The sequence below is a fragment of the Anastrepha obliqua genome, chromosome 2 (assembly GCF_027943255.1).
Source record: "Anastrepha obliqua isolate idAnaObli1 chromosome 2, idAnaObli1_1.0, whole genome shotgun sequence".
Lineage (NCBI taxonomy): Eukaryota > Metazoa > Arthropoda > Insecta > Diptera > Tephritidae > Anastrepha > Anastrepha obliqua.
In genome coordinates this window covers 39,869,869-40,014,047 of record NC_072893.1, presented here as the reverse complement: position 1 = coordinate 40,014,047, position 144,179 = coordinate 39,869,869, and positions in this window count along the sequence as shown.

Genomic DNA, 144,179 nt, shown 5'->3' with positions numbered 1-144,179 from the left:
TACTTAAATAGGTTATCGTTGAAAGTTTGAAAATAAACCTGTAGGTGTGATAGAAGTAGCAAAGAATGCAGAATGAGCAAAAACTATAATCCATTGCTCGGACGACTTGCGTCTGAAAGGCGTTGAAACTTCTCGATAAAATAGAGAATGGTTAACAGTGACTTAGCTAGATGCACATATATTTCAAAATGAGATATTGACTTGAGGGAACTCTTCTTACAAACTTACAAACTCAAAACTTTTGCCAACCCACCAAGCGTAACATGATTGCATCTCTTTGATAGACAATCTAATCGCGGTTGGATGGTCCTTCACAATGAGAGTAATAATTATGTTAACAACGGCCATTGTTTTATAGAGCTTAACTAAAACTAGGAAAAAACATAATTATTATACAACAATAACACAACTCTATGAAAACACACAACAGTAGTTGCAACAAAGCAGCAGTTTACGGTGGTGGTACTTACTATTCTTTGCCACAGTTGCATGCTGATGAAACGAATTCGTTTAAGCACAGTTTATGACCCGAGGCATTTCAGTTGTTATTCATAGCCGGCTGACAGCGAAATGCGCAATATTATTATATTTTGAGTGCACAATCATGAAGCGCTGCTGGTCGAGCACACATACACTACTATATACAAGTAATATTCATGAATGTTATGCGTACACGGAATTTCAAATAATGCTCATTAGAGACTTGCGGATTGTCGACTGCTGTGTTGGCTTTTTGGTAGATATTTACGAGTGACATATTTTATATGGTTTTAGGCAATTGACATGCTTTGATGGCGATCGAAATGCATCGCGAATGAAGGATGCATCGACATTTGAGTAACAAAATATGTAGCTCGCGGCGGGAATGATTTGGAAAATATTCATAAACATGTAAAGTGCGGTAGTGATTATTTTAACATAGCCACTGATCATTCATATCGTATATGAGGCTTGCTATTTGTATGTTTGGTCTGATAGCAAAAAAATAAAGATTGGTGGTTGAAAACGGTTTAATTATTTTTCAAAACGATGATGATATCTATGATTAAGGGGTTACATACGTCCAGCAGCGCCAAAAATGCGCTAAAGGAAAAATGTTTTTAGAAGGGATAACAATAGAAAAAAAAAAAAAATTATATATGGCTTATTAGTACTTAAACTTAATAAATTTGTTTATTATTTTAATTTTTCTTTACAAAAATTAGTATATAAAAAATCACGTGACTCAAAGAACAGTGAAAAAAAAGTTGCTCCATGGCTGCATCATTTCTCCTTGAAGTGATGGTTCTGTAAAAAGTAAAAAAATTATTGTAAAATAATGTTGTAGTTATAGTCTGTCGAGCTGGACTTTTGAATTTCGAAACATATGGCAATTTACGCCATTTAAAAAGAAGGTATGCGTTTTACGTCATAAATGTTACATTTTAATTATAAAGGGTGGTTAAGTTTGAAGGGCCGGTGTTGATTTTGAATAAAATACAATTTTTTTAGGAAATTATTATCATTTCTCTTTACTAAGATAATATTGGTATGGCTAATTACGGCACACCTCCATCCGATAGTCCAAATTTTCGATGACACTGAGGCATAATTGAGGTTCTATGCCGTTAATGTGCCGAATTATCTCATCCTTTAGCTTTTGAATTGTTGTTGGCTTATCGACGTACACCTTTTTTTTTCAAATAACCTCAAAGAAAGAAGTCCAACGGTGGCAAATCACATGATCTTGGCGGCCAATTGAGATTATTCGGCCATCAAATTTTTCGCGCAAAAGAGCCATTGTTTCGTTAGCTGTGTGACAAGTGGCACCGTCCTGTTGAAACCACATATTGTCCACATCCAAGCCTTCCAATTCGGGCCATAAAAAGTTCGTTCTCATCTCACCATAGCGAACACTATTCACTCATTTTGGAAAATATACGGCCCAATGATGCCGCCGGCCCATAAACCGCACCAAACAGTAACTCTCTGTGGGTGCATTGGTTTTTAGGTAATCACTCTTGGATTATCATTCGCCCAAATGCGGCAACTCTGCTTATTGACGAATCCACTGAGGTTAAAATGTGCCTCATCACTGAAGATGATTTTCTTTGATATGCATTTTGATTTGAACGCCCGTTTTCATAATAAGCCTGAATAACTTTAACGCGTTGCTCGATTCGGTATGTTTCCATGGTTCAAATTGAATTAGTCTGAAATTGAAAAATATCAAATGAAATGCAGAAAAAAACTTGAGGTTTAGGTGTAGTTCACATTCAACATCAACCCGTGAAATTTAACCATCCTTTGTATATATATATATATATATATATATATACATATAATTGGCGCGTACACCCTTTTTGGGTGTTTGGCCCAGCTCCTCTCCTATTTGTGGTGTGCGTCTTGATGTTGTTCCACAAATGGAGGGTCCTACAGTTTCAAGCCGACTCCGAACGGCAGGTATTTTTATGGGGAGCTTTTTCATGGCAGAAATACCCTCGGAGGTTTGCCATTGCCTGCCGAGGGGCGACCGCTATTAGAATTCTGAATGGTAGTCACGCATCAACCCATTCGGCTACGGCGGCCGCCGTAATTATATTTATAAAATTTTTTAATAAAAGTATCAAAAATCCGGCTCGACAGACTATAGAGAAAATATTTTCGAATATTTAAAAAAAAACCGTATCAAAAATATTAAAAATTGTATGAGTTATCATGCAGACCGTGCCGGAAAAAGAAGGTTTAAGAAAAATGAGTTCAAACTTTCAAATGCATTTCGCTCGTGGTCACGCCATTTAAAACAAGAACTAAAGAAGAGTTTTAGCCGGTTCGAATTTTCTCCGAGACAATAGTGGAATCCCTCATAACCAATTGTTATTCCAAGTAATCTTTCCATTCTTAATAAACTCGCTGCTCCGTCATTAAAAGTAGATACAGCAACATTGGTAGCTATTTCAACTACTCACCGACGCATCACCGCCCAACGCTTGATGTACGAAACTCCTTTAACAGCCTACGATGGATAGACATTATAAAGGCACTACGAGAAAGGTTTCGAATACCTGCATACCTGCTAAGAATTCTTCAGAGCTACCTGAGTAAGCGTGAACTGCTGTACGATTCACCAGATGGTCAGAAAACTAAAGCGATAACGTCTGGCGCAGCTCAAAGGTCTTATCTCGGCCCCGATCTCTGGAACCTAAGCTATGATGAGATATTGAGCATAAAAATGCCAAAAGATACATATCTAATGGGATACGCGGACGATATAGCGGCGGTCATACCAGCGCGGGACACTGAGGACGCTAGAAGGAAGCTGAACCAAGTCATGATAAGGACGCAAATATAGCTTGAGGACCACGGCCTGGAGCTCGCCAAACATAAAACCGAAGTCATCAAATCAAATCCTTATGACACGAGGTCACATGCCATGCCAGCATGCAAGTAGGCGATATGTCCTTAGTGACCCAAAAAGTAGTGAAATACTTAGGTATTCAACTTTACTGCAGGCTTACTTTCTGGGCACAGATACGGAATGCGGCTACCAAAGCAGCAAAGGTCACGGGTATGCTAAGTAGATTAATTACAAACATTGATGAGCCAACACGGAGCAAAAGAAAGCTAATTATGGCGGCCACAAGCTCAATTCTCCTGTACGGCAGCGAAGTATGCGGAATTAAGCTAAACTTCAAAGCCAAGCGTAAAGCACTGGGAGCTGTGCAACGAACAGCGGCACTCAGAGTTGCCTCAGCCTATGGCACTGTTTCAGGCGCAGCAACTTTCATTATCAGCGGGCAGATATCCGTCGACCTCATGGTCCGGGAACGAATGGATGCGTGGGACTCCAAGAAGAAACACATCATCACTAGCTGCTCAGAACGGAGGTGCCAAACCATGCTGCGGTGGCAAAGCAGATGGGACACTGAACCGAGTGACAGGTGGACGGCGTAACTTATTCCATCAATTGACAAATGTGTTCAAAGGAACTTCGGGGAAGTGAACTACTTCTTAACTCAGTTCCTCTCGGGCCACGTATACTTCCGGAGATAGCTATATCGCATGGGCAAGGTAACCGATTAGAAGTGCATATACCCTGAAGCGTTGAGCGGTGACGCTGAACACACGTTTTTTAGTTGTAACAGATGGCTCGCGGAAAGAAATGCTCTGAGAGAGCAGATTGGCGACATCGCGCCGAGCAACATAATCAGCAAAATGCTCGAACGCGAGGACAGCTGGAAGGCGGTAAAGAAATACATCGACAACGTACTACGGAAAAAAAGATTGACCTCAACACAGTGCAACAAAACGAAGCCGCTCAGATAGCGACACAAGGAGACCAGGTTACACCATGAAAGCTGGCTACAAATATGGTGGACCCAGACGTGGGTGAATAGAATTGGTCCTTAATGGATGCCGCTCTGGACCCTCCCGAAGTAATATAGAAAGCAGTTCCGGGAAGGGTGTCTCCCCAGAAGGAGAGGATCGATCGTTTTAGTGGCCACACCACATGACGAAGTAGACGACGGTCGCTGTAAGTGCGAAGGCATTTTAAACCCTACCTCACCCACAAAAAAAAAAAAAAACTCTCCGACTACCTGGACTACATTTAGGTGCAATCTTCCAAATCTTCGATTTTTTCTTTAACATTTTGTCTGAATCCACCTAAGCACTTTTCAAGTAGTTGTTTGTCACTTAATGTTTCATAGATGTGTTTTATTGCCTGCAGTACAATTTCAGGTAAAGGGGCTTTGTCTGTATTAATTAATCGAACGAAGGACAGCTACCTGCGCGCAGCAAACTCTCGTCGGGCAGTTACATTTTTTACCATAACTTTGTTTCTTCTTTGCCGATTTTTAAACCAAAAGTGTTTCAGTTTGCCCTTCAAGGCTTTAGCAACTAAGATGGTATCTTTCTCTATCATTGACTTCTTTCTTTAGTTTAAGGTAGTTTTTTCCGCAAAATGTCTGTTTTTTATGGCGAATCTTGTGCTTTACTTGCTATTTTTTCTTAAAAAAAAAATATATATATATATTTCCATCTGCATATTTCACACGAACGACTGCAAACAACGACAACAAGAATGAATAATAATAAATTTCCCAGCTTATTTTCACTTCAAAAGTTTTTATTTTTATTGTAACCGCCTACATTTCTTTTTAATTTTTCTTAGCAGCTAAGTTTTATTCTTAAGTACGCCGCTACTTTTATTCAGCTTTTCGCTGCTTCAGCTGTTCTTCAACTTCTGCTTTAGCACAATTTAGTTTTTCATGTCTTTGATGCACCTCTTCAATGGTGTTGCTTTTGGTGTTAAGTATTTGTGGTCATTGCATCACTTCGTGAACTTTTCAACACAACAACTGAATAGAAGTTTCTTTTAATTAGCTTAATTTTTCACTGAAGTTATTTTTACTCGTACAACAAAGTGGATGTTTTTGATGTAGATGAGTTGATGTGTGTCCGCAAGTTTCTCTTGGGTAACTCGTAGGAAATATCTTTATATTTATATTATATTTTTTTTACCCAAATATGTACAGAAGAGTTACGTTCAGAAATGTACTAGTAATATAAATAATACAAGACCGTGCAAATCAATCCAGATGATATTTAAGAATATCTGGAGCAGTAGAATTCGATCCAAAAATGCAGATAAAGGAAAATAAATTTAGTGCATTGTCTTCTTGATTTAGAAAAGAGAGAGCAGAACAGATATACGGTAATATTGAAACCGTTCCACGCCATGTGCTTATCACCAGTGTGTCATTCGTGTTCAGAAAACAGCCTTTAAAGTCTCGCTGGACGTTGTGGAAAGAGAATGCGTATTTAAGCAGCACTCCGCATCTGGTCAAAATAGGACTTTGCTACACTAAAATCTTGCCCACTACTGTCAAGTCCGAACAGCAGTGCCCTTGATTTCTATGTATGGGATATAGTTCATGCAACATAAAGCTTCATACAATTATCATTGAAGACACTCTGAAGACCATCATGATGGAAGTATAGTCAAAATGGACAAAAAAGAGTTGGTTTCTGCATGAAGGCACTCTATTACATGTGAGTTGTAATGAGGAAGGGAGCATTGAACTATGACATGTGTGCTGAAATTGTACCAAGATGGGTGAGAATAGAATCATTTTTGGATACATATTCATCAATTTTATTTTTAAGTTTTACATTTCAGGCTTAGCTTGACAACCCTGTCCCATTGAAATAATTTCTTGTATGCCTCTTGTTATTAAACAAACTGAATTTAATGGGCAAAAGCTTTGTGCTGAGTGTACAAAGGGATGTTCGCCGTATTTCTTATCTGAAAAAGTTTCTCATAAAAACCATCTGGCGCTTAAAAAGAGAGAGCAAAAATTTTATGTGAGCATGTTTTAATTTATTGAGCGCCAATACTCTAAAATGTGATTATTTCAATCAGCAAACAAAAGTCTCCTTTGTTTATATATTGGTAGTCGAAAAAGTCTTTTCGTATTTTGTCAATAGTTGTCGTTGGAGTCATCTATCTCCAGTGCTACCAATCAAAAAATTAAATTCGGAGAAGTTGAAAAAAAGTTATAGCTGTTCAAAAATGAGTGAAAATAAAGAAGAAATTCGCTATATTTTGAAATTTTTGTATAAAAAAGGGAAGAATGCCACGCAAGCCACCAATGAAATTTGTGAAGTTTACGGAGACGATGCTGTATCAGTTCGTGTAGCACAACAATGGTTCGCTCGCTTCCGTTCTGGAAATTTCGATGTGAAAGATGCACCTCGCTCCGGTCGACCTATCGTTGAAAAAGTCGATGAAATTATGGAAAAGATTGACCAAGACCGCCACATAAGCTGCAATGACATCGCCAAGGTACTAAACATTCATCATCAAATGGTTTTGATCCATTTAAAAAAGGCTCGTTACAAAAAAGAAGCTCGCTGTTTGGGTACCACATGAATTGCCTGTGAAAAATTTAATGGACCGAATTAACATCTGCGATTCTTTTCTGAAACGAAATGAAATCGAACCATATCTGAAGCGAATGGTAACAGGAGACGAAAAGTGGATCAAATACGACAATAATGTGCAAAAAAGATCATGGTGCAAGGGTGGTGAAGCTCAGCAAATGGTCGCGAAGCCAGGATTGACGCCTCGAAAGGTTATGCTGTGTGTTTGGTGGGATTGGAAAGGAATCATCCACTATGAGCTGCTCTAGCCTGCTCGAACGATTGATTCTACACTTTACTGTCAACAACTGATGAGATTGAAGCAAGCAATCGAAAAAAAAACGCCCAGAACTGATCAGCAGAAAGGGCGTCGTCTTCCATCAGGACAACGCTAGGCCACACACATCTTTGATGACTCGGCAAAAACTGTGAGAGCTTGGAAGTTGTGATGAATCCACCATATGTCCCTGACCTTGCACCATCGGACTACCATTTGTTTCGGTCAATGCAGAACTCCCTTAATGGAGTAAGGTTGGCTTCAAGAGAAGCCTGTGAAAATTACTTATCGCAATTTTTCGTCGAGAAACCACAAAGTTTTACACTGATGGCATAATATCTCTAGAAGAAAAATGGCAAAATGTGGTCGACCAAAATGGTACATATTTGGTTTAATAAAGTTCATTATAAATAAAAAAGAAAAATGAGTTGAAATTTGATTAGAAATACGAAAAGACTTTTTCGACTACCTAATATTTCCTTTGTAAGGTATTTGGCCGAATTCCACCTCCAATTTGTGGTTTGTGTTTATGGATGTTGTTCAGCAAATGGAGGGATCTACAGGTTTATAACACCTCCGCATGGTGGATGTTTGTTTGTATGAGAAGTCTATTGCGGAAATCTGGTAAGTCTAATGACAACTACTTTGACTACTATTTTTCTATGCACTGCATTAAATGACTATAGCTCTAATACTTTTTGACATTTTTTGACTATTTATTTGTTTATAATTTAATATCAATAGCTTGTATGAAGATATGATTTATTCTCCTACAAAAATACTTACATCCAAGTTTCAGGCTTTGTGCAAATCTAAAGATTTATTCAAAACATTTTCACACTTTTTAATCAGAGTTTTTTAGAAACATTTCGAGTATGCAGTTATATAGCCTATTACCTTTTGGTACAACATAAGCTTGCCATGAAGGGGCCGACTGAAATTTCCTATCTAAACATTGGCATCTCCTTGATAGGCCTCGCTCTTAGAAAAGCACTCCTTAACATCACAAGAATGAACCTAGACTCGAATCCTCAGGAAAGCAGAAGCCACGGTCAGTCAAAGAACTTGCATGACTTATCCTCCATGAGCACAAGCTGGGACCATGCTAAGACGATATCATCTTACCGCGTACGTTGGCCTTGTGGAGCCCCTAAGCACCTCCGTACACACACAACGTTTTCGCAACTTGGCACCAAGTCGTATACGACCAGAGAGAACAAGGCCATACTGCGTGATTTCTCGCCTAACAAACTGATAAGTTGTTTGGGTGGCATATTCTAGCCTCATAGATCACTCGATCTTACTTACTGGTTTTCGGAACTATTCACTACACATCTAGCCGATACTTTTGAAAGACTTACTTTAATGCGCTACTTCCATAATTACCTTAATTTTTTTTGCTATATAATTATGTTTCATATGCATATCAAAAAGGTGTTGGATTACTGCTTAGGATATACCTGTACATACGGTGGCAAACTCATATTTGTAACTGTTAATGCATATGCATATACTATAACTTCCATAATGAATTTTTGAGCATGTGGTTGTAAATACATGCACTGAGTGGCTGTGCATGTGTGGTAGTGACTGGTCTGCGGCTTGATTGTGGTGTCAGACTAAGCTTCCGCTTCAATCCAATTCCATAACTATAAAGTGCTATCACATACTCTGTAGTATTATATTTTCCATGTCCAACCTCGTACAAAATCCCGCTGCCGTGCTGGTGCTAAGGAAAGACTGATAATTAGGTTTGTAGCGAAATGAAATTTTGCGGCAACTGATGACCCCACGCCAACTTACTTCTTACTTGTACTGCTGCAACTGGTAGAACAAGAAAATCTGTTGGTGGGTGAGGAGCATACGTAATTATTGGAGTTTGATGCAGTGAATGTTTCAGTTGAAGAAAAATGTGTGGAGTTAGTGGGGGCGTATGAGTAACCGCACTTCCGCTCCGCGCATCAAGCAAACGCGCATCACCGACTGATGTAACCACTTAACCACAAGCGACATAGTTTATACATTTGCACGCATTTACAAATCCATTTATATGCTCACACCAACACATGCATGGTTCTATGTATGCATATACGAGTACGCGAGAAAATGTATGGAAAGTAGCAGTTAAATGTTGTGCTGAATAGCGACTTTAACTTTGGTTGGCAGTGGCTTAACCGCTCGTTGCAAAAAGTTGCGAAAAAGGTGTGGTGCTTTACAAGCAGAGAGAAAATAAAGTAGGTACATTGTATTTATTTGGATTTGCATGCAAAATCACTGAGGTGTGAGAAGTGCGTAGTAATTTGTTGACGACAGTTATGCAAATAAGAAAGAAGTATAAAAAGAAGTTCCTGTGGTAATGAAACTAGTTGAAATGAAGATGGTTAAAGAGACTGGATGGTTTAGCGAATCAGCTAAGACAAGAAAAGATTTAAGTGCTAATTTTTATTTTTCCTCTGAGTAGCCAAAGTCACCTAATCAGGGAGGATGCCCATGAATAGTAAAACCGTAATATCGTGGCGGCTGCCGTGGCCGAATGGGTTTGGGCGTGACTAACATTCGGAATTCAGAGAGAGAACGTTGGTTCGAATCTCGGTGAAAGATCAAAAATTAAGAAAAAGTTTTTTCTAATAGCGGTTGCCCCTCGGCAGGCAATGGCAAACCTCTGAGTATTTCTGCCATGGAAAAGCTCCTCATAAAAACTATCTGCTGTTCGGAGTCGGCTTGAAACTGTAGGTCCCTCCATTTGTGAAACAACATCAAGACGCACACCACAAATAGGAGGAGGAGCTCGGCAAAACACGCAAAAGAAGGCTGTTCGCGCCAATAAAAAAAAAACAAAAAAATCGTGGGTAGGAAATTTGGTAAGATTTACTTTACCTTGATTTACTCTACAAAATTCATTTCACTTATCTGCAGGCATGCCTGAAAAAAACAAAAAATTATAATTATTATTATTCAAATATCCCCATTCGGTATATCTCAAATGCAAGTATTATTTACCTATATTTATTTTATCGGTCTTAAAATTGAAATACGAAAATGCAACTGGATTAGACATGCTATCCGCGGAAAAGACGGCAATGTTACCAAAATGGCTTTAAGTTAGTTTAGGTTGTCCAGGCTAATTGTCTAAGGCACAACATTCGGTGGCTCTAAGATTCATTGCGATACCTGCATTGGATTTCCATCTCCTAACTAAGTTAAGCCACCTGGATCTTTTAAAGAAGGTTAATCCCTCTAGTGAGAAACTTTGCAATTTCCTAAGCCTTCTAAGAAATAATCGTCAAGATATTTGGGACGGCTTCTTTGAAGTGCAGAACATTCATATATAGTAGGACTGACTTGCACCAACTCAATTTCTTCTTCATCTCCACAACTCCTGCAAAAGCCATTGTGAGGTACACCCATGTGACTGGCTAGAGTGCCAGTGATCCGTTGTGGCATCTGTGAGGACGCTGGTAGTTGATCTGCTGAATCCAAACAGAAATTTTATCCTTTTATGACTCGGTTTTGGCAAAAGCGCTTGGGGGACCCTGGAATTAGTAGTCAGAGACCACCTTCTAGTGGTTTTCGCGATTGCACTCAAGTCAATCGGAGTGCACAGTTCGTTCAGAGGAATGCTTATGTCCTTTACCATTTTCTGAAGGTCAAGCTCAGAGTCTTTCCGTGCACACTTATCCCCTCTTTCATTTCCTTCCACTCCAGAGAGGCCTGGGATCAAACAAAGTGTGGTGTTGGATAAGCGAGAGTGAACTCCTGCATTCTTCAACATGGATTTTCAATGGTACCCACAAGGAAGCCGACTTGGGATGCCAACGACAAACTTCGATGCGCACAATCCGAAATGAGAGCTCGTTCGCCGCCACCTGGAGCCAGAGCAGACATATAGAGGCTGACAGAAAACATTGGAGAGTCTTCGTTTCCCGACCAGGAGCGATAATTCATGCAGTGAGATGGTTTTTTATAACTTGGAAGAGAAGAGACCAGTCTTGTCTTCCTCTGTACGTTTAGAGGGAGAGCTAAACGGCTCGGTATATTTTTTTTAAGAGAATTGAACTCTATTGCATACTTCTATAATTAAGGAACATGAAAAGATGCATACCGAGTGTCTGTTATTTTTGGTTTTTCAAGTCATATCAAAACTGGTGCTGGAATATGTATATTGATAAATTGAAGATCTTAGGCTGGAACAATCTGGTACGTGCCTTCCAGGGAACATAGGATTTACTGAGAATAAAATGGTAGATAAATTAGTCAGAAAAGGGCGGCCTGCCCACGTCTAGCGCCAGAAACATTTTATATCCAGGAAGTATAGGAAAGGCAAAGAAGACCGTTCTGGGTCAATCTACTGGGTTTATTGCAATCAAAATCAGTGGCAGGTAACTCTAGGCTAAACAGATTTACAGATTGTATGGAATTAAGTGACAAGGCATTGTATATTGAATAATTATCTTACCAACCTCGAAATAAACTGGAAGAGAACTTGTAAGTTCTGCAGAGAGAAAGATGAAACCTCCAACATTGGCAGGCATTGTGCCCGGCACAGGTGCAAAAGTGGAATAAACACCTTGGTAAATCTCAGTAAAATAGGACAAATACTAAAATTTATTGAGGAAGTTGAGCTCAAAGAAATACTACGAATCCATGAAGGGGATACAGTAGATCCTTCAGGTCGCAGTATTCAATTCTTTGATAACGATAATCTATTGCCTGTAGGGATACTCCGGTTGTATCACAAATGTTAAATAACCTGGGCAATTAACATTCAGACTTTAACCTAAACTAATGTAATACTGGCTGAGAGATGAGTAAAGCGCGGGCTACATGTTGCTTAGAGGGGCTTGATTATTTTGGACGCACGAAAGTAGAGGTATTAAACGAAACGAGAGATGTGCGAAATCACTGACGTAGTAAAATGGATCCGAAAGGGAAGAAAGGAATGGAATCAGCATGTAAAGAGAATAAGAGACGATCGATTGGCAAAGATTGCGATGGAAGGTCAACTTAAAACACCACGACCTCCAGAAAGACCACCAAAGCGTTAACACGAGTGTTGGACATCTGATTTCCGAATGATTCAGTAAGTATATTTTTAATTAAATAAAAAAAATAATATTATAATTTTTTCGCTGAAACACCAGGACTTTCTGCTTCGTCCTCATTTTTGCGATAACCGCTTACGCGATTTTGAGCGCGTTTAACAAAGCACGCCAATCTTTTCTTTCTCATGCTAACCAGCGCCAGTTGAAAATACCAAGTGAAGCTAAGTCCTTCTCTACCTGATCTTTCCAACGCAGAGGAGGCCTTCCTCTACCTCTGCTACCACCAGCTGGCACCGAATCGAATACTTACAGAGCCGGAGCGTTTGCATCCATTCGGACGACATAACTCAGCCAGCGTAGCCGGTGGATCTTTATTCGCTGGGCTATGCCTATGTCGCCGTAAAGCTTATACAGCTCATTGTTCCATCGCCTGCAATACTTGCCATCGCCAACGTCCAAAGGTCCCAAAAATCTTGCGCAGAACCTTTCTCTCAAAGACACCAAGTGACGTCTCATTGGATGTTGTCCAAACTAAAGATGATGAAGAAGAAGAAGAAAGTACAGAACTTGAGAAAATTCAAATTGGGTATTTACTAGGTTTTATAGCTTAAGTTGTGCGGCTGGTGTGAAGAGTAAAAGCGTTCGGAAGATTTTACTTCGTGAAGTTTGAAAGTGAGAGAAGAATTCAAATTGAAACTAACTAATTGAAATTAATTTTAGAGGAATAGAAACAGGAGCAAGTCCTCTTCTTATCTCAAAACAGTTCGGAGTCTAGGACGACCCTTGCAGAACCTATTTCTTATCTAACCTTTTGCTGATATATAAATTAATAATTCCCTATCTAGAACACCACAGAAATGCTATTCTTTTGCTACTGAAATTTGTGTAAAAATTTCTTCAATCAGCAACTTCTTTTGAAAAGCAAATATTCTGTATAATTTTGCGCTGGAGTCCTTGATTATCTTGGGTGTAGTACATTAACTCACATAAGCAAGCTAGAAAAAAGTGAAAATTTACAGAAATCAGATGCGTACATCATTCGAAGAATAATTATTTACTTACACACATACATATGTACATATGTTTCAAAAGCAGTAAGAGAGTGAGAAAGAAATATTGCGCTAATGAGAAGTGAAGTCACCCTATAAACATACGAATATATTTGAGTGCAGAAGGTAGTGCGGCATTTAAGGTGTGGAGAAAAATCTGCGTTTATGGGAAGGGAAATGCAATTTGCATATATCACATATGTATGTAAGTGTGTATAGACGTGAATGCTGGAGTGCATAGTTAGCTTTGTTCGGCATTGCAGGTGAAGTAAAAGTTGAAAATCGACATGAATACTTGGGACGAGGTAGCGAGCAGCAAAAGTTAAAATATGCGCATATATCTATGGCTATGTATTCAAGTGTGTGTGTTTGTGATGAACGCTTGAAGCGAAGTTAACTAAGTTGTATCCTTGCCAGTAAGTGCATAAAAGCATTGCTAACAAATTGAAGGCAATAAATCGGGCAGGGAGACCAATGAGGACGTCATCAGGCGCAACGCCGCTAGCAGCCACAATGCCAACAGTAACGTGAGCCGCAAATGCAGCTGCAAGCAACCGCAGACAATTGAATGGCAGGGCTGGAGTGAGAGAGTTTAAGCGCCAATGCCGTTATATAAACCAGCAACTGTTGCGTGAGCAAGCGTAAAAGAGTGTGTGCGTGTGTGATTGTGCGTATGAAAAGTGTGATGCCGGAACGTTAGCGGAAATGCAAGTGGAAATATGAAAATAAATGCGAGGAAGGCAGGCTTCTGTGCTGGTGCGTGCACGTGTGAGTGAGCGAGCTATTCAGGAAGTAAACGCTGAAGTGTTTGCGCTATTAAGCTCAGCAATTAGAAGTGCAAGTAAATACTTATATATAAATATAGTGTTTGTGTTTTGGCAAATTGGGTGCGCCGATTTTTATAAAAATATGTACATCTAAAATAAATGGCAAATGAAAGAAAGAGACAATTTGCGGAAAAAATTAGTGGGTTATAGTGCATGCGATCCTTAAAAAGGTTGAATTAAAAATTTCTTAAACAGACACGGTGACCCAGCCTGCTTCACATATACCTTATATGCAGCATAGTGGCTCCACTTGTACAGAGCCGTGGAACGACATCAATAAATTGGTCGAGAAGTGGAAAAAGGTTTTAAAGATTGTAATTGATTAACTTATTAATATAATTATTTTTTTTTTTTGTTTAAATACAAGTCTTCCGTAAAAATGCCTCGAACTTATTCCCCAGCCCAATATAAATCAGTTTCTGGTAGATAGAAAAAGCGCCCGACTGTATTGCCATTGCTAGTGTTTTTCGAGCCAGCCATTGGAATGCGTTGGTGCGTGACTACCATTCGGAATTCACAGAGAGAATGTAGGTTCGAGTCTCGGTGAAATACCAAGTTTTTTCTAATAGCGGTCGCCCCTCCGCAGTCGATGGCAAACCTCTGAGTGTATTTCTGTCATGAAAAAGCTGCTCATAAAAATAAATAAAAATATCTGCCGTTCGGAGCCGGCTTAAAACCATATGGGGAACGACATCAAGAAGCACGCCACAAATAGGAGGAGGAACTCAGCCAAACAGCCAAAAAGGATGTAAGCGGCAATTATATATATATATCTATATATATACTTCCACAGAAGTATCTGTGACATGTACACCATTTGGATAGAACTTCTTTTGCTGCCAGCAGCGCATCATATGCAATATGGATGTTTGTTTTTCTCCTTTTAGAACCGGCTTGTATTAACTTGTAAGAAGCCTATGCTTCTTCTGGTGTATTCTCAATGGGAACTTGGATATTTGAACAAAGATTAATTTTCTTAGCTATACCTTCATTTATGTTAATCTTTGACACAACCTTGGTTGCATTTCGTTTTCCAGCTTTAGATAGGATGCAGTTCGCCGCTACAATAAGCCAATCAGTAGAGGCCTGATTGGTAGTGCAAGAAACTTTTCGAACTTGTGTTTTGGGTATGAAATGTGTGAATTACTTTTTGTATCAACCAAGACTAATCGTCGAATCAATTAAGGGCACTAGAAATTTCGAAAGATAATTTTTTGATTTTGATCTTAGGAATATATTGTAAAATTTTAAACTTATTTATCTCAAAAATAATTTTTTCGGCCTGGTGTTGTCAAATTAAAAAACAAAAAACTATTTAACCGAATCGTCTGAAATTTTAATGTCAACATCAATGGCTATCGCCCGTCCTAGAATCATATTATTGTTTCAATTATTTCGGATTTTTTTATTAAAAAAACTGAAAAACTTGATTTTTATAGTGCCAAATTCAAAATCGCGCCATTTCATCAAATTGTTTTGTTTTTTTGTATTCTAGAAGCGGGTCATACCTACAGTCATACCGATTAAGGGGGAACGCCACTGTGGGGGGCCAAAAAATAGTAGATTTTTCGGAGTTTTTTTTGTAAGTAGGAATTATTATTCGAGGATCGGACGAAAGGCAATTTATTATACATATGTACAATATATTAAACTATGTTGATGTAAATTTTTATTAAAAAATATTAAAAGTTGACAAATTTATGTAAATAAACGTAACGAGCTGAATAAAATTAGGTCATCTGGTGGCAGCGATACAGCAATGAATAATCATCTAAAATCAAAGAACCAAAAATTGTATTAATTTACACAATAGTGGCTAGCGTTGTACGTAGCCATTTTATTTTTGACAAAATGGTTGTGATTTGAATGTGTGTTTTTCACGATTTTTTTTATTTTCAAGAGGCAAAAAAATAGTTATTTTAAAAATTTTGAGAATCGGCTACATACAGCGATAGCTAATATGATAGCAAAAATTTTGAAAAAGGAGAATATTAAAATCGGTTCATTAGTCTTCGAGAAATCGTTGCCACCGTATCAAAAAAGTCGTTTCGAGAACAACGCGTTTGAAATAAAGCATCGTGTCGTAAGCGCAACGGGGCCGAACCGACGGGTGCTTACTTAAGTGCACAAAGAACCGGGAATAAAGCGAGTTTCGCTTTAAAAGTTTTACCACATTTTCTTGAGTAGTTATACTAACAATTTATGCAAAACAAAAAATCGATTTTTTTGAATTTTCACAGTGGCGTTCCCCCTTAATAAATTTTTTGGTTTTTGTGTCTCTGTTATAATAGAATAGAAGAGCCAAAATGGACAACACCGTCCAGGTCCAATTTTTCGGGAGGGTTAACTTCAGCGCCATTTTTTAAATTATTAAAAGTTTTTTTTTTAATTTTTTTATGTAAAGAAGTTAAATAAAAACCTAAAAAATTGAAGTGTCGTTTTTCATTTGTTTTACTGAAAAAAAATGCCTGAAAATACCCAAATTTTCGAGCTCTAGACCACTGGGACTCCTTAACAAAAGTGAGCTATCTAACCACTCCTTGTCCACTTTTCTACTAATTTGCTGTTGAAATTTCTTAATTTCATTCCTATATTTCTGCATTGTTCCTCATATTTATTCTTAGCTATATTGTAAGCAAATATGATACTAATGACTCCATGGCTAACATTTTTTAAAGGAATTTCCTCATCGTGCCATATTAGAAATAAGTCTCGTTTAGTAGCCACCACTGAGCCTGAAAAATTGAATATCCCATGTTTTTTAGATATTTCATACCTTTAACTGTAAATTAAAACACTTTTATTAAACTATATTTGAACTTGTTTTCTAATGCAGTGAGTTTCATTGTGCAGTGTAAGATGGCGAGAATGGTTTGGCCAGCACCTGACACAACACTTGTAATGTTTGAAAGCTCACAGCTGTGCGAATATACAAAGCCAAACAAAATAGACAGTGCTAATCCCTGGAGCGAATTATTGGTTGGGAAAGGAAAAGCAATTTCGGTGGCATATCATAACTTTAAATTTTAATAAAATTCCGCTAGATCGCTCATTTCGACCACCGTGCGCTGTGCGCTGGTGGGCTCAGCGGAAGAGACCCATCGTGCGTTGCATAAATTAGTCGGGCTGCACACAGCAGCGACCGATCTCACATGTTCATGCGTAGTGTATCCATATTTCCGAGATTGACTTTATGAGGTCAACAGAGTTGTGTGTTGGTTAGGGCACCTGAGTTTTACCGAGCTCTTGTCACATCCACCTTAGCACTAAAGTCGAGTGTGTTTGTGTAGAACTTTTTTGATACATTTGAATGCAAAAAGAATTTCACTCTCACAGCCATGTTAAATTTACCTGGTCCTACTATTTCATTTTGCCCTTTTCGAGGGCGTTAGTTACCATCTCTAGAAGCATCAATTCTTAAATCTCTATTTTAGTTTTTAACGGCAATTGAGTCTGAAATTTCAGCTGGTTGGAATTAGTTTTACATAAAAAAATGTGTGCACCTCTGGTCGGTAAGGTTTTGTTTCCATACGCAAACATAAGTAAATAAACTACATTAAAAGAAAGAAACAGAAATGATTGGAAGAAACTCTTTCCAAGCGAGAACTCTCTACAAAGTTTACTTGTCACTAATTTTACTTTATTAGCTTGCATCAATTTTTGTGCAATTTTATTCTTATAAAGTTGCCAGAGTTTATTCATTTATTCACTTTTTCTTTTTACTTTTTATTTATTTTTTATTTTTGTTGTTATTTATTTTATTATGTTGTTATGTGTTTCTTTTTACTTTTTTTATTTTTGTTGTTTTTTATTCTATTTTGCGGCATCTTCGATTTCGTTTTTGTCTTTTGCTTTAAAATTTTCAGTATACTAAAAAGTTATGCTGCTACAAGTCCGAGTCATCTCCGCTGGCTTTTGCTCTTCAAATTGGCTTCCATTTGGCTGGACTGCACTGAAGAACTTTTGCGCTTGTCGCAGTTGTTCTAGTCAATTCGAAAAATATTCAAGTGGCGAAGGGTATGTGAAAGAGTGGGAATCCGATTGGACAGATGGGCTTATTATTTTGTACACCTAGTAAGAATGTCTGGAACTCTCAAGCGGCTTGTGAAATATTCAATTTGAAGCTTTTTACATGAAAGCCTTACTCTTATTTCAGAGCTCTAGAGTCACAGTTTTCTTGTTATAATATTAAAGAAAGCCAGAGTTTGTCAGCTAAACCAATTGTGCGGCAATCGAAATCCCATGTCATATAGAACGCTTGAGGCACCAAGCTAACCGTAACAGTGACTGTTATATTGGCGCACGTTCAGTTTTTTTTCCATTCATCTGTCTCTATAATTCGAATCAGTCTTTGAAATAGATGGTTGATTTGGTAGATAAAATTTTAGAGGGAAGCCATTGAACCACACAGATTTTGCAAGATGTGTTGATGTTTGACAGTTAACCCGACTTTGAGTAGATTTCTCTTTATTTGGTAGCTTTCTCATCATAGAATTTGTATGCGCTAATAATCTGCTTATGTGCCTTCTGCTTACGCTTTGTATTGTCTCGCCAATGGTATTGATATTAAGGTCGCGTTGAATGTCTGCGTTAGGCATGAATAAAAGTATACCATTCGTGGTCCTAAGTACATTCTGTCCAGTCATCAAAGCACCTTTTAAACGCGTTTGAAGATATCTTCTTCAGCTCCTTCAGCGAATTCTTCTTAATGGCCTCTATCGACTGGACGACCTGAAACGGCGTCCGCTGAGTGGCAATTTAAGTTTTGGGTAAAGAAAAAAGTCACAGGTGGCTAAATCCGGTGGTTCCTCGATAGTATTTGTCAAGTTTTTGGTCAAAAACATATGGACTGAAAAGTCCCGGGCCTAATACATAGCTGGCGCTAGTTTTATTGCATTTACCCCTTTTTCAGTTAGTACTAATCTTAAAAAAAGACAGATGCTAAAATTTCATGATATTCTATTCATTAGTTCGTAAGCTATTGTGCTAAGAGTGACGCTACCTTTGTTATTTAAAAAAAAAAGTGGATCAAAAATAATTTCGTGTTATAATTTTACACATCTTCTTGATGGCTAAAAATACGAAGCATTTAACTAAGAGAAAACTCTGTTAAAAGTGGGTGCCGCATTGCTCACTGTTGACCAAAAACAGTTATGTGTTGATGAATCAAAACAATGGCATAACTACTTGAATTGAACTTCGAATTGTTCCCACATCCAGCGTATTCGTCTGATTTGGCTCCCAGCGGGTACTGAGAAACTGAGGCCTATTTTAAGGCAAAAGATAAATCGTTCTACAAAAGTGGTATTGAAATTTTAAGCGGCGCTGAAGTCATTCCGTTGTTCTTGATGAAAATTACGTTGATGAATAAAGCTAAGTTTGAACAAAACAAAACAAAAAAAAAAAATGCGAATTTTCTTTGTCAAGTCCGGAACTTTTCAGCTTATGATGGAAAGAATAATGAGACGGCGCCTATCGTGGCCCCGTTATTTTTCTCTCAGCGAATTTGACAACGAGTTACGTAATTTTAGCACCAGTATGGCCAGATTACCATTTTCGTACTTGATTTAACCTTTTTTCTTTGTTATTTAGTCTTGGAGTTTTAGTTCTTTCTTCATGACATTTTTCTAGCCTGTTCTAATTAAAATGTAATGTTTATAATTTTGTAAAATATTCATTTTTTAATAATTACTTAAATAATTCACTCAATTTTACTTAGCTTTACTTTTTTTTAACATCTGGTGGCATTGCCCGCGATTGCAGGTGTTGTTAGTGTTCTTCTGCTTTCGGCAGTCAAATCTCTCTCTCGCTACTGCAGTGTTGCCTAGCTTTGGATATAAAAACGCACTAAAATGCCCATTTAAAGAAAATAAAACACCAAATTTGTATTGAATCACTTAAAGAGCTTTGTACCTATGCGTGACAAATTGTCTTTAGAATGTGCGTTTTTTTAAATAAAGTGTTATGCTTATGTATAATTTAATTTATGAGTTTTTTTTGCTAAGCGAGACTCTTTTGTTAAGGGAACGACTTATTTGCTATATTTGAGGTTATGTAACTAGATAAGATACACTTTTTGTAAAAATATCAGTATGGTTTCTTTAGTATTTTGTGGTATTTTGTGGCTTATTTTTACAATAAATACACCTCTTGATGCCCTTTGTCCCACTACGGATGGATGGCCGGAAGAAACTATTACACCTCTATGGTTCTAATCCACATTCAGTAAATTCAAACGCCTTTTAAAATGTGTGAAAAGGTTTTCAATCTTAAGAAGAGTTGAGAGAGGGACATTTAATATTCTTGCATAACCTTAAAAGGAGCAAAAAATTATATTTACACTTTCAAAATATCAAATTTTATAAGAACCAAATAGTTTTCATTAGCACTAAAATCTTCTCAGAGTGGCCTTTTTAAACCTTCTTTTGTATAATAATACAGTTTGTTTTTTAAACTTAAAATTTCGGTACCTTTAAATTTAAAAAAAAGAAACAAACATGAAACTTCAAAATTTTCGCATTTTGGGTATAGAAAAGCACTAAATTTATTGCGAAGAGCAAATCTTTGGCAACACTGCACAACTCGGAAAAACGTGACGTCACGCACTCTCTGATGGGCGCAATCTTCTTTCTATCCGTCTTGTTTTCAGCTCTTATTTTATATCATTCTCTCATTTCAACCCTTAGATGGGGCAAGTGAGAGTAAGATTTTCACTTTGGATAGCAGCGAATTGAGAAACTTTCCACGAGATGACGAGATTTGAAAAATTGTCCGATTTCATTCCAGTTGGGTTCTTCGACCATAATCATAGTTTTGCTGGCTCATTCTCTGTACAAATTGCAACTTCATGGTACTGCCACTTAGTACACAAAGACATACATATTCTATATACATATGTGTACACACGAGTAGCTCTATCATCTCTATCTACACCCTTCACTCCACTCGACCCAGTAGATGACATAAAACAACTTTTTCGATATAGCAAATTTTCGCATCGCATTCCCTGTCGACATCGTGGCTTTTATACTCAATAAGTGCAGGCTGTTATTGTAAATAGCAAGTTTCAGAAGTTATTCAACCAAAGCGGTGCTTAATATAGACATATACTAGCAACAATTTGTTTACGCACACAGATACGAGTATATGTATGTGTGTGTGAGTAGAATGCCATAAGTTTACAGAAATTGTTGGATAATTTTTGTGTTTACTCGGTACGTCGCAAGTACAAATTTCATTTGCAACTGATGGGTTGATTGGTTGCATATTACTCAGGTAATATCGCACACTCATACAAATATGATGCACATACACACACAAGTATAACTGCACCAAGTCGGCTAGTTTAAGTTGTCTCTTACTCCTGGGATGAGTCATTAATTGCAAACTATTTGACTTCATGTTTTGTTTCGTTTTTTTAGAAGCAAGTGATCGCTAGGGAGTATTTTGGTATGGAAATAAAGCAACCAACTAACTCAGCTGTCTGATATTGATAAAGTTTCCTGTTGTCAACATTTTTTACAGTCTTGAAATTGTTTGCGTGCGTGTGTGTGATTGTTGCATCACCTTTGACTCCCTCGTTGATAGTTTTTTAATTTGCACTTGCCATTTTTCCCGACCCGAAATTAGTTTTCGTTCAAAAGTCACTTATTAGAAAGTTCGCAAATGAAAGCTTCGCTTAATTAATTTCTTGGGTAAAGTATGTAACTTCATGCCTTAATAAATAGCTATTTGACGCAAGTTTTGTTTAGATATATTTCTATTTTTTTCCATTAGTCACTAACAGTAAAATATTCAATTAAGCGTAATGATCTAATAATAGAATGATTTCATATCAAGACAATTTATAAAAATTGGTTTGTTTGCACGCTTGATGATAATAAGAAACAAACTGGCAACATTAAAAAAAAAAAAATTAAAAATTTTTTGAGATTTATTTAACAATTGACAATTAATTCGACAATTTATTTTTTTAACGGTTTTGTAATTTTTATTTTAATAAAAAAAAAAAAAAAAAAAATTTTTCGAAAAATCTACGAAATCAAGAGTTCTATCGATGTGTATACGAGATGTGCTCAAGGAGTATCGCGAATTTTGAATTTTTGCAAGTTACGTAGGTATATTCGAATTTCGATTTGTTTGTGGCGATATGTTGCTACTCATGTCTCTCACTCATACCGACGAGTTCGGCCATTTTGAATGTTCAGTTAATTGTTGACAGCTGCTTTGCTTGCACGTGTTTCGGCTCGTTTTCGATTTTTACCTATTCAAAAAGATGGATCAAAGAACCTGAATCAAATTTTGTGTGAAAAACGAGATTAAGTGCGCGGTCATTCGAAGAAGCTACTTTGGACCAAAGCATCGTTTATCGGTGGTACAAAATGTTCTCAAAAGGCTGAGAAGATGTGAACGACGAAAAGCCTGTCGAACGCCGGAGCCCTTCAACAACAGACGAAAAAATTGATGAAGTGAAGAAAATGGTATTGGCCATTCGTCGAATCACCGTTAGAGAAGTTGCTGAGGACCTGGACATATCGATTGGCATGTGCCATTCGATTTTTTTCAGTGATTTGGGCATGAGACGGGGCGCCGCAAAATTCGTACCAAAACTGCTCAATTTCGACCAAAAGCAGCTCGCATGGACATTGCTAATGAGATGTTGGACTCTATACGCGACGACCCAAATCTGCTCCAGAGGGTCATAACTGGTGACGAATCGTGGGTTTATGATTATGCCGTGGAAACTAAAGCTCAATCATCTCAATGGAAGCTGCCACACGAACCAAGACCGAAAAAAACGCACCAAGTTCGGTCGAATGTAAAACTTTTGCTTACCGTTTTCTTGGATTGCAGGGGCGTTGTGCATCATGAGTTCTTGCTACAGGGTAAAACATTCAATAAGGAGTATTATCTGCAAGTTATGTGCAATCCGCCAAAACGCCCGGATTTGTGGAAGAACAAAATTTGGCTCTTGCACCACGATTACGCCCCCTGCTCACACTTCGTTTCTTGTGCGCGACTTTTTGGCCAAAAACAACACACTAAAGATGCTACAGTCACTGAATTCTCCAGATCTGGCCCCCTGTGATTTTTTCTTGTGCTCGAAACTGAAGAGGCCCATGAAAAGACGACGCTACGCTACGATTGACGAGATAAGGACGGCATCGAAGGAGGAGCTGAACAAGATAAAAAAAATGATTTGTTGAAGTGTATCGAAGATTGGAGAAAACGTTGGCACAAATGTATAAACTTTAATGGGGATTACTTTGAAGGGGACAAAATAGATATTAATGAATAAATCAATAATTTTTGAAAAACACAAAATTCGCGAAACTTTTTGAGCACACCTCGTATGTGCGAGTTCGTATATTAGCGCTGTATTTGCCACTGATTCGATGTACGAGTTTGAGTATAACTTGAAGAGTTATCAGAATCCCATTATAGCACTTACAGGGATTACTGAATATATTCTAAGCTATTAAAAAAACATAAGGACAAAATTTTGAAAACATTAAAAAATTTTGATATATAAAAAATATTAAAAAATTTTGATAATTAAAAAAAATTTGGAAATATTAAAATATTTTGAAATTAAAAAAAAAAACAAAAAAAAAAATTAGCAAATTTGATTCCTATGTTTTTTGTTTTTAATATGAATAGAATACTAAAAATTTTTTCTCACTTACCTTTTAGGTATGTTTTATTCTTAAAAATTACTAAAACAGAAAAACTAACAACTTTAAAATGTTAAAAATAGCCGAAGATATTTCGCATTTGGTGGGTGCCGTAGCCAAATGGGTACGCACCAACCATTCGGAATTCAGAGGGAACGTATCTTCGAATCTCGGTGAAACACCAAGTTTTTTCTATAGCGGTCGCCCCTCGGCAGGCAATGTCCAAGTGTTCCGAGTGTATTTCTGCCATGAAAAAGCTGCGCATAAAAATAAAAAAAATTTCTGCCACACATCAAGAAGCACGCCTCAAATAGGAGGAGGAGCGCGGTCAAACACTCAAAAAGATCGTACGCACCAATTATATATATACAGCCTATATGTATATGTATGTACCTTTTGGATCCATACACTTTTTGAGTAAGAATCGTAAAATTTGTTTGAGTGAAAGAAGAGAGAAAGAGAGTCTTTTCTGAAAAAGTTTGCTAGAGTTTTGTATTTACTTGGTTGGGAGTGGTGCCCAAGATGAAAATGAATTTATTGGAGATGGGAATATGTTTTCGCCTCCGTAAAAGAGATTTCGCTCCTGATACTATTTTTGTGTTCGCTCTGGTAATGTACTGGTGATTTGAAGGTGTATATGAGAGGTCTCGATCGCAGTAGTTGACATTCGTTTGAAGCGTAAAGATCCTTTTTTATCTGAGGTCAAAAATGTCTACGTATGTCCCGAAAAAACAGCATTTGCGGGAGGCCATGCTTCATTATTATCTTTTAAAGAAAAGTGCAGTTGAAACGTGTCGTACATTGATCAATATTTACGGTAATCACGCTCCATCAAATACAACTGGTAAAGAGTGGTTTCGACGCTTCCAAAGTGGCATTTCGGCCTGAGTGGTAAACATCGTGAAGAGGCACCGAAAAAACTCGAAGATACTCAACTACAACAATTATTGGATGAAGACGCATGTCAAACCCTTGATGATATGTCTAAAGAGTGGGATGTTGACAGATCAACCATCAGTAAACGTCTGCACGCGATGGAAGTGGTATAGAAAGCAGGTAACTGGGTGCCACAACAATTGAAGGAGAGGAATATCGAGAGACTTTTGGTGACGTGTGAGATGCTTTTTGAACGGCAGAAAAATAAAGGCTTTCTGCATCGCATCGTCACTGGCGATGAAAAATGGATCTATTATGATAACCCTAAGCGTCGAAGCGCTATTGGAGCCTGCCAGGTGAATCAGGCCCATCGAGAGCGAAAAAAATATTCATGCTTCGAAAGTTATGTTGTGCATCTGAGGGATCAGAAGGGTGTTGTTACCGACGGCAGCTAATACGTTTGAATCGAGCTATCACAGGAAAACGGCCGCAATAGGACGGCAGTCATGACAGACTGATTTTGCTGCATGACAAAGCTAGGCCACACGTTGCTAAATTGATACAGAAATATTTAGGGGGACTGAATTGGAAAATTTTGCCCCACCCGCGCCACCATCTGCTCCGATTAATGCAGTCAATGCTTATTGGAGAGCGGTTCAATGAATGGATCAAGTCAAAAGAGCTCGAATTTTCCATCAGAGGAATCCGTATGCTGCCTGGAAGGCGGAGCAAAGTTGTAGCTTCCAATGACACATTCACTTAATATCATTGCTTCAATAATTCGTAACTTTGGGTAAGCAAGGACGGAAACTTATTCCCATACGCAATGTGTATATATGTACAAATACAAAGATATATGTGACTGTAAGTTCCCGAAACTATTACTTTTTTTAGTTTAGTTTAGTTTTGCTCTGTTTCAGATAAGACATGGAGGACTAAAACTTAACCAGAGGGTGCTGCAGTCACCGATTTAGAAATCTAGAAATTCGACTTCTTATGTGCGTGCGAACATTCGTTCATAAAGTTCGTCGTGAATTGGAAGCAGCAGGTGGCTATGCAAAATCTGTTGCAAAGCCCAAACAACACGAGAGACGTTCTGACACTGTCCGAACATTGAAGAGGACCTTTGCAAGGGAGCTTAATGCTTGTGGGGTCTTATCCGTCGAGTTCTCCATGAAGATTTCTGGTATAAATCTTATGCCATGCGCAAAATACAATTTATGTCGGAGCAAATTCGAGAACAGCGAGATATCCAACGAAAACTTCTCTTCTGATAATCAATTTTTTTACTAAGATCAAAAAAACCAACCTCAGAAATGACCAGAATAACAGATGGCTATACTCTAATCCGACAGAGGTTCCTGATGTCATGTACACGCCATGGCTGCATAATTGTCAAGACCTTAATGACCTAGGTTATTATTTATGTTATCAAGTTATCCTCAAATACCGTACGCGGGGATTGGAACCTGTGCACTTCCGAATGGTAGTCACTTACCAATCTATTCGACTACTCAAACGATAGTAACAAGTACGCTATAGGGACAATGGCAATTTTTTTCTAAGCGGAAATTTTTGCCATCCTAAAAGTAGCCGAATGGATAATCGGAAGGAGATGGAGTAGGAAACAGATTGGAGTTTTCAGTGACAGTCAAAATGCCCTGAAGGCCCTGGAGAACGCGAAGCAAACCTCAAAAATTGTTCAAGAATGTAAGAAGAAGCTTAATTCTGTCGCAAGATAGAACAGGCTTGTACTTTTATATGTTCGAGGACTCTCCGGTGTTCAAGGAAACGAAATTGCTGATGAATTGGATCAGCGGTTCCCCAACAAGCGTCAGAGCAAATAATCGGAATCAGTTTCACAGGAATTATGAATTGGATCAGCGATTATGTATGCAATTTACATAAAAGGCGATGGTCCGGTCTAGTGTTTTGCGACAAGTCTGAACAGAAAACTATCAAACTTTCTTCTAAAACTTGGAAGAAAACTTGGAAGTTCGGTTGATGGTCGGCATAATTACAAGACACAACTCATTTGGTCAGCATATGACCACTATTGGAGGCATTGAAGACCCAGTGTGCCTGTCTATGTTGGAGGAGGCGGATAGCACTGAGCACTTTCTCTGTGAGTGTCCCACATTTGCTAGAGCAAGGCTACTAGTTTTGGGTCCCGATGTCATGTGAATGAGTAATATTCGTTCTCTGAAACTGGAGGATATTTTCAGATTTACCAAGGAATCTGGAAAATTCTAACAGGACTAACTAACTCTGTTTCTGTCTCTGTCTTTGTGGAGGAGGGGAAACATCAAAAGCCTATGGCCGAAGCCGTGGTGTGGGACTTTAACCCAACTAAACGCCCTCTCATGTCCTACGGTATGTCCTCTTGGAACTTCACCGTTAAGTAGTACGTCAGGAGGCCGTTATGAGTATATATACGCAATCGTCTATTATTGTTATTTTGTTCTTTACATTGTGTTAATGAGCTCTTTCTAGGGACCTACGTGCATATTCCGCGTATTGAAGGTTCTTCATGATATTTGCGGTCTCTGTCTCTGTCTCTGTCTCTATTCTTTCCTATTTCTTTCTCTGATACTTTTCTCCTTTCCTCCTTGACTATCTACCCTCTTTCCAGAGCTCTAAGTACGATGGGCGTTTTAGCCTGTTTGTTTTAGGAGCCACCAAATCTCTTGGTGCTCCTTGGCTCGACCAATTAAAATTTCAATTTTAATTCGATTTGACTACGGCTGCAGGCCGTAATAATCATATACCAGAACGTAGATCTTTAGAAGACGTCAAACTTTTCCTCTAATTGTACTGAGACACTTGTTGTTGTAATCGTGTCTAAAATTTGAGAGGATAATTCGTTTAATATAGCCCACGAGCGATAGATGAGTTTCCTGAGAAATCTTGTGATCGCAGAAATATCTTCGAGACTGCTCTTGTTTGATCCGTGGTGCTCATGGTAAGTTTCGAGTCCACCTCTTACTGTGTGCACCTCACGTAAAAACACAAAAAATCGCAGCAGGTTTCAAAAGTAACAAAACCAAAAAGGTTTCAACAATTTTCTTTTATGCTTTTATTCCCGATATTTTTGATAGTTCGGGATTTGTGTACTCGAACTTTCAAATCCCGACTTATCGTACCAGACTTCTCATGGAATTGCTTTTGCAAAGTGCTAGCTAAACAGAGGCAACTTTCCACCTCTCCCCGTGCAAAAGTCCGTATGCATTTGTTGCTGCTAGTGCAAGACACTAATTACAATACAATAATTGACACTCTGTACACCTGTAAAATATTAAAAGAAAACGAAGCTTATGACTGAGTTTTGTATAATTATTAGAAATACATATTTTCCACCCCAACTTAATTCACATGTTATTAGAAGGCGCCAAAATTCTGTTTAACAAAATATAAAATATTTATTTAAACTTTATGGAGGCAAAAACGCAACAGTTGATGCATTTTAAATCCAAAATCCGATTTTCACAAATGTTTCGAAGTTTTAACGAATCAAACCTGACCAGAAGCACAGAGTAGTGTAATATTTGTACATTAGAAGTTTTAATTGAATTTTGGCACTGGCTTGATGGCAGTGAGGTGTCCAACTGTAGCAGAGCAATAACTTTGCCAAAGTGAAAATAAATTCTGTACGGGCGTATGCGCGCTAAAGTCAAAAGTGTTGAGCAAATAGTAACTAAAAGTGTAACTAAAACTTTGTTGCCTGTAAAAACGGATGGCTAATGTTATTTGCAACTGAGCACTGAGATTTTTAGTGATGCCACACATGAGGATTTTCCGAGTTGGCATAAATTCACTCGTTTATAGCACAACTCCCTTAAAGAGTAAAAAAAATTTAATTATGATTATGAAGTGATTCATGACTTTGCAAACTGTTAATGCGTTGATGCATTGCAAAAAAAAATATATATATAAAATAATTACAAATGAATAAATGAATGTATGAAGCAAGTAGAGGCTTTTTAACATAGTCTAGTTTTTATAATAGTATTCGCTTAGGTGGAAAACTGGTTATACACACACACACAGGCAAAATCACATTTCGTCAAAAAAGTACCGGTAATTGTTCAATAAAACGCAAAATCATTGTTTAGTCATCAAAATTTATTTTGTTGCCTTCAAAATAGGCTCCATTCGAAGCAATGCACAAATGCCAATGATTAGTCGAGTCATCAAATCACCTGTTAAACACGTTTGAAGAGATCTTCTGCAGCTCCTACAGCGAATTCTCCTTAATAGTCTCCATCGACTGGGCGACCTAAAGCGGCATCCGCAAAGTAGCAATTGAAGTTTTTGGACAAGAAAAAGCCACAAGGGGCTAAATCCGGTGAATACGGTGGTTGTTCGATGATATTTGTGGAGTTTTTGGTCAAAAAAGTGTTCACTATATGAGCCTTGTGAGACGATGCGTTGTCATGATGCGAGATCCATGAGTTTTCTTTCCATGAATTGGGCCGTTTCCTATGCACATTCTTAACTTCCAAATAATATTCTTTATTTACTGTAGAACCATTTGGAATGAATTCCGAGTGTACAACTCCCTGATAATCAAAGAAAACCAGTAGCGTGACTTTCACTTTCCAGCGACTTTGACGTGGTGTCGGCTCATGTGGATAACGCCAATCAGCCACCTGCTGACTGTTGACGGGTTTGCATGTTAAACTCATATGCCTACGTCTCGTCACCTGTTATGGTGCGCTGGATAAACGTTGGGTACGAATTCACTTGCTGCATCATGTCTTCAGCCACCTTCTTCCGATGAATTTTTTGAAAGAAATTCAACATCCTTCGAACGAGTCGAGCAACCACGCGTCTCTTGCCCAATTGATGGGGTAAAATGTAACGAATTGATTCGTGAGATACGCTAAGGTCATGAGCTACCTACCTCAAACTTAAATGATGGTTTTCCAGCATGATTTCCCTGACCTTGTCGACGTTTGACGTTTTCCTCCGTTGAAGACGTTGATGGGCGACCAGATCGGGGCAAATTTTCTGCGACTTCTCGGCCCTCTGCTAAAGTCTTATACCTCTCGTAGACGCGTGTTTTTGATAAAGCACACTCACAATAGGCTTTCTGCAACATTTTCAACGATCCGGTATGCGAAACACAAAATTTAGGACAAAGTATTTGCTCGATATTTTTATTCATAGTGAAAGTAGCAGAGCACACCTGTGGTTCACTGATATAATTCAATGCCAAAAACAAAGCAGTTTAACCAGTTGTGGCAACATTCCAGCATAAAAGCTTCAGACTAATGAAGAGACCTACAGCTTCAGGCCGACATATTTTTTATGAGGAGCTTTTTTCATGGCAGAAATACACTCAGAGGTTTGCTATTGTCTGCCGAGGGGTAACCCTAACAATAATAAGACCGTCGTTCTTTTGAAGAGACTTAAGCCGAACATACGAGGTGTGTTCAATAAGGGAAGGTTTCAAATTTCGTGGGCTATGTACACTCGACTTACGATTACTATTTTTTTTATGTTGGTACACTCATCACGGTTTTAGGAATATTGCATTTTTAGTTTATTTGTGAGAGGTATAAATAAGACAAGTGTTATGGGTGTTCGGTGATTTTTGGCTATCAACTCTTGGCTCCCCTGGACTCTTCCATTGTGACGATGGTTCTTTGGTTTCGATGCCATAATCATAAACCTATGATGCGTCTTCAGTTTTGACCCTTTTAAGGAGGCGCCTGCTTTAGTGGCTTAAAAAAATCGATTTTTTCGTGGTTTTTTTTTGGGAAGGAAAGAAATATTCGATTGAAGCGAAACTTTTAGGTTTTATTGTTATATATTACAACAGTCTTCTCAAATTAAAATATATGTCATGTTATGCCTGGTACATGCATTTTGCCGAAGCGCCTCGAGTGTGCATGTGTCGTGCGGCGGGAAAGATGCAGGTCGCAATTTTCATCTGAAACCAAAAACCAAAAAGAATTTTATTTTAGTATATTATAGCTTCTAGTTAAACCAAGAAAATTAAACAAAAAGTAAGAAATTCAACAATTTTTCGCTAATTAAAAAAAAAGATCATTTTTTTGGAAAAACAAATTCACTTTAGATTGTTTGAAAAGTGAGTTAATCATAACTTTCTTAAGGTTTTTTAGGTTGAACTAGAAGAGAATTTAATTCCAAATACAATCAAGGTTATTTCGCTTTGATAGGATGTTTAACTTTTTCCCTATCTTTCCCGCCAATTAGGAAAAATCGTAAAAATAAAAAACCTAGAAATCGCACTTCGAGCGATCCGGCCGCTCGTATACCTGCTCGAGGCTTGCTCACAATTTCTTCTGTAACTCCGAAAATATTTTGAATTGGCTTCTGAAATTTTGAGGACACATTCTTGGATGGTTTGGGAAGGCTTGGCAGTGTAGTACTGCACATACTGTATCGGCCTGGGACGAAGCGATATACTACCGGTTATGTCCACTCAGGGTATGCTGCGCGATTGCACCGTATCGGAGGGCGCTCTATTAGTCATTGCGGGTTTGCTACTGGTTAAGCCGACAGCTTCCGAGTTCGCTGAGTTAAAAAATCATTGAGAGGATCCAGCACAGCTGAACAGCTGAAAGACTTAGCGGGAGCGAAGCATCCGTACGTGGCAGGTGGAATGGAAGGACTCTTTGAACGGACGATGGACGTATCGATTGATTCCGAACGTCTTTAAATGGATAACTCGAAAACATGGACAGATAGGCTTCTATCTGATCAAAGTACTTAGTGGATATGGATGCTTTAAACCTTATCTGCATAGATTTCACAAAGAGGGCGACCCTTTTTTAAGAACTTAGTTGAACATGCCGAGTATATTTTCTTTGTCTGCATATGTCGAGTTTGAAAGAGAGGAATTGAGTATTAGATTTGAGAAACCAATACTGGTTAGTATCTGAGTGGATATTATGCTTGATTCAGAAGAACATTGGCCCACAGTCAGGAATAAAGCAAAATTAGTAATCGCAAAACTGCGTCGTGCTGAAGAATAGCGCAGATCTTCATGAAGAAACAATACGCCGTTCCTCCTCTCGTGAAGTAATACTTATCGGCTATCCAGCGGGCGGGAAACGTGGTTGGAATGGGTTTTTAGTTGGTAAGACGAACGACAAGACTCACATTTTTCGGCTTTCAATGCCTTTTGTCGCCTCCATGAAAAAGAATAGGTATATACATCGACCGTTTATGAGTGGTTAGCTTGCTTGTGCAATGCGGGTAAAATTTCAAAAGACCGAAACAATTGTAATTGTAAAAATTCGTGACTAAAAGAAAAAACTTTATAATTTTAACTTTTTTATTTACTCTAATTTGTTCTGCATCAAGATTTTTCGATAAAAAAAAAAAAAACAAAATAAAAAATCAAAATGTAAATAACTGAATTTGGTGCACCCTGTATATGTTTTACGCTTGACTGACTATGTTTTTCATATTTTCTAACATATTGCTTAATTTGTGCGAATAGTTTGTAACTATTTATTCCCCCACTCTCAACTCCAATTCATAATAATGTAAAAAAAATCTACTTCAAGCGCGCAACAAAAATGTTAGCTTTGCAATTGACTACTGAGTAAAATTCACTGGAAAATTTCAGTTGCAATGCAACAATGGAATTCAGCACGAGTAAGCTAGCCGCCAGTCCTCAATAAGCAGAAAAGCTCAACTAAACAAGAATACACTTACAGTGCTACAAGCCGTTCACCATCCACATCAAGATATTTCCCCCAAAAATGCGGACAGACGACAATCAATGCCTTGGTGCCTTTGTGTGACAATTTGCTTTGGCTTTCTGCGACTACGAGTAAATAAATGCATTGTTCGCTTGCTTGCAGTTGCTTTCTCGGGCAGCATCACTCTTCTATTCTTGACTGTTCTTTTGTTTGACTTTGGTGGTGTTGTTGTTATTGCATTTATTTTTATGTCTTTGTAATTACACTTGCAGTGAAGAGCTTGCTCGCTTGTCATTACATGCCCGGGTCCAGTTCACAGCATCGCACAACAACACTAAAAACAACACCAACAACAATAGCTGCATTAACTACAGTTTCTATTGCTTTATTTAGGTTTGCTGCTTAAAGTTGTCTCTGACTTTGGCAAGCTAACAAAGCGCTTGTGTTACTCATACGCCTTGTAGCAGCAGCAGCAGCAGCATACCGCTTCCATTGCTTTCAGTTGCTTACATTTACTGCCACTTTACTCTACTCTACTATCCTCAGTTTGAGTTTGTATTTTTGTTTGCTTGTTTTCCTGCCTTTGTTTTTGTGCTTTTATTATTGCCATTAACTATTAAGTTTGTAGCAGCTTTAAGCTGCAAATTATATTCTGCACTCGCATTGTCGAAGTGATGTCATGTCCGCGCTTCAGCGTGAATATTCTCGTTGCAAGTCTTGTGTGTTCAGTATATACTTTGAGTTTTCTTTCTATTTTGTTTTTGCTTGTTGTAAACATTGCTACTATTCATGTTTCGCTTGCTGTTGTGCATTTTTTATTATTATTTTTCGTTATTTAAAGCAGTTCTGTGTGCTACTTTATTTCACCATCAGTCACTTTAAACAACAATTCGTTGAATAATTTCATTTGTGGCTTTTAGGATGTTATTTAATGCAATGTTGTTGTCTACAGGAAGCACCTATTGTCAAGTTGTCAATATTTGCCACGCTGACAGCTCTTCTTTGCTGATTTGCCATAATGATTTTCAATTGACTTTTAAATTAGTGCGCTTAGAATGCTGATCACAGTCATTACTCTCCTTCGCTGTAGCTTCTGTATGTTGCTGATAGCCAATGAGAAATACAAATGTCTGCTTTACACTGAGACGCTCAAAATTAGTTGCGAGTTAAAAAAAAATACATTAAAGGTCTACGAAAAAAGGGTTGACCAAATTCAAAATAGTTTGCTCTGTTGGGTATTCAGTTTGGGACTCGCCAGCCATTTCCTCGACAAATGTGGAACTTCACTATAGATAAAACCACTTTTCTTACTCAAAAGTATAGATAAAAGGGATACATAATATAGATACCAGTCACCACTTCCACTATCCCTTATTTCTGGAAATACGCTGCAGACAGTATAAGCTTAGTTTTACAGGAAAGGTGGTTTAGATTAGATTTAGATTTTTTGCACGCATGCACTTCGGCCTCATGGTTTTTATAAATATTTTATATAAAAATAAGCAGTATTTTTCACAACAAATTAGATAATACAGGGTCCAGCACTCGAAGTGTAACCAATTAAAAAAAACCATAAATTTAGTTTGGAAAACACTTTTATTCAATTCAAAGTAAAAAATGTGTGAAAATAATACAAAATTAAGAATCAATTAATTTTTGCTCGATACGGCCTTAAGACGGTCCAGAAGCTACCCGAATGTGATTTGCAGGTATTTTAACCCACTTGCGGACAATTTTTTTGAGCCCCTAGAGACTGGTGAATCTTTTAGTTCGGACCCTGCTCTCCAAAGTGGCCCAAAGACAATAATCCATCGGATTCTCGTCTTGTGAATTTGAGAGCCATTGTGTGGACGTTATGAAGATCGGAACGTAGTTTTTTAGCCGTTCTTGGTTCGCTCGAGCTTTCTGAGACTGTGCCGAGTCCTGTTGAAACGCCCATGGTTTGTCACCGAAATATTTGTCGGCCCACGGCATCAAAGCAACCTTCAAAATATTTTCCCGATAATATTTCCCGTTTACCTTGACGCCAGACTCGATGAAAACGATTGGTTATTTGCTGCTCAAACCATTACCTGTGGCGGGTGCTGCCTCCTGATGGCCCATCGATGTCTCAAATTCTCGTATCAGCAGTCGGCCAAATAAACCCTATCGTTTTGGGAGTTAAGAATTGCTCAATTTCAAAAATTTTCTCGTCAGAAAACACAATGTTCGGAAATTGCCCGCTTTCGGTCAAGCGAAGCAACTCCTTCGTTCTTTCAAGTCTGACTTGTTGCTTTTGGATCTTATACAGCTTGATTTTGAGATTATTTTTCAGTAGCGGCGGATGCTACGTTCAGATATTTTCGGTTCTTTCGCCATTTGATTGGCACTTCGTCGGGGATTTCGCTCAAGCTGTTTCTTCACTTGTTTGATCACAGGAGGTGCTTCGTATTGTGTGGAACTAAAATCCTGCAGCTTCACATCCAAAGAGCCACAGGTTGCTGAAATCTGGTATAGACTGATAGAAAATTTGAATTTAGAAAAAGTAATTAAGAACTCGATTAGCAGCAAACCGAATAAACTCTGCGCTTTGTTTAGGCAATGAAGGTCACTAATAAAAATAATTTGTGCCAACATGCGGAAAAATAGTATAATTAAACATATCATAAAATTTTATATTTTCCTATTATATTTCACCAAATCGAGGTACAGCAAGGCAAGACCGGGTGCCAGTTTCACAGAGTCCTTCTGCTCTGGTGGCACTCACCTATCTCATTTCTTTAATAGTCTACCCATCCCACCATTTATCGCCGACGATTTTCCTCTCACACCTCATATTTACTATTTCATTACGCTGTAATAATAATACTGTTCAAAGGATTTGCATAAATAATTGCTAATTCAACACTTTAGCGAAACACGGATCATGTGCGGGTACGTAAAATATATATAAAAAAACAAATTTGTGAGAATAATACGAACCAAAGCGTTTAATTTAGTTATGTAACTTGGTTGCAGGTACTTATGCATATAGATGTACGTAATATGAACAAACACAATAGCAGTAATCAAATAGGCGACGGGGGAAATGCGAGGAACATTGACATAGAGGACAGAACGCTGTTTGGTGATTAAAAAAAATCGTTTAATACCAAAAATGAAATAAAGGGTGATATTCTATTTTTGGAAATTCTAGTTACACATAGCTTGAGAAACATTTAAAATTTGAAAAGTTTCACATATGCAACCGAAGTTCGGCCAATTCTGGAGCTATAAGGCGCGATGTTCATTAGCAGCTGTTTCATATTTTTAGTCAAATTTATAACTTATTAAACAAAAAAAAAATCTATGAAATACTTTATCGTTTCTTTTAGTTAGACGTAAGTTTCTAATTTAATATTATTATTTGATTATTCTTTAGTTCAGTAGTCCGTTTGAACTCAAGTTGTTTTGGCTTTATGAGTAAAAAAAAAATAAATTAAAAAAATGGCAAAAGAAACCAATAGCCCTTTTCCGTTGGGGCTCTGTGACAGGGTGAAGTACTTGTCTGGTGGAACTCTCTGTTGAGGACTAGATCAGTTAAGAAGCTGCTGGTGCTCGGGCCTTGAGCTAGACTTAAGCTACGGACACTCTAGTATTTTTAAAAACTTTGATTTCATCCCGATGGTACTGGATCGCTGTACACCTTCGCTGGACCCGAGCAATACCTTTTCCATTCATATTCCCTCAAAGGAAGATAGGGTGGTGGGCATCATTTTTAAACAGGGCACGGCAAACATGTTTAAAGTTGGTTCGAAATCGGACGGAAGAGTTGGTGGGGGTTTTCTGCGAACAGTTCCCTATCAAGCTCAAATTTAGGCTTCCGGACTACTGTAGTGTTTTCCAAACAGAATTAGCCGCAATTAAGGAAGCTCAGGATTGGTTGCTCGCTTCTGTAATTAGAGTAAAGGAGGGAAATATCTACTCCGACAGTTAAGCGGAAATTACGGCCTTGGGCTCATTGTTTGTGCATTCGGAATTAGTCGGCGAATTCCTGACTTCGCTCACGGTTGCACTCGGGGTAACTTCTTAGGCTACCAAAGCCACAGCTATCGTATTTGGTAGGTATCCTCACCGCACATTGTCCGTTAGGTGTTCATACCGTGAGACTTTCTGCAGAAGACTTGATGTCTGTCTGTAGGATGAGGTGGTATCACCCCTGCATCTTCTTCTCAACTGTCCTGCTCTTGTTGGACAAAGATTTAAAAATCTGGGCTCTCATTTTTTTGCTACAGCTGTGGATATTGCGTGTTTAAATATCACACATCTGGTGAAATTCATCTGTAGCTTGAAGTGGTCAATACAAATGTTATTAGCCACTGCTGGTCGTCAAACTCTGATCTAAAGCCCCTTTCTTCCTTTTTCCATCTATTTCGTTCTTTTCCTTCTGTTTCAGTTCAGTTGTAGAACCATTTCAAAATAAACACAAATTCTGCACCTCCAAGTCCGACGTGCATGCTGCCGAGGTAGGTGGATTTTCTGTCTTTCTGTGGGTACTACTTGAAGGCTGCATTCCTCTTGGATTTAAATTCATGTTTTTATCTTTGTAGCTCGAAAACGTGGAGTACATGCATATGTTACAAGCCTAAGTAAGATCTGGTGAGCTCCACTGGTAAGATGGTCAGATACTCATTAGCGTGAGGCTGGTTCAAAACGGATAAACAGACGTCTTTTACAGCGGCTCTAGAGCCGAGATAGATGCTGTGAACTTATGATATACACATTTGAAATAAAAAGGGAATAAAAAAATATTAATTATTTATCTTTGTACAAGGTGGCTCAAATTAATTATCTAATTTTGGTTTCGAAAATTTGTATGAAATAATAAAAATGAGTGTATTGATAGAAATTTCTATTTCCATTTTATACATATTTGAAAAAAAACCTACAAGGTGGCATAAAATCAATCATCCAATTTTGTTTTGAAAACTTGTTTTACAAAATACTAAAAAGGATCTTAAGTAATCGAAATTTTTATTTCCATTTTACGCACATTTGAAAAAAATATATTACTTCTCTTAGTAAAAGGTGGCGCAAAATTAATTGGTTATTAAAACCCTTCATCACAAAATAATGACAATGATTTTAAATGATGCAAAATTTTATTTCCATTTTATGCACATTTGAAAAAAATTAAATTATTTCTCGTAATACAAGGTGGCATAAAAAATCATTCAATTTTCTTTTTGAAATTTTTTTTCAAAAGACTAAAAACAATTTTCAATGATGGAAATTTTTATTTCCATTTTACGCACATTTGAAAGAAAAATTATTTTGCTTTGTACAAGGAGGCGCAAAATTATCATAATTGACCAATTTTGTTATTAAAAACTTGTTCACAAAATAACAACAATGATTTTAAATGATAGACAATTTTATCTCAACTTTATGCACATTTGAAAAAAAAATATTTCTCTCAGTACAGGGTGGCGTAAAATTAATCATGGAATTTTGTCTTGCTAAAACTGTTGTAAAACTAATATAATAAAACTAATTTTAAGTGACGGAAATTTTTATTTCCATTTTATGCACATTTGAAAAAAATTAAATAATTTCCCTTAATGCAAGGTGGAGTAAAATTCATCATACAATTTTGTCTTCTTAAAACTGTTCTACGAAATAATAAAACTAATTTGAAGTGACGGAAATTTTTATGTCCATTTTATGCACATGTGAAAAAAAATATTTCTCTCAGTACAAGGTGGCATAAAACTAATCATGGAATTTTGTCTTCTTAAAACTGTTTTACGAAATAATAAAACTAATTTGAAGTGACGGAAAGTTTTATTTCCATATTATGCACATTTGAAAAAAAAAGTTATTTTTTTAGTACAAGGTGGCGCAAAATAAATCATCCCATTTTTTTTTTTTGAAAAACTATTTTATGAAATGAGTAGAGATTGATGGAAAAAAAATTATCTCCCAGTACAAGCTGGCGCAAAATGAATCATGCAATTCGATTTTTGAATAACTTTTTCACTAGGTTAGGTTAGGTTGATATGGTTGCCCAGGGAATGGGCACACTTGGACGAAGAAGGATTCGTCCTTTGTGATGCCATTATGGAGGGGTGAGGCGGGATACAGGGAGAGGGCGGGGAGAGGTGCTGGGATAGTTGGGAGCGTGCGGATTACGATTACGAACGATGACTATGTTTGCGTCAACCGCTTTATGCTGCTGATGAAATTCATCAGATTTTTAATGTCAACGCCAGCTATATCAGCAGGCGTGGCAAAGAAGTAGGAGCCAAGATGCCTAGATCTTAGCCCCGCCAGAGCAGGGCAGCTAAGGAGAAGGTGCTGAGATGATTCCACCTCATCCTCCATACATCCAGCGCAAAAGGGACTCGAGATGATTCCAAGTCTCACAGCATGCATTCCTCGCGCATTGTGTCCTGTGAGAAAACCCACGAGATTGGAGAGCTGAAATTTTGTCAGCCTCAGAAGCTCGCCCGAGCGCCTGCGGTCCACACGTGGCCAGAAGGATTTCGCGACCTTACACGTTCGTGTACTTGCCCAGCGCTCGCTGAGTTGGTGCGATGCCCATCTTTCCAGGAGCAGACCGCAGGTAGTCAGGGGGATCCCAATTCCCTCCCTTCGCGGGGAAATCACCTCGCATGTCCCTTGTCTGGCCAGCTCATCCGCCTCACAGTTTCCAGCAATGTCGCTGTGACCAGGAACCCAGATGAGGCTGATGTTAAAGAATTCGGACGCAGTCGAAAGCGAGGTCAAGCATTCCTTGACCAATTCCGAATGCACCGTCGTAGACCCGAGGGCCCTTATTGCCGCTTGGCTGTCGGAGTAAATATTTACTTTCTTGACCGTTAATACGCATTTGAGCAGCCAATCGGCTGCCTCCTTGATTGCGGCTACCTCTGCCTGGAACACACTGCAGTGGTCCGGTAGCCTGAATTTGAGTCTGGTGGGGAGCTCCTCGCAAAAGACTCCTCCGCCAACCTTTCCTTCCAACTTCGATCCATCCGTGAACAAGTTCACCATGCCCTGTCCCTAAGTGTAGCCCTCTCTCCACTCTTCCCTTGACGGAATATGAGTGGAGAAGCTTCCGGTAGGACTATACGAGGGTATACACTGATCCGTTGACAGAGGGATGAACTCGAAGTTTCTGAGAATGCTTGAGTGCCCATAAGTGAGGTTAAGCTTATAGCTCCAGCCCCTCAGTCTGATTGCGGTACGCGAGGCGGCAATTCTGCCTGCAATGTCTACGGGTACCACATTTAACATTGCGTTGAGCGCCAGAGTAGGAGTCGTTCGAAGCGCCCCACTGATTCCAATGAGTGCCGACCTCTGGACTCTCTCCAGCTTCTTCACCAATGTCGTCTTCTCTAGTGAGTTCCACCAGACTATGACTCCATATAACAAGATAGGCTTTACAATAGTATTGTATAGCCAGAAAACAACTCTAGGCGAGAGGCCCCATCTTTTACCAATAGCGCCCTTGCATCCATACAAGGCGATTGTTGCTTTCCTCACTCTTTCCTCAATATTGGACTTCCATGTGAGCTTGCTGTCAAGGATAATACCTAGGTACTTAACCTTGTCAGAAAGCATCAGCGGAGCGCCCCCTAGTGAGGGAAGTTGAGCTCTAGGTATTTTATGTTTCCTCGTAAATAAGACGAGCTCCGTCTTAAGAGGATTCACCGACAGGCCGCAGTCCGTTGCCCATCTAACAACTACGTTAAGATATCCCTGCATCAGGTTGTACAGAGTATCCACAAATTTTCCTCTGACGATTAATGCGACGTCATCCGCGTAGGCAACCACCCTGCAGCCCCCTTTCACCAGCTCCTCCAGCAAGTCATTTACAACAGCGACCCAGAGGAAGGGCGAGAGAACACCACCTTGCGGAGTGCCCCTACTCACCTGCCGGTGAATGGAGATGCCACCCTATTCTGCCGCGACAGTTCTGTCGCTGAGCATTTTATAGATAAATCTGATCAGGTTGGTTTCGACCCCCAGTTTACCCAGAGACCGGGTGATTGCCTCCGGGAGGACGTTGTTAAAAGCCCCCTCGATGTCGAGGAAGGCGCCCACCGCAAGCTCCTTCTGAGAAAGAGACTCCTCAATCTCTTTCACAATTGTGTGCAGGGCAGATTCGACCGATCTTCCCTTGCAGTAAGCATGTTGGGTATGCGACAGCCGACCCCGAGGAATTTCGCTTCTTATGTGCAAGTCAATCAGTCTCTCAAGGGTTTTTAGCAAAAAAGATGAGAGACTGATTGGCCTGAAGTCCTTAGGGGAGACATGCGAGCACTTGCCTGCCTTGGGTATAAAGACAACCCTCACGGCCCTCCATGACCTCGGTATATAGCCCCTGGCTACGCAGCTCGCATAGATAGGGCTCAACCAACGGCATGATACCTCCACTGACTTTTGCAGTTGTGCAGGAATGATGCCGTCAGGACCAGGCGACTTGAAGGGTCTAAAGGATTCAATGGCCCAAGACAGGCGGCGCTTATCCATCAACCAGCCCCGGTCTCGAGTGCAGGTTGATCTACTCTCCAGGCCGGTGCTGCTAGGTGCTGGGCTCGTCGGAAAATGGGCGTCGAGAAGTAGCTTTAGTGACTCCTCGCTGCTCATCGCCCAACGTCCCAATTCGTCTCTTAAGTACCCCAAGGGAGCGGAACTCTTCGTGAGTACTCGTCTAAATCTGGAGGACTCATGGCAGCCCTCTACGCTTTCGCAGAAGCTTCTCCAAGAGTCCCTCTTAGCTTTCCTAATTTCGGACTTATATATTCCTAGCCCTGCCTTATAAAGCTCCCATCCCGAGGGAGATCTTATTCTTTTAGCCCTGTTAAAAAGGCGTCTGCATGGGGCCCTAAGCTCAGAGAGCTCCGCTGTCCACCAAGGCGGTTTTTCCTTCCTGGGAAAGGCTTTTGTTGGACAAGAGGTTTCAAGGGCGTTGTTGCAAGCTGAGGTGAAAGTCTCCACCAGTTCGTCGATCGCTTCTTCCGATAGATCTTGATTTCCTCCCGGTGCTTTGGGGAGTAGGTTCAGTAGATTTCCGTTGTATGCATCCCAGTCCGTCCTCCTCAGGTTCCTGTAGGGGGATCTTATTGGACGGGTTTGAGCGAGAGAGAACTGAATGTACCTATGGTCCGAGAAGGAGTGAGCATTTAGCACCTTCCAATCGGAGATTCGGTTTATCAGTAAAGAAGAAGCCAGAGTGAGGTCAAGCACCTCCTCTCTGGCTGCGGTAATGAAAGTGGGGTCTTTACCCCTGTTACAAATAAACAAGTCCTCGTTTAGAATATAATCAAAAAGTGACTCACCTCTTGCATTGATGTCTGAACTTCCCCAGCAGGTGTGATGGGAGTTCGCGTCAGTGCCTATAATAACGCCGATTTTCCTGCGTTTTGCTTCAGCTAGGGTTTTCCTTAGCAGCACCGGAGGTGGTTCCACCTCGTCGTCATGTTCCGTGTAGACTGACATCAGCCATAGTTTCCCAGGAGGGCCCTCCAGGCTCACCGTTACAATGTCTTCATTGCTGAAATTAGGCAAAATAAATGCGTTAAGTTCCTTTCTGATGAGTATACAGGATCTTGGTTTACCTGTCCCGCTATACGCCACCAGATTGTAGCTTTTCGTCCTGAGCCCAGAAATGCCGTTGCTGCTCAGCCACGGTTCCTGGATCAGGACTATATCAGCTCCACCTTGCTCAAGGTGGATTAGTAGGTTGGCGGACGCCGCCTTAGAGTGTTGAAGATTTATCTGAAGAATATTCATCCTCCAGTATCCTCTCCATCACCCCAAGGACGGCGTCCTCGCTTTCCGAGGCCAGAAGCCTCTCCTCCTCCGCCCTGTCGAAGAACGACCCGATGCTTATGACGGACCCCGGTAAAGAGCGAACGTCATCAGCATTGTCACCCTCCGACATGACTTTTTCACTAAATAATAAAATTTATTTTCATTGATGGGCCTTTTTACTTTCACCTTTACGCCTTCCGTTGCTTTTCTGTTTGTATACTGCAGCTGTCTAGTTCACATGTGTCAAATATTATTGGAGTGCGACGCCATTTTGAAAAATTGTAAATCTTCTGATAGGGGGAATAATAATGCGCCACCTTGTAGAGACATACGTCTTAGACGAAGGAAAGAAAAAATAGTCTTATTATTTTTGAGAGTTTTAAACTAAATGAATATAATTTGCACGCCGCATTTTTTTTGCAAAATTAATTGTAATAAAAGGAAGTCCTGTACTCAAGCGCTAGCCAGTCTGACCTTAAAAGGCTTGTAGAATTTGAACCAGATCGATCCAATTTTGTTTTTTGATAAATATCTCAATTGACTTTGGGAATACTTAAAACAAATCACCTGCGACACATCACTCCGACATGACCACATAATCGGAGCTTCGCCAGAGGTAGGGAGGTGAAATGGTTGAAGTACCGCTCTGGACCTCCCCAATAGCACTAAAGGCAGTTTTGATGCCATTATGAGACCTCGAACAGGCAGCCAGCCAGAGTTGTTGATGTAATGGAGAATATTGATGGGACTTAGGACGGCGCATTGCCCCAGGCTGTCAAAAAAAAGGAGCTCCCAGTGACCTTAATCGTCTAATTGCCAAACCCGCATACTTACAAAGAAAGTGAGCTACAGTCTCCTTCTCTGAAAGGAGACTGGTAAACCTGAATCCCATATAATGGTAAACCCAGCTTTTTTGCGTATGTTGCAATTTTCCAATGACTGATAAACACAGCTACAAGTTTGGAAATTGAGTGGCAGTACTTTCCAAGCCTGCCTCTATTGCACTGGGGCTAAGGGTTTCCGAAATAGCACACCAAGAAATGGAGCTCCATCTCTTCTGTACTTTCCTGGTAGTAGGTAGGTTTAGGTAGGTTTGGCAGCCGCATCGCACATAGAGACAACGATGCCACTTAGACCACGGAATGGGTCCGTTGTGAGCTTCATGGTAGTAAATATTAAGAAAATATGTTTATTATAGCGTAGATACCTGCTTTCTCTTAGCGGTCCTAGCTGCAATCGTGCCCGTTGAATGCAATTAATTTTAAGTTTGCTGCAAAAAATGTGCGCAAAAATTTAATTTTCACGCGCTTTGTGTTGAGTGCTGTACCAAAACGCTTTGTATGTACTGGTGTATAAGTAGATGAAAGTTAGTGCATCGGTTAAAATGTTCGCATATGCATACACATACAGCCATATAAATATATGTTTTTATGATGTACATGCAGGGTTGGCCATATTAAACTGACCCATTGAGTAACCCTATAACTTTTTACTGTAATTTCAGATCAGCTAATGACATACCGCGTTGGAAGCGTCAGTCGAAGGAGATTTATACCATGAAACAGAACACCCCAATAGAACGCGCTGAAATTGTTCAGCTGTACATTCAAAATTCCTTCTCGATTGTAAAAACGCAACGTGCGTGGAGAAAAAAAAATAAAGTGAAAAGTGCGCCGTCAAAGAACGCAATCAAGCAAATGCACAGAAGATTTTTGTCTTCCGGCACTGTGGCTAATACCCGACGTCCAAATAAAAAGCGGCCAAGACGATCTAACGAAAATATCGCGGCCGTACGAGCCAGTATCGAGTCATCGCCGCGAACGTCAGGTAATCGTCGTTCTGCTTAGTTGGACATCCCTCGGACCACTCTACGACGTATCATTCGTTTGAATTTGGGGATATTCCCGTACAAAATACAACTAAATCAACAACTGTTGCCGGCCGATAAGCCTCGTCGCTTGGAATATGCCAATTTTGTCGTCCGAATGGCCCAAACTGATGAGGATTTTTGGCATCAAATCATTATGAGTGATGAGGCCCATTTCTCCTTGAACGGAACCGTAAATAAGCAAAATTGCCGTTTCTACGCCACTAAAAACCCTCAAATTATTGAAGAGGTACCTCTCCACGACCAAAAAGTTACAGTCTGGTGTGGCATTTGCGCTGATATGGTCATTGGGCCGTTCTTCTTTGAAAATGGTCAACACCAACCATTGACCGTCAATCAAGAGCGTTATCGGGCCATGATAACCGATTTTGTGATGCCGATTGTTCGTGAAAATGGTATGGAGCACTTCTGGTTTCAGCAAGATGGCGCACCACCACACACAGCACGAGCCACCGTCAACTTATTGAAGACTTTGTTCCCTGGCCGTTTGATATCAAAAAGCGGCGATTTTGACTGGCCGCCACGATCACCGGATTTGACGCCACCGGACTTTTTTCTTTGGGGCTATTTGAAATCTAAGGTTTACGTCATTAAGCCAAAGACACTAGGCGCACTTAAGGCCAATATCCGACGGGAAATAGCCGCCATATCGGCCGAGACGCTCGCCAAAACTATGGAAAACGCCGAAAAACGGGCACATTACGCTATACGAGCTAAGGGCGACCACTTGCGCGATATCATATTCAAAAAGTGATGTAAACGAATCTCCTTGAACTAAATTAAATGTTTTTCACAATGAAACACAAAAAAAGTTTCTTTTTCCATATTTTTTTAATAATCACATGGGTCAGTTTAATATGGCCAACCCTGTATATATCTTTGGAAATAAAGGCTTGTACATTTACGCTTTTTACACACATACTTACAGGACTTTACGATTTCATAACATTTATTTAAACCTGCAGTGTTATTACTATTACGTAAAACAACATTCAAAATTATAGAACAATTAAATTTACAAGTTAAGGTGGCAGACAGCCAATTACTAACGAAAATGCCAACGTTTATTGCTGCCACATAAATGTAAATAATAAAATTATTAAGCACACCAATACTACCGCAAATAAATAAATGCATTCACAATTACACCTCCACACACACACACACACACAAATACCATTACACTAATCCACATGTAGCAGCACTGCATTTCGCCAACTGCAATTAATTAAAATTTATGTACGACATTTATGCGAATTTTGTTGTTTATCATACGCCCCGTATGCCCGCAGGCCTACATTTACGAGTGAGAGGCTGTATTTACATACAAACTTTAATTTTTAAAATTTCTAAAACCTCATAGATTTTGTAGATACATTTCATGCATAAAGATGAGGGAGCTGGCAGAATTATGTGTAATTTAAATCGATGGAAATTAATAATGAATTCATATTAAATTCATTTAACTTTACACATAATAAATTCCCTTTAGGCTATGAGGTGGCACATAAAACCCCACACTTTGATTGGCATTCGGTCAATAATTAATCTCAAATATTAAATTATTTATTCAACAGAACGCTATAGGTGACTGTAATGAAATTTACGTTCGTTTTTGAATGAAAAGAAATTATATTTTCCATAGTTTAAGGGAAATAGAGTGAGAAACTCGAAAAATACCAAGAATTAATTAAAACGCGGATTATTAAATTTCCATGTAGCGTTGCAAAGGCTTGCGAAATTTAAATTTTTTCAACAATTATGTATTTTTTTAATATCTACTGGTGTCAAATGAAAAAGCGGCATTTTTTCGATGCATTGATATTTATTTTTTAATAGGTATATTTTAGGATTTTAACTTAGTTAAAACAAAACAAAAATGAATTAATTTAAAATGGAACTTTTACTTAAAAAGCCAACAGTATTGGGGGAAAATGAGGCGGCCGCCATAGCCGAATGATTTGTTGCGTGACTACCATTCGGAATTCACAGAGAGAACGTTGGTTCGAATCTCGGTGAAACACCAAAATTAAGAAAAACATTTTTCTAATAGCGGTCGTCCCTCGGCAGTCAATGGCAAACCTCCGAGTGTATTTCTGCCCTGAAAAAGCTCCTCATAAAAATATCTACCGTTCGGAGTCGGCTTGAAACTGTAGGTCCCTCCATTTGTGGAACAACATCAAGATGCACACCACAAATACGAGGAGGAGCTCGGCCACACACCCAAAAATGGTGTACGCGTCAATAATATATATATACATATATTGGGGAAAAATGCCTCTTAGGTATGCATGATATGCATTTCGATAAAATAAATTTGAAATTAACGCCAAAGAAAAAAAATATTTTTTTTTAACAAAATTTGTCGAAATGATTTTTCTTATTTCATCATATTTTTTAGTTTATGGCATTTATGTAGGAGAAAAAATATAGCTTAAATTTATTTTTTAGCATATTTTAGCTGCATATCATAACTTCGTTCTTTAGCTTTAAAATAGTCCCTGGTTTATTGGCATAGACCTAACTTTTAACGTAGCCTGAGTGAAGAAGTCCAGTGTTGTCTAATCGCCATTTAACCTCTTTGTTTCGTGAGCTAATGCATCCAGGGAACTTCGCTCGTAATACGGCCATTGCTTGATGTGTTGTGTGGCAAGTTACACCGTCGCACAGCGCTCCAAACACGGACAAACACGCAAAAATCAAAAGTCTTGGTACCTCGGGCTTGCGGGTTTGGTATCATTTGAAAGCTAAGACTCTAGTTAAAAAAAGTTTCTCATCTATTTTGTGATAAAATACACTTTAATAAGTAGCCTTATATAAGTAACTTGTTTACGCTTGGCATATAAAAGTAGTTGTGGTACAATTTTTTTTAAAATATATTTTTATTCTTAGCAAGATGTACTGCAGTACTTTTTAAAAGGTTATTGATGAATCATAAAATTATGTGTCTGAAGAAAGAAATTCAAAAGCAAATATTTTTCTAATTATTAAGTAAATCCGTCCTTGAAGATGCTAAGACCTGAAAATTGAAAAAATTGGAGAAAATAAACCTCATAATTTGTTTGTCTGGCTTATGGCAATTTGAACCCTTTATTACTGGAGGGCAGTAATATTTGTTCCACCTTTTTCCTTCCTCCATCCTCAGCGTGACCTACGAGTGGCCAAGTATAGGGTTTTTCAGTAAGAGCGCTTCAACTTTTGAACTTTTTTGAATAAAACACAAACGGTTTGACTTTTTTTACTAATTTTTTTTATTATCGAGTTTGAACATATACATTTAAGAATGAAATCCGATTTCTTTTGCATGACCACCGCGTGCACGCTTTACGAAGTCCAATCGTTGAACCCAATTTTCGACCACTCTTTTGCATAAATCGGCCGAAATTCCAGCAATTTCGCGTTCAATATTGGCTCTGAGCTCACAAATCGTCGCCGGCTTGTTACTGTAGACCAATGACTTCACATAACACCGAAACGGGATGGCTTGTTAAATGGACCGTAAAATGGCCGTAATGCTCTTAAAGTAGCAGCAACAGAACGATTATTTTCATAAAAAATTTGCACGATTTGCAATCGTTGCTCAAGTGTGTAGCGTTCCATGATGAAATGCATACTAATGAAGTTTACAAATGACAAGCGAAAAATAAAAAATATTGCGTCGTTCGCCCTCCCTTTCGGAAAAATGTTGAAGCGCACCTATTGAACAACTCTATGCAATTGGATATCAACAGCATACGCATGGACATTCACATACTGGTAAACAGTACAAACATCATTGGTAAAAAGACTGAATAGAAGTAGACCAATTATAGACGCTTGTGGAGCACCACTTTGGACGAATTTAGACTGGGTATTAATTTGCTAGTTTTAACGTTCTGCGTCTATTCATCTCGACGGAACTTAAAACAAGAAAACAAATCATTAAGGGGCTCCGATTGAAGTATCAGTATTATGCATTGTTGAAAATGAAGACGAAGATGATAGTATGGAACTCTTTGCATCAATTATAAGTCCTCCTCTGAGAGTTTAAGTTCAGAAACTGATACATAATAGGCTATGAATATGTCCATAAATTTATATTTTCGATTTATTTTCTTAATTTTAGGAAAATTCTGTTGTGTTCTGTAAACTGCTCTACTCATGTTATCAATAACATGTCGAAAATAATAACGCCTTATTTTAACCCCATATCAAAAATTAAAAAACAAAAAAATCAGTTTTTTCACAATTGGTGACCGGTACGGAGAAACCGATTTCATTTTTAGAAATAAAAATACCAGATCTCATTGACTTTTGTGTATCGAAAAGTGGCCTAGCTAGTGAAATAACCTTAAACTCAGGTAACGAATTATTCTCTGATCACTCTCTCGTATTTGTCATATTAAATAAAGATCCACTTGCCCATTGCTGTCTCCACAACAGTAAAACCCACTGGACGTATTTCTGAAAGACAAAAAAGACACTCCCATGGCATACCGGAATGACTCAGGGTTTTCCCGACCAAGACCTGTCGCTCCAGTAAACTAGCCCTGTGTAGTGCACCGTACCCCACCCCAAGCACGTTTGCTCCAAATACTTCTTTTCAGGGCTGGTATTGAACCCAACCCTGGACCAGAAGTATTCTATTGCTGCATATGCCACAATTGGCTCCACCCGAACTTCACCTCGATTAGTTGCAATAAGTGCAAGTGCTTAAGGTGGTGCCACCTTAAGACCTGCTCAGGCTTTAAGACGCACAGAGAGTGGCCCACACGGTATGTGACCACGTGTTGCTGCCGCCATCAGGCAGATACATCGTCGAATGCCGCCACTAATCAAACCTCAATGGTTAGGAGCCCACAGGTGCAACACAACTCTCTCACTGACCCACAAACCTCCTGCTCCAATTCCAGTGCGGGGACAAACCAGCAGCTCTTGGTCCCCCGCACAGTCTATTCCGTGTGTCAGACCAGAGTTCCTCGGAACCTGACAACAGCCAAGTGTAATTCTTGTAATGACTGGTGCCACTTTCGGAGGTGCTCTGGCCTGCCCACCACCCATGAGTGGACATGCGACTACGTTGCCCCCTGCTGCAGAGCTCTGCACCGGCAACCGCCCCCTGTGGCGCGGCCACCCATCAACATCGGGCCGCAACAACTACTGCAGAACGTACAGCAGGACCAACGCACACAACCTCACGCATCTCTGACACCCCGCGCTACGACCATACTCCCGAGCAGTTTCAAGCTCCTCCAACTGAACTGCAACGGACTCATGAGCAAGACAGACGAGATAGTCGACTTAATAAGTCATCATGGTATTAAGATAGCTACCGTGCAAAAGAAAAAATTGCACTCTAGGTTCTCCCTGATTATCTAGGATGGAACGTGCACAGAAAGGATCGCGAGCGAGACAACGATGGAGGCCTAGCGTTCATAGTCTACCATACAGTGCATTATCTTCTCATCGATGAAGGCATCGCCGGAGGGAGCGCACCTTAGAATGTCAAGGTATAGCTGTCCAATCAGGCGATGCCGAGCTCGAAATTTTTAATATATATATTATATACCTCCTGTCACCTACTGCCCTGAAAGATGTCATCCTGATATAGGTGCGCTCATCAGGGGTGAAAACCGATTGTTAGTAGGTGACTTCAGTGCGCATCACGATCTTTGGCATTCAATCCTACCAAATAATCGTAGGGGACAAAATTGGTAGAGCAGATAGTCGACTCGACATTCTGCGCAGTAAAAGATGACGCCCCCTCCAGGATAGTGTGCAACTGCAGCAGCTCGTCTGATATCACAATTGCTAGCGCCGGTTTGATAAATAGCATAACCTGGCGACTTATGCAATCGCTAGCATCAGACCATTTGAAATTCTAAACATGCTGATGTTCAAAAAGCTGGGTCCATTGAGAGTGTAGTACCTCAAAAGCGTCTTCAAAATGTCTATGGCTGCTCTCATTATTCCTGAAAAATGGAAATCAGGGAGACTGGTCCCACTACTGAAACCCGGGAAACCAGCCAACCAAGGGGATTGGTACTTTTCTGTATGCATCTCAAGCCTTTGGCATAATGGTTTACTCTATGAAATAATACACTCTTCTAATAAATTATTTCTTATTTATTAATTCCTACCTCGAAAATCGATATTCCTTTGTCAAACAAGGCGAAGAACAGGGAAGTATGTGAAAGTTCAGCAGTATTATGACCCCATCCTAACTTACTACACACATACGATCCACCAGCCTCTGAAGAAACAATAGTTGGAACGTTCGCGGATGACACTGCCATACTCACAATTGCCTGCCACCTCTATGTGCCCTCCCAAAACTCCAGAAAGGACTTGATAAAATAACTCAATGGTTGAAAGAGTGACGTATTAAGTCAAATAAATGTAGCCACTAAATATAAAAAAAAACTCGGCAAATTTACGTGGAAAGTTCATATTTTCACCAAACAGAAGGCTCTAGGAATACAACTTAGAAGCCTATTTTGGTTAGTAGAAGCAGATCACAAATGATTGCTTTTAAATAGCTGCATTACCCTTGAATCAACCTATGTAGGTATATTAACGCATACTCTCAATTTGACCCTTAAGTCTCCTTCCTCTTACTCTAAGCCCTTACTTGATAATCAGTGGGTTTAATTAATCAAATAGTACAATATTAAGATAAATACATCGCGCAATTATCCGATTTAGCTGGTAGGCAACACAGGCGTATGCAATAATTATGCAATAAATCAATTAGCTTCCATGTCATTTAGATTTTTGGAATAATTTAACCACTTAACCACTATAGAACTTAAGCCCAGCCTACTTTTAATAAACTAAATACACACATACATGCACACAATTAATCTACATACAATGAAATCGACTTTAGCCCCAGCTGCAGGCATTAAGTTATCTAAAATTTGTGTGCTTATAAACAAACCAAGCGGAAAATATATTTTACAATAATCCCTATTGTACCACAAAAATTTGACCTACATTCCACACAAAAATTGAACACACATTCGAAATTTCAAAAATACTTCCTTCCTTCAAATACACTTACAATTACCTGGCAGCCACACCTCAATGCCATAAAATTAGGCGAACAAAAAAGTAGATAATCACAAGCACAATTTATAATAAATGTGTATGCGTCCACATTCAATGTGTTTGCGCGTGTGTGTGTGCATTTGCTTGAGCTGCAAAGCAAAACCAGTTAAAAGCAGACAGAGGTTTCGTGCCAAACAATGCATTTCAATTCAATTCAGACAATGCCAAGAGCCGAATGTCAGCCACAAATAGAAGCAAATTTCCCAAAGGTATGTAATAATAATACCAAATAGAGCAGCTCGTACAAACGTACATTTACGCATACATACACACACATCTGCAAGAGTTTATTAGTGAGTATAATAGAGTAGGGTTTGATAAACAATAACAACAACAATAATAATAACAGCTGCAGTGGAAAATATGAAAGGAAAGAAATTTTCTGCTGCAATGCATTGGCGATTGTCCGAGGGCTGCAATACCCAAGCGCCTTGAAGTATGCATTGTATTTTAATTTAGCTCTTCTGCTGCAGCGCTTTGCCATGAAGCAATGAAAAGGTAGGCTAAATTTTACAATTTTTATTGTGAGCTATGGACGGCAGCATAAAGTAGCCGAAAATAGGCTAATCGTAAGTAATTCATAAATACCCGTTTGTATATCGGTGGATAGCGAGAAGCGGAAACGTGCAGTGAAAATAGTGAGGATGTGCGCATAAAGCATTTAAATTCAGTATGTGCTTGTATGAAAGAATACATTTAAGTAAAGGGTGTTCCAAAATGACCTGTGAACTTCATTTTTTAATGGTATCAGGTCAGTCCATAAGTTCGTACGTTTTTAAAGTTATTTTTAAAATTAATAAAAAAGATGTTTAAAGTATTTATTAATCAATAATATATTTCCCTTCATTACTTACAATATCTTGCCAACGTTTAGGCATATTTTTAATTCCCTGCTCAAATAATTGTTTGCCCTTGGAGCCAAAATACGCTTCAATATCCCTCTTTATAGCTTCTTTTGAGGAGTAGTTAGTCCTGTTACTCATATGGGATTGAAGTCCATGGAAAAGGTGATAACCACAAGGTGCAATATCCGGAGAGAATGGTAATTTTTGCCTTGCGGTATGAGGTCTTGCGTTGTCGTGGTGAAACAAAACTTTGCGTCTATTCACTAAAGACGGTCGATTTTTGTTAATTGCTTCATTCAGGTTTGATAGCTGATGGGAGTAATTGTCAGCAGTGATCGTCTGGTTTGGTTCCAGAAGTTCATGATAAATAATACCGGCCATATCCCACCAAATAGACAGGAGAATCTTCGTGGTCGGTTCTGGTGTTTCATCTTCATCTAACCATTGGCTCTTGCAAACAGGACTATTGTAAAGGACCCATTTGAACGATACAGTTCAAAACACGTTCATTTTCAAGCCGTTGCAGCAGCTGAGAGCACGCTTTCTTATATTTTTATTATCAGTTTAAGGCTAACTATTTATGTTTTTAGTATTAAAACTTTTCAAAAGTTACATTTTTTAAAAATATCCAGAAAAGAAAAAAGTATAGGACCAACTAAATTCTTTATATTTTTATTATCAGTTAAGAGCTAACAATTTAGGGCCTTTAATATTTAAACTTTTAAAGATAACATATGTTTTTAACATATACACAGAACCACACATTTCACGAAGCTTAAATTATTGATTAAGAAAAGTAAAATCTATAGACCGAAAATCTATAATCTTGGATTTAGTTTATAATTTTGATCTTGATAATTTTTGTTGGATCCTCCTTTATAAATGGTTGAAGTAGTTGAGGCTTCGATTTGATTAAATTTTTTTATAATACTTTGATTAATTGTTGACGGTTCAGCATTAATCGCACTTCTAAGGCTTTTAGCGCTATCAAACTGTCTTCCATTTCTGAAAACCGGTTTAAAAAGTATTGCTCATACATTTTCGATTGGGTTATGGTCAAGGCTGCCGGCGCACCATTCCAAAATTGGTATTCTTTCGCTGCCAAAAACTCTTTCGTTACTTTGGAGGTATGAACGGCTCCATTGTTCTCCTGGAAATCCACTCCTCACCGAAATTATCACAAAAAAAAAAGAAATACGCTCTTTGTCTAGACGTTTTGCATACTTGACTCTATTGATTTTTGTGAATATAGGTAGACGTGTTGCCTTTGTGGCAATCCACCCACTTCGGTGGCAGTGGCATGGATTCTGGAGGCCCCTACCATTACACCAGTCTCTCAGCTCTATGAACGAGAGCGGATCCTGGAGGAGACGGGGGTGCTATTGCAATCTCCTGTTCTCCAGAGTCTGAAAAACGTTTCCCTGTTTCGGAGGGCCTGAGTTGTGAGGTCTCTTCGGTGGCTACACGACCGCCCAAAGAAACCGGGAAATGGAAGAGCGTGGCAAGGAGGGAAAGTAGAAAGCGGCGGGCAAGGCTCATGCGGGAGAAATCCTCATATGGCTCTACCAGCCCTTCTGCGTCTATGTCTTCCAAAAGACCTCGGTCGGCGGAAGTGACACCATTTCACCTACTTACTTACTGCCGGCATACATTGTTTTGAATATATTAGTCCGCTAACTTCTTCATATAGCAAAATAGTAAAGAAGCAGATTAAATAAGTACACAACTGCTTAAAGTATAGTCGCTTAAAACATCAGAGGACCCAGAACTCACCACTTTTTCACAGAAGTGAATTCGGTAGGTTCAAAAAGGTTGATTTTCGCATACAACGCCTCTTTTCTTGCTCCACCCGCACTTGCAAGGAGGAAGCTTCTGGTAAAGCCAAATATGTGCGACACTTTCGCTGCATATTTTGCGGGCGCCCAAGTATATGCAAGGAATTTTTAATAAACTCGTTTATATGCGGTAATATCCACTTAGCAATTGGGTCAAACAAGTGAAGCCAAACATGCAATGCGCGCAACTTGCAACAGTGCAAGTTTTTTGCCGTAATTTTTCGTAGCCATTTTTTTATTAGCAACTATGAGTGAAGCGTATGTGTACTTTTTAGGCAAGTAGATAAAGATGTGTGTGTGTTGGTGAGAGAGTTGATTTATTTTTAAATTGATTTCGTTTCGTTACATCATCAATATTGTAGCCGCTAGTGCGCGGAAACAGGAGCGGAGTTTCAATATACATTACAAATACTTGATATTTTTTTTAATGGAAGAAAATATCCAACAGCGTTAGCAAAAAAAAAATAATTAAAAAACTAAAGGCAATTTTTGATCCACAGAATTTTTGCTAAAAATCAAAGGAATATAAAACTGTATATTAGAAATTTTTCCGAAGTATCTAATTAAAACATTTATAATTTTTATGAAAATTTACTGATTCTATTGTTTAATTCGCACATAGTTTGGAACTTAGATTTTTATGATGTTTTTTTAGGAGAATGAACTTTTTAATAAGAGGTGTTATTTTGATATTCAAAGAAAAATAGTATTTTTTAATACAAATGGTCGGGTGTTTATTTCATTATAAAGAGGAAGGTATGCCATGTTTAAAGGACAATATTCTTTTCATGAAATTTTTCATAACCGAATTGCACAGTGGCTGCCCTATGTCCTCGATAGCCTCACGAATTTTATCTTTGAGGTCTTGAATCGACCCTGGGTTGTTGACGTAGACCTCCTCTTTCACGTGGTCCCAAAGAAAAATGTCACGAGGTGTTAAATCGCAAGATCTCGATGGCCAATTGAGATCACCTCTTCAAGAGATAACACTGTCGGGAAACTTTTCTCGTAATGGTGTGGCGCGCCGTCTTGTTGAAAAAAAACGTTGTCCAGATCAATAACATCCAATTTCGGCCATAAAAAATCGTTAATCATCTCTCGATAGCGTAATCCATTCATCTGTAACACTTGTTATTGGAAAGCCCTATACATTTTCATAAAGTAATTACAATTAAATAAGACACAAATAACTCTCCCAACTTGTCTACAAATCCTTGCGCTATAGTTATGGAATGCACTGTACTAAACTCAAACAAAAAAAAAAAGTCAAGAAGTGCCTAAATTCGAGTGTAGATGCGCCTTACGAGTATATATTATATGTATATGTAATTATCATCAGCCAATGAATTTTAACCTCTATTGCTTGCTTACCTTTAAATACATCATGAAATTAAATAGCGTTGTAACCTGCATCTGGAAGAAAGAGAGTTTCTCTACACCCTGTTTTGGTGAATTACCGCTCTTCGCGTAATAAGAAACCCTGAAAGTTGTTTTCCCAAGATTGCAATCAGCTGACCATTGCAGGACCTCTTGCAAAAAATGGTGACACAAAGCTGATTTTGAGCCCTAATAACTCTTCCAGAGTAGATTGCAGAGTTGGTCAAACTGTTTGAAGAGAGTTTTTTGTACGCCCGTATCGTCAAACGCATATTCTGATCAAATCCTAATTACGGCATAAGGAATTGCATGGATACCAGCGCCATCTAGCGGTGTTTAACTGGCTGATAAACCTTTCTAGTTAGTGAAAATTTGTTGAGCAAGTTTTCATACATTACACATAAATACAATCCTCTAATTAACCATGTAAAAACCATCAAGAACAGATACATTCATTTGTCTGCATCTCTGGATATTTTCTAAAACATCGCTCTATACAATTTATCAGTTATTTCGTCCTCTGTTTGTACAGTTTGTACTGATTATTTATTTTTTAATTAATTTTATTTATGTTTTATTTCACATATTATTTAATTTTTTTATTAAAAAACTTAATAAATGCTTATAAAAATTTAAAACTTTTTATACAGAATTTTTACAACATCTTCAAGCATGCGATTTTAAAGTCCTTTGAAATTGGACAATGCAAAGTGTAAATTTGACACAGCTCAAAAATCGCATTGATCTTTCACAGATTTTCTTTTCCTGGCGGTTCTGTGCATTTTCTCCATCTAAAGAGATCTCTCAACCAACTGATTGCAACTTACCAGTGTGGCCTTATATATATATATATATATATATAATTGGCGCGTATACCCTTTTTGGGTGTTTGGCCGAGCTCCTCCTCTTATTTGTGTTGTGCGTCTTGATGTTGTTCCACAAATGGAGGGACCTACAATTTCAAGCCGACTCCGAACGGAAGATATTTTTATGAGGAGTTTTTTGATAGCAGAAATACACTCGGAGGTTTGCCATTGCCTGCCGAGGGACGACCGCTATTAGAAAAATGTTTTTCTTAAGTTTTGTGTTTCACCGAGATTCGAACCTACGTTCTCTCTGTGAATTCCAAATGGTAATCACGCAGCCACCCATTCGGCTACAGCGGCCACCGCTTTAGACCTGGAAAATCTACAATCAACTATGTATTCACAATACGCCAAGTCTTGGGTAAACCCATGAAAGTAGAATCGACATTCACCATCTTTTTGTTGATTTTAGAGGCACATTCGACAGCACGAATACTTGTTGCCTATATGCGACGATGTCTGAATTTGGTATTCCCGCAAAACTTATACGTCTATGCAAGATGACGTTGGTCAATACGTAGCAGCGCCGTCAGAAGTGTCAATAACCTCTCCGAGTCGTTTGATACCACACGAGGTGTCAGACAGGGTGACTCGCTCTCGTATGACTTCTTTAACTTCCTCAATATGCTGGAACAGATCGTCCAAGCCGCAGAGCTTCACTGACACTTTATAAGGCTCTCATCATGGCCATCCTGCCGTATGGCGCAGAAGCTTGGACGATGGCAATACCCGATGAAGCCTTCCTTGGAGTTTTTGAGTGAAAGACTCTACGGAAGATTTTTGGACCTTGCACGTTAGAGACGGCGAGTATCGTAAGCGATAGAGCGATGAACTGTATGAGTTGGCTGGGTCATGTCGGGTTAGAGGTTTTTAATTTTTTTTCGTCGCTGTTGGGTTTAAAGAGTTTGTTAGATAGTCTAAAAATATGTTTGCTTTTTCTGTGTTTGTTGTACGTAGTTCGATTTTTGTTCCTTTAGAGAAAAAATAAATTACACCCCATTTCCTTAATGCGTCTTAAAAAAAATGCCAGTAAGATAGCTGTTATATGATAGTGTTCGAGATATAGCGATTTGAGTAAACTCTGTTTTTGAGGTACTTAAATACCCCTGCTTCGTTAATGGATTAAGATGACCAAATTTTATTTAATTATTTAAACCGTCATTTGAGCTAAAAAGACTAATACGAGCCTAAAAAATTGGGAATTTGAAGCTAATTACATTCAATATAGGTTTCTTAAATACCAAAGCTTTTAAAATGAAGGCTTTCAGTCGAGACCTAATGCATTGCACTTCTACTCATTTTTTTTTTACCGTCAAAGAGGGACGAATTTTGGTTTTAGATTCTAGATTTTTTACTAGTATAACTGGAGTACGTTTTGGAAAGTGTCGCACAGCTGTATATGGTAAAGAGAATGCACACGAAGTAGTCTCTGGGTGCTGAACTCACTAGAAGCTCACCATTTCAGTATTAGTGAATTTCACTTTAGTGCACTTCGCACCATCACATTTAAGTAAATCTAACATTTTCAAATATCGTACATAACTTAAATCACATAATACTTCATATTTGTTTGCAGATCGATTGCTATTTTTAAATTGAGCTTTCATTAGTTGTCGAATCCGCTCCTGGCATTAATTTTCACCGACGAATTTATAATTTTTGTACTTAGTATTGGTATGTAGCGATTTTACAGAAAGACTGTGTAAGTGTTCGATGTGATGCAAAAAATTCAATTGAAATGCAGAAAAATACCGATAAAAAATGCTATTGCGAAACCCCTTCGTAATCGTTTTCGTTAGGCCAAACTATCATTTTGTCGGTGGTTTGCAGTTTTTTAAATCGGAATCATAAAATATTTTCTTTTTTTGCTTCCAAGCTTTTGTTAGAGAGTGGAACGATATTGTCAACAGAGTGATAGTACAAAATGCAAATTTTGCATGCTTTAAGTGCTTTAAATTTATTATCAAAGTGAGTTGCGGAAGCTCTAAAGAGATCTTTAAATGTAAAATTATTGTAAAGTACAATATGTAGAACGAATTTTCAGAAAAGGACAATTAAATAAGTTTTGTTTTAACACATCATTTTGAAAAAATATATAATTCAAGTAACTGCAAAATACATTTCTTTAATGTATTTTTATTTCGAACAGAAATAATTAAAATTATTAACATCTCGAAATCATTAAACGGAGAGAATGTGAACCACACCTAAATGTCAAGTTTTTTTCTGCATTTCATTTGACATTTTTCAATTTCAGACTAACTCAATTTGAACCATGGAAAGATATACAATCGAGCAACGCGTTAAAGTTATTCAGGCTTATTATGAAAACGGGCGTCCAAATCAAAATGCATATCGGGCACTTCGTGATTTTTTCGGTCAATAAAAATTTACAAAAAACGGAGAAGGGTCGACCGGTGTAGGTAAACGCCGCGCACAAATCGTGGTAACAACGCGCACTACTCCGAGCGTTTATCACCCGCACAAACGCAGCGATTCCAGGAGCGCACAAATTACCACAAGGCAATACCAATAAATCTGGCGCCGGAATGGATAGCACTTTATAGTACGCACAAGCACTAGTCAGGAAACAAAAATAAGCGCCAAAAAGTAGGCACAAAAAAAACTCCAAAAAATTGGGATCAAAAAACACCAGGCACCAAAAAGAAGGCACCGAGTCCTAAAGTGTATCTAAGATATAAGTATATACGGTAAAGCTCTCTCTCTCCTTTTCCTCTACGTTATATCTTTTTTCTCTCTCGTGTAACGAAAATCCCCAAAACGTTGGATGGCCTTGAAATATTACTCTCCATTCTCGCTTGTCCATCGACGCTTAAGAAGTTTCACTTGAAAAATCGATTTTGTTTAATTTCTTGACCCCTTAAGTCAGACATGAAAATAACTCCATAAAATAGTAAAGAAAAAAAACTGAAAAAGAATGGATAACTTATCACAAAAATAAATAATATAAGACTGCGGCTTATAAAATTACGCACCGTTTTTCAACGCATTAGGCACATTTTAGTATTTCGATACAGGTTTTACTCACTGATGACTACTTACTAACTTCCCTTCTTCTTAATTGGCGCATTAACTGCTTACGCGATTTTGGCCGAGTTTAACAAAGCGCGCCAGTCGTTTCTTGCTCATGCTAACCGGCGCCGGTTGGATACACCAAGTGAATCCAAGTCCTTCTCCACCTGATTTTTACAACGCAGAGGAGGCCTTCCTCTTCCTCTGCTACCACCAGCTGGTATCGCATCGAATACTTTCCATTCGGACGACATGACCCAATCAAGGTAGCTGCTGGATCTTTATTCGCTGCGTTAGGTATATGTCGTCGTAAAGATCATACAGCTCATCGTTCCATCGCCTATATCACTCGTCTTCCTCAAGGTGCAAAGGTCCAAAACACCTTCGCAGAATCGCTCTCTCAAATTCAAGGGACGTCTCATCGAATATTGTCATCGTCCACGCTTCTGCACCATACGTTAGGACAGGCATAAAGAGAGCCTTGTATAGTGATAGTTTTGTTCATCGAGAGAGGGCTTTACTACTCATTTGTCCTACTTAGTCAAAAGTGGAACTTGGTGGCAAGAAAGATTCTATATTTATAAAATAATCTATGACGGTCTTGTAATGTTATATGATGGCGCTTAAGGTTCATAACTAAATATCAGCAGTCAGGATTTCAAATATGTATTGGTCATAACGTTTGTGAAACCTTATTTGAAGTTTTTAGAACATTCCAGAAATATTTCAATAATATCAATTGGTTTGATATGCTTTTAAGTAGTACCTTCGAAATTTTAAAAGTATTGTGGGATCCCTATCCTCTCTCCACAGAAGGCTTTATAGAGTACCTAGAGGATTATTAAAAAGCGAAATCGAACAATTATATCTAAATTACGGTATTGCCTACTTTAAGTTTGCTAATTTCCGCAACTGCTAAACTAATTGGAACACATTAGAGCCAAGAGCGCTACCTGTGTGTCAGCGCTTCATTAATTGCATATGCAATTTCATATCTAAGGCATGATCCGCTCCATTATTATGTGACACTCCATATAACAGCCATTTCAAGACTATGAACGCGTCGAATTGTAAAACACTTAAACTCATGCGGGGCAGTGATAAGAAACATAGCGACGATCAAGACAAAAATGCAAACCCAAAACGAATAGATATTCGTTCATTTACTTCGTTTTTAGTTTCTTCATTCCAAATTATTCAATTAGGTTGCCATCACTTTATTTAAAACTCATAAAATGTTTAATATAGCTTTCGATATCATAAATTTTGCCCCTCTGCAGTGAAAACAATTTCAAGGATGCCCATTGACAGGCGTTGCTGTAGAAAAGATGAGATAATGCTGGAAACAAAGACTCATAGAAAAAAACTAATACTCATACCGTCAGTTATTAGCAAACTTCTTGCATTTTTCAGCAATAATAAAAATATCCAGAATATGATGTGACACTAAGTTGGATGGCTTCTTAAATGGCGCTGTGCGTGCCTGCTGCAGGCAAACTGATTAGGCCGATACTTCTTTGCAGGTGGGTAATTCCAGCGACAGAAAATTTATGCTTCAATAAACTCTTCAAATTTTTATGCCGTGCTACGCACTAATCACTTTTCTTACATTTTTTTATTTTGTTTTATTTTTTAATGAATGCGTAGCAGCTCAAGAGTGTTGTGCCGAAATTTCAAGTTCTTCGGAGTAAAATTGACGAAATTCTGAGTTCGTTAAGACCAGACCTTTTTCTGAAATTTTGTATTTTTGAAGTGCTGGCAAAGGGCGATGAATTGAGAGGCATCTTATTTATATTTGAAATAAAGCAACGAAAATTCAAATTGATTGTGCAATATTTATTTTATTTATTTTTCAAACATAGTCTCTTTGAATTGTTGGCCGCAACTACGTTGTAATTGGGTAATCCATAAACACCAGTTTTGGATGACTCGTTGGAGGACTTTGGTCGGTATTTCGTGAATAACTTTAGTAATGTTGGCTTCTAATGCTTCAATCGATGCTGGTTTATCTATAAAGCATTTAGATATTGATATATATTTAGACATTTACATAACCCCACAAATAAAAGTCGAAAAGTGTGATATAATACGATCTTGGTGGTCAATCCACTGATTCATCCGATACCAGACATAAATTGCTCACCGAAACGAGGACGCTGTAAATCCATTGTTTCACGGGCTGTATGATAAGTAGCGTCGTCTTGTTGGAACCAAATTGGAACCAATTTTCAGCATCACCGGCTCCAATTTCCAGCATCAAAGAGTCGTTTATCATGGCGCGATAGTGTTCGCCATTCACTGTTGCATTGACGCAAGCCTCGTCTTTGACGAAATATGGGCCGATTATTCTTCTAGCCCAAAGGCCACACCAAATGGTTGCTTTCAACGGATGTCTTGGCTGCTTTTGAAAGGCTTCGGTTTACTCTTCAGTTCAAATACGGCAATTTAGTTATTAACATAGCCATTAAGCCTCATCGCTGAATAAAATTCGGGTCCCAAAATACGGATCTTCGGCGAGTTTTTCATGAGCTCAATAACTGAAACTATGACGTTTCGGAAAATCGGCTGGCTTCAAATCTTGCACTAGCTGTCTTTTATATGCTTTAAAACCAAGATCTTTGCGTAAAGTCGCATAAGTAGTGCCATAAGATAGGCCAGGTTGTTGAAATCGGCACCGAATCGATTCTTTCTTGACTTCGGTAAAACTCTCATTTGCAGCCGCAATATTCTCATCACTTCCGGATGTACGTAGTTTAATCGGTCGGGTAGCATCCTGTAATGTAAAATGGTTCCCAATTCTGACTATGGGTTGCCGAAGGTAGGACGGTTATGTACCCTTTTTTTTGTTTTTTTTTTTTTGTTTTTTGTGGAGGAGGGGAAGCATCAAAAGCCTGAGCCGTGGTGTGGAACTTGAACCCAACATTATCTAAACTTAAACCCAATTAAAATTAATCACTAGCTTTTGATGGATTTGGTGGCACACATTACATTTTAGGCATCTAGCTACAAATGGGCGGGGAAATGCCCACAAATAAATTTTGTGTCGACACCTACATTGCAATACAAATGTATTCGAGGGCTAAGCCATTCTAAAGCGAGAGTCTGAAGCTATTAAATAGCCTGCTTACGCCATTTTCGTATCTGGCCTTATTACTTGCAGCTGACAGAAATTAAAATGTCAAAGCCACGTGAGATACATGACGGCAGGAATGCTGCAAATTTCACATGCCTATCTTTGCTCGGTCTTTTCGCATTCGCACTCTCGCTTATAACCCATATTGGTTGGTGCCTTAAAATCCTTTTGCGGCGCCCATCAGCATGCATACACATGCGCGTGTACATCCGCCATTGCCCGTATGTGTGTCTTGATGCTTTCATTGTTGAATGTCGCTTGCCACACAGCTGCCGATAGTGGTCGGGTCGTATATCAGCCAACACACGTAAGTCCTTGAAAATTGTGTGACATCCACGGAATCGGTCGCCTCAGCTACTGCCTTTATTTTTTTTTGGTGCGTGCTACTCGTTTTAATTTTGTTTGCTTGCTGCTTTCGTGACTGCTTCGTTTGCATCTCACTTGCCTTTTGTGGCAGTTTCTGTAGATAGGTGGGTGGGTTCGTTGGCTGGTTGAAGGACGCGCTCGCCTTTCGCTCTGAATGAATGCATTTTGTGCAACGCAGTACCAGCAGCAGCAGCAGCATCAGAGCTATTGTCGACTTATGAAAATTTGTTGCAATTCAAATTCGTAGTGTGGCAATGCGAATGTGACTGTGAGTTCGTATTGGTGTGTGGGTGTGCGTTTGTGTGTGTGAATGCGCACTCAGTTTTTTTATGCATGCGGTCGCTCTTTTAATATTTTCGGTTAGCTTCAACGTTGCCGCATATTAAAAAATATTTATAGTCGCTCACATTCCGCTGTAGCAACTCACAGCTCACCTCCTCACACCTTCTTCTTTACTTCTTTACTCCATCACACACCTTTTGCATGAACTACTGACAATTTGCCTTCATGACAAATTGTTTTTCAAACAAAATTTAATTGCAATTTGTCTTCTTTGCTTGCGCCGACCGCACTTCTGCTGTCATTCATGCACACGCACTCATACATACACACACATGTGCATAAACTTCTTGCTATTATGTGTTTTTTGTTTTTTTTGGAAGCTACTGCAGCCCGTTCTTTGCTATGCCTGCTTTCATGTTAAACGCGTTGAAAATTTTGCTTGCCTTCCGCTTTGCTGTCTGCTGTTCGCCTCTTTACTGCATTTTATTATTTTCTTATTTCCTTAAATTCTTCTTTGCAACAAATGAAAACTTTTCGCTGCTTCTACGGCGCTTTCGCATTCAATGACAGCCAAGTTTGTGAAATAACCTTTTCTTCTTGCAGCAGCAGCAAACGGCGCAGCGCTCTTAGAAACTCGCTTTGTCTGCTTTTAGGCGCTCGCTTGCATTTCGCTTGTGTGGCTGGGGATGTGTAGGGCTGAGTGTTTATGTACGTTTGCCAGCAATCAGTAAATTTCGCTTCAATTGAATTGTTCGAAAGGACGACGCCAACAGCCGACAAACTATTTGCATAGTTCTACATAAATTCCTGCGCCAAGAAAGTTTCTTTCAGTAACAAAAAATTAAGAAAACGTCCTTTGACTAAATGAGAAAATAGAATTTAGCGTGGAGAAAAGTGCATTGTTCGGCAAACTGATGTTGTCTTGGTTTTGCGAATAGACAGAGAATTTCAGGTGCATGTTCGCCGCCTTTAAATGCAATTGTAAGCGTTTGTATATTTTCTTGGTTTTTTTTGTGCTTTTTTTGTAATTTTTAGTTGGTAGAAAAGTTTTTTCACAGCAGGTTGCTCGTGAGATATTTTTATTTAATTTGCTCCATCGCATTGCTATTGAATGAAAAGAGGTGCAATGTGGTTTTGTGCAAGTGAGAAAATGAAAATAACAAAAACATAAAATTTAGCAGTTTTAAATTAAGTAAGGCGATGCAAGTGATAGAAAAGTGGGTCTAATAGTATTTCTGCCTAACTTTTGCTTAACCAGAATATATCTTCGTTACACTACGCGTAATTTAGGTGCAATTCATTGGAGCTATTTTTGAGACCGAGTGAAGTAGGCCAGATTGCGCTTTTCGGTTCGTATTGAATTCGACGGAATCAGTTGATGTAAATTTAGTGTCTTGTTTTGCTTACAAACAACTTTTCATTTAACCTGAATATTAATGTTTTGTCTCTTAAAAAGTTCACTGTTTTGGCATCTTCTTAAACCTAATCTAACTCATAGTGCATGCAGTGAAATCAAAGACGGTATTGAGGTCGATGCATTTTTCGAAGACGCATTAGAGTACCTCGCAGGTTGTATTATTATGAAACTTAATTTAAGGGGGAGGTAGGGTTTAGCGCTAAAAAAAAAAAACACTTTTTTTGTGAATTTTTTACAGAAATATGGCTTAAGATACTTTAATAAAATCAGTTACATGTTATTGTACATCTTTTCAATAAGTTTTTAAAAAATATTAATAATAAAATATTGACAAATAAGCCCATGACAGAGTTTTTTTGGAGATATGTTTTTCGAGAGGTGCTCTGCGGTGCCAATCGGCATTCGTCGTAGAACCATCTGAAACTAAAAAAGTCGAATTTTTCAGTTAAAGTATGACGTAATGCTCCCCCCTACATTAATAAAATTTTTTTTTTTCATTTTTGTATATTAGTTTTGGTGGCAAAAAAACGTAAAACGAGCATTTTTGGCGAAAAATTTCGCCATATTTGTAAGTGAAAAACAACCTTAAAAAACAAAAAATAAAAAAAAACAGTGTAAGGGGGAGGTATTTTTGATTTAGAAAACGTGTGCCAAATTTGAAAAGAATCGGTTGAATAGTTTCGGAGTTGTGATTGGCACCGACTTTTAAGAAGTCGTTTCGGGAAAAACGCGTTTGAAAAAATGACTCTGAGAAATTATCGATGCTCCGCACTCGACGTAGAGTGCCTACAAAGGCTATAACTTTGAGAGTTCTGCCCCGATCCACTTAAAATTTTGACACAACATTCTTGAAATGATTTACTATAAGATGAGTGAAGAAAAAAAATTTCGATTTTGTGACCCTACCCCCCCCTTAATATCCCAAATTTCGAGCGAGATTGGATGGTCATGGATGGACTGAAAGGGAAGACATTTAAGGGGTTAGGGGCCCGAAAAAGTGACGATTTTCAATAATTTTATTTTTTTTTTGCCAGTCAATTGCTTTATTTTACAAAAATAAAAACAAAGCATTAATACATCTTGTTTCGACTTAGGTAGGTAGGTAGATGAAATGGTTGAAGTACCACTCTGGCACTCCTCAAGTAGCACTAAAGCGCCGTTTTGATACCATTAGGAGACCTCCAACAGGCAGATATCTACAACCAGCCAGAGCTGTTGATATACTGGATAATATGGATTGGATTTAGGTTGGCGCACTGCCACAGGCTGTCGAAGAAAGGAGCTCCCAGTGACTTTAGTCTTCTAGCTGAGAAACCCGGACATTAACAGAGAAGACGCTCTACAGTCTCCTTCTCTGAAAGGTCCCCACAACTTCTGCAATGGGGATTAAATGGTAACCCTAGCTTTTCCGCATGTGTACCGATGGTCCAGTGACCGGTAAACACAGCTACGAGTATGGAAGTTGAATGACGAGGAGTCCAAAGAACTTTCTGAGTCCTTCGTATATTTTACTGGGCCAAAAGGCTTTCGAAATAGCACATGAAGAAATGGAGCTCCATCATTTCTGCGCTTTCCTGAGAAATAATTTGTGCAGTTTCCCTTTAACAACTGTCAAGGGGATGCCGATGACCGGGCAGGAGGTCTCGGAGGCCAATTCAGTCCCCTTCCTGCACACTCATCAGCAATTTCATTTTCCTCTATGTTCCTATGCCCTGAAACCCAGATCACAGAAATGTTACCTGCTCATCCAAGGGGTTTGATCTCTTCCTTACAGGAGCTTACTAATTTCGTTCTGCACCATGGCGTCGTCAGAGCCTTAATCGCGGCTTGACTATCTGAGAAAATGTTAATATCTCCCTCGCTCCCGGGTTCCTTAAGCATTTGGCAAGCGTGCAGTATCGCAAAGACTTCTGCTTGAAAAATACTGTCAGTGTTCGGCAGTTTAAAGGAGATAGATAAATTGGCTGATTTACAAAAAAGCCCTGCTCCGACTCCCGATTCCATCGTAGAACCGTCAGTGAAGACAGATTGCTAGCTTCGGTGTAGATTTTCCACTCGTTGTTTCGACTTAACTTTCGTAAAATTTCAAACACAAAAATAAATAATTGTAAAAGCTATCGCTGTTTGTGTGAAGCCCATTTCACCAGAAGTCCCTTGCGGTGATCATCACAAGCCCTTGGACATTCATCTAAAATCAATCGGACAAGAAAAATTAGTTTTATTAATAGATAATCTTGTGCCTGATATAAGCTTTTTTTTACAAAATTAACAATATGGCGGTCTCAGGAAATATTTTGCAGATTTTCGAGAAAAAAACCGACAATTATTTGTTTAAAAAAAATCGAAATTTAAAAAAAGAGCTTGTCTGTAAAGTCGGTTTACTGACGAGAGTTTAACGTGACAACGTCATAAGGAAATACTGATGGAATGGTTGCAATTTTCAAAACAAAATTTTAATTTTATTTGTTTGATAGATATTTTGTATGGATATAGAGAAGGAGGTAAATGCAATCGCAATGGAATTGATCAAATTACATTTACACAAACGTGAAAAGTTACGAAACATTTATCAAATTCATGAAAGATATGTATGATCAATTTCGATTGAGCATCAGACGGTAATAAGTCAACAACACTAAGAGGCGCCATCATCGATTTGCCCTTTTCAAGACATATTACACTCGAAACACTCCCTTTCATTTCCTACCTTTCCTCTCATCGCCCTATTCTCAACAGACGAATGGTTCAGTACCATGTACACAGGAAGAAGGCATATGCAAGTACAAATATGTGAATTTATATACACATGCGGATATACATACATATATATACGCACTCAAGTAGGAGAGAGCTAGATGTCGAACGTTGCCGAGTGCGGGGGCCGATTGTGCCTCTTTGCCGTTCGTTCCGCGCTCTCGCTTTCTACAGCATCTCAGGAGTGTTATCCTAAATTTTGAAGTCGATCGGAAAAATAAATTCGGAGATACAGCCTTTGGAATGTGTGCGCTCCAAGCCACTTTTATTGTTACTCAAAACTTTAAACTCGTTTTTCTCGGAACTGTGTTTTCAAAGTCGGTTGACAACTGTTCTCGAAAACTACTCAACCGATCTTGATGAAATTTTACACAGGTGTTCGAAATACCATTTACTCGTGCTTGAAAGAAGGATTTTTTTTTTTTTTTTTAATTACAACTATTGAAAAAAAAAACAAAATTTCAAGCAAATTTGACCGAAATTTTAATTTTTTTGCAAAAATGTCTACCAAAATTCCAATTTTTACTTTTTTTCTTTCCTTCGTTCAAGCACAAGTTTATGGTCTTAACTAAACCACTTACCTTTGTTTCATTTTTGATGAGCCTGTCAGGAGTTATGCTGACAACGCGGATGCAATTTTTTTGGAGGGGTCACCGGAAATGACGTCACAATAGAGGAGTTTTAATTTTTTTTTGTTGAAAATTTCAGAAATTACTCTTTAAATATGCAGGGTGGCTAATGAAAGCCGCTACCAAAAAAAATTGAATAACTTTTTTTCTTTTTAAGTTATCTGTTCCATTTTTGCTTTAATTTGCAGATTGATCTTTAAAATTTATTAAAATGGATAACTGGGACACGCAAACAAGAATTTGGATAGTCCGCCGCTATCACGCACTGGAGTCCGTAGTTTTGGTACAGAGAGAGTACAGGCGGATGTTTGGCGGCTATCCCCCGACCAGATGGACCATAATGAGACTGGTGAATAATTTTGCTGAGCAAGGAACAGTCGCAAGTAGGCCTTATCATCAAAACCCACCAGTTCGGACGGAGGAAACGATCGCTGCTGTAGCTGCAGCTATACAAAGCAATCCAAGGGTTTCAACAAGAAGCTTATCTGCTCAACTTGGTGTCAGCCGACAGTCTTTGCAAACAATAATGCACAAAGATTTAGACTTATTTCCCTACAAAATTCAAATGGTTAACAAACTGAATGCAGCAGACTTGCCGATTCGCTTGGAATTTTGCCAGAAGATCCTGCAAATGGTGGAAGAAGACCAAAACATGTTAAACTGCCTTTTCATGTCTGATGAGGCCCATTTCGATTTAAACGGCAATGTGAACAAACAAAATTGTCGAATATGGAGTACTTCTAACCCACAGATACTCCACGAGACGGAATTGCATCCTCTTCGCGTGACAGTGTGGTGTGCGGTTTCTTCACGCTGTATTGTCGGGCCTTATTTTTTTGAAGAAAATGGTCACATCGTTACGGTTACTGGAGACCGTTATTTGGAAATGCTGAAAGAATTTTTCTATCCAGAACTAAGCCGAAAGAGAATTCCTTTCAACTCTGTGTGGTTTCAACAAGATGGGGCAACGTCTCACATAGCCCAGACTGTTATGACAGAGTTGCGACGAAAATTTCCCAATAAACTGATTTCAAGAAACTCCGAATTTCGTTGGCCCCCCAGGTCGCCTGACCTTACTGCAGCTGACTTTTTCTTGTGGGGTTTATGTAAACAAGAAGTTTATAAAACAAAGCCAACAAATTTGGATGAACTAAAATAATCCATTCGGGCAACAATTGCGGCTATTCCTGTCGCAACTCTCAAAGCAGCAATGAACAACTTTTTACTAAGATGCCGCACTTGTGTCAACGAGCATGGGGGGCATTTAAATTCAATTATTTTTAAAACTAGTTAAGCTACATTTAATAAAATTTAATGACCTTCAACTTGAAAAAAAAAATAAATGAATTCCATACACTAAAAAAAAAGTTATTTGAGTTTCTTAATGTAGCAAAATTCATCAGCCACCCTGTGTATCTATAAGACAGGGAAAAGTTTGAATTAAATAAATAATTTTTTACACAGAAAAAAAAAATATTGAAAATAGGCCTTTTTTTACCCGACGAAACCCATGTAACCCCTTAACAAGGGCTGTATAAATTTTCGATTTGCTTCTCGAGTGTTATCGTTAGAAGTCGGTTTCTTGCAGCTGCTGCTAGCTACTTGCTTTCGAACGCTCCGGAGCGCCCGAGCGTCTTTTGTTAATACTCGAATAGTATTTGTCGGATTATTTTTTGAAAATTCTGATTACCCCTTAATTTTAATATTATTTGTTTTACAGATTCAAATGCTTATAAGACTTAAACACTAAATGATTTGGTGATAAGTTAAAGATTTAAATAATTATTCTTTGATAAAGAAAGCGAGAAGTTGCATATATAATTTGCAAGTTTAAGAGGTAATTTGATTGAAAGGTAATTAAATTTAAAAAATCTAAAAACTTCAATACTATTCCATGAATGCAAATAGAGTGAGAAATAGTTATTCAAAGGTATTTATGATGCAACATAACAACGCATGACAATGCATTGCAAGTGAAGAAATAGTTTCGACCGTTTTTTAGTTTTAGACTGCCGTGAATCGACATTATTTACAGCTGCGGACATTAGTATGTATGTGGACAGCCAAAAAATTCTGGTTTTCATTGAACTCTTCAGCCGAATGCATGATATTTCGTTTTCTAGCAATAGAAGAGTGTAATTTGAAAAGTCCGTACAAAAATAAAACCACTTAAGTGTTTGGGGTACACTTTTTTTATTTTTCGACATAGTCTACTTTTAGGCGTGGTTCTTGTTTTTATTGCCTTGACAGGAAATTGAATACAAAAAATGGCGTTTGCACTTCGTCCAACTCTCTTGTAGTTTGTTGATCCCTTCCGAATTATAGGTTTTGTCCAAGTCTGGAAAATAGTCATTCGCTTCTGCAAGCACCTGCTCGTTCGAAAAAAATTTTTTCCCCGCCAGCCATTTCTTCAAATTCGGGAACAAATAGTCATCCAGGGGATCCGAGGGAGCCAAGACTGGAGAGTAGCGGGTGATATGAGAGGAGTTGGTACCCTATTTTAATTAATTTTGTGACCACTACTGCTGAGGCGTGAGTTGGTGCTTTCAGATACTCGTTATGTTCAATGAGCTCAAGACTTGTCCTTTGATACAATTCAAGCCGTTCTTCGAGGGTTTGCCGTTTTTTGAGGGAGTTCAGAAAGGAGGTCAAATTGAACCAGACTACCAATTGTTGCGAGCACATCACGCCAGTGCAGTAAAATACAACATTGCAGTTATTTTCAATCATCCAGTTTCTTTTTTTCCATTCGTCCACGCTCACACAGTGCAACTTTTATTGAAGTAGCTCGTAACTTGTGAAAAAGGGTAGACGAGGAAAGGAGAGTTGTCCTGAGTTGTTCATCCTCAAACAACTAACTTTGCTTTTTCTTGCTTCTTAATGGTGCTGTTGGTTAGATCAAGACAGTAACAAACAACAGAGTTGATCTGTGTGAACGGACCGACAACACCAAAATGGGATCGAAAAGTTGAACCAACAAAAGTTTCCCTATATGAACGCGCTCTGACTCTACATTAGATTTCTTACTCATTCGTCTTTGTTCGCAATCCAACCGGCACCGGTATACAAAGTGTAAGAATTTGTAAACGAAATTTAGATTGTGAGTTTTATTTTATTTCAGTGAGATAAGCAATAACATAGGATCACTCAATTCAAATCAAAACGTGCAGCGCGCACACATTTCGTGGATTCTTATTCCTGTGTCTGACATTCCATTTCTGATAAAATTTTCCGCTTGGTTGGTGCCTAAAAATGATTTTTTGACAAACAACAGGTAGAATGAAATCATGATGCCTTGAATTGTGGCTGTTAAAGCAGCATAAAACATTTCTCATAGATTTGTGAAAAATGCTACTGAAGCGACAATCCTTAATCGGTTATAAATCCGGATCGCTCCGGTAAAGTACAATCGGCTGTTGTGATTGCTGATCGTGGCGATTTCGGTTAATGCCAAAAGTACCTTTTTAGCGAGCCATCGGGCAATCATAACCGGGTAGTCGAGTTTTCATTGCATACTACAATAAAACTCTCACAAATTCACTTTATTTGTGTTCTGCGGTTTTGAAAAGATATTGGAGATCTACACGCTTTATTAACAAGCCTTATCTCAAAATGTTTTTTTTCTCAGCTCTTGAGCTCACCTTCGTTCTGGAAGTGTCGATGCTTTTATTAAAAAACAAAAATCGCCAATGGTAAAACAATCTTGGCAATTTTTATGTTGTTCTTCTCGCATGTGATCCACTTTGTGTGACTAGTTACTATCTGCTTCATATATAGCTGCACTTCGTTATGCCTTCTGCAAATCATTGCAGAGGTCCGCTTGGTTCAAAAGGTAATTCTGCGTCAATTTTTGTGACATCCAAATGATGAGTTAATTTTTGAAACAAGTCATAGGTAGATAGTCCAAAATGGTTTTCTTGTTAATCTTCAGTTTCTGGACAATGAAGTAAGTGTTCATCTATGGGTACAACTGCATAATTGCAACGATTTTTTTGAACATTTCCCATCTTTGGCCAACTTGGCCTTGGGCTTGGCTCATCTTCAACGTCCATCTTACCTGAACGGATATGCAACCATTGCAGATACTGCTTTGCTGTTGCATTTCATATGCATTGGGTCTATAAACTGCAGAAACTTTTTAAGCCGTCTGACCACTCGACTCTTCAGCTTGCTTGTAGTTGCACAGAGGAAAGCATCGAATTTTCCCTTTTTTACTTCCCTTGCAAGTGATTTTGCTTTGAATGCCGTATCTCTGGGGCAAAATTGAGCTTTGAATGCTGTCCAGATTTGAATGCTTGTAACTGTACATATCTGCATAGTTATTGGAGAATAGCAAACTTGCATAAAAACTGTTTTGAATGCAATACTCGTTTAGGTATTTCTCATTTGACTATGCATTTTCCAGCGCTGCAAATTCCTTGCACTGAAAGTGTTTTTTGTTTGTTTAATTTTTTTAACGTTTGCTTGCTATTTTTATTTGCGGCCAGCTACATTCAATTAATACTATCTCATCTATGTACATAAATGTGTTTGGTAAAAGAGCTAATTAAATGTTTGCGTAATATGCAGTGTGCTTTTAGGCGCTCTAAAATTGCTTAATTCAAATTAATGAGTGCTATTGCGGAATTCACTTAACTCATTTGAATCAAATATTTCCCACTGATTTTGCATTTAATTTAAATATCTGTTTTTTGTTTTTGTTTTTTTTTATGTTTGGTATTTTTCCTCGATTAATTTTTCCTGATAATTGGCTAAAGTTGGGTAGTTGGTTTATTGTAAATCACTAATGTAGTTTTACACGCCCGCTATTTTAATATGGCTTCACAATTAACTGCAAATTGGATTAATTATGACAAATGAAACGTGCGAAAAAATTAAATTTGTTAGTTTTCAAATAAAAACTGATCTAATTTTTTTGTGAATAAAGCTTTCGAACTCGGGTTTATTTGAAAGCTAATGTTGTGGGGTAGTCACTGCTGTTTGTCTGCAACAAATACGCAATGTCGTCTGGATTCAGTTCCCACTTCGTTTAGTAAACATAAAAATGATAAAAGTAACTCGAAATTTCTCCTTCTTTGTTTTGAAAACATCTCACTTTCGGAAGGCGATGAGTACATTTCTTTAAGGGGGGAAGCTGGTCTAGAGCGCAAAAAATGGGCATATTTTATGAATTTATTTTGACTCAACAAAGGAATCAATCGAAAATCTGTGAAATAGGTTTAATAATATAGCTTTCATGGTACAAATACAAAATTTTTCGTCTGAATTAATTTCAAAATGGCCGCTGTCCAGCAGTTCTCCTAAGGCGCCTTTTTTTCTAGTGGGTCCATTGCCGAAGACGTAAACTCCTTAATTTTTGTCCTGGATCAAAAAATAAAATTTTTTTAGTTTCTATATAACAACAGAAAGAGACATACGTAGGATTTTTTCGATATTTTGTTTTTTCGCGAAATGGTGCACGTTTGAACAAAAAGTTACAATTTTCACTATAAAGAACGACATAAAATTGTTGATTAAAAAAGAGGTTGTCTGTAAAGTCGGTTTACTGACGATAGCTTAACGTGATAACGTCATAAGAAAATACTGATTGAATGGTTGCATTTTCAAAAGAAAATTTTAATTTTATTTGTTTGATAGATATTTTGTATGGATATAGAGAATGAGTTAACATTAACATAACATAATATACTTTAACATAACACAACACAACATAACATAACATAACATAACATAACATAACATAACATAACATAACATAACATAACATAACATAACATAACATAACATAACATAACATAACATAACATAACATAACATAACATAACATAACATAACATAACATAACATAACATAACATAACATAACATAACATAACATAACATAACATAACATAACATAACATAACATAACATAACATAACATAACATAACATAACATAACATAACATAACATAACATAACATAACATAACATAACATAACATAACATAACATAACATAACATAACATAACATAACATAACATAACATAACATAACATAACATAACATAACATAACATAACATAACATAACATAACATAACATAACATAACATAACATAACATAACATAACATAACATAACATAACATAACATAACATAACATAACATAACATAACATAACATAACATAACATAACATAACATAACATAACATAACATAACATAACATAACATAACATAACATAACATAACATAACATAACATAACATAACATAACATAACATAACATAACATAACATAACATAACATAACATAACATAACATAACATAACATAACATAACATAACATAACATAACATAACATAACATAACATAACATAACATAACATAACATAACATAACATAACATAACATAACATAACATAACATAACATAACATAACATAACATAACATAACATAACATAACATAACATAACATAACATAACATAACATAACATAACATAACATAACATAACATAACATTACATTACATTACATAACATAACAAATTACCCCGTATTAAAGCACTTATCAACAGCTTTCATTTGATACCCATATTGTACATACACAATCAAAGGTTACCCGGGTCCACGTTTTGACCTATATCTCGAGACCCCAGTCACGGAGCGGCATGAAAAATACTCTGTACTAAAGCATTCACCAACAGCTTTCATTTGATACCCATATTGTACATACACGTCCGAAGGTTACCCGGGTCCACGTTTTCACCTATATCTTGAGACCCTATCTACCAATAGGTATTCAAACTATACGGAAATCATCTTCAATACCTACTTAACAATGTGTGTAAGTTTGGTTTAATTCGGTTCAAAGACACGGCGGGTCCACGTTTTGGCATATATTTCGAGACCCTAGTCATCAATAGGTATGAAAACTACCCCGTATTAAAGCACTTATCAACAGCTTTCATTTGATACCCATATTGTACATACACAACCAAAGGTTAGCCGGGTCCACGTTTTGACCTATATCTCGAGACCCCAGTCACGGAGCGGCATGAAAAATACTCTGTACTAAAGCATTCACCAACAGCTTCAATTTGATATCCATATTGTACAAACACATTCTAGGGTCCACGTTTTGGTCTCTATCTCGAGACCCTAGTCACGGAGCAGCATGAAACATACTCTGGACTAAAGCATTCACTAACAGCTTCCATTTGATACCCATATTGTACATACACATCCGAAGGTTACCCGGGCCCACGTTTTGACCTATATCTCGAGCCCTATTTCCAAAATAAAATATAATCCATGTTACTCGTGGATGATGTAGCTTTCGAATGGTGAAAGAATTTTTAAAATCGGTCCAGTAGTTTTGAGCCTATTCATTACAAACAAACAAAGTTTTCCTCTTTATAATATTAGTATAGACAACATATCTTATAAGGTATATGGTAAATATTAATATACCATACATTTTTTCCTTCATATATAATAAAAAAATTAATAATTATAACATTAAAACAACAGGTATTATTAACAAACTTGGTTTTATTTTAAATTCTTCAAGTGAATCAAATTAATAATAATCAATAAGAAGGCATATGCAAATACAAATACGTGAATTTATATATGTACATTTGCGCATATACATACATACATATATACGCTCACTTAAGTAGGAGAGAGCAAGATATCGAACGTTGCCGTTCGTTTGCTTTGTTTGCTTTGTCGTTCGTTCCGCCCTTTCGCTTGCAGTTCATTCAATGCAATGAGCAAGGTAATGGCAATGAGCAAGGTAACACTAATATGAGCAAGGTAACACTAATGAGCAAGGTAACACTAATATGAGCAAGGTAACGGCAATGAGCAAGGTAACACTGATATGAGCAAGGTAACTACATATGAACAGTAATGAGCAAGGTAACACTAATATGAGCAAGGTAACGGCAATGAGCAAGGTAACTACATATGAACAGTAATGAGCAAGGTAACGACACATTTTTTCGTGCGTGCAACCTGTTAAATCGAATTATAAGACGTTATCACGTCAAAAAAAACTATGTAATATAAATAAAAAATCCTACGTACGTCTCCGGAGAAAGGTATTTCGAATGTATTGTCAAAATTTCGTAAGAATCGGTAAAGATTTGTTCCAGTTATGTCTTCGGCCAGTTTAAAAAAAGTGATTTCGAGAAAAACGCGTTTAAAGTTGTAAATAGCGTTCGGGGCATACTTGCGAGGCACTGCCGTCGAATGAAAAATTTGGGCATTTAGACATTTTTGCTGGCATCCCTCATTTGGTATATTATTTCTAAGACCCTAAAGCACCTTTTAAGACAAAAAAAAATTTGTCGATTTTTTCAAAATTCTAAACCAGCTTCCCCCCTTAATGAAAATCTTTTTCGGAAAAATAATTTACTCTCATCATGCTTCCTAAGAGTAACATGAAATGAAAAATGGAGTAGAATTGCGGCTTAATCCTGTGGACCTCACGACTGTTTAGTCATGTAAGAATGTGTGCAAGTTGTTGTTAATTTGAGCCATTGCCTTTGGAAGGTCATATTAATAATTCAGTTATAAAGGGTGGTTAAATGTTTAATGCGAACCACACCTAAATGTCAAGTCTTTTCTGCATTTCAGTTATCATTTTTCAATTTCAGACTAACTCAAATTGAATCATGGAAAGATACACAATCAAGTACGCGTTAAAGTTATTCAGAATTGTGGCAGGGAATGGCAGCAGTGAATGACTAATTTTCGAAGAAAATCATTTTCAGTGGATTCGCTAATAAGCAGAATTTCCGCATTTGGGCGAATGGTAATCCAAGAGTGATTGCCGAAAAATCGATGCACCCACAAAGAGTGACTGTATGGTGCTGTTTATGGGCCGGCAGCATCATTGGGCCGTATTTTTTCCAAAATGAGGCCGGTCAGGCAGTTACTGTGAATAGTGTTGGATGTGTACGTGGATGTGGACGATATGTGGTTTCAACAGGACGGTGCCACTTATCACACAGCTAACGAAACAATCGAAACAATGGCTCTTTTGCGCGAAAAATTTGATGGACGAATAATCTCACGTCGCGGCGATGTCAATTGGCCGCCAAGATCATCTGATTTGACACCGTTGGACTTCTTTCTTTGAGATTATTTGAAAGAAAAGGTGTACGTCGATAAGCCAGCAACAACTCAAGAGCTAAAGGATAAGATAACTCGGCACATTAACGGCATATAACCTCAATTATGTCTCAGCGTCATCGAAAATTTGGACCATCGGATGGAGGTGTGCCGCCTAGGCCGCGGCGGCCATTTGGCCGATATTTTATGTCATACGTAATTGAACCGTACCGGTATTATCATAATAAAGAGAAACGACAATAATTTCTTAAACAAATTGTATTTTATTATTTAAAATCAACATCGGCCCTTAAAACTGAACCACCCTTTATACATAATAGTATATATGAAAGTGTATAACTTTTAGCCATCAATAAGTACATAGAAAAATGGATTACTAAATTTAAATGTGGTCATACTAGTCTTAAGGACGATCCACTCCAAGCACGTCCAAACACAGCAACAACAACAGAAATCGTAGAAAAAATACAGGAAAATCGTTGAGTGACTGAAAGGGATTTAGTAGAAAGCTTAGGCATTTCATTAGGCAGTGTTAGCAATATTTTGACTTAAGTATTGGGTTTCAGAAAGCTGTGCGAACAATGGAGCAAAAACACATTCGAATACGAGTTTTTCAGCAACATTTAGAGCCTTTTCGAATGAATGGAGTGGTTTTTGTGCGACGCTCCATAACAATGGATGAGACTTGAGTCTACCCCCATGATCCTAAATCAAATCAAAAAGCCAAAGAGAAATGCGTGCCTGGCTCTTCGGCACCGACACGAGTTCGTGCCCAGAAATCGGCCAATCAGGTGTTAGTATCAGTTTTTTGGAATGCGGAAGGAATTTTATTTGTGCATTACTTGAAAACTGGTAAAACAATAAATTCTGAATATTTGTAACTTTTTAGACCAGCTGAAGGAAAAAATTCGTGAGAAAGCCCGACTTTGTAAAAGAAAAAAATTATTTCCATCAGGATAATGCGCCGTTTCACAAGAATATTTTGACAATGGCTAAAATCCATGCGTTAAAGTTCGAATTGTTGGAGCATCGAACGTATTTGGCGACTTCTATATGTTTTCAGACTTAAAAAAATTCATACGTGGAAAGCGTTTTTCATCAAATGTTGAGATCATAACAATCTAAGGAAGCGTATTTTGCAACCATTCCGGATTCTCACTTCAGGGATGGAATTCTTAAATTGGAGTCTTGTTGGAACAGGTGCATTGATGTGAAGTTTGGTGCCTCTATCATTGATAGTGAGCCAGGTCTTGCTAAATATCTTCTCTGTTTCAGCAGATGAATCTGGAACTCAAGGGTGTTTCTTGGTTAAATATGATAATGGTTCAAGCAGCAAAGTATTACTAAGATATTTAATTATCTGTTCGAAAAATTTGTCTTCATTATGTTTCCTACCAATCGTTGATGGGTCAGAATTATAAATGTAGTTCAGCAGAATTGTGGCTGCCGCGGTTGATTCTATTTCTGTGTTTTCGCTGTTGTCATTCTTTGTTGCCTTAAAAAAGGAAATATTAATATTTCGAATTCCAATTTTTTCGACGCTTTTGTAGCATTTTCTTCACTTCTAAGGCCCTGTACTTTGAAGCGTTGGTGCAATATTATACATATCCGGGGCAGGGTTCGTTCTTCATAGGAAATTAATCGTTTTACCACTGGTCTTGAAATAGCTGCGGTATATTTTATAATAAATTAAAATAAAATATTTTTTTCCTTTATTGAAAGCTATTGAAGCTGTAAATGTAGTCCACATACGAGTGGGATTACAACAGTTGAAGTCACTTTCTGTGAACTAGACAATTGTTGAGTTTTACCATCAAAAGGTTTGAAAAAATTTTTGAGTTCTTCCAAAATCTGAATTTCGTTACTTCTACGAGGCTTTGGAGATCTTTTCTTTCTATGATTTCAGCAATAATTGCATAGCAACTATTTCACTTTGTTGAAACTTTTTGAATAACTTTTAAAGGTTTGCCAGTGGAATGTTCTGCGAGAAGTTTTGCAGTTAAAAAGGAAGAATTAAAAAATATTGCAATAGGAATGGTAGGGAAACTTCGTGTATTTTGAAATATTATCATCCAATCAGTGGTAAGGGAACTCTCTAAGTGGGTGAGCTCAAACGGTGTAGTGATGAACCCATGCAAAACCGAACAAGTTCTGTTCACTGAAAGATATTAGATGCCGAGATTTGTGTTTCTGTCTATAGATGGAATAACACTAACCCTATCGAACGAAGTACCTTGGCATATTTGTAGACTAAAATCTTTCTTGGAAAAGGAACGGATGAATAAAGTTTATCTGTAAGAGAACATTTGGCAAAAAATGAGGGTCTGAAATCATATATAAGCCACTGGGCGTACAATACGATCATCACACCCATTTTGACTTATGGAGCGTACGTGCGGTGGGCGACGGTGCAGACAAAATCCTAGCTGTAGAATCTCATAAAAGTCCAACGATTAGCTTGTGTAGGAATAACCGATGCGCTCCGATCAATGCCTCAGGCGAAGCCATCCCATATTTCACCCATTGATATATATGCTAAAGAAATAGCGGCCAAATCTGCTTTCAGGATCAAAGCAGCAGACATGTTAAAAAGTTCTGAAGTCCCAAAAGTGCTAATCAGTTCTACTATCCGTGAAACATTTGCATGATGCATTGAAAATAGACTCCTTGTTCCCAAGATAGATCTGAACAAAAATTATAAAATACGAACACACGAAACTATATTTTATACTGACGTCTCAAAGATGAGCAATGGCACTGGATGGGATTAATTAACCAAAAATTGCCCATTTAGACTCACAGACCAGTGTAGAGTCTTCCAAGCTGAGATGTACGATATAGGCAAAGTAGCAAAAACGATAATGGACTTACCTCCGGAAAGCCTACCATTTTTGTTGAAAGCCAAGCAGCGCTCAAGGCACTGGACTCAGCGGGCAATAATTCAAGATATCTTAAAAGATGCAGGAGGTAGCTCTCGCTTATCGAACAACAGAACACAACATTTTGTTGGCCACTCTGGAGTGGAGGGACATGAAAGCGCGAACGAGTGTGTAAGGAAAGACTCTGAGCTTGACCTTCAGTGAATGGCAGAGGACATAAGCATTCCTCAAAACGAACTGTACACCGCGATTAACTTGAGCGTAATCGCGGAAACTACTAGAAGTTGGTCTGCGACTACTAACTGCAGGATCCCCCAAGCGCTCTGGGCAAAAGTGATTTTTAAAAGTATAAAATGCCTGCTCGGCTTCAACAGATCAACTACCAGCGTCCTCACAGGTGTTATAATGGGTCCCTGCAGAATTGGCAGTTGTGGAAATGAAGAAGAAATTGAGGCGGTACAACCTCCTGTATGAATGTCCTGCACTTCAAAGAAGCCGTGCCAAATATCTGGGCGCTTATTTCTTTGAATACCTGGGAAATTTACAAAATGTCTCACTGTAGCGACTAGTTACCTTCTTAAAAAGAGCTAAGTATTTTGAGCAAATTAGTTAGGGGATGGGAATCAAATGTATCACAATAGGCCTTAGGCCTATCGAGTGTCTTGTCTTAGACAAGCATCCTGGCTAGCCTAACCTAAGTTAATTTCTTAATTCTAATTGCAATGTTTCATATCGATTTCGAAATTGAATGTTTTTAAGGGTTGTTTTAGATGCAAAGTGCTATCGTGGATCGAAAGTAATATTTAAACGAATGATACCTTCATATCCACCATACCGAATGGTGGAAAATCTTTAACAAGCGCAAGTGCTGCATCTATTTCTTCTTTTTTCTTCTTTACTCATACTTTCGGGGTCGTATGTATTATATGAAGATTGTTAAGAAGCTGATGTAATGGTAATGCAATGATGTAGCATAAAATCAAAGTATTAAACTTTTTGTTGATGTTTGATGGCAATTAACATAGTAAAGGTAGTGCAATAGTATATATAGTCCTAAACCATCAATAGTATTTTTTGGAAAAACACACCATCGATAGTATCGTCGGTATTTTTCCACCTCTACCTTACTAATTTATGTTTAATCTGCTCGCTCAAGTATGATTCTAGAAAGAACTGAATATGTGCCATTTTTTTGTTTTGCAAAAAGAATAACATCTACCCACCTATTATTTATTGCTTACTCTACTAAATTTTACGTTACTACATTTACTATATTTAAGAAATTCAGCACACGGCATCCAACAGCTAGCTTAGCCATCAGTATGCAACTAAATCTAAGTGAGCAAACACTCCTTCACCGATGTGCTAAGCAATAAAAGCGGAAAACATGAATTGTCCGCGCAAAATTTTGTTAATTTGCATAAAAATTCCATTTACATACTCGACTTAGTGCAAAGTTTAAGCGCTGTCGTTGTTGTCGTTTTTGTTGTTGGTGGTGGTGTTTCGTCAAATCGAGCTTACTGACCAAGATGAGAATGGGGTATGAATGTGAAAAAATTGGTAGGATATAAGCTGTTGGCACTTGCCACTTGTCACTTGTCACTTAGCACCATATGAAACTCAAGATGAATATGCAAATGAATGGAAAGTAAAGGAGAGTCATAGAGGGCAAATGCTTTTTGTACATGGCAGGCTGGGTCATATCGTCCGGCTCTGAAAGTATTCTATGCGGTAACAGCTGGTGGTAGCACAGGAAGAGGAAGACCTCCTCTGCGTTGAAAAAATCTTGGTGTGTATAACTGGCGCCGGCTAGCACGAGAAAGAAACGACTGGCGCACTTAGTTAAACTCGGGCGCACTTGTTAAAAAGAAGAAGAAAATGACTGTTTTTGAAATATGGAAATATTTTCTTGAACTTGAGCTTAGTAGGTGTGTAATTCTCAGCATATTTATGAAACATTTGATATAGTGCAGAAGTTTCTGATTTATTCGATTTGCAATCTGTCTAATTTTCTGGGTCTCACGCATATGTTTATTTCATGCACGCCTTATGAAAAAACCCGTTTGATCTAATTTTGTAATATTATTTATAATAGCTAAAGTCAGTCTCTCGTCACAAATATTGCTAAAGAATATTGGCCTCCAGGTCATCAAACGTAGCTGATTTTTATGCTTCTATTTACACCCAGGAGTATCCACAGCGAAAATATCGTTTTCTAAAAAACTTTTCTCACATTTTATGCCTTAAATCACACTAATTTAGTTGTTTCGCACGAAATATTTGGTCAATAAGTTTTTCGAAATAAGCTTGAAAATATTTGAAACTATTTAAGAGTTCTAGTCGGCGTGTAGCTGGAGTGCACTGCTTGAAAAAATCATCTGAATTTTTGGTCTACGCAGTGTGAAAAGGGAAATTCTATTAACGCCTTACTCTTCCTCTCCAACCATCAGCTGGTACCGCACCGAATCCTTTCAGAGCTGGAGCGTTTAATCGGATGAAATGATCCAGCAAACGAGGCGCTGGGTCTTTATTTGCTGCGCTATGCCTATGTCGTCGTAAAGCTCATATAGCAAAAAAATCCATTAAATGGCAATATCATCCCACAAAGAACACTAAAAACTTACAAACATCTTCAAGAACAAGGAGAATCCTCTGTGGTTTCCAAAAATTTAAAAAGCGTTTTGTAATTCGTAGCATAAGAATCCAAGCAGAATCTTCGTCGGCTGATCATGAAGTCGCTAGGACGTATCCACTTGAACCTTTATATCGGAAAAAGAAAAAAAAACAACACCCGGATTTATGGTATCTAAAGATCGTCTAACGCTCCTTTTGGGGGGACTTTATGATAAAACTCTTACTAGTTTATAGATCTTTAAATCCTCGTGCACTTAAAGACGTAAATAAAAACACCTTACCGGTATACTGGAAAGCAAAATCAAGAGCTTGGTTAACTGGAAATTTATTTTAAGGTACCTTTTTAAATTGTTTTGTGCCAGATGTTGAACGTTAATTAAGGCATAAAAATTTGAGCTTGAAGGTGCTATTACTATTAGATAATGCTCCATGGGACCCATAAGATATGAATCATCCCAACGTCAAAGTTCTATTGCTTAAACCATTGGATCAAGGTATTATTTATACCTTTAAAACGTGAGAAGAGATTTACACTGGATTTTAGACGTAGCCGATTCAAAATCAATTAATCTAATGGAAGCTTGGAAGAAATTTTAATCAACCACTGTATCGTGAAAATTTGAAGTGAATCCGACAAATAATTTTTGACTTATTCAACAATTTACAAAATGCACTCGGCCGCTCCGGAGCGTTCGAGTGCAAAAACCCAGCAGCAGCTGCAAGCAACCGACTTCTAACGATAACACACGAGAAGGTAAAATGCTACGTAGGCAACAGCAAATCCATGTTTTGGAAGCTGCTATGACGGCTGAAGAACTATTACATGGCCCAGGAATAGATGACACAGTGTAATTAATTGAATAATTTGTAAGTATAACTCTACATAAATCGGTAGCAAAACTTGAAGTGCATTTTTCTCAAAACTATGGGTTTTAAACTGGTGATCACTGTTTTTGTTATGCTGTTATACTGTTTTTGAAAAACATAAAAAAAATTGTGCCTGATCGAAGAACTTTTTTTTTTTAATTTCGATTTTTTTTAACAATTAATTGTCGGTTTTTTCGCGAAAATTAAAAAAAAATTTTTTCTGAGTACGCCATATTGTTAATTTTGAAAAAAAACTTCCATCAGGCAGAAGATTATCTATTAATAAAACTAATTTCTCTTGTCCGATTGATTTTAAAGGGATCTCCAAGGACTTGTGATGATCACCGCAAGGGCTCCACACAAACAGCGATAATTTTTACGGTTATTAATTCTTTGTTTGAAATTTTGCTAAAGTCAAGTCGAAATATGATGTGTTAGTGCTATGTTTTTATTTTTGTAAAATAAAGCAATTGGGCCTCGACTACCCATAACCCCTTAAGAGGAATTTCTATTGTAATTAACAACATCTAATTTTAAGTAAAGTGGATGAAGAAGAAAAAGTTTCTGCGTACACGTGCGTTTTTTTTACCAGCATTCAACCGATGACGCGTCGAAATTAATGTTGCGTAAAATAGCGTAATTTTTATTTCCATATTCATAGAAGCCCAAGTAGCTGATGCGAGTCGCATCAACATTACGCATACATAAGTAAATATGTATGTACCTGCAATAATTTCTTCGAAAGCACATTTCCAATCGAACATTACATTAATTTTAGCATACAAATTACATTTGCCACTCGTCGATCCCTCGAGTCATGTGTAGAAGGCGTGTCGATTGCTTTCCTATGCTTTTCTATGCTCGCATAAGTGCTTATTTTCCAAAGAAGCGCTCATAGCGTAGAAGCTCTAATACAAAAGTATATCTGAATATGTTCGAGGTGTAATAATTTTATTGTGTGGAGTACCTGAGTACACGTAGAGAAACTTTTGAATGTTTGAGAAAAAAAAAATGTGTAAAAAATTGAGTGGGTTCTTTCTAAGCGCAGAATAGAATTGCGATAGATTGGGCGTCTATGTACATTTCCCTAGCTTAGTTTAAAATTACATAATGTGTATTTCTTTGATTGAAGTCTTCCTCATTAACTTAATTTAAGTCTATTTCATAGAACTGTCTCATACAAAATGTAGTGGCTTATTTCATAGAAAATTTTTTTTTTTTGTTAGTCCTTAATTCAAGTTTAAGTGTTGACCGTAAAGGTCGTTGGAGGCGAGATATTAACACGCTTATACTATCTCATATACACGTTTACATAGCACAAATAATATCTCCCAAATGCTGAGTAAAACTTTCAAGTCAATCGGAGCAAAATCGGCGGCGCTATAGGTATTTCAATTTTTTTGCGCCGAGCCGGGTTTTTCTTGCTCAACAGCTAATCGTTGTTCTGAAATTAAGTATTCTTGAAGTCCGTGCACCTCATAACCTAAAATCTTAGTGCCACTTCTTCTGGCCATTTTTATCAATGATATAAGTAAATGTTTTACCTTTTCGAATTTTGTACTCATCAGCGATGTTTTAAAAATTTTCTCATCAGTTAAGGACTCCGTGGTTGCTCAGAAGCCTCAATTCGACTTGAAAAATCTTTACCAAATGTGCATGAAGTCGCGTCGGTTTTTGAATATTGAAAAAATGGATTTATTTAATTTAATTTTTTATTTATTTTCGAGACATCAGTACATTTCCACATACCACCACACATACCACATACCACATTTCTAAGGAAGGATCTTGGAGTTTTATTCGATACAAAATTTTCCATCAGTGGTCACATTAATTTCATTCTTTTAAAATCGTATTCGGTTCCAGGCTTCATTCGTCGCAATCCATCCGAATTTTGCTGATTGGTATACCTGTAAACTGCTGTTTACGGCTCTTGTTCGTTCACACTTATAGTTCGCTGTTATCATTTGGAGACCTTAAGACCAATTTTCTATTAATAAAGGGTTGTACAGATCAACACCATCCAATCTCTCTCGATAGCGCAATCCATTCACCGTAACTGTTGCTCCAGCCTCATTTTCGAAAAAGTAAGGTTCAATGACTCCGCTGGACCAGAAACCGCACCAAACAGACACACGTTGAGGATAGAGAGGCTTTTCAACAATAACTCTGGGATTTTCTGAGCCCCAGATCCGACAATTTTGCTTGTTGACGAAGTCACCGAGGGGGAAATGGGCTTCATCACTCAAGATAATTTTTCGATGGAATTCCAGATCATTTGCCTACATTTCAACGACCCAATCAACAAAGACACGACGTTGTTGATGATCGGCCGGCTTGAGTTCTTGTGATAACTGGGCTTTATAAGCCTTAAGACCCAAATTTTTATGCAATATACGGTGTAATGACGTTTGTGGAATGCCTAGTTGCAAAGAACGACGAGGAATACACAAACCTGGGTTTTCTTCCACACTTTCGGCTACATCAGAAATATTTTCGGCTGTTCTTGAGCGATGTGCACGGGTTTTATTCTTCACATCACTAACTTGTCTCAAGAGCTTGAATTTTTTCACCAATATCTGTATTGCGGTCCGTCAAGGTGCTTCACGATGACCCAAAAACGTTCGCATTTTACGCATTTTCTGCCAAATTTTCACCATATTTATAGTGAATTTTAATAATTTAAATGCATTGTTTAAGCATGTATCGTTCCATTTTTATTAATGGCGTAGTTTCTACTTGTCAAATATAAAAAACTGAGAGCTTGAAAGTGACATCTACCGAAATAGTGGGCTACTCAAAATAACACCTGACACTACATTCCCTACGATGTTCTCTGTTCCAACCTTTAGTTCTCGGCTAAAGCTAGTTAATTTAGAATCTCTATAAAAGAGAAGGATAGTCCTCTCACTTTCGCTTATTTTCAGTGCTCTTAATGGCATAGTCGACTGTCCAGATCTACTTGAGCGGATAAGCTTTGAAGTTCCACAAAAACGTCTTCGCAATGTTTGACTTTTTTATGGTCAAAATTTTAAGACTAAATTTGCGAGTAATGCACCCATTGCTCACGCACTTAGAGGCTATAATTTATTATCAAATTCCGGCCTGCTTGATTTCACTATCTATAAATATAATTTTGTAAAAAATTAAATTAAGATTCTTAATATTGAATTTATATTGATTGCTAATATTTTAGTTGCCAAATTTGGCTTGCTTTTCTTTAAGTTTTTGTCTAGGCTGTATGAGAATTCCTCTAAAAAACTCTCCCAGAACAGTAGCTGCATGTGCCACAATCAGACTGAGAGGCTCGTGATACCGACTTGTTCTCACTCATGACCATACAAGTACAAGTATACCGGGGTGTATCGTAGTATTTGCAGACAAGGCCTGGTGAAATCCTTCATGGATGGCTAGAAGTTGGATGGAAGGCTTGTATTCTGCGAGGAACACCTCATGAGACTCATGTTCGCCGGACGGGGTATGCCTGTATTTTATTTTAATTTCTTTGATGTATGTAACTACCCACCTTTAATTTCAATGATGTACCTAACCACAGAAAGATTGCACAGAACTGCTGGGCGGATGAGAGAGCCAGACTGGAGGCTTGAATGTTTTCCCAGTGAAATGAGAGTTGAGAGGATTAGGATCCCCTTGACTACCAGTGGTCCCCTCCTGGAACGGTGGACTTTGCTTGCCCAGCGAGCTTTAGGCAACTACACAAATTTGTAAGGACGTGAGATTCTTAGGGTCGCTGATTGATCAGAGCCGTTCGAAGGAGCTTTTACAGCTAACAAAGCCGCATCTCTCGAATTTTGAGGGTGCTATTATCGCACATTGTTCGCGAGGTATGCTGAGTATGAGATTCGGCATAAATTTGAGGGCCTTTTGCGGCAGCAGTTGGGCGTTGCAGTGAAATCATCTTCGTAATTTCTACTTAGTTGTCGCGCGACTGAGATTCGGGCATTTGACTTTCACTTCTTCGCTAATGTTTCGCTTCTTGTTGATATATAGCAGGCCTAGATGTTAGCCAGCTCTTGAATTTCATCAGTAGGAGAAGGCCGTTAACACATCCCTATGCCTCCTTAGGCATAGTAAAAAAAAAATAACATAGGGTTTCCTTAGTATTTGGGAATTAAAAAAATTAAATATTTTCTCACCTAGGCTTAGGCTATTCACTAGTTTGCATTTAAGCCTTTGTTCATTTTATCTTTTCTTTAGGCTTTTGATGAAACAGCTTAAGTCGAATTATCACGTTCTACCAGGTATGCACAAAATTGCTTGGATTTATCGGTACATTCATTGTTAAGAATGTGGCAAGCTCGTGTTGATCACATTCCTTGACGCATATTGTTATTGGGAACATCAGGTTGAGATGCTGCAATCATGTTAAAGTTGTTCCAAATTCAAGATATAACTGACCATCTTCTTTGGACGCCATGGCATGCCTCACTCAGCATTACTTTTGCTAGGCTAAATAGTAAACGATGAGTTTACTGAAACATTTGTGGGAAAACGTTCGCGAACCTTGTGTTTTTTCATCACAAAAATGCACCGGGTCACAGATCTCATCTTGACTATGTTTATTTGTCCAAAAACTACCTTAACGGCGTTCCGAAAGCTCCGTACTTACCAAATCCCTAGTGACCTTTCCCCTGACTGATTTTACGTATTTGTTGAAAGTGTTCTCAAATTTTTGAAGCGATAAAGAAGAATTCGTGGAAGAAGTTTAAGGAGTTTCTACAGTCCGCCTATCAAAAGGGGTGTGGAGATTAGAAGAAAATGTAGCGTTTGCTTTTTGAACCACCTGTTTTTTTGAGAATGGTAACACAAATGACATGTCAAATGTGTTCATAATTTACTTAAAGGTTTGACATTTACGAAATGGGACGCTATACGCTTGTGAGTCTTCTTCTTCTTTTCTGATGAAGCTGATTTTCACATCGGTGGCTACGTCCATAAGCAAAATTGTCGGATTTGGCGCTCAGAAAATCCACACGTTACTGTAGAGAAGCACATGCATCCACAACGAGTCACTCTTTGGTGCGGTTTTTGGTCGGGCGGCATCATCGGGCCATTTTTTTTCCGTGGCATGCTCAACGAAATGTTTCCAAAAATTGAAAAGACTAACATGGACGACATTTGGTTTCAACAGGACGGTGCAACTTGTCACACTGCCAAAGTAACACTCGAACTTTTGGCTACCGTTTTTGAAAACCGAATAATCAGCCGAAATTCCGATATCAATTGGCCGCCTCGGAGCTGTGATTTAAGCCCGTTGGACTATTTTTTGTGGGGAGCCGTTAAGGACAAATGCTATGCGAACCATCCAGAGACGATTGATGCTTTAAAACACGAAATCGAAGTTGCCATTCATGAAATTGGAGCCCAAACAATCGAAAATGTGCTTAAAAATTGGGTTGATTGAATGGCCTACTGTAAAGTCAGTTGTGGCAGTCATTTTAACGATATTATTTTTCATTCATAAATGGCAATGTTCAATCTTCAAAATAAAAAAAAAGTTTGAAAAAATATTGATTAGTTTTTTTTATAGCCGATTTAAAAAGCAAATTTTACATGCCCCAACCTATATATGTATGCACTGGGAAATCATGGAGATCACTTCGAACATAGTAAAATTCATAACAAAAGAAAAATGGAGACGTTTTTATTTTATTGACAATTTTGTGCCAATTTTTGAACACCATAAACAGACGTGGAATCAGACAGTTGAGGTACCCCCACGATCAAAAAGTTCCCAGAACAAACGCCAGGTGACGCTCTAAATAAACTGATTTGAGTTCTGTTTTTTTGATTTTTTCTGAGAGGTTGCCACATCCGTGATTAATATTTCTACTAAAATTTTATCGCATTTGTAAAGTTGGGCCATCTTGAGAAAATCTAACTTGCACGAGTATTCGGTATTTTACAATTCTTAAAATGGGTTTGAATTACCAACAACGTCTTTTTATTAATTTTGGGGTTAAAAATGGATTCAATGATGCGAATTTAACAAAAAATGTTAGGAAACTGTTTCGGTAATTACAATGTATTCTAAAGAAAACAACTGGTTACGAGTAGCATGAACGCTTCAGAAGAGGTCGTCTATCCATCGATGTTGACGAACGTAGTGGCAGGCCGTCCACAGCAAAAACTCATTCAAACATCAATAAAGTAAAAGAAATGTTGATCAACAACCGCAAGTTAACCATCACAGAGCTAGCAGAGGACTTGAATGTTACTTATGGATCTATGCTCAACATTGTAGCTAATAATGGGGCTTTTGCGCCGTGTTGTTGCAAAGTAGGTCCCAAATGACCTGAACTTCATTCGAAAAAGAGACCGCTTTGTCATGATTTCAAAGGCTGAATCCCACGCCGTATTCATAAAATGCATCGTTACTGGTGAAGAGACGCAGGTTTATGAGTATGACATGCAATCCAGACACCAGGCGAGTGAGTGAATAAAACAAGACCAATAAATCCACTTCGTTTTCGGTAAAACAAAAGCGATGGTCATGGATTATAACGGTACTGCACACCACGAATTTTCTCTAGAAGGTCAGACAGTTAATAAGGATTATTGTTTGGGTGCTATGAGAAGCTTTGGGCGTGAAGCAGTTCGCCAAAAAAGAAAGGATTTGTGCGAAAGTATTATTATTATTGCGAAAGTAACTCGAGAATTTTGCACTGTCTCACAGTGCCATCATTATTCGCGAATTTTTCATCAAGAACGAAAAGAATACCATCCAACTGCCATCGAATTCAATTCATTAGGTTTCCTGCGTCAAAAACCACTGGAAGGAACGCATTTTAGCAGCCGAAAGTAAGGCTGGCATAAGTCTGTTCCAGTTTACGGCGAGTACTTTGAAGGCTATTATATCACTTTTGAGAAATAAACTTAAGTTTTGAATTTTCTGAACAAATTCCGAGACCTTTTAGATCGAGGTGGTATTTAATATGCGTTTTTGTTCCAAGCACAATTGCGCTAAGAATTTATAAGAATATTTTAAAATGTTTGTAATGATTTTAAAAATAACCATTCACCTAACAATTTCTTTGTGTGTACTCGCGCAGTTGTTCGCCTAAGTCTTTCTAGAACCAATTGTTGAAATTCGCCCCAAGGGAGCTGTTTTCGCATGTAAAAAATATCGTACCTTAAAGGTAACATTCGTACAATTGATATTTGTGGTATGTAAATGTGTCGATACGTATTTACAAGCAATTCAATAGGCAATTTGCTCATATTTGTGTCAGTGTCGGGAGCAAATTTATTACAAATGTTTGGGTTAGGTTAGATATGTGTGACGATAGGCGCATCTAAGAGACTTGTACGTAGTTATGTTTATAGCATTTGTTTCTATGTTTTTCAAGAAAATTGTGCTTTTTAGTCTGTTGTGAGCTGCTGTCGAAAACTCTGCACTGCCAAAAAGTTAGATATATAATTATACTTTGTTCAGTGTTTGAAAGAGTTATCGCGCCAATTTGTAATGTTCGTAGAACTACTTTGTGAGACGATTTTGCATGACAGAGGAAGGCTATGCAGTTTCCATTTGTTGTCATTTTTATTCACACTTTACGCAAAAGCGTCTCATAGCAGCAACTACAGAAGCTGTCGGAACAACCGTTGAGTAACGGATCAGCATCACCATGCAACAGATTTTGAAGGAGCATGCGAAACAAGTAGCGTAGAAATTCTACACCAGTAGTGCGATTCACTAATTTTTAACGATTCGAGAATTGCTAGTTTTGTCTAGAGTATTTGTCGTTTGCACTGGAGGGCATACACCTACGGCTTACGGGCGACTGTCTTATGGATGTTGTTGTTGTTGTTGTTGTGGCAGTAAGAGAATCCCCCTTAGTGGAGAGTATATTATCGGTCGACTTCGTAAGGCTCATCTAAAGGTAGGCCAAGGAAACATGCTGTTTCGACAGGTTGGGTCTAGAGGGAGAAGGATGTTAGATGAGTGGGTTTTAAAGGGCATGTGAAAAGGGGGTTAGTGTCGTGCGGGGTGCCTGCACATGCCGGACATAAGTTATGTATGTCGGGGTCAATTCTGGATAAGTAGGAGTTTAACCTGCTACAATATCCAGACCGTAATTGTGCCAGTGTCGTTTAATGTCTGTCTAAATACTGTCCGGTAGGGTAGGTCTCTGTTTGTTTTGTCCTGGATCTCGTTGGCGTAGTGTGGCAGGTGTCTCCTGACGTGCCTGGGAGACGGCTCTGGCTTAAGCAAAAGTCTGAAAGGGTGCTTGCTGAGCAGTTTGTTATTCTTCTTGATATTTAGCATATTGGCCTCGTTGTCAAGGTGTTGAATAGGGGACATTAGGAGGCAGCCCGTCGCTGTCCCAGTGGCAGTGTTTTGGCATGTCTGAAGTCACTAGTCACTAGTTCCAGGCGACCAGACAGGCGCAGAATAGTTTAGAACCGGCCGGCCAATTGTCTTAAATGTCGATAGCAACAATTATTTGTCTTTGCCCCACGTGCTGCCGCCAAGCGATTTTGGACTTTAGTGGCAATTGCGGTTGTGTGCGCAGAGAAGGAGAGCAAACTGTCGAAGGTTACACCCAAAATTTTGGGATTGTTTGCCGTCAGAATTGGTGTGTCATCGACTTTTACCTTGAGAGACAGTTTAACCTCCTTTGTCCAGGTGGTAAAGAGTGTCGCCGTGGGGGAAAGTTGAAGATTCCTCGCAGTGAAAAAGCGAGAAAGGTCGGTGAGATAGTTGTTCACTTTGGTCTTTTGGATGTTCCTCTTTGCTCCCCTACGGCTCGTTGCTAACATCAACTTGTGAAAAAACGCAGTGCAGCTAGAGCCTAGTAATATAAAGACAGAATTTGGAATTGAATTTGCTTGAAGGCTACAAGATTTACTTACTTTTTAGTCGAAATCGCTGTACTTACTCAAGTCTTGAGTTAGCCGAAATAGTTTTTGGAACTCCCCTGCAACCAAATGGAAAGAATTGTCTACATCCCGGAGCAAACGCCAATCCACTGTTTGAGGGTCCACTACCTCCTCTCCACTCGATAACTCATAAGCCAAATACTCAAATGACATATTCGCGGTTTCGTTAATATAATTTCAAAGTTTTAATGCAAACTACTAATTCTTGTTTTCTTGACAACAAAATTGTTGTCTTCTAGTTTGCGATAGTCGACATGTTAACATGATTAAGCTGATTTTGATTAAATGATACATGATTAAAATTGTGGTTAAGGAAAGATAACAACGCGAATATCGTTAAATTGTTTTAGTGAATCGCACTACAGAAATATACACCATCATCGGAGCCTATCATCCGAAGGCAACACCAAAATACCGAAGGAAAGTAGCAGGAAAGGAAATACTCAATTTTAGCCGGCTCTTTTGCTTTGGCATCAAACAAACTCATAGATAACGAGAGTTATAGCTCATGGCATGTCAGGCAAAATGGCGGAAATTTAGTTGGACCATAACAAAAGTGGCGACTCCAAATGAAGTGGGCAGCAACACGAGTACTAAGATTGCGTGCGGTTTACAGGGTCTCGTACTCGAGGTGTAACCAACTTTTTATTTCACGATTTTTTTTTCATTTGTTTTTAATTCATATAGAAATTACGACATTAATAAACAAACAAAAAATTTCGTTTTTTTGTATTCAGGACATTGACGCCGATGCTGCTATGCCTGCCGATTGAGAGGCCCCGTTGCGACCTTTCTGGAAGAATTGGGTGTACGTCCGCCATTTTAAATGATTAAAATAAATAAAAAAAACTAAATTATTTCAATGTATAAATAAACTGTATGCCAATTTTGAAAAGAAATTATATTGACTTTTTCATTTTAAATACAGTAGGTTCTGTTTTTATGCGGCTTTTGAAATAGTGCGGTTTTTTTTTAAATTACAAAATGCATGTCGACCTATCGGGAATTGTACATATAAACAAGATTCTAAACCAGCTAAGCAAAAACTCATCACACATTACATCAGAAATGCTAACCCTACAAGTATGGAACCGCCTGAATAACTATCTAGATCAGACGTGTACATTGCCTCAAGTGACGAAAGTGATTTTACGCCAAATCCTAAACGAATGCGCAACATGTGGGTATTGTCTGATTCTATTTCTGACGTAAATTTATTTTTCGATTCTGACGTTTCTTAAATAAAGATATAATTTTCAAATATACAATATTTTGTTTATGCGATTTTATTTAATTATTTCAGATTCATGCGGTCTATGGAACGTATCTATAGTTATAATATGGGACTAGTGCCCTTTTTTATGCGATTTTATTACATTATTTCAGATTTATGCGGGTTTTTGAAACGTATCCATAGTTTTACTATAGAACTACTAGCTTTTTTTATGCTGTTTTGTTTTTTATGCTGTTTCTTGCGGAACGTATCTACCGCATAAAAACAGAACCTACTGTAATTTTAATGAAAATCAGGGAAAATATGGCCCTTTACAGGTATCAGTCCCCTTACGGAACGTCGCGGAGGTGGTCATCAAAGGACTGCAACGTCACGTTGAATGGTTCAAAAAGTGAAGAAGTGACTTGAGCGAATTCCCCGACGAAGTGCCAATCAAAAGGCGAAATAACTGAAAATATCTGACCGTAGCATCCGCCGCACACTGAAAAATGATCTCAAAGTCAAGCCGTACAACATCCAAAAGGCGCATGATCTCACACCAAAGCAGAAAGTAGTTGCTTGGCTTGGCTGAAAGCGGTCAATTTCCGAAAAGTAACTGTTTGCACCGGCATTTGCGCCAAAACCATCATTGGGCCATATTTTTACCGAGAAAATGAAACGCTCGATGGAAACCGATATCGATGGATGTTGGCTCAATATGTCTGTCCGCAAATGCGTGAGGTTACTGGTTCCAACAAGGCGGTACGCCATGCCACACTGCGAATGCAACAATTAATGGGACGTCTAGTATCAAAAAGGGGCAACATCGACTGCCCCCCAGATCACTTGACGTAACCCCCCCGGGCTTCTTTTTGTGGCGTTATCAGAAAAGTAATATTTACGCCAACAAGCCGCAGACTTTTGCCCAGCTTAAGGTAAACATTCGTGCCGAAATCGACGCTATAAAACGGGAAATGCTTGACAAGGTGATGACAAAAGCAGAAAAAAGATCGCAGTTTGTGATTGCTAATAAAGGTGGCCACTAGATTGAAATTGTATTCAAAAAATAGTTTCAATAAATTGTAAATATCCAATCCAAAAAAAGTACCTCACTTATACAAATCAGGTGTTTTTTTGCAAAGTTTTTCAATGTTTTCATACCGACGTCAAATATTGCGCACCCTGTATTTTTACGCATGTTTATTTTCGCGCAAAGTACATTCCTCACTTGAATTATTAGAAACTCCAGATGAAATATGTTTGCTTTAATAACGATTTTCTTCCATACAAATTATTGCCTGTTATCAAGTGAACCGGACTGTATTATTAACTCTTGGAAATGTAAACACTGCTGAGACGTTTCATACACTTAACAATTTAATCGGAAATAATCAAACAGATTACACTTACCCCGATTATGGGTAATTTTAATAACGCTGCTTCATAGAAAACACTTCTGAAAGTAGCTCGCAGCAGCACAACGCCAAACAACTTAGTAATCACAGTAGAAATACCCCACGTAAGTACATAGCAATACTAAATATAAGATGAAATACAATACAAACAAGGCAACAAGGAAGACAGGATGAGCGGATAACCTTAAGAAGTGAAATGAAAACAAACCTACGCAAATAATCTTATCGGTCGATGACCCAACAAAAGCCACAAAGATTTAATTTTTGCTTTCATAACTCAATTTGGGTATACTGGTGGGCGCGTGTATAAAAATAGAATTAGAATAGAATGGCGAAAGGTAAACATATCTCTACTGTACCATTATAGGTGAAAGGGCTAGCCATTAAGAGATTATTTCCAAATGCCATTAAAGCAACAATAATAAATAACCTGCACGACTAAAGGAGACAACATTCTTTTTATGTTGTACTCCACTGGAGCAAACTTAAATGCCGCTGAGTCTATATCCAATTGTAGATAGGACGCCCGCTAAGTTTGAGTAATGCTTAGAGTTTCCAACGTAACAGAGGAAGTTAATTTAAATGGTTGATTTAAAAAAAAAACATGCAAAATAACAAAATGAAGACTTGGACTTTGCCGATGACATATGCTTACTCTCACACCAATTCACAGCCATAGAAGTGAAGGCGAAGCTACTATATGCATTATACTATATGTATGACAGTGAAAATTGGCTAATACCGAATAAGATTAGTAACAAACTGCAAGCATACACCAACAAATGCCTAGAAATCATATGCAGAATATTCTGGCCATACACAATATGAAATATAGAACTGTAGAACTTAACTAACGAGGAGAACTTAATCTAATCAAGAGAAGGAAATAGAAATGGATGGGCCACACACAAAAAAAATCTCCTGATGACACACAAGAAAAGCGCTAGAATGGAACCCGCAGAACTCGCAAGGAAGCAGAAGTTGCGGTCGCCCAAAAAACACTTGGAGAATACCAAAACTCCGCGGACTTGCAGCAGCCAAGTTGTAGAGCTAGATGGTTTTGTAAAGGCCCAATGCTCCCAGGAGGAGTAAAGCTAGATGATAAAATAAAAATACCAAATAAAAAAAAAATAAAAAAAAATTTCTAAAACATTCGGCATACGTTCCTGTCCAGAGCGAGGTAATGGCAGATGTAAAGAAAACTAGCCACTTCCTGCTTGTCTCTTCCGTCGCAACATAAATCATTGAATGAGATACACATCTTCTTACCTTCTACAAAACTCTGCTTAATTTGCTGAATTTCAAGCTCATTGAGGAACAAACAAGAAGTAAATATTAGTGGCGTGGATCTTCTTTCCTCGCCTTTAGGTTAGATTTGCTTTGTGGCCAGACAGGTGGCTTCCTTAGCATATCTGCCATTCACGTCTTCTAAGAAAGTCTCTCTACATAAGCTATTAGGTACAAGAGCACAGTGGATGAAGAATTCTGAATGCGATGAAGAACGTCTTAAATAACTTTTGAAGAGGAACGGTCGCCAAACCAGCCGTGAATTGGCGGAAAAATGAAGTGCGATCATAAAATGATTCTGAATCACCTTCATTCAATGGGATTTGCCGAAAAATTTGGAGCCTAGGTGCCTCACGAGATCAACGAAAAAAGCAAGAAGAAAGTCGCCGTCAAATTTCGTCTCAGCATCTCACCCGCCATTGAGCAACACGTGGTCGTAAATAGCGCTTTTCGTACATAATTGTCACGGGAGATGAGAAATTGTGCCTATATAGTATAACAATATGAAGCAAAGGAAGGAGTGGATGGCTTCAGGATACGCGTCAAAGCTGAGAGTCAAGCCGGATCTTAATCCAAACAAGTACATGAAATCTGTTCGGTGGGACTGGGAGGGCATGGTGCACTGGGATATTCTCGAAAAGAATGCCATGCAAGGTCAAAAAGAAGCACTCATTGAGTGCTTGAGGCTATTCGACTAAAAATATCTTATCGAAATGGTCAAACAATACCCCTTCACGACAACGCCAGGGCCCATGTTGCACAAGTCGTCAAAGCCGCATTCTAAGGGCTTAAATTGGAGTTCCTTCAGCATCCGCCGTATTCTCCGGATCTTGCATCGGCCGATTACCATCTTTTCCGCTCCTTTTCAACCCTGTCAAATCCTTAAAAACTGGCGCAACAACTTCTTTGACACCAGACCAGGCGATTTTTGGCGTAACGGCATCAACAAATTGGTCGAGAGTTGGAAAGAGGTTTTAAACAGTAACGGCGAAGATATAATTGCTTAACATATTGATATAATAATTGTTTTTTGTTTAAAAAAAATTCTTAGATAAAAACGCTGCGATCTTATTACCCAACCTAATAAATGGCTTTCCAATAACAGGTGTTATTTTGAATAGGATTGCGCTATCGAGAGATGACTCACGATTTTTTATGGCCGGAATTGGATGGTATTGATCTGGACAACGTCTATTTTCAACAAGCAACGAAACCATTGATCTTTTACGGGAAAAGATTCCGGACCGTATTATCTCTCGAAAAGGTGATCACAATTGACCACCGAGATCCTGGGATGTAACACCTTGGGACTTTTTTCTTTGGGGCCACGTGAAACAGAAGGTCTACGCCAACAGCCCAGGGTCGATTCAAGTCCTCAAAGATGGAATTCGTGAGGCTATCGAGGACGTTAGCGCAGCCGTTTTGCAATTCGGTTATGGAAAATTTCATGAAAATGATATTGTCCTGTAAGTGGGGTCTGGGTGGTCATTTGCGTCATGTGGAATTCCACTATTAACAGCATACCTTCCTCTTTATAATAAAATAAATATCCGACCATTTGTATTAAAAAATAGCATTTTTCTTTGAATATCAAAATAACACCTCTTATTGGAAAACCCTTTACATATTGACGCTCACATTCTCTTACGCCACCACCGAACGGCAGATGGTTTTTTATGAGGATCTTTTTTATAACATAAATATAATCCGAGGCAATGCTTGCTTTTTTTACCCACCGCGGAATGCAAACCTGGAAACTATCGCTTAACAGTCACGCACAAACACATTCGGTTACGGTCGCTGTCGTCCACAGTGTAAAATTCTAACAAAAAATTAATGCATTTCATTATAAACTTTTAATGCTAGACGCATTAGCACTACACTTTTCTGGGTAATAAACAAATGGAATGGCATTTTTTGATAGAATAAAGAAAAGTTTAGTTATACATTAAAATATTTGAATTATCCGAACGATGAAATACCGGCTGTGCAAGAAGTAACTTTTCAGCAAAGCTGGAGAGCTTAAAACAAATATTAAATATTAGAAACCTGCTTACACACATACAGTTGCACATACATATTTACGTACACACATACATATATGTTATGAATAACATTTTACAAAGTTTTAATTATTGAATAATAGCATTAGAAAAACACCTCAATTCTCACTTACCGTTATACGAAATAGACTATTACATCCATAAATGAATGCGCTGAAGTAAAAAGCTAACTTTTTGGTGGTTTTAAATTTAGTATTGTTAGATAATTATGTGTGAAAAATCAAAACATAAAACAGATGAAATGGAACTTAGCACAGTTTTTTGTAAATTCTTTTCCTTTTTAGTAAAGCCTGTTCTTTTAGGTTCAAGTTACTCATGAAGAAAATGTATGAATAATCAAGACAGTGGTAAATGATAAAATAGAAATACAACCTTACAAGCCAGCTGACTATCATATAAGCACTCTTATTATCATCATCATTATCCTCATCCAACTACACATTTTCGTTCTAGAATATCAAATGAAATATTTGATTTCCCCATTAAAAAATGTTGTAATGCTATTCTAATGCGCATGTATTAGAGACTAATAAAATACTTGCAAATGTGTTGCTGTTTTTGTCGAATGTGCTCAGCACTGTATTGTAGGGGAAAGTAGCAAAATCTCAGTGTATGTATGCATGTAAATAAAGGATCATTCGAAAGTCGCGCCCAGATGTTGTTTTAAAATAAAACACGTAATTTAGATTATTTCAGGTTTCACTATTTTTATTCAAAATGCGGCTTTTAATAATTTCATGTGAAAAATTAAGTAATTTTAATGTCCACTGAGAACGTCTACAGGTACAATTCTCCAAACGGTCGATTCATGAATGCCTGCCTAATTGTTGAGAACGTCGAGATATCGATTTTGAAGGTTGTTCAGCAACACGTCCAGTTTTTGGTCTGTCAGTCCTTTTTCTATCCTTCACAAAACCAGTTTCTTGAAACTATCTCACCAACCTTTGAATTGTCTGCTCATTTGGATGATTATTTCCACCAAATAATAACGAATTTTACGATACGTCGTTCTTAAAGGTCGACCATTTTTATAACCAGTCTCCAAAATTTTAACTTGGCTGGGAGCGTGACTATCTTTCGGGAGTGCGCACGCTTGATTCTCCGTGAATAAATCACGAAATGATAGAAACAATTTTTTCAACAGCGGCCGCTCCTATTGCTATGACAAACCTCAGAGCGTATTTCTGCCATAAAAAAGCTTCTCATAAAAACTTTTTCCCGACCAAACCTAACAAGGTCGTATGGTTACAGCAAGATCCTCATACAGGGACCCCCGCTGCTCAAAAACAGATCAGACTACACAGTCCCCGACCTTAACTTCAATAAAGCCTTTACGGCACGTTTTCCACCGAGAGCCGAATGGATCAAAGGGAAGGTGATTGGAAGATACGACATTGAAATATACATTGACGGTTCTAAGATGAACTGTGGTGTGGGAGCTGGCTTCCATTCGGGGCTACTCAACCTATCTCAGTCAATTAGACTTGCTGACTATGCCAGCGTGTTTCAGGTAGAACTACTAGCGATCCGAGAAGCATGAAAATCACTAAAACTTTACAAGGAAGTTGGTGCAAGGGTAGCTATCTTCTCAGACAGTCAAGCCGCTATTAAGGCCTTAGACTCCAACTCCATTTCATTCAAGCTAGTCTTACAGTGTAGAGAGGAACTAGAATTACTTAGTCATCGGTTTGAAATTACTCTGATATGGGTTCCCGGTCATTAGAACATACGGGGTAATGAGATAGCGGATGAGCTAGCAAGAAAAGGTTCGACACTAGACATAGCAGAGGCGGTGACAGTCTCCACTCCACTCAACACATTAAAAGCATCCATAGCTTCACACTATCATGCTTTAGCCGAAAGAAGATGGAAGCAACTAACTACATGTATTACAACAAAAAACGATTCCAGGTCAAAATCCCGAAAACACATGCCCGAATGGACATTCACCCGAAACCCAATCACCCGAAAATAATTTACCCGAATAAATTTGCCCGAATACGAATACCCGAATCTTATTAATTTTCCCGAAAAATGCCCGAAAAAATAAAAATAAATTTTATATAAAAATGTTAATAAATAATTAAAATTCAAAATTTTGTAAACAAGTTTTAATTATATGGCATGGTGTGAAAGAAATTGAATTGTGTGAATTTAGGATATTTGAATGTTGTATGCTAAATTAGTTAAGTATTCCAAAATTTTGTTTTCTTCTTTATATCTTTGGTATTCTTCCGTTATTGTGCGTAATCGTTTTTGGAGTGATATCCAGGTTTGACGTGGTGTCGCTTCTTTTCTTCGAACCAATTGACAGTCCCAATAGAATTGATTATTTTTCGACGGTTTGGATCTGACATAAATGTATCCTCCGATTATTAATTTTTTTCCGACAAGTTGTCCCACTTCCTCAATTTCTTCCATTTTTATGAATAATTAAGAACGAATGACTGACTGATGAATTTGACACAAGAATTTTGACAACATTTGTTATGAATAAATAAAGGAATAGCACTCTTTTGTTCTTTTCTTGCATGTACTTCAAGTGTATACTAATTCTTAATTATTTTAAATTTTTTTTTCTTTTCGGGTAAAAGGATTCGGGCAAATGGGTTCGGGCGAAGACGTTCGGGCAAAAAAATTCGGGAAACTGTCAATTCGGGGAAATATACATTCGGGCGTGTGGATTCGGGCGGGTGTTTTCGGGCGTTTGGGCGTAAACGCAAAAAACACATGACCGTCATACAAAATCCAAAGGACGAATGATCTGTTAGGATGTTCTCGGCCAAACATCTCACGCATCACTGCAACCCTTACAGGCCATTGGAAAGCCAGACTCAGCCTCCCCTTCTATCCCATCTGCAGAAGCTGTCAAGCGGAAGGAACGAAGAAAAGTCTTTCCACTACTTATTTGAATGTCCAGGACTAGCTAGGGCACGACTTCGCTCCTTCGGTTAGCCTTTCTTTTAGCAAATTAATGAGATCTCAGACATCGAGATAAAGAATTTGCTGCTATACTTGGACCTCACTAAATGGATCTGAATTAGAACAAAAAACATCATCACACGAGGACAGTGGTAATAAAATGGTCCTGGTCACTAATTAGGATTATTTCAGTGGAAATACTCAACCACCTCAACAACAACAAACCTAACGGAAATGTACGCTCCTATTATTAATTATCTTTTAATTTTAACTTTTTGTTCCATGGTCTAAAAATGTAAGCAATCTTGAGATTAAAGCACGAAGCGCTACATGATTAAACAACGCGTTGAAATTTTTGAAATTTATTAACAAACACGGTGCTCTTATCACTAAATATCTGATGAACTAACTACGGGAAGAACCTCAACTGTATTGTGGGATCTTTTTTCGGGTTAAATGGCTTCGTATAATTTTTTTAATATTTTATGTTTAAACTTTTAATATTTTAGTTTTGAGTAATGATTCACAGCGCTATGATTCACGAATTATTTCGTGACCAACTATAGATCGATGTCCGGAGTCCCTTGTTGACTTTGAGAAAGCTTTTGATTGGTCGCAGCATCATAGTATATGGAGCACGCTCCGTCGTAAAGGAGTTCCAGATAAATTGGTAAACCTAATACAGTCTCAATATACTGATTTCCATTTGTGGAGAGCTGCATGATGGTGCGTAATGCGACCCAATTGAACCAGTTGTAGGAGTAAGGCAAGCTTGCATTCTATCGCCACTCTTGTTTCTAATCGCAATCAATGATGTGCTAAGCAATGCGCCTGCCGCTCAGCCTGGCAGAAGCATCCTTGTGAACCCAATCAGTATGGAACATCTAGATTTTCTTGATTATGCTGATGACATTGCCTTACTGCCACAGCAACGAGTACACATGCAACGGAAACCAGACGAAGTGGCTACCTACGCATTCGCGTAGCCATTAATGGCACTCGACCTGGCGCATTCGCTGTGTACGGACAATCCAAGGAAAGTGTAAACAAATTTGTCTACTTAGATAGTTAAATTACACTTGACGGCGGTGTTGATACTGACATTAAGTACAGATTAACAAAATCTAGATCACCCTTCGCTATACTGACAGCGTATGGTACTCGAAGCAGCTAACCACCAGAACAAAGCTAAGATACTCAGATTCTCGAATGTGAATTCTGTACTGCTGTATGGTTCCGAAACGTAATATGAGCGCTTTCAACAAAAAAAACCTTCAAACTGTGATAAGCCGCTTTTTAAGAGATATACTCCGTAAAAAGTCCGGTTGAGATTGAAATACGCAAACGAAAGTGATAATGGATAGGCCATAGAATCCGTAAACCTACGCCTGACGTAAGCAGAATTTCTCTACGCTTGAGTCCGCAAGGCTCTCGCCGAAGGGGACGACCGAAAAGAACATGGAGCCCGTATGACAAATTTACGACATCTGACGAGTCGCTGACTTTCCCGCAGATAAAGTCAAAAGCTGCAAATCGATGCTGATGGAATTTATTTGTATCGCGTTCCAAGCCGGCACGATAGCAAATAATTGTAATAAAAATTGATCGATATCGCTTTATGACATCGCTGTTTGCATAGATAGATGCTTTGTAATTAGAAGCGTCTTTCCTTGCGTTCATCTGGGCAGATGCTAAGGAATGTCAGGTTTGTTGTTGTTTTGCAAAAGGTATGACTAAAGCATTGATATATTGTCAATGGAAATAATTAAAAAAAAAGTATATCGTGACACATTTTTCTACCTTTTTAATTAAACAGATTCAGGTTTAAAAGCTGTATAATAAATAAAATGCAAAAAATAACTAATAATAACTTCAGTACGCACAAAATATTATTATTTAAGCTCAAAAGTTTCGTATGAAAATTCATTCTGCTGTGTTTGGTACACCAGAATAAATATCTATGCAAGGCTCTATAATCACAATTTATAATATTAGATAAACGTCTTTTACCCAAAATGCTCTAAATGAAATTTTTTATAAATTGGGCAGATGCACATGGCCTGTTTGATATTTTCCCAAGTTACAAACTGCGCTGGCGGTAGAAAGCACATTCTTAAAAGGTCTCGCAATTAGGTTAAGGGGGGACCCTCATTTATCGGGTCAAAAAAATCGATTTTTTGGAAATAATTTTAATCTATTCTACAACTATTTAAGAATATACTTTCAAAATTTCAAGTCGATATCTGTATTTTTGAAGGAGTGACAAAATTTTTAACAGGACGCGACGGGTGGCCTGATCGCCTGTATCCAAAACTTTAAACGCGTTTTTCTCGAAACATCATTTTTCGATTTTGTGTACACAATTGAGAACGCTGTATTGAACCAATCAGGCTTTACAATAGCTCATTTTAAAGATAATTAAATTGTTTTCAATGTGACATTAAGTGTTTTTTAAAAAAAAAAAGATTTTCATATTTTTTTGTAATTTTAAAGTCAATTTTTATGCATGAAAAATCACTTTTAACATAAAACTGGGTAAAAAATATCAATTTCGACATTTTTTTTTTAAATCAAAATGTCACATCGAAGGTATTATCCTAAAGTTTTAAAAAAAATTTGGTTTTTTTTATTTCAGAAAAAAATTCAGAGCGCTAGAATGTACACAGATAGAATGAGGTGCCATGGACGAGGTGTATATTTCCATACTTAAAATGTTTTTTTTCTTCTCCGAAAATTTTTGTAGACAGTCAAGACATTTATTAAAGTACTTTATGAATTACAAAACGTTTGAAGTTATTTTATCTGAGAAAAAAATTCCCAAAAATGATGCATTTTTCGACCGTCTAAATGAGGGTCCCCCCTTAAGTAGATTTCTTCTTGCACGAATAGTTAAGCAAATAGGTCAGGCAGAAAAATCATCACTGAAACATTTAGCAAATCTGTTTCGATGTGAATCATATAGCTGGGAGTATTTGGAAGCAAGAAAACATACATATATATATATAAATATAATACGCGCGTAGACCCTTTTTGGGTGCTTGGCCGAGCTCCTCCTCCTATTTGTGGTGTGCGTCTTGACGTTGTTTCATAAATGGAGGGACCTACAGTTTCAAGCCAACTTCGAACGGCAGATATTTTCATGAGGAGGAAAAATATTTTTCTTATTTTTGGTGTTTCACCGAGATTCGAACCAACGTTCTCTCTGTGAATTCCGAATAGTAATCACGCACCTACCCATTCGGCTACGGCGGAGGCCAACAAAAAAACATATTTTTTTAATAAAGAAACACAGAAGTCTCTCAACTGAGTCGTATTCGTCAACGCCCCAAACTTGTGCCCATAAAATATGATCTATCTAAATTTTTAGCTTATTTGAAATATAGATTTGGGGATTATTGATATATTTAAGCCAAGTTGCATTGGTAGCGGTTTTAAAATCAGCAAGCTTAAGATTTCAGTGTTTTGTATAAGAGAGTTTGTATGTAAGTAGCACGTTAACAATCTCGCTATTCTCGTCGCCGAACTTTCAATTACAAGAGGAAGGAGTTCTACTGCACTTTCGACTTGGTAAAATTTACTTTAAGACCTCATTGAAAGTTATAATCGCGGATTGTATCGATCATATCCTGTAGTTCACTTAGAGATTCGACAAAAGGCAGGCGAACATTAAAAGTTTAATACGAATATTAGCCACCTTAACTCCACCAGGTTGAAATTGTTTAATCATTTAAGTACAGAGAGAACAAAGTCGGGCTTAGCATATTTCTTGTTTTGCCCCGTGATTTGCGTAAAAAGGGAGAGAAAGTTCGTTATGATTTGAAGAGTCTTCGTATAACAGACCGTAACTGTATTCAAGTCGCTCGAGCCAAACTGTTGATAAGCGCGAATTGCTGTCTCTAAGGACCGCTTGCTTCTGTTAATCTAATGCACGATTTTGACTTCAGAAGTATTATTAAATAAATTGACTGAGTGGAAATTTGGGAGTAACTTAATAATGGTTGATATTGAAAGGCCAACATCGACGTTGGGCAATATGTCTCAGCGGCTTTTATCTTCACTTATATAAATAAAGTTGCTAGATTTTAAGCAGTTACGTGAGATTCGTCAGGCGGCTTTACATCCAGCGTTGTTATCAGCCTTCATTTTTTCAAAGACGAGTAAAGAGTTGGAATGGAAATAGTAAGATTTTTGGGGCCTAGTATGAGAAGTAGCAGACTCGTAACTGAGTGATCTCAACCGGAGTTGAATATTTGAAGCACGTAATAAATATCATAAATTACTTACTCATTTTCATTGGCTCTTAGCACTCAGATCAACAGACTCACAACTAATTCAATTTATTCCGTTTGCTATGTCTCTACTCATATAAATACGAGTATGTGTTCAGAAATATTTTAGTGCTTATTTTGCATAAAAAATTAAAATTTGTATGCATTTAGATATTAAAAAAGTCCTTTGGCGGACAGGCAGGTAGTTTCAGTCTACAAAATTGTGTGCATGATTTAAAAAGTAAAAAAGAATATAAAAAAACTTGACGCAAAACTAGGTGAACTAATTTCTGAAACAAAGTCAAAATGAAATTTGATGAGCGTAAAATGCAAAGCGGGAACTTTTCATGCAGCCTTGCGAAAAACTGCAGTTGTTGGTAGTCACAAAAGCGGGACATTTAATTGAAAAAGTTTGATAGAAACTATTTGCTTGTGACAAAATTGTTCAAAGAGGGCAAAAAGTTGGAAAATAGTGAAGCGCAATTGACCAATTTTGCAAAAAAAAAAAAAAAAAAAAAAATCAGTCACTATACATTAAACTCCATACCAAGCAATTAAGGATTTGAAGAAGTAAGAATTTTAAATGCATGGGGAATCTTTGCTAAAAGAGACTATGACTATATTTGATAGCTTTTTAGTAGTTTTATTTGCAGGCCTTCATTATCTCCGAGCCTAATGAAACGCTCGAAGATTCAACTTGCGTAATGTGAAAAACAAAAACATTTATTCATTAGCAGGCGCAAATATTTCTCCTATTTCTGGCGATTTAAACAACAAAACTGATATGGTAGCCATAACCGTAACCATAGCAATCGACTGTTCTGATCAAACACGTAGCGGCGTAGCAGCTTTTGGTGATACGGATGAAGATGACAAATCTCGCATTGGTAAAGCTAGAGCGGCCGCCCTAGCCGAATGGGTTGGTTCGTGACTACCCCTCGGAATTCAGAGAGAACGTAGGTTCGAATCTTGATGAAACACCGAAATTAAGAAAAACATTTTTCTAATAACGGTTGCCCCTCGGCAGGCAATGGCAAACCTCCGAGTGTATTTCTGCCACAAAAAAGCTCCTCATAAAAATATCTGCCGTTCGGAGTCGGCTTGAAACTGTAGGTACCTCCATTTGTGGAACAACATCAACACGCACACCACAAATAAGAAGAGGAGCTCGGCCAAATACCCAAAAGGGGTCCTTTCTTAGCCAAAGTTACGAATTATTTAAACAATTCAATAATGTTTGAAATTAAGTTAAGTATATGACATTGGAAGCTACAATTTTACTCCATCTTTCAAGCAGCATACGGATTCCTCTGACGAAAAATTTGCATTCGGTAATGAGCGCCAGTGATGGTTTCAGAAACCCCCTTCTTCTGAAGCCCCCTTTGAAGCATAAGTATTTTTTTCGCCGTCGACGGACCTGGTTCACTTGGCAGGCTCCAAGAATTTCGACGCTTAGGGTTATCATAACAGATCCATTTTTCATCGCTAGTGACGATGCGATGTAGAAAACCTTTTCTTTTCTGTCGTTAAATACACGTCATCAAACGTCTCTCGATATTCCTCTCTTTCAATTGATGTGGCACCCAGTTACCTGTTTTTTGGACCATTTTCATCGCCTGGAAACGCTTACTGACGGTTGATCTGTCAACACTCAACTCTTTCGACATATCGTGAAGGGTTCGACTTGCGTCTTCATTCAATAATTGTTGTAGTTGAGTACAAACAACTGTGATCGAGACCTCACATATACACCTTCAAATCACCAGTATATTACTAGAGCGAACACAAAAATAGTATCAGTAGCGACACATCTTTTACGAGGGCGGAAACTTATTCCCATACCCATATATATACGAGTATATTTTCATACCACTCCCGTCTGGCTGGAAGTCTAGTACTAAATAACCTATTAAAGTATGGTTTATTCGAGCAATAGGCAGCATACGCCTTAATAATATCTATCCATAGAAACTACTCCTGACCCTTTGTAAGGTTGGAGTTGATATGTAAATTAGACAACTAAAGAGTTTTTCAATAACAGGTGTTACTTAGATTAGATTAAAGATGATTAACGATTTTTTATGGCCAGAATTGGATGGTATTGATCTGGACAACGTCTATTTTTAACAAGACTGCGCAACGTGCCACACAAGCAACAAAACCATTGAAAAACCAAGAAGTGATCACATTTGGCCACCGAAATCTTGTGATTTAACACCTTGTGCCTTTTTTCTTTGGAACCACGTGAAAGAGATGGTCTGCGCCGACAGCCCAGGGTCGATTCAAGACCTCAAACATGGAATTCGTGAGGCTATCGAGGACATAGGACAGCCACTTTGCAATTCGGTTATGGAAAATTTCGTGAAAAGTATATTGTCCAGTAAGCGCGTGGTCGTGGTGGACATTTGCCTGATGTTATTTTCCATTACTAGCGGTATACCTTTCTCTTTATAATGAAATAAACATCCGATCATTTATCTTAAAAATGGCATTTTTCTTTGAATGTAAAAGTAACACCTCTTATTGAAAAACCCTTTAATACGTGACCTGCCACTTAGTCGGAACTCCGGGCAAGAGTTCTTAATATGCAGTCTTGATAAACTCTAAATAGCAGTTTTGGATATGAACCCTCAGATAACAGAATTAGTGCTATTTTCAAGGAACATGAATGTCGAGGGTAGGATTAGGCAAGCTACTGTGTACTATTTACATGCAAGTAGGCCATAGAATGCATACTGGCTGTATAGGAAAGTTGTCACATTTATCCTCCTTTACGGGATTATGGTTTGGTGTCTTTGGTAGTCTTTAGAAGACTACGATTAGAAACAGACTTTAGATGGTTCAACGTACGGCGTTTATTATTAGCGGCGCTCTTAGAAGCACACTTTCTGATGCTCGATATACTCTTTTCTTCCTACTTCCTCCTTCCTTTACTTGGGAAACATAATACAGGTCACACTGCTGCTCGTCTTGCACCTCTTAGGCTCGCGCCAATTCGGCATAAATACATATGAACGATATCAAATTTCGTAAATAATGATATACCTTTCAAATCTTCTTCCTTCTTATCATGACAGTCCTAGTCAACCACTGCTTTTGCGGCATCATTGGCTTCGATTACCAATTCAAGGCTGTTGTTGCAGTTTCGTGATAATTAGTTTCGGGTGGGTGGTAGTCGGCCTCGAGACCCTTGTCTGTCTCCGTACGGAGTTTACCTTGCTTTATATGTTCCCTTACTCTTCACTGGGATTTTCCATGCGATGATGGCCTACCCAGTCTGCGCAACCAACGTGAGGGACAAGCAAGGATATTGGTAGGGAAAGGTGAGCAGCATAATTTCGTAGGAATTTTCCCTTTGAAATAAAAACACGAGTTTTGCTAATATATATCTCACACTGTGTCTCTTTTATGCCGTTTGAATATCGATATGCCCGGGAGAAACTATGTATGTAAAGTAATATTTCTTCTTTGCCGTTTTTTTTTCACTGAAGTGACTTACCAAGACCACCGATTTCGTAGAATTTCTTTGTGTAAATATTTTATATTGACATTGATCTATACCCCGCATCTTTGATCCGTACCCCATACTACTAGTAGACAAATGGGCAACCCTCAGTATTTTTCCGTTTACCACAGACAGCTTGTTTTTATGATAACTCAATACAAAGAAGCAATTACCTAACGCGCAATCATTGCTACTTAATATAAAAAGTTGAGCTATACTCTTCATGAGCGTTGTATGGTTTGATGAAATAATTTCAAAATTACTACCCTGTCATTATGTCTAGCAGCAGCATAAGCTGAGCACGTGTTCATAACTCTTAAAATTTACCACAAAGTAAAATTCAGCAAAGCAATATTTAATTTTTTGTCAGCAAAAATGTGCACAATTTGCAGAGTAGTCGTCAAAAGAAAGTAACTTTGCAGGAAGCGGGAAAAAAGTTAATTTATGTAAAGTTCATCAAGCAGCATGCATATCCACTCATGCATAGTACGTATACAAGTATGTATGCGTGCATGTATGTATGTATGTGCGCAAGTATGTGTGTGTATGTATGCGCTTATACAAGTGTAATGCTTTATGAGCAGTTTCACTTTTTTGCTTTATGCGATTTTTTATTTCCCCCTTTTTCTGCTGACAAGACTATTACTAGAATACTGTTTTTGCTGCTCTGCCTGATGACTATTTTTTGCTGCTTTTGCTTCTTTTTCTTATCAAATTTTCAGCTCATTTGACAATATATACATACATACATACATACGCATTTATGCATTATGCCAACGCGCACACGCTTCTGTTACAGTGTCTCGTCATTGTCGCTTAAATAACCACATCCTTATAATCACTTTAAATGTGATCAAGTCCATTTGATACGAAAGGACATGTGGCATAAAAGTTTATGCACATTAAAATACCTTTTTGTTCTCGTTGGTGGTTTTTTTCCTTCCCTACCAACGACATAGTTTTTGCGTCTGTGGAAAGTGGTGTTATGTTTGGTCTGCCATTTTAATAATCAATGTGTGGAACTTTTTTTATAAGATAGTCTAAAAAAGTTCGGTAAAAAATTTGAGCAAAGTTAAATTATATTTTTTCATGTTTTGATTGAGCGATGATATTTGTCTTTTTTCGGGTAGACACATTATTGTAGTAATGTAGAGCTTCTGTGTTGTCTAAAACATATGAAAAACTGGTAAAAGAGAGTTGTACAATGTTCCATTGAATTAAATTTTATGCCTTTAGGCAAGTTTTGTAGAAACAGACGCAAGCGATGATCTGAGAGCGAAAGACAAAAACTGTAGCACCAATTCGATCCATGTTCACTATGTTTGTGAAGTGACTTTTCTTAGGCGTCGATGGACAAGCGAGAATAGAGAGTAAAATTTCAAGGCCATGTAACGTTTTGGGCATTTTCGCTCCGCGAGAGAGAAAAAAGATGTAACGTAGAGGAAAAGGAGAGAGAGAGCTATACCTTATATATATCTTACATACACTTTAGGCTATTTCTTCTGAGTTTTTCGTTGTGGTTCCTAATATCTAGTGAGAAATAACACCGCCTACTTTTTGGCGCTTGTTTGTTGGTGCAAACTTGTAGAAAATATGTTAGTGGGGCCTACTTTTTGGCGTTATATTTCCTTGGTGTCTACTATTTGGGACGTTTTTTGGTCCCAATTTTTTGGCGTTTTTTTTGGTGTCTACTTTTTGGCGCTTATTTCCGTTTCCTGGCCAGTGCTTGTGCGTACTATAAAGTGCTATCCATTCCGGCGTCGGATTTATTGGTATTGCCTTGCAGCAATTTATGCCGTTGCTGCGGTCCTGGAATCGCTGCGTTTGTGCGGGTGATAAACGCACGGGGTAGTGCGCGGCCACTGTTTGTGTTCGGCGTTTGCCTACACCGGTCGATCCTTCTCCGTTTTTGTAAATTTTGTCTATTAGTATTCTCTGCAAATGTTGTGAATTTATTTAGATATATTCTTTCTCTCCCTCTCTCTCATTCTCTCATGGGTCTCTCCCTCTTTCTTTGTCTGCCTTGAAAGTTTCACTTCTATTATGTGTACTACGCTAAACGCACTTATTTTTTGTGATTTGTTTTTCGCGAGTATTACATTTTTTTTCATGTGCAACTTTAATATAGAAAAAAGGAAATTCGTATAGAATTCTCAAATTTTTTTGTAGTTTATTTTTTAAAAATATTCATCATTTTCATGTACATTTTTTTCATAGAAAAAAAAATGAAAATAACATCATAAAAAAATTCTCAAAAATTAAAATTTAATAGACTTTAATATTGCATACCCAATTTTTTGCAAAGTTCGTGAATATTTGGTGAATTTTTATAGCTTTTCTAGAAAGCTTTAAATTGATTGAATAGATGGATTGTGGTGGAAAATGAACTATAAAAACAAATAAATAAATAAATCATTGGCGCGAACCCTTTTGTGAGATGTTTGGCCGAGTTCCTCCTCCTATTTGTGGATGGCGTTTTGATGTTGTTCCACAAGTGTAGAGATCTGCAGTTTAAGCCAACTCCGAACGGCAAATGGTTTTTCATGAGGAGCTTTTTCATGACAGAAAATGAACTATAGGTATTACTATAAAAATAAACAAACACAATAATGAACAGGCAAAAAAAAGTGTAAAGTGCAAGCTTTAAAATTTTCGACTCAAGTTGTCCCAGCGTCTAAAGGAGCAGCGCAATTGTGTGTGGTCTGGCGTTTGTACGAAGAGCTGCGACTTTCTTTTCTTTTCATGCTTAGTACTGGCCATTTCAATTCATAATTTATTCGTCACTCATCTGCTTTCAATTGTAGTAGACATACAATATAATATTAGGTATCAGGCGTCAATATCGGTTCTGCCAACATTTTAAAAGTCTCAACTTGCTTCGTTATTTTGCTTAAAAAAATGACTCCATCTTATCTCGATTGATCAGTAGTTCACAGATAGTAAACCGGTCATTTAAAAGCTACAGGCACTTCATCTTAAATATAAATACATTTTTTGATTGCTGGGAATGTTAAAAAGTTATTCAGAGTCTCAATTTTTCTTATAACTAGCGTTTGGTCTGTGCTTGAAATTTACCCAGTCTCATCTTTATCCTTGTCCCCACATTTTTATCTTTATTTCTTTGTCTTTATTTATAATTCTATCTCATTCTCTCATTTATATTTTTTGCTTTGCTTTTTGCCTTTAATACTTTCTTTATTTATATATTCACCAGCACATTTTTCCTCTTATTAAGCAAAGGTGATTTTTTAAGAGCTATAGGAAAGTTTAAAAAGAAAAAAACACACGTAAAATTCAGAAAAATGTATGACAATTTTATTTGAATTGATGGTATAGTCCATATAATTTAATGTTCGAAGATTATTTCATGAAAATGTTGACTGCGACTGCGACGTGACTGGTCTATCCGCTTAGTCCAATTTTGACATACTCTCTCCAATGTTTCGGCCGGTATCTCACATATAAATGCTTTAATGTTGCCTTCCAATGCGTTAATTGAAGCAGGATTGTCTGAATAGACATGAGCTTTAACATAGCCCCACAAAAAATAATCTAAAGGCGTTATTTCGCACAATCTGGGTGGCCAATTGACAGGTCCCGAACGTGCAATAAAATGATCACCGAACTCGCCTCTCAACAAGTCCCTTGTTACGCGCGCTGTGTGGCATGTAGCATCGTCTTGCTGAAACCACATGCCGTGCAAGTCAAGCTCTTGCATTTTGGGCAAAAAAAAAGTTGGATATCATTTCACGGCAGCGCTCACCATTCACAGTTACGTTACGATTCGCAGCATCTTTGAAGAAGTACGGTCCAATGATACCTCCAGCCCATAAACCGCACCAAACGGTGACCTTTTCTGGATACATTGGTAGCTCTTGCAATTCTTCTGGCTGATCTTCACTCCAGAATCGACAATTCTGCTTATTTACGTACCCATTGATCCAAAAATGAGCTTCGTCGCTGAACACAATATTTCGATGAAAAAGTGGAGCTTAAACTTTTTCTTAATAAAATTCAATGATTTGCAAGCGTTGTTCGTTTGTAAGACGATTCATGGTTAAATTATAAACCAAACTGAAGATGTGTGACAGTGAAACAAAACACGAAACGTGCGTCAGCTGTTTAACCCTTTCGGTACGGAAAGCCGCTAACGGAAATACAAATTATTTTATATGTTTAATAGTTGCAATGGGTGAAATAAAAGTCTTTTGTCCCATCAAAATTGTAGGTATCTTCAAACATTGCCGGACATATAAGTCCCGTTCGGACCGAAAGGGTTAAACCAACTGTTTAAAAAGATAATAGCTAAAACATCACCCGTTATATTGGAGTATAACGAGAAGTAAAAAATGTTTAGAACAAAAAATTAATTTTGACACGAAATTTTTGAGAAAATTGAGAAAATTTGTTTTTGGTAATTTGTGAAAGACAGCCATTTCAGATTTTTCTCTATTATTTTCATTAATAGCGGACACCAAACTCAGTAACTACTGAAAATTTCATAGTGGGATGAGAGAAAAAATTATTCTTCTCAAATTTTTTCATGGGCTAGAAAGACAGCGAATCAAAGTAAATTTAAAACTACAAAATACTTTTGTTTGTGTAAAAACTTGAAACTCTTCAAATACTGTAAAACCTAGCAATTTTTGATTTCGGTTGCGTGATAATGAAATTCGACCTCACATTTATGATGGCAATACATTATATCATTTATTTATCTTGTTATTTGATCAAAATTGTATACAAATAAAATGCAGACCAACTATACGTCATGTGCATAAAATACAAAATGATGCATATAGCTACTGTATAAGCCACATATATATGTATAAGTACATATTTGCAGTGAATTCGGAAAAATATTTACAACTAATTACTTGAATAACACCGCAATAAAATGCGATTCTTACACTTGGCTATGCACATACAACTATACAATACACACAGATGTAAGCATGTGTGTGCGCTAGTATCTATTTACATACGTTTTCTTTGGCTAGTACAGGGTCGCCCATTTAGTTCTTTTTTATGCCCTCGCATTTGTGCGCCAGGGTACATTTGCTCTACAGTGGCATGTAAAGCCATAAAGAAATCTGGATGAATATAGACATATACTACAGTAGGTTGTTCAATACGTTTTGCGGTGCAATAAGAAAAATAAAAGTTTATGGTTTAAATAATCTTCAATTTATTATTCAGTGGAATCACCCTGAACATCAATATCATTTTTCCAATGAGATTTCAATTTATGAATTCCATTTCTGAAGTGAGGATCTACAAGGGCTACAAAATACGCTTCCAAAGTTGTTATGACCTCATCCCTAGATGAAAAACGCTTTCCGCGCATAAAGTTTTTTAGATCTGGAAAGAGATGAAAGTCGTTAAGGACCAAATCTGGTGAATACGGTGGATCCACCAACAATTCGACCTTTAATTCATGAATTTGATTTTTGTCAAAATAATCTTTTTTCTTTTGCAAACTGGGTCTTTTTTGATGATTTCTTTCTTTCAGCAGATATAAAAGGTTACAGTAATATTCAGAATTTACTGTTTAACCAGTTTGCAAGTAATCGACAAACAAAATTCCTTTCGCATCCCAAAAAATCGGCCAAAAGGATTTTTGGACACGATCTCGCTTCGGTGTCGAAGAACCAGGTTCACACCTCTCTTTGGCTTCTTGTTTGGATTTAGGATCAGGGTGAATGACTCAAGTCTCATCCATAGTGATGGAGCGTCGCACAAAATCCACTTCAATCATTCGAAAAAGCTCTAAATAGTGCTGAGAAACTCGCATTCGAATGTGTTTGCGCTTCATTGTCAGCGAATGCGGCACCCACTGTGCACACAGCTTTCTGAAACCACCTACTTCAGTCAAAATATTGCATAGGGCTTCTACTAAATCTGAGATGCATAGGGTTTCTACTAAATCTCTTTCAGTCACGCGACGATTTTCCGTATTTTTCCTACGACTTCTGGTACGTTTGCTATGTGTGGACGTCCGTGACGTGGATTTACGACTACGATTAAATTAAGTGGACTTTCAGCATAACTTAATTCTAAACATTGACTGACAGACCAGCTTAAATTTAAAAAAAACTGTATGCGGGCTCGATGCGGACCTATTTTTGCCTGAACATATTTGCTTTCATCTATCTCGATTCCTTCCTTAAATCGTTATGTAAACAAAATTATGATATCCATTGCTATTGAAGGTTGCTTCTAAACAAACAGAAACATGTAAACTAGGCTCCAGACTTACGTTAGCTCCACAACGGATTCGATATATGAGTGAAATATGGTTGGTATGAGTAAAAAACTTGGTCTGTTGTTGAAGCCACCTTGGCTTTGTTTTTTTCCCCTCATTCACTCCTCTTGAGAGCATAGGACCTCGACAAGACTCTTCCATCGTACACGGTTCTGTGCTGTTGTTTTTACACCGCCTCATGAGATGTCGGCGTCTGCTAGTTCGTGCAACAGCGACCTTCTCTAAGTATTTTTTGGTCGACCGCGACCTATGCTCCATTGTGGGTTCCAGTTCAGTGCCATTCTCGTGATGCCATCTGGTGGTTTTCTCAATGTGTGACCTATCCATCGCCACTTTCTGAGTTTGATTTGCCTAAGGATGGGTTCCTCATTCGTTAATCTCCACAGTGCGTCGTTACTGATGGCGTTTGGCCAGAATATATTGCAGATGATGGTATTCGCCTGAAATGTTTTCCTTGCAACTGTAAGTCTCGATACAAGAATGCTGGAAAAGATCTTGTATGAAGTGTTAAGTGGTATGACTGCGGGGAAATTTTCATAGAAGGTTTTGCCGCCTTTTTTATAGATAGGCGTTATCAGCGCCATACGCCACGCCGACCTTGGGGAATGTATTCTAAATGCCGTAGTTGTAGAATACGACATAATTTAAAACCGTTCTTCGTGTAGCGCTTCTGTCAATATATTCATTTTTTTTCGTTAGAAATATCTGTAAATTCGCTTGACCCTGTATTAAAGGAAAACCATTTTAAAATAAACCTATAAAACTAGTCGTATTTGTCAATAAACATGAGGGCAAAGATGAGACAAATTGGTTTGATAAACATATAAACTAACGCACATACATAAATACATACATACATATTCGTACATCTTTCAACTTGCTGCCATGAAGAACTAAGGCGGCAGCATTGCGCCATTGGCGCTATTTCATGAAATCATATGAATGAAAATGTAGGCAAATAAACATTTATTTTGCTAGCAAATACGCTTTTCTCCGAATAACCTAATGTCAATGCCTTCATAAGCTTAAGTAGAAAATATACTTGTGCGAACGTCGTATTTATTTCAATTGTGTGTCAAAGACAACAGTCAAGCTGCCTTAATTCTTTTACCAAATCACAAGATACTGCCAAAAATCGTTTGGTCAACAAAAGTCAACAAATAAATTACAACACATTTGTAAATAAACGAATTTACATGCCTAAGCATATTTAATGCCACTAAGCTCTGCCGAAGTTCTACATATGCACAAGTACATATATAGGTATGTGTGTGCATGTGTGTATGAGTATCGTGCATCTTAGTTGTGTAGTGGCTCTACAAATACACACATCTACAAATTAAGGTGAGTGCCTGGCTAATAACAATTTGTCTGTGAATAAGCATTCTGTGTAATAAGTACTCGAAATTTTCCATCGAGAAGGAAGAATTTAAAGAGCAAGCAGCATAAAGAAGAAAATTAGTTCATTCATCAAAATTTATGTTGGCGCTTGCAAAGTAGGCCCTGTCATGTGTAGTCCAACTAGCCTGCAAACAAGGCGAATCTATTAAAGTTGGTGTTGGTAAATCAGCTGAGTTGGTTTTTTCTTTCGCCGTGACCATGTGGTTGTCAGCTCAGAATGAAACAAGGCGAATTCATTATTTGTTTTCTAGTTTCTCCATACTTTGCTTTGACAATCAAACTTACAGAACAGTGTTGTTGGTCTAGCGTCACCACCTTTAATGGATTCGCCTTGCCTGAAAATGTTAAAAATTTTATATTTTGCTTCGCATACAGAGAAAAGTGTAGCGATGCCATATTAGGTGCCAAAATATCCAAATCCAACTTAATGAGGCTGCAATGAGGGCAGTCCAAAATACTAGGCTAATAAAAAAGCCTCCTTAATACGAAAAGTCTCCTTAATATATATATACCAAACGCGAGACTTAAATATCAATTCTATTGATGGGGCAATCCGAAACGCAATCAAAAGCACGTAGATAGACTACTGACACACCCCCATCAATCGATTAAGAATCTCCCTTATTTAAAGACGGTCGAAGAAAGCTGATAGTTAAAACTCCAACTGACCTTATTAATTAGTAATAATAAAAGATGATCAATTTGGAGGTATCAGATTTTAAATTGAAACAAAGTAACGAAAATTCAAATTGATTCGGCAATCTTTCTTATTTTTGTGTAGAACCATTCATGATATTTATTTTTCACAGATAGTCTCTTTCAAAGGGTGGCCGCAACTGCGCCGTAATTCGGCCATTCATAAACACAATTTTTGAATGGCTCGCTGGAAGATTTCGGTCGGTATCTCGTGAATAATTTTAGTAATGTTGGCTTCCAATGCCCCAATCGAAACTGACTTATCCACAAAGCACTTGGACTTTACATATCCTACAGATAAGAGTCTAAATGTGTGATATCACGAGATAATGGTGGCCAATCTACTGGTCCGAGACGAGAGATAAATAGGTAACCGCAACAACGGCGCAGTAAGTCGCTTGTTTCACGGATTGTGTGGCAAGTACCGCCGTCGGGTTGGAACTAAATGTGCAACCGTGTGAAGATCGCGGGCATCAAATAGTCGTTTATCATGGCGCGACAGCTTTCGTCATTCACTGTTATGTTTGCGGCAGTCTCGTCTTTGATGAAATATGGGCCGATGATTCCTCCAGTCCATAGGTCACACCAAACGGTTCTTTTCAAGCATGTAATGGCTGTTCTTCGATGTATTTGTGTTGTTCTTCAGCCCAAAAACAGCAACTTGCTTATTGACGTAGTCATTAAGACAAAAATGGGCCTCATCGCTCAACAAAATTCTGGTCCCAAAGTCCGGATCTTCTGCGATTGTTTCAAAAGCTCAACGGCTGAAATTATAATGCTTTGGAAAATTGACTGGCTTCAAATCTTGGATTAGTTGTATCTTATTTGCTTCCAAACCAAGATCTTCGCGTAAAATCGTCCAAGTAGTGCCATAAGGTAGGCCAGGTTGTTGAGATCGGCGCCGAATCGATTCTTCCGGGTCTTCGGTAAAAAAAAAATGATGTAAATATCTAGCAAATTACATATTCTCCGATAGCGATACTATAATGGGTTCATGAGGAACATTTATTGAGATTTTCTTCAACGACAATCTGCGGTTACAACGGGCGAGGAAGTGAAGCGTTATTTAGCTGCAGATCACTGCCCTGTGTAGTTTATTCGAATGTGAAAAAATCATTCGACCAGTCCGTACAGGTCCTTTTTCGATGATTCGCCTACCAGAGCGTGCCTCGTTTTCGACGTCCATTCAGTCAGAATAGAAGCATTGGAACCAAAGCTTGGCTGTTACGTAGGGTCCATAAAGAATTATCGCATTTTCTCTTGCCTCCATTTTAGAACCGACAGTTTTCGACTGGTTCATTGGCACATTAACAATGCGATAAATATATCACGAGATATTCCTCACTAAAGAGATATAGGTATAGCGAAAAAGGCTCGGAACGCTTTTCTCTTAAATTTCTCGTGCCTTACCATAGCTTCCTGATTGACTAATTTTAGTTTGACAGAATACTGAGAATACGGAAAATAAGCAAAATACACTGCCTAGTGTCGAACAATTCATCGTATCGGTAGATAAAGCAACCTACCCTATGGGCAAGTTTAGAAATCAGCACTTAATATTATAAATAACGAAAACTTTTAACACAGAATATATTTTTTCCCACACAATATATGAAATACTTCATACTTGATTTCACCTTTTGTTGTAATATTAACTTGAATATTTGAATAAAGTGATAATTGTATGCAAATTTTGTAGATTCGGTAATTACATGAATTTATTTGTATAGCAAATCTTTTGAAATACTCCCACAAATAATTTCCTTACACTGTCAACTGCATAAATACAAAACTAGACTAATTAATCACCAATGTTAGTAAAACTCCCACTCGCATGTTTTTCATGCATCTTCGGACGATTCGTTGAGAAATATTGTCAATTAATTATCCTCAATCCGGGATAGTGCGAGTTCATCGGACTGTTTGCAGCTGAGGGTAACATAGTGTTACTCAGAACTCGCTGGTATTTATCCGCCTCTGTCAGTAACTGTTGGCTTATGGGAAAACATAAAAAGCAGGCGGAATCGCAAACCTAAGTCAACTGATCGATCGAGTGAAGTTACATCTTCCAAATTGTCAGGTACGAACTGCTAAACGAAGAGCAGCAAGACTGACGGAGAGCAAATATAACTACCAAAGTACCTAATAAATTTGGATTGATGCAGACCTCTCGATTGTCCGGCAAAGTGAAAGACTTATGAAAGGAAAGTGCGAGACAACTGAGACCCAATGATGCTTCAGTATTCAAGGGATGCAGCCAAGATGCATCCATGCAAAATCAAGTACGAGCATTGGAATGGAGTCTGAGTGTCGTAGGCACTTATCTATGCCATCTCAAAGAAGATTTAACGCCGGAGAACGCAAAGCAGAGACGAGTAAATGCGACGCTGCTGAAATCCAAACAGCTGAAAGCAACTGTGACAAAAAAAATTAGTCACAACCGCAAGCAAAGTCAAATTAACTGAAGCTTCGACTGCAAAAGCTGCGCAGAAAACCAATTTAAGGGTTTAATACTCGCTGTTCTATCCAAATCTTCTTATACACAAATACTCTTACGGGAAGAACAGGGACGGGTTGAGCAGCTGAGCAACTTCTCATAGAAGAGACGTATAAGGGATGCAATTCAAGCTTAAGTTCAAAGTTACACACTTTCGGCCAGGCGTAAGACAAGTCAATTGTGCTAGCGAGGAAGCTACCAACTCGTTGCGTGAAACGGCGCCAAACTGTCCAACTGTGGAGGTGGAGAGTTAGGCACATCTGTCGGGGACAGTACATCGGGTGTGCATCCAATGACTGTCTATCTATCACGAGCAGCAGGCGTTGGAACAAATAAACTACTTTATCTTATTATCACCAAGAACAGGCGCCTGTGTACACAGCAAGAAGCTATAAAAAACAACTAATCAATATTTTTTCCTACTTTTTTTTTTACTTTGAAGATTGAACATTGTCATTTATGAATGAAAAATAATATCGTTCAAATGACTGCCACGACTGGCTTTACAGTAGGCCATTCGATCAACCTAATTTTTAAGCACATTTTCGATTGTTTGGGCTCCAATTTCATGAATGGCAACTCCGATTTCATGTTTAAAGCATCAATCATCTCTGGATGGTTCGCATAGCATTTATCCTTAACGGCTCCCCAAAAAAAAATAGTCCAACGGACTTAAATCACAGCTCCGAGGCGGCCAATTGATATCGGAATTGCGGCTGATTATTCGGTTTTCAAAAACGGTAGCCAAAAGTTCGAGTTTAACTTTGGCAGTGGGACAAGTTGCACCGTCCTGTTGAAACCAAATGTCGTCCATGTCATCCTCTTCAATTTTTGGAAACAAAAACTCGTTGAGCATATCACGGTAACGCTCGCCATTTACTGTAACTCTGGAAGAAGAAGAAGACTCAACACTTTGGAAATACATATGTAGGTTTTCAATATTTCCCAATTTTGTCCAAGCTTATGGCGTCCCATTTCGTAAATGTCTAACCTTTAAGTAAATTATTACCATTCTCAAAAAAATATATGGTTCAAAAAGCAAACGCTATATGGCCCACCCTGTATAAAGGTAGTAGAGAAGCTATGGCTGAGGCGACAACGGGAGTGAAAATGTCGGCAGAAGTTGAGGAAGGCTCAGCTAAAGAAGCTCACAACAATCAAGCCGACGGGAACACGTCCAGACGTTGAGGCAACTTGGAAGAATAAGTCGCTCGGCGTCGGACCTAGCACTGATTTACAAGCCGCACAAACAACTGAGAGAACGTATATATAAGTCCTCTCACAATAATAATTATAATAATGCGATAGCTACCAAATTTTGTTATGAAAAGATTTAACTCTTTTTGAACAGATTTGTTGTTTAAGTCTGTTTACATAATTTTTATGAAGTGCTTCTTTGAGATACTTGCAGAATGATCAAGAAAGAAAACCATGAATGCATTATTAGTGAGCGGCCATTGTTTAGCTATCCTAGATTTGGACATGCTCTTAAATTATTCCTGAAAATTAGTTTATTTCTCGGCTCAATCATAAAAAGAAGTAAACTGAAAACATTTTAGGAAAATATAATAATTTTGAGATCTATTTATGGTTGAACACTTTGCGGGGATCAAATTTCCAAACGTTTCACATCAAAACGGCCAACAAATCGATGGACTATTCCTTTTTTTTGCAATATTTGCAAGGAAGTTGGCGGGTTCAGAAAAAGTGATGAAAGACGACATTTTTTGACGACTTTATGGAGCACATTGGTCCTTGCAAACATCGAAAATCCTTATCATAATCCAGTCGTTATTTCTCATTTCACTACTCGTTTGGCTATGGAATCATTTTTCAGCAAACCAATTACCATCCCAACCAATCGGAGCCGAGTCACTCACAGCGAAGAGAGATTGTCGTCTTTGTCTACAAGAAGGTGTCGTCGAGAAACTCGTTTCTATTGTAATCCGCTAAGTCCAGAGCACACAAAAATCTATTATACATGTGTTGCTCCTTGCATCGAATCCATAAATAAATATCATTTCATATTTTACCATAAAAAAAAAAATAATAAATAATTGGCGCGTACACTTCTGTTAGGTGTTTGGCCGAGCTCCTCCTCCTATTTGTGGTGTGCCTCTTGATGTTGTTCCACAAATGGAGGGACCTACAGTTTCAAGCCGACTCCGAACGGCAGATATTTTTATGAGGAGCTTTTTCATGGCAGAAATACACTCGGAGGTTTGCCATTGCCTGCCGAGGGGCGACCGCTATTAGAAAAATGTGTTTATTCATTTTGCTTTCACCAAGATTCGAACCAACGACCTCTCTGTGAATTTCGAATGGTAATCACGCACCAACCCATTTGGCTACGGCGGCCGCCCAACCATCACCTTTTTTTTCTTCAACCTTCTTCGAAATGAGTCAAAATAAAGAACAAAACAGAAAAAAAACATTTTTTGCACCTACCAAAATATTTTCAGCGATAATTTTTGCTTTTGCGGATAGCTCAGTGTATGTCAAAACCAATGAAAAAGGTAAGAAATTAAAAATAAATGCCTGCGATACTTAAAGATAAATTATAAAAGTGGCCCATTTGCCATATATTCCCATACAAATGCATTTAGATACATAAGAGTCTGTACAGACCCGATATGCCCAGTCAAAGGTGTAACTCTTTAAATTCTTTTTTTCTTGCTATACGAGGATCCTTTTGAACAGTTTATACCCATAAATCGATAGAAAATTAAATTTTAGGAATCTACCTTTCCACAGTCGAAAAATGTTTGGCCAGTCATAGGTGCCCAACGGAGTGTTAAATATTTTTTTTTAATTTTTAGTTTTATGAAATATAAAATACCTCTTTTAGAACACTGTTTTAGGTACAAAGAATTTTTTTGTTGGGATTTTGTTGGTCATTTGTCAGGGGCGTTTCTCAGACCGCATGAAACTGTGTACTTTATGCACCCAATACAGCATCGAATGCAACAAAAAATCGATAGCGTTCTGGCAGACAAGTCGGTGAAAATGATGATAAAAGGATAGAAATTATCGAGAAGCACACATCCAAATGAAAGGAAATCCTTAAGGGGACAAATCTTAAGGCGGCAGCTCCTGCAGACAACGAGCTTTTTAGTCGTTGTTTGCAAACAACTGAGAGTATTTATTATCTTTAAATAAATTACATATTAATATTCATGCCTAAATGAATATGCAATTTTTGTGAAATACAAAACAAAAAAAAAAAAACAAAAAATGGCGGCGCTACAGTTGCTCAAACCTGGCTCCGTTAATTTGCGCCGTAGAATGTACAGCCTCTTGTAATCAATTGAAATGAACCAGATCAACTTTTTCATTAAAATAAGTTATTCCGCTTTGGATTTATCCACTTTGAACGAAAAAAATCAAAATTTAATGAATTGATTTAATGAGAGAAAAAAATTACACTTTTTTATAAACAAATTGATCAAAAGAATATTTTTAGTGATAAATAATAGAGATAATTAGAGAACATCCTTTAAACTTTTAAGTTGATATCTTCATTATTTTTTGAGTTATATTCAACAGACCGGGAAAAAACGTATTTCGAGAAAAACGCCATTAAAGTTTTCGCTCTTACTCATCTTTCGTTTCACTTCACTGACTTTATTCTTTAGATTGTAAATGAAATTTTAAAGCAAAAAGCAAAACATGGAAAATTTGGAAGTGTTGGAGGAGCTGCCCCCTTTAAGTTGCTATGCTTATGGGTAGAGGTATCTCTGAAAAACTTGTTGCATTTATAAGGGAGAGCTACAGTGACGCAAGTTGCTACGTCCTTCATAAAGGGAAACTGTCGGACCCTTTTCATGTGCTAAATGGTGTACGACATGACTACATCCTGTCACCAATTCTCTTTCTTCTTGTCATCGAAGACGCCTTGAGCGCTGCTTTTAGCAACGAAAACTAACGGAGTGACATCCAATGGCAGATCAACAGCACATCCCTCAGACACCTGGCATAGCTGATGATATCTGTTTGCTCGCATACAAGCTGAGTGACCTCAAATTACTGACACAAGCCATGCAGGAGAAGTTGAAACCAATCGGTCTCAAACCGTCGGAAAAATGAAAGCGCTGCATCTCAATGTCACCATATCGGAACCACTGATAGTGGGTGCACAATAGTTCGAAACCGTTGAAAAATTCTGCTATATTGGTTGCATGGTCACCGCAGATGGCGGTTCTGAGGGTCGAACGTAGAATTAGCAAAGAATCAGCGTTCACACCAAGCTGCGAATCTTCAACTCGAACGACAAATCCGTTCTTCTATGGTTCCACTACCTTGAAAGTAATTGCGAAGATCACGAGTTAACCAGGTCGAAGTAGCATCAGAAATAAAAAAAAAACGAAATGACAATGAATTTGCCACATGCTAAGGAAAAATGATGGCTGCCGTAGCCGAATGGGTTGGTGCGTGACTACCATTCGGAATTCACAGAAAGAAAGTAGGTTCGAATCTCTCACCAAAATTAAGAAAAACATTTTTCTAATAGCGGTCGCCCCTCGGCAGGCAATGGCAAACCTCCGAGTGTATTTCTGCCATGAAAAAAGTCCTCATAAAAATATCTGCCGTACGGAGTCGGCTTGAAACTGTAGGTCCCTCCATTTGTGGAACAACATCAAGAGGCAAAAGGGTGTACGCGCCAATTATATTTTATATATATAATTATATATAAGGAAAAATGATGACAATGTCGCTAAACAAGCGCTACGCTGGAATCCATTTCAAAAAACTAGTAGAGGAATTGGCAGACCACGTACCTCCTGGCGGCGCTCCACTGAAACTTAAATGAAGTCTCTTGGATTATCGTGGAACGAACTAGATGCCTAGTACAAAACCGAGTCCGTTAGCGAAGAGGAGTGGCTGACGCCCTATAGGGGCGTCCCAAAAAGGATATTCAAAGCATCTACATTGAAGCGATACCGAAGCTCGGATTATTTGTTAATTTATTAAGGTTAAGGTCAGCTCTCTCCAGAGACTATTGTATTTATTGCCAGTTGTTGGTCTGAAGTTTGTGCAATAGCAGTACTATTCTTGATTAAGTGGATAACGTTACTTAACACGCCCACATGCGAAATAGCTGAGAAAGCTAAGGTATAATGAGAGGTGAAAAACCCGGAAATGGACGATAAATACCTATTTTTATCAGATTTGTATATTATTCCCCGCAGGGATTTAAATACATCCATACATATATGTAGAACTTCATGAAACCATTTCTAGCACCATTTCAGCTCGTTAATATTATATTAACTGACCATCGTAGCGGATTAGGAAGTGTAGTAGCCTGTCCTATATTAAACCCACGAACGTTTGTATATTTGCTAATTATACCATCCATTAATTAGAGGTTTGCTTTAACCTTTGCTGTTGTAAATGACAACAATAAGGCCAAGCATGTAGATATGTATGCTCTGATCAACAACAATTGCTATTAAATCAACTGCCATGCCATCCGATTTACTGCGTTTTCCAACAAGCTGGGGAAGTAGGGAAGTGAGTCAGAACTTGGAAGCGTGAGTATAAAGAAGTGGAAAAATAAGCAAGAGGCAAATTTGCGAACTATTTCGCAATGGTTTTTAACTCCAAAATTTGATTATTGTGCGAGTTATTGCATGAAGAGACGAACGGAATTCAAAATTCTTCTGCATGAGAAGCAATTTCGGTAGTTTTTAGAAATATCAGTTTGAGGAAAAAGAAATCCATAATTTTCTCGGTAGATGGGGTAGATGAATGTAGTGACCGAAATATCGTAAACTATTGATCGCTAAAAAATCCTTTAGCTGTTTTTTGTTTGCTCCATTCAGTTCTAAGGTATAGAGCGTTAACCATGGAAGTAAACAAAGAGAAATTTCAATATATTTTACAGTATTTCTTTGATAAAGGCGAAAATGCAAGCCAGGATGCTGACATTGTTATGATGGCGATACTGTAACGACTAATCACGTGCAATTTTGGTTTCATCGATTCCATTCGGACATTTTTGATGTTAAAGAAAATGTCAATAGTGTCGAAAATGTCGATAAAATCACAAAAATATTCGGAGTTGTGCAGCTTCGCTCAGGAGCTAAAGATCGACAGCTAAAACACTTTAAAACTGGGTAAGCAAAGTTGTTAGTCTTAAATATACTCAGTTTACTCATTTCAGCATTTGAGAGGGCGTTCGGAGTGCCTCGTGGTCCTCGGTTTTCCCGTCATTACTGATTTAGCCAATCAGGCATGTGTAGGACGTGATTTTTCCACTCCCTTCTCCGTTTTCGGCTCCACCTGACAATGTCTTGCGTGTCACATATCTCTCTAATATCTTCGTTTCACATCCGATCTCTGCGAGAATGTCCTGTGATTGATCGCAATGTTGCCATCTCAACCTTGTTCATTGCTTGCTGTGTGACAGTTGTATGGCTTTCAATGGCGTAGCTGAGTACTGGTCGAACGCAGGTTTTATAAATTTGGACTTTGCTTTTTATTATATTACATGGCGCGATTCATGCTGCTTTATTATTGTAGTTGCTTACTTTAATTCTTTCGATGATGTTTTAATGAAGCACAAGTAGCAGAATTCCATAACCTGTTCGACTCTCTTTCCATATACTGCGAGCTTGCATCTGAGCGACCGTTTAGATATTGTCATACTCTTCCTTTTGGCTACTGAAATCTGTGTATTAAATGCAGAAGCAGCTTTATGGAAAGCATACAACATCCGCTGAAGGTCGTCTGCGTTCTCCGACATTATAACTGCGCTATCGGCGTAGCGCATTAACTTGGCTTTATTTCCCGGTGTCCGGTGAGGATACCTACCAAATTCGATAGCTGTGGCTTTGTTAGCCTTAGAAGTTTTCTCGAGTGCCCCCGATCTACCAGCGGCCAGAAGGATCGCGCGACTTTGCACGTTTGCACGTTTGCGCGCTAACCCAGCGCTCGTTGAGTTGACGCGAGACCCATATTTTCTGTAGCAGACCACAGGTACTTAAGGGAACTCCAATCCTCTCATATTGCGATGAAGGGAGGGAAGTCAATCATTCCCCGACTAATTTTGAACGCACAAACAGCAATCCCAATGCATTAATTGCCGCTTGGCTGTCGGAGTAGATATTTACTTCCTTTACTGTAATTACGGCTACTTCTATTTGGAAAACACTAGGATGGTCCGGAAGCCTAAATTTGAGCTTGATGGCGAGCTCTTCGCAGAATACTCGCCCACCACCTCTTCAGCCGATCTTCGAGCCCTTCGTTGAGGTTGATATTTCATTATCATATTTACCATTTATTATATTTATCATTATTGACGGATGTGGTGTTTTTGGTGTTCAGATTCCTAACTACTGACAGGATATTCCTTCCTTCCCTCTGTGCTTCCAGGCCGAAGGAACTGTGCGATTTTGCAGAATGAGGTTCACAAATCAGCAAGATCAAAAAAGAGACTTCTTCCATCCCACTTCATCATTTCGTTTATAATGTGATCTTGCCCCGGGAACTTTCTATTTCTAAGTTTGGCGGTACTACCTTTTACGTCCTCTGCTGCTGTAACAAATGACGGGGAAGTAGTGCCACTTACATTCTGTGTATTTGTTGCTCTGGTTTCTAAGTCTTCTGATGCTGTATTTTCATTAACTTGCAGGAATTACAATTCCCACTTCTAAATTGGTATCGATGCAATCATTGACTTGCTTTTTTTTAACTCCTCAATATGTTCCAGACTCTTTTTGGGCACCATTAAGGTCGTGTTCCATGCTTGCTGAAAATCTTTCCCAGTTTCATTTTTGTATATTGTCAATAGCTTTGTTTACGTTATTTCTTACAACTTCGTATTCGTCGTAGGTCATTAGGTGGGATTTGTATTTTAAATAGGCAGCTCCCTTTATGGCGGATAAGTCTGGCACTTCCTGGTTTGTATTTTCTTGATTTGTTATTTGATTTAACTGTCATTTTCCCAATACATTCTTCCGCTGCGTTTATAACATTTGTAAGTATTAGGTGCGCCAGCAGTGTGTGCTAGTCAAACATAACCTAAACGTCATAAACCAAGCTTAGACAAATGGCAACCAAACTGTTTCGACACATTAGTGATTTCGTTTTGGTTTTGTGAAAAAGTCTGATTTTGTGCCGAATAATCGTCATTTGCGAGAAGTGTCGATTTTCCTTTTTCATTCGAAAAAAAAAGGTGGGTGAAGCGCATCGAGAGCTACAAAAAGTTTATGGAGATGCTGCTTTAAGTGAAGCAACGTGCCGAGATTGGTTTCGTCGTTTCAAAGACGGTGATTTTAATGCTGCCGACCGTCCGCGTGAAGAAAGGCCAAAAACCTTCGAAGACGCTGAATTGGAGGCATTGCTCAATGAGGATCCGTGACAAACGCAAGAAGAGCTTGCTTCAGTATTAGGAGTTACCCGCCAATTCATTTCCAAGCGATTGCATGCTGTGGGAATGATTCAGAAACAGGAGACTTGGGTTTCTTATGAGTTAAAACCAAGGGATGTTGAACGTCGTTTATTCGCCTGTAAACAACTGCTCCAGCGGCAAAAAAGGAAGGGTTTTCTTCAGCGCATCGTGACGGGTGATGAAAAATCGATTCATTACAGCAATCCAAAAAAACAAAGTCATGGGGACTGCCCGGTCAGGTTTCTACGTCATCGCCTCGGCCGAATATTCACGCTGCGAAAGTTATGCTATGTATTTGGTGTGTCGAAGTTGGTGTTATTTATTATGAACTGTAAAATCAAGCGAAACCATCACTGGGCATCGGTATCGACTTCAATTGGTGCGATTGCGGAGAGACATGTTTCAGGTGATTCTATAGCATGACAATACTCGGCCTCAAGTTGCCAAACCCGTTAAAACCAACCTGGAAACACTGAAATAGGAAATCCTACCCCACCGGCCATATTTTCCAGGTATTGCGCCGTTCGATTATCACCTGTTCCGATCGATGGCACATGGTCTAGCTGACCAGAAGTTCCATTCATATGAAGGCATCAAAAAATGGCTTGATCCGTGGATAGCCTCAAAAGATGATCAGTTTTACCGCGACGGCATACGAGATCTACCAGAAAGATAGAAAAACGTAGTAGCCAGCAGTGCGCAATACTTTCAATGATTCACCTGTAACCAGTTTTTCAGAATAAAGTTGTGATTTTCATCAAAAAACAGCGATAACTTTGTTGCGCACCTAATATTTTGATCCAAGCTTCTTGAACACTTTTTTCATTCATTGAAAGGTTAATAGAAATTTTGGCTTTCAGTTTGGGTAGCTTGTTGGTCCGCGAGAGCTATTTGATTTCACTCTTACCAGCCGTAAACGGCAGGCATTCCCGCCACTGCGGATGCGCCCTCTAGGGATTTCAAGCACCCTCTCTCATTTCATAAGTCAAAAATTATTCCATTTATATTTATGTTGCCAATGTTGTTATGATGTCAGCACCTTCTCACACTCGCCGCATTAGCTTATTGACTAAGAGCAGAGGGCTTTGACGGGTTGAAAGGTGTGCAACCTTGCATCAATCGCAGTATTCACGTAACGAGGCACAGAGACGGCACTACAAGCCGTTTGCTGGCACTCTTCAATGGCACTCTTTCATGCAACCAAACCAACTGGATGCAAACTAATTTGTGCATATAACTATTATTGTTGTTTCTCTAAGATTTTTTGCTGCCAATATCGTTAGTAGCATTTGCAGTTTGTTGCTATCCTGAATGTCATTTGGCATGCACCTTAAGCCGCTAATTGCGCGCAGCTGCCGCCTTTGCGGTTGCTAAGTATCTTTGATTCGCTCGAAATTGATGAGCTGCAGTTTCCTTGATTTTGCTACGCAGAGGCTCCTTTCAACTATTCTCAATGGCAATGACGTAGTTCTTGTAATGGTTTGGATTTGCATGCTAGCGCCATTTTTTGCACGCGCAGTAGTTTCTGCGTACTTATGCTTTTATTATATTCCAGCTTTTCCAGTACTTTCGTCTCATTATAATCTGCTAATTTGCTCGGTTTTTGATTTCAACATGCCTTGCTTTGAATATGTTGTTGGTGGAATGTGCGTTTATTGTAAGAGTCGGTGTTGAGTTGCGTTTCGTTTCTTTTTCGTTTCGTTGTTTCGATTTTTGTATTGATAAGTTGTGCTAGTGGGAATGCCTGTATAAATACGTCGATATTGGGAAGTCTAAAATAATGGTTTACAAATTGCCAATTGCATCAACAAGATGAGGTCCAAAATAAACAAGACGCTCGTCCTAAAAATGTTTTTGATGGCGTATTCGAAGTTATATCCCTAGCTGACTTCCAGTGAAAGCTTGCTGACATTTGGTTCAGCGGAAGCGAAGTTATTGCGTTTAAAATGTCAGTGTGTTTGTGTCATCGGTACAAAAATGAGTCTCGAACAAGGAGCTAAAATCAAATTTTATTTTAAAATCGGTAAAACGTTTACCGAAAATTTGAATTGATGAAAAAGTTCATGGCGATGATTGTCTATCTCGTGCCAGAGTTCATGAGGGGCTTACACGTTTCAGAGATGGTTGTGAGGACATAAGTGACAACAAACATACGTGCCAAATAATCACCGAAAACTCGAAACTCCATCGAAATTGTTCGTTAATTTATCAAAAAGGAACCGAAATCATCGTTGAAACTTATTGAGTCAGAGTAAAATATCTCCAAAATATTGATTTATCTCATTCTAACTGATCATTTGAGCTTACGAAAGGTCTGTGTATGTTTCATTTCGCACAAGTTAACTGAGGACCAAAAATTGCTCAGAATTCAACATTCGAAAGACCTCATTAAAGAGACGAGAAAAGACGAAAACTTCCTTTACACCATTGTAACTGATGACGAAACGAACCTGAAACGAAGCATTAGAGTGCCGAATAGGAGGCCTCACCCAAAAAATCGTTTTTGGAAAAGTCAAAAATCAAGTCGATGCTCATTCGTTTTTACGATTCCAAGGGAATTGTCCACAAGGAGTTCGTGCCAATGGACCAAATCTTCAATACAATTTTATATCTTGCCGTTTTGAAGCGTTTGTTGCATCGCATCCGTCGAATTCGCCCTGAATACCGCGAAGGAGGAAGATGGAGTTTATTGCATGATAATCCACCATCTCATCGATTCACTCTTGTGACTGATTTTTTGACTAGAAATCGCATTTTAACCATCAATCACTCACCGTATTTGCCTGATATGGCTCCCTGTTACTTCTACCTTTTCGGAAAATTGCATTTGGCCATGAAAGCAAAACGTTTTGCGTCCGTAGAGGCCATCCAAAAGGCTTGTACCGACATCCTAAGGGACATTCTGGTCGATGACCTGAAACACTATTTTGAAAAGCTTTTAGATCATGCAAAACAGTGTACCGAGGCTAGAGGGGACTATTTTGAATAAATAAACTCGAAGCTATTAGAACAAAACTCCTGTCGTTTCTATTTGGTCTCAGTCTTGTTTATTTAGGATTTCACCTTGTAAATCCGAATATTTCACGTAGTATAAATTGCATCTGCTAAAACTATAAGACTCAACATATAATTACAGAATACCTCGAATTGATATGGAACTTCAGATAAGTGGAGCCATTCGTTCCTCAGCTTGTGCGTGACTTAAATAGGGCCGAGTTTGAAACCTACGAAACGGGCATGAAACACAAATTGGTAGAAAATGTTTTCTGTTTTGGCGGGATATGGTAAATCCAGTGTATTTCTGCCATGAAAAAAATGCATCCCTCCGCTTGTAGAACAACATCAGGATGCATCCTGGAAATTATTACCAAAAATCCAATAAAACGAGAAGCAGACACGCCAGTTTAAGAAATTATATACAAGGTGGCGCAAAAGTAACCTTGCGATGTTTTTTGGCTGTAATTTAAAAAAAAATGAAAAGCTTTGATTCTTCTTGTGGATTATTTTTATTTGGTCTTTTAATTATTTTTACATCAAGTCGAGAATATGATGTCATGTAAATGGCCGCCGTCACAGTTGATTGCCATTTGAGCCCTTTTTATGGCATTTTCCATCACTTTGGCCAAAACTTCCGGCGATAGGTCCTCACATTCTTGACGGATATTGTCTTTAAGAGCTGCAAGAGTCTGAGGCTTGTTGACATAAGCCCGCGACTTCAAAAAGCCCCACAAAAAGAAGTCTGGAGCGGTCAAATCAGGCAATCTTGCTGGCCAGTGCAAATCGCCAAAACGGGAGATTAGGCACACGGGAAATGCATCCTTCAGCATACCGGTTGTGGAACGTGCAGTGTGTGCCGTCGCACCGTCCTGCTGGAACCACATGTTTTTCAATCCCAATTCATCAAGTTGCGGCAAAAAGAACTCGTAGCGCTCACCATTCACAGTAACCGTTTGGCCCACGACGCCTTCGAAGAAAAAAGGTCCGATGATTCCTCCAGCGAAAACAGCACACCATACAGTGACTTTGAGCGGGTGTAATGGCTCTTCGTGGGTTACACGTGGATTTTCAGTGCCCCAGAAGCGTAGATGTTGCTTATTTACATACCCGTTAAGATGGGAATGGGCCTCATCACTCATGATTATTTTTGATGAAAAATCATCTTCCTCTTGGTGGTGATTAAGGATGGCTTGAGCGTATGTTAGAAGCGATTGGCAGTCAGCAGCTAACAGCTGATGCACCGTCTGGACTTTGTACGGAAACATCTTCAAATCTTGTACCAAAATTCGCTGTAAAGACCGTCGACTGATACCCATTTGCGTAGCACGTCGTCTGGCGCTTCCATGACATCCTCGGCTACAGCAGCAATATTTTCTACAGAACGGCTACTCCGGGGTCTGCCACGCCTGGTAGCATCTCGTGTTGTGCCAGTCTCTTCGAGGCGAGCGGCTAAACGTCGCAGTGTTTCACCAGTAGGCGTTGGACGGCGCGGAAATCTGCGACGAAATTCACGTTGTGCCAAAGTCACCGACCGATTATTGGCCAAATAAATAGTCAGCAATATTCTGCGTTCTGGAGCAGTGTAGCGTAGCATTGTTTATTAACGTGCATTTTGCATGTGTTTGCTATACAAATGTCAAAACAGAACTGACATTAGGGGCCAATCGCAAAATTTATAGCATTTTCTGATAGGAGGATTACTTTGGCGCCACCTGTTATAAATAACTGTAGCTCAGCTACCCATTGACCAGCTTTGTCAATTTAGTTTTTTATATACTAAGTTCGTTATAGATATGAAATTATAATATCAGGTCAGTTCATAAGTTCGTGCGTATTTTACCCATAATTTCACTTTTGTACGATTTTTGCACACAAAAAATTAGTCGCGGAATATAACGGAACTATTTATATTTTCTTTGATAAATTGAGCATTCAACAAGTGATTTTAACCGCGGACACCCACCATACTTTCCGGATATTGCACCTTGTGATTATCACCTTTTTAGTGGACTTCAATCCCATATGAGTAAGAAGAACGACCCCTCAAAAGAAGCTATAAAAACGGATATCGAAGCGTATTTCGTCTCCAAGGACAAACAATTTTTTGAGCAGGGAGTTAAGAATTTGCCTAAACGTTGGGAAGAAATTGTAAATAATGAAGGAAAATATATTATTGATTAATAAATACCTTAAGCACCTTTTTTATTAATTTCAAAACTACCTTTAAGAAACGCATGAATTAATGGACAGACCTGATACTTATGTAATATATATATATATATATATATATGTATACAAAATATTTACAATATACGCATAGACGTACATAATTTATCGAAGTGGAAATTAAAAGCTAGACTTTAAGGTTTAAATAAATAAGGTTTAAAAAATAATGCTGTCGGGGGCACATCATAACACACGACGCGGCAAATAATATTTTCTACTCTTATTTCTAGAATAGAAAACCAGCTTTCTGCTGGTCTGCCAAAAGCCAATAGAAAAAAGCACATCTTTCACATGACTTTTACTTTCATTTTATTCGCAAAACGGCTATATCTGAACAATTGATGAAGCCAATTTAATAATTATTTTTTTAAACTGATCTCAAGGTAGAAATACGATTATTTAAGATGCCTGGAAGTTGTTACTTTTGTTCAACGGCTTTTGGTACCATCCGCAGTTTTTCAAGCATTTGACAGAGTCTGGCGGGGCGAGGAGGAAGTGATGGTGGTTTTTGGATGATGGATGCCAAATTTATGGATGTCATAGCAGTGCTGGCAAAACGACAAACTCCATATCAAATTAAATGAATAAACTACAACTACCACCGTGGTTGGAGATCCCAAAATCCATTCTATGCAGTAATAGTAGAAAATAGTGGCATCAAAGAACTGTTGGCTGTAGGTGCACCTATATATGTTAGCGGTTTCGTTGAAATGGTGACAACATCATCAAAATCAACTCTCATCAACCGTCATTTACACTTAGGCACATAATTCTCTGAGCTTAGCTTTGTTGGCAGTGCCTGTTGCCACCTTCTGATTCGCATTTGTGAAATTTTGCGCGCTAATAAGCGTAATTACTGCTACAAATCGTAGTAATACTGAGTTACTCATTTGTGCTGCGTTTTTTTTTTCTTTTTGTTTTGTATTTATTATGATGCGCACAAATGCTGCATATGACAATGCATAGTGGGCGGAAACACACACACACGCAAACATATCGAAATGCACGCCGTTGCTATATTATTATTTTAGACTGTCATTTGTGCAAGTTATTGGTGTGTGGGGCTGTAGCGAGTGTGGTGGTGGCCTGTAATTGCATTTACCTTGCACTGTTTACCGTAGATTTTGTTGTTGTTGCGGCTTCTGCTGCTACCACGGCTGCACTAGAAACTGTCATTGTGATTCACAGTGATTTAGTTTATTTTAATGAAAAGCTAAGCGCATCCTCATTGCATTTGCTACAAAAGCAAAAGCGTAGGCGAATGTCTGTTTATTTTTGCTCTGAAATATTTGTTACGTATACGCCATGACAAGCATGGCAAACAAGTCTATTTTGAGAGCAGATTTTGATTTGCAAATGAACGCATGTGTGTGTGCGTGTGTTGGCGTACGTGTGACCTTTGGCATTTCGTTAATGCTTCTGTAGGTGTGCGCTTGTTGTGGTGTAGGTGCCGGTTTTGTCTAATGGCGCATACAGGACGACAATTATTCACGTTTTACGCATCGCAAATGATAAATATCACAAGCCAAATACGAGAATAAATGACATCGCATGAAATTTTAATGGTTGGTTCAGCGCTCATTTGTTCTGTATTGCAGCGTTGACAATTAGTAGCAGTTTAAGATATAATTTGAATTTATGGCGAAGAATGCTGTTTTTAATTAAATGAGTTAAATAATATATGGCCGCGAAATTTTTCCTTTGACTTGTTGAGGAGTTAGCCCGTTGCAGAAGTTTGAAGAAATCGATTTTTTCTTGCTTAACCTTCAAGTATTGTATGTGTCAATTTGATACAATTTTCTAATTGAAGGGGATATATCTTCACTGTTTGTATCCGAATTTACTAGGGATTTTGGCTAAGCGGATTTGCCAGAAAAATATGCCTACTCAAAGGTGTGTTTTGTTAAGGGGGTATTCTGGTCTAGAAGTTTGAAAAAATCGATTTATTTTGTATATTTTTAAAGTTTAGACCTTTAAAGATATGCCCTTTAACGGATTTGTAAAATTTGAATTGTTTTCGGAGATACAGCGGATTTTGTGACGTGGCGTCTAAGCCGACCGAGTGGAGCGAACCGCACAATGAACGGCAGAGGACTCGTTCTTTCCAGAAAATCTTCTTTATCCCACACAACCTTTATTTATTCATACATATATATATACTTTACACTTTATACCTGGAAATATATCGCCGAATAATCCAGAGTGAGTAGTAAATGTTATAATCTAAGTTATTCCATTGGCATTGTTGCTCATATTTAAAACTCGATTTTCTCAAAACTACTTTTTTTGAGATGGTCGTCATCATATCTAAAGTTCTACTTGACCAATCGCTTTGAATTTTGATAAGAATTTTTTATTATACATCTGTCTATCGCGCCTGCCACGGATTTTGAAAAATTTAAGTTTGAAGTATTTTTGAAAAATGTGGAAAAGTAAAAACAAGAGGGTCGAAGAATTTGTTGACGTGATAACGTACTATAATTCGATGTAGCCGACTGCACGCACCAGAAAATGCGTCGTCATCTTTCTCATGCGTCGTTATCTTGCTCATGCGTCGTTACTTTGTTGTACTGCAAGCGAGAGCGCGGAACGAACGACAAAGAGGCACAATCGGCCCCCGCGTTCGGCACACATATATATGTATATATATGCGCATGTGTATATAAATTCACATATTTGTATTTGCATATGCCTTCTTCCTGTGTGCATGGTAATGAACCATTTCTCTGTTGAGAATAGGACGATGATAGGATAAGTAGGAAATGAAAGGGAGTGTTTCGAGTGTAAAGTGTCTTGAAAAAGTCAAATCGATGATGGTGCCTCTTAGTGTTGTTGACTTATTAACGTCTGATGTACAATCGAAATTGAACATATCTTTCATGAATTGGATGAATGTTTCGTCATTTTTCACGATTGTGTAAATGTAACTTGACCTTTTCCATTGCGATTGCATTTACCTCCTTCTCTATATTCATACAAAATATCTATCAAACAAATAAAATTAAAATTTTCTTTTGAAAAATGCAACCATTCCATCAGTATTTTCTTATAAAACCGACTTAGTAAACCGACTTTACAGACAACCGTTTTTTTTTTCAAATTGACGCCATTTTGTGAATTTTTTTTTCTTTGACTTGGCGTAATCCGATAGCGACATCCTAGCTAATGAAGAATTTTTTTAATTTGTTTGTTTTAGATCACAAGAAGGGTTGGAATCATGCCAACCATGTAGCACCGTTTTTTATGAAGCCGCCACTCCACCGGTCTGTAATTCCACGATTTTTTATTTTTATTTTTTTTTCTTATACTTTTCTAATATTAGTAAACACCATAAAGAAAATGGATACTAAAAATGTTTTTCATTTTTTGATCTTAGTTTTAAAAATACCTGAAATTAAGGCGTCTAGACCAGAATGCCCCCTTAAACAAATTACAAAAACAAAAAACAAATTGAAATTCAGGCCTATACATTCTTTCAAAATTAATCACGTACATTGAAAAAAAAAAATTTTTTAATAAAAACAAATATTTCTAATATAAAATTTTTCCTAGAATTTTTGAAGATAATTTGTCGAAAAATTCTCATTGAGCAATGTGACGAAAAAAAATTGTGGATTTTGTAGTTTTCGAATAAAAATTGTATCAGAAAACACTTATTAATAGAAAAAAATTGTCTAATATCAAAGATAAAGTAAAAAACTCAAGTTGTAAACGCATGCTGTCAACTTGATACAATAATGACTAGGTAGATAGGTAGGTAAGATGGCAAGAGTACCCTAGGTACACTTCAAGTAGCACTTACATGCCATTTTGATACCATAATGTGGACCACTATCTGTGAAAAGATTTAGGGAAGAGAAAAACCGTCTTCAGCCATTCATTGCTGTTGGTGTAGTGGAGGAGAGAAAAGGGATCTAGGTTGGGTAATTTCTTCAAGCCATCCCCAAGGGGCACCCTAAGGAATCTCAAGCGCCTAGTCGCCAGAGCCAGACATTTGCAGAGAAAGTGTTTCACAGTCTCTTTCTCTGCAGAATCCCCACAGCTGCTGCAATAGGGGCTTAACGGAATTCCAAGCTTCTCCGCATGAGTACCGATCACCCACCAGTGACCGCAATGAGTTTGGAAATTGAATGGCGGGGGATTCCCATCACCTTAAGCGTTCTATTTCTGTCGTATTGAGGCGATTGTGTTTTAGCAATAGCACACGATGAGACAAACCACCATTTGTCTTGCGCTTTTTTAAGAAAGAAATTGTGTAGTTTTAATTTGTTTAACGACGACCACGGGGATACCGATGTCTGAGAGGGGGACAGCTGAAACCAGTTCTGTCGACCCCTTTCTGGCAAGCTCATCGGTAATTTCATTTCCCTCTATATTCCTATGCCCAGGAACCCAGATAACAATAATGACTAATATCTGATAAAAACTTAAAGATGCTTGAGGGTTAAAATATGCCCTAGTTTCTTATCGGCCGCCGCAGCCGCGTGTCTTTATGGGTGACTACCATTCCGGAGTGGCTCGAATATCCATGCATGAAACAGCTTTAATATGCGAAATACGAGCAAATTATGTGGGCATCAGGCAGTTTAGGTGAATACATCAAAAAAGTATCAGCGTCATTTGGTTCGCTTCAGCCAGTCTGGAATGCTTTACATATTTCGAAACGGACGAAATATGAAACCTTCAACTCAAATGTGAAATTTTGCCTGCTGTATGGATATGAAAACTAGAGAATCTTGAAAATATTGTTGTACCAAACGCGGACTTATGAAGCTAAACTCAAAAAACGCTCGTGTTCCTTAATACGCGAAAAGAAAATGGACTGTATTGCCTATTTCTTGCGCAGAGGAGGTGGACATCTAACAAGAACTGCCATTGACTGGAATCCTTATAGAAGCCGTAGACGAGTGAGACCAGTAAACCCCTGGAAATGACTTTTAGAACTGGAAATTTACTCCATTAAGCTGAGCTGGGCTGAAGTGAAAGCTTTGGCGCACAACCGACTGGAATTGAGAAATGTGGAAATGCTGATACTCTTTGGTACAACTTGGAACCTCAGAATACCTACATATATACGTACTTATATATTATATTATATCTAAATATTAATGCTGAGAAATGGAGCTATTAGCAGACACAGAGATGCGATCCGAAATTAATGCAAAAAGTATTTTTAACATTTTTTATGGTCTTTAAAAATTTTGCAGCGAAATGAATACAACTTTTACTCATTCCAAAGTAACAAAGTTTCAATGCAAATGTTGCATATCAAAAACAAAAGCAATAGTAAAAATGAAAGCAAAATAATGCTTTTGATTAAAATTATGTTATGCCAAAGATTTAGTGTTGCTTTTGTTTATGCTTTCATAATACAAAGCAGGGGATTTATTACTTCAATTGCTACTTTTGCTCTAGGCACTGTTTCTACTCCTACAGTAGCTGACCATTGTATTATGAGCATTGACGTGAAATACGTACTTTTCCTGTTCAAATATCCATTGACTTTTATTTGGAAGTAATTTTAATACTCTTGAAATGTCAAAACCCTAATCGAAACCATTCACTCATGCAACAATAGAGGCAAGAATAGTAAATAAAGTAAATACAAGTTTACGGTTAACTACCTTACTGACTAAAAAAATGTTTTCTGCGCTTCTATTTTTGAAGAAAAAAAAGAGAACTTCCGAGTTCCACTGGATCATATTTCCATGTTAGTAAGACGACAATTCAATTTAAAATGCATTGTTAGAATTTTGGTCTCCATCCTCATTACTGTTCAATTCTTAACCCCTTCACGCTCGGTATATTTCACAAAAATGTAGCAAAAACAATTAGGCTTTTCACTTTATATTCAAAAAGTGTATGTTTTATATAAAAAGTGTATATTGTTTGCAAAACTAATTAAAAATGGAATTCATAACAGAAGTGAAACTTTCAAGGCAGACAAAGAAAGAGGGAGAGACCCGAGAGAGAATGAAAGAGAGAAAGAATATATATCTAAATAAATTCTCAACATTTGCAGAGTTTACAAAAAACGAAGAAGGGTCGACGGGTGTAGGTAAACGCCGGACACAAACTGTGGCAACAATGCGCATTATTCCGAGCGTTTATCACCAGCACAAACGCAGCGATTCCAGGACCGCAGCAACGGCACAAATTACCGCAAATTACCAATAAATCCGACGCCGGAATGGGTAGCACTTTATAGTACGCACAAGCGAAAAAAATTGGGACCAAAAAACGTCCCAAACAGGAGACACCTAGGAAATATAACGCCAAAAAGTAGGCACCAAGAATATATTTCCTACAAGTTTGTTGGTGCAAGCGCCAAAAAGTAGGCAGTGTTATTTCTCCCTAGAAATTAGCAACCACAAGGAAAAACTCAGCGAAAATAGCCTAAAGTGTATCTCTCATTTTCCTCTACGTTACATCTTTTTTCTCTCTCGCGGAACGAAAAAACCCAAAATGTTGCATGGCCTTGAAATTTTACTCTCCATTCGACGCCTATGAAGTTTCACTTCAAAGATAGTTTTATTATTGTAATGTTACTGGGTTGGTTGGGGAATAAGTTTGCAGCGTTTTTACCGAAGAATTCTATTTAAACCAAAGACAATAAATAAAATAAATATATCACAAAGTCAATCAACTATATATTTGTCGTTGCTGTTTACAACCTCTTCCTACCCCTCGACCAATTTGTTGATGGTGGTCCGCCAAAAATCACCTGGTCTGGGGTGAAATAAGTTGTTGAGTTGGTTTTTAAGAACCTTTTTGTTATCGAAGTTAACGCCTTTCATGTGATTTGATAGGGAGCGGGAAAGATGGTAATCGGTCGGTGCAAGGTCCTGAGAAATTGGCGGATGCCGAAAGACCTCCTATTCGAGCTCTTGGAGTGCTGCCTTGACGACTTGTGCCACATGGGACCTGACATTGTCGTGAAGGAGTATGGTTCGACCATGTCGATTAGGCCTTTTCAGCCAAATAGCTTCATTCATGCGATGTTGCTGGGTAATTTAGAGCTACTTGTTGACCGTGACATTCTTTTCGAGCATTTCCCAGTGCACCATTACCTTCCAGTTCCACCAAACCCATATCATGATCTTCTTTGGATGAAGATCCAGCTGGACTCTCGGCTTTTTCGTATATTTTCGCGTGTTGTTCGATGGCGGACGAGATGCTGAGAAGCAATTTGAATGCGTCCTTCTCTATTTTTTTCGTTGAGGTCGTGAGGCACCCAGGCTGCCAATTTGTAGGTAAATCGCATTGAATGAGAGTAACTGAGAATCGTTTTATGATCGCAGTTATTTTTTCATGACTGGTTTGGCGATTGTTCTTCTTCAAAAGTGATTTGAGACGTTCTTCATCGAATTCACAAGACCTTCCGCTGCGCGAAGTGTCAAGGACGTCAAAGTCGCCATTTTTGAACCACCACCACTTTTCCAAACTATTTCCGTGCTGTAGACTCACATATGATACCTTCTCCATACACGTCGCAAATGTTCCGGCAGCTTTGGCAACTTTTTTACCCCGATGAAAGGCAAAACAGAGCAGGTGTCGAAAGTGTTGATTTTTGCCGCCTGGTTGTTCCATTTCTAAGATTAAAAACTAACAATAATTTAAATAACTCAAAGCTACAATTAACACATTTTTGTAGAGCTTCATCGAGTGAATTTACCCTCTGTCAGGCAGCAAAAGAATCTTTGTAAAATTAAAGAAAATAAATTGGATTATTCCCTAATCCAAGAAAATTATTTGAGTTTAATTTTTCATAAGTTTTAAAAAACACCTACAAAAAATTATATAAAGTTTTATAAAATGTAAGAAAAGAAACCAAATGCAGAAGCCGAATCACACGTAGCGATTCGTTCATGTGACGTAGGGAATACAAGCACGTAGAAATCTGAGAGAAGCACTCGGGTTGCTGCGTTGTAGTATAGCCACCACACACGAGTACTGTTCGTTTAAAATCGTTAAGCGGTTAAAGTGTTCTAGGTTAAGGGTACCTATCATTGAACTTGACTACGTTAAACCTGGTGGGTTATCCTAGAGTGATTTGGTTTTTATTTTCTTTTGCTCCCCGTATAAGAGAGAGAGGAAGTTACCTTTTTCTAGGCCTCTTTAAATGGGGAGGCCACATCTTTATTGGATAATTTATGTGCTATTTTGGTTGCAGTTATTCCTATGCGCACTGAAACCCGTAGGATACTTACCTGATATATCTTGACAAAGCTATTCAGACATTTCAGCATCAGCTTTGATTCAACCTTGGAAGAGTTGAAAGCCTCGAATGCTGTCAGTACGATACTAGTACAATTACTATATCGGGCAACTTAGTAATAGCGGATTTCACTCATAGATGGCTTCAGTAGAATTTTTAGGTTTGCAGACGTCGTGCATATGTAAAACACATTTTGTTATTTGATAGTTGGCAATTCAGCTGTCAATCAGCAATAAAAGTTTTCTGATCGGCTGCTTGCTTTTCTTTTGGCGTTCGTTGAAAAATGGAAAATCAAAAGCAACATTTTCGTCATATTTTGCTTTTTTATTTCCGCAAATCGAAAACCGCATTAAAATACCACAACCGGAAGCAAATACAATTTTATTCTGAAAAAATTGTTACAAGTGAATCATTGAAAGTACTGCCCATCGCTGGCTACCACTTTTTCCCATCTTTCTGTTAGATCTCGTATACCGTCGCGGCAAAACTGTTAATCTTTTGAGGCTATCCACGGATCAAGCCATTTTTTGATGCCTTCATATGAATGGAACTGCTGGTCAGGTAGACCATGTGCCATCGGTCGGAACAGGTGATAATCGGACGGCGCAATATCTGGAGAATATGACGGGTGGGGTAGGGTTCCCCATTTAAATGTTTTCAGGTAGGTTTTAACGGGTTTGGCAACGTGAGGCCGAGCGGTGTCATGCTGTAGAAAGACTTTTTCATGCCTCTCCGCGTATTGCGGCCGCTTCTCGCGTTGTGCTTGGCTCAATCGCATCAATTGAAATCGATACCGGTCCCTAGTGATGGTTTCGCTTGGTTTTAACAGTTCATGACAAACAACACCAATTTGGTCCCATCAAATACATAACATAACCTTCGCAGCGTGAATATTCGGCCGAGGCGACGCCGTAGAAGCATGACCGGGCAGTCCCCATGACTTTCTTTTCTTTAGATTGCTGTAATGAACTCATTTTTTATCACCCGTCACGATGCGATGAAGAAACCCCTTTTTTTTTTGCCGCTGGAGCAATGGCAGTTGTTCACAGGCGAAAGGTTTTAACTCAGAAGGAACCGAAGTCCCCTGTTTCTGAATCATTCCCAAAGCATGCAATCGCTTGAAAATGGATTGGCGGTTAACTGCTAATACTGAATCAAGCTCTTCTTGCGTTTGACACGGATCCTCATTGAGCAATGCCTTCAATTCAGCGTCTTCGAAGATTTTTGGTCTTCCTTCAACATTAAAATCAGCGTCTTTGAAGCGACGGAACCAATCCCGGCACGTTGTTTCACTTAAAGCAGCATCTTCATAAGCGTTTTGTGGCTTTCGATGCGATTTAGCTGTCGTTTTTTCGAATGAAAGAGGAAAATCAACACTTCCTGCAAATGACGATTATTCGGCACAAAATCAGACATTTTCGCAAAACCAAAACAAAATCACTAATGTGTCGAAGCAGTTTGTTTACTATGTGTCGAAGCTTGGTGTATGACGTTTAGGTTATGTTAGAATCCACTAGCACACACTGGCGGCGGCATCTATTGACAAACATTCCATGAAAAAATTGTCTTTGATTTCCTACAAAAAATTCGCAATTCCCAATATTTTGTTCACATTACTCCAAAAAAAAGTATCATTCAAAACACTAAAATTCAAGTTCTTTTCCAGTTTTTGGCAATGATCATAATTCAATGGCCAGTAACTGCATATGATAATTATTTAATGGCATTACGTATACGCCACGTCGACCGGTGCTTGGCCTATTGAGATAAATGCCCAGCAGCAGTGCACGAGCCCAGATAAATATATTCACAAATACAAAACTGTACCAGCGCCTAAATTATTGTTTTCACGAGCCTATTGCGGCGGTTTGTAGCTGCTACGCAAAGTTTTCCCTTTCTATTCGCAATAATCTCATTTGTTCATATTATCAACTTTCGCTGGAACTCAGCACACTCCTACTCATGTTCATGTGGTTTTCTTGGCTTTTTTTTATTAGGAATTTGCTGTTATTGTTGTACTTGGTGTTGCCGTTAAATTGAGCAGAAGTGTAAATTGTGATTAGACTGCTAATAATGAGCATCTAAATTTCAGCTTAAAAAACTGCAAAACCAGCAAAACCAGCAACAACGCCAGCAGCTCCAGCATAGTTAGCTCCGCGCTCTATATCTGACAAGTGCTATACGAAGCAAAAACAAGAATAAAGAAAGCAACACTGTTGACAGTAGCGCGCTACTCCTATCTTCCACTACTGCTTCTCGATGCACCTCTTCTGGACCACTTGTGTTTTTCGTAATCTGTATTAGCTGCCCCAACATTCATTACCATTCCCACCTCAAATTGGCACTTTCGTGTGCTTCGCTGCGTGTTTTTCAGCTGACTGAGCGCACTTGCTTGTGCAAATAAGAATAACTGTTCTTGCTATTATTTTTTTTTTTCTAAGTAGCGGTAAGCAGCGTAGACACGCGCTTGAACATCGCTTCCATTGTGTCCAGCTGCCACCAACATCATTATGTTGGCTTCACGGTAATTCGTAATTCATTAGAGTCGCAGTGAAAGTGCGCCGCGTTGTCACCCCCTCTCCTACATGGAATATCTCTGTTTATTTATTTGTCTGAAAAAATTTTAATTTCAATTTAAATTTTGCTGAAGCGTTGAAGAAATTTGCATTTTGATGAGAAATTCTTGCCATAAAAATTTACTCAACGGTGTACCGGGCGAAACACATTCGTACTCCGCCTTGTTTCCCTTGTTGAGTGCCGGCTGTTGGCTGTTCGCTGGCAAAGCA